General features: G+C 42.4%; 1 protein-coding gene and 2 pseudogenes across 1 annotated transcript; all 3 read left to right on the plus strand.

Annotated features, from left to right (window-relative positions):
- The first annotated feature begins 11,799 nt into the window (after positions 1–11,799).
- LOC133067918 (pregnancy-associated glycoprotein 1-like) lies at positions 11,800–68,579 on the plus strand (annotated as a pseudogene).
- Positions 68,580–83,157: 14,578 nt separating this feature from the next.
- Positions 83,158–91,915, plus strand: LOC133066320 (pregnancy-associated glycoprotein 1-like). The gene is made up of 9 exons (XM_061157281.1): positions 83,158–83,258; positions 84,326–84,476; positions 85,454–85,571; positions 85,671–85,789; positions 86,987–87,180; positions 88,101–88,217; positions 89,741–89,882; positions 89,970–90,068; positions 91,766–91,915. The coding sequence occupies exons 1-9, from the start codon at positions 83,158–83,160 to the stop codon at positions 91,913–91,915; spliced, it is 1,191 nt and encodes a 396-aa protein (XP_061013264.1).
- Positions 91,916–125,744: 33,829 nt separating this feature from the next.
- On the plus strand, positions 125,745–134,443 carry LOC133066327 (pregnancy-associated glycoprotein 1-like; annotated as a pseudogene).
- Positions 134,444–144,179: the final 9,736 nt, after the last annotated feature.

The raw sequence follows: 144,179 nt of genomic DNA on the forward strand, positions 1-144,179 counted from the left end.
TCAAACAAAAGAGGAGGAGATAGGGAATCTACCTGAAAAAGAATTTAGAATAATGATAACAAAAATGATCCAAAATCTTGAAAACAAAATGGAGTTACAGATAAATACCCTGGAGACAAAGATTGAAAAGATGCAAGAAATGTTTATTAAAGACCTAGAAAAAATAAAAAGCAGTTAATTAAAAATGAATAATGCAATGAATGAGATCAAAAACACTTTGGAGGGAACCAAGAGTGGAATAACGGAGACAGAAGATAGGATAAGTGAGGTAGAAGATAAAATGGAGGAAATAAATGAAGCAGAGAGGAAAAAAGAAAAAAGGATCAAAAGAAATGAGGACAACCTCAGGGACCTCTGGGACAATGTGAAACGCGCCAACATTTGAATCATAGGAGTCCCAGAAGAAGAAGACAAAAAGAAAGGAAATGAGAAAATACTCGAGGAGATAATAGCTGAAAACTTCCCTAATATGGGGAAGGAAATAGCCACCCAAGTCCAAGAAACCCAGAGAGTCCCAAACAGGATAAGCCCAAGGCGAAAAACCCCAAGACACATATTAATCAAATTAACAAAGATCAAACACAAAGAACAAATATTAAAAGCAGCAAGGGAAAAACAACAAATAACACACAAAGGGATTCCCATAAGAATAACAGCTGATCTATCAATAGAAACCCTCCAGGCCAGAAGGGAATGGCAGGACATACTGAAAGTAATGAAAGAGAATAACCTACAACCTAGATTACTGTATCCAGCAAGGATCTCATTCAGATATGAAGGAGAATTCAAAAGCTTTACAGATAAGCAAAAGCTGAGAGAATTCAGCACCACCAAACCAGCTCTTCAACAAATGCTAAAGGATCTTCTCTAGACAGGAAATGCAGAAAGGCTGTATAAACTTGAACCCAAAACAACAAAGTAAATGGCAACGAGACCACACCTATCAATAATTACCCTAAATGTAAATGGGTTGAATGCCCCAACGAAAAGACAAAGATTGGCTGAATGGATACAAAAACAAGACCCCTATATATGCTGTCTACAAGAGACCCAACTCAAAACAAGAGACACATACAGACTAAAAGTGAAGGGCTGGAAAAAAATATTTCATGCAAACGGAGACCAAAAGAAAGCAGGAGTCGCAATACTCATATCAGGTAAAATAGACTTTCAAATAAAGGATGTGAAAAGAGACAAAAAGGACACTACATAATGATCAAAGGATCAATCTAAGAAGAAGATATAACAATTATAAATATATACGCACCCAACATAGGAGCACCGCAATATGTATGGCAAACACTAATGAGTATGCAAGAGGAAATTAATAGTAACACAGTAATAGTGGGAGACTTTAATACCCCACTCACAACTATGGATAGATCAACTAAACAGAAAATTAACAAGGAAACACAAACATTAAATGACACAATGGACCAGCTAGACCTAATTGATATCTATAAGACATTTCACCCCAAAACAATCAACTTCACCTTTTTCTCAAGTGCACACGGAACATTCTCCAGAATAGATCACATCCTGGGCCATGTCTGGGCTTGGAAAATTCAAATAATTGAAATCATTCCAGTCATCTTTTCTGACCACAATGCAGTAAGATTAGATCTCAATTACAGGAAAAAAATTGTTAAAAATTCAAACATATGGAGGCTAAATTAAACGCTTCTGAATAATCAACAAATCATAGAAGAAATCAAAAAAGAAATCAATATATGTATAGAAATGAATGAAAATGAAAACACAACAACCGAAAACTTATGGGACACGGTAAAAGCAGTGCTAAGGGGAAGATTCATAGCATTACAGGCTTACATCAAGAAACAAGAAAAAAACCAAATAAATAAACTAACTCTACACCTAAAGCAATTAGAGAAGGAAGAAATGAAGAACCCTAGGGTTAGCAAAAGGAAAGAAATCTTAAAAATTAGGGCAGAAATAAATGCAAAAGAAACTAAAGAGACCATAGCAAACATCAACAATGCTAAAAGCTGGTTTTTTGAAAAAATAAACAAAATTGACAAACCATTAGCAAGACTTATAAAGAAACAAAGAGAGAAGAACCAAATTAACAAAATTAGAAATGAAAATGGAGAGATCACAACAGACAACACTGAAATACAAAGGATCATAAGAGACTACTACCAGCAGCTCTATGCCAATAAAATGGACAACTTGGATGAAATGGACAAATTCTTAGAAAAGTATAACTTTCCAAAACTGAACCGGGAAGAAATAGAAGATCTTAACAGACCCATCACAAGCAAGGAAATCGAAACTGTAATCAAAAATCTTCCAGCAAACAAAAGCCCAGGACCACATGGCTTCACAGCTGAATTCTACCAAAAATTTAGAGAAGAGCTAACACCTATCTTACTCAAACTCTTCCAGAAAATTACAGATGAAGGTAAGCTTCCAAACTCATTCTCTAGGGCAACATCACCCTAATTCCAAAACCAGACAAAGATGCCACAAAAGAAGAAAACTACAGGCCAATATCACTGATGAACATAGATGCAAAAATCCTTAACAAAATTCTAGCAAACAGAATTCAGCAACATATTAAAAAAAATCATACACAATGACCAAGTGGGTTTATCCCAGGAATGCAAGGATTCTTTAATATCCACAAATCAATCAATGTAATACACCACATTAACAAATTGAAAGATAAAAACCATATGATTATCCCAATAGATGCAGAGAAAGCCTTTGACAAAATCCAACACTCATTTATGATTAAAACTCTCCAAAGAGCAGGAATAGAAGGAACATACCTCAACATAATAAAAGCTATATATGACAAACCCACAGCAAGCATCACCCTCAATGGTGAAAAATTGAAAGCATTTCCCCTGAAATCAGGAACAAGACAAGGGTGCCCACTCTCAACACTACTATTCAACATAGCGTTGGAAGTTTTGGCCACAGCAATCAGAGCAGAAAAAGAAGTAAAAGGAATCCAGATAGGAAAAGAAGAAGTGAAACTCTCACTGTTTGCAGATGACATGATCCTCTACATAGAAAACCCTAAAGACTCTACCAGAAAATTACTAGAGCTAATCCATGAATATAGTAAAGTTGCAGGATATAAAATTAACACACAAAAATCCCTTGCATTCCTATATACTAACAATGAAAAAACAGAAAGAGAAATTAAGGAAGCAATACCATTCACCACTGCAACAAAAAGAATAAAATACTTAGGAGTATATCTACCTAAAAAAACAAAAGACCTATACATAGAAACCTATAAAACACTGATGAAAGAAATCAAAGAGGACACAAACAGATGGAGAAACATACCGTGTTCATGGATTGGAAGAATCAATATTGTCAAAATGGCTATTCTACCCAAAGCAATCTATAGATTCAATGCAATCCCTATCAAGCTACCAACGGTATTTTTCACAGAACTAGTCCAAAGAATTTCACAATTTGTATGGAAATACAAAACACCTCGAATAGCCAAAGTAATCTTGAGAAAGAAGAATGGAACTGGAGGAATCAACCTGCCTGAATTCAGACTCTACTACAAAGCCACAGTCATCAAGACAGTATGGTACTGGCTCAAAGACAGAAATATAGATCAATGGAACAGAATAGAAAGCCCAGAGATAAATCCACGAACCTATGGACACCTTATCTTTGACAAGGAGGCAAGGATATACAATGGAAAAAAGACAACCTCTTTAACAAGTGGTGCTGGGAAAACTGGTCAACCACTTGTAAAAGATTGAAACTAGAACACTTTCTAACACCATACACAAAAATAAACTCAAAATGGATTAAAGATCTAAATGTAAGACCAGAAACTATAAAACTCCTAGAGGAGAACATAGGCAAAACACTCTCCGACATAAATCACAGCAAGATCCTCTATGACCCACCTCCCAGAATATTGGAAATAAAAGCAAAACTAAACAAATGGGACCTAATGAAACTTAAAAGCTTTTGCACTACAAAGGAAACTCTAAGTAAGGGGAAAAGACAGCCCTCAGATTGGGAGAAAATAATAGCAAATGAAGAAACAGACAAAGGATTAATCTCAAAAATATACAAGCAACTCCTGCAGCTCAATTCCAGAAAAATAAATGACCCAATCAAAAAATGGGCCAAAGAACTAAACAGACATTTCTCCAAAGAAGACATACAGATGGCTAACAAACACATGAAAAGATGCTCAACATCACTCATTATCAGAGAAATGCAAATCAAAACCACAGTGAGGTACCATTACACGCCAGTCAGGATGGCTGCTATCCAAAAGTCTACAAGCAGTAAATGCTGGAAAGGGTGTGGAGAAAAGGGAACCCTCTTACAGTGTTGGTGGGAATGCAAACTAGTACAGCCGCTATGGAAAACAGTGTGGAGATTTCTTAAAAATTTCGAAATACAACTGCCATATGATCCAGCAATCCCACTTCTGGGCATACACACTGAGGAAACCAGATCTGAAAGAGACACGTGTACCCCAATGTTCATCGCAGCACTGTTTATAATAGCCAGGACATGGAAGCAACCTAGATGCCCATCAGCAGATGAATGGATAAGGAAGCTGTGGTACGTATACACCATGGAATATTACTCAGCCATTAAAAAGAATTCATTTGATCCAGTCCTAATGAGATGGATGAAGCTGGAGCCCCTTATACAGAGTGAAGTAAGCCAGAAAGGTAAAGAACATTACAGCATACTAACACATATATATGGAATTTAGAAAGATGGTAACGATAACCCTATATGCAAAACAGAAAGAGACACAGAAATACAGAACAGACTTTTGAACTCTGTGGAGAATGTGAGGGTGGTATATTTCAAAAGAACAGCATGTATACTATCTGTGGTGACGCGGATCGCCAGCCCAGGTGGGACGCATGAGACAGGTGCTCGGGCCTGGTGCACTGGGAAGACCCAGAGGAATCGGGTGGAGAGGGAGGTGGGAGCGGGAATCAGGATGGGGAATACGTGTAAATCCATGGCTGATTCATATCAATGTATGACAAAACCCACTGAAATGTTATGAAGTAATTTGCCTCCAACTAATTTAAAAAAAAAGAAAAAAGAAATGGAGTAGCCATCATAGTCAACAAAAGAGTCTGAAATGCAGTACATGGATGCAATCTTAACAATGATAGAATGATCTCTGTTTGTTTCCAAGGCAAACCATTCAATATCACAGTAATGCAAGTCTATGCTCTGGCCAGTAACCCTGAAGATGCTGAAGTTGAACAGGTCTATGAAGACCTATGAGACCTTCTAGTACTAACACCCAAGAAAGATGTCCTTTTCCTCATAGGGGGCTGGAATTCAAAAGTAGGATGTCAAGAAACACCTGGAGTAACACGCAAATTTGGCCTTGGATTACAGAAAGGCAGGGCAAAAGCTAAGAGCATTCTGCCAAGAGAACGCACTGGTCATAGCAAACACCCTCTTGCAGCAACACAAGAGAAGACTCTACACATGGACATCACCTGATGGTCAACACTGAAGTCAAATTGATTATGTTCTTTGCAGCCAAAGATGGAGAAGCTCTATAGAGTCAGCAAAGACAAGACCGGGAGCTGACTGTGGCTCAGATCATGAACCCCTTATTGTCAAATTCAGACTAAAATTGAAGAAAGTGGTAAAAACCAATAGACCATTCAGGTATGGCCTAAATCAAATCCCTTATGACTATACAGTGGAAGTGAGGAATAGATTTAAGGGACTAGATATAATAGAGAAACTGCCTGAAGAACTATGGACAGAGTTCCATGACATTGTGCAGGAGACAAGAATCAAGATCATCTCCAAGAAAAAGAAAGGCAAAATGGCTGTCTGAGGAGGCCTTATAGATAGCTGTGAAAAGAAGGGAAACAATAAGCAAAGGAGAAAAGGAAAGATATACCCATTTGAATGCAGAGTTTGAAAGAATAGCAAGGGGAGATAAGATAGCCTTCCTTAGCAATCACTGCAAAGCAATAGAGGAAAGCAATAGAATGGGAAAGACTAGAGATCACCTCAAGAAAACTAGAGATACCAAGGGAATATTTCATGCAAAGATGAGCCCAATAAAGGACAGAAATTATATGGACCTAACAGAAGCAGAAGATATTAAGAATAGGTGGCAAGAATACACAGAAGAACTGTACAAAAAGATCTTCATGACCCAGATAATCACGATGGTGTGATCACTCACCTAGAGCCAGATATCCTGGTATATGAAGTCAAAAGAGCCTTAGGACACATCACTACAAAGCTAGTGGAGGTGATGGAATTCCAGTTGAGCTATTTCAAATCCTGAAAGATGATTCTGTGAAAGTGCTGCACTCAATATGCCAGCAAATTTGGAAAACTCAGCAGTGGCCACAGGACTGGAAAAGGTCAGTTTTCATCCCAATCCCAAAGAAAGGCAAACCCAAAGACTGCTCAGACTACCACACAATTGCACTCATCTCACACGCTAGTAAAGTATTGCTTAAAATTCTCCAAGCCAGGCTTCAGCAACACGTGAACTGGAAACTTCCAGATGGTCAAGCTGGTTTTAGAAAAGGCAGAGGAACAAGAGGTCATATTCCCAACATCCAATGGACCATCAAAAAAGCAAGATAATTCCAGAAAAACACATATTTCTGCTTTACTGACTATGCCAAAGCCTTTGACTGTGTGGATCACAATAAAATGTGGAAAATTCTTCAAAAGATGGGAATACCAGATCATTTGACCTGCCTCTTGAAAAACCTGTATGCAGGTCAGGAAGCAACTGTAAGAACTGGACATGGTACAACAGACTGGTTCCAAATAAGAAAGAGTACATTGCCATGTCCGATGTCCGAATCCCCGAGCAGGAAGAGAGAAGACCTCCAAAACAATGCAACTCGCAAAAAGGGAAGTTTATTGCTCACTCGAGTCAGGGCTCCTGCTGCATCCAATGCGGTGGTGCGGGGTCAGAGAGCCCTGAGCCCAAGCTGTTACACAAATTTATAGGGTGAACACATGCCATTGGTAGTTGGTTTAAGCGGATTGCAAAGCAATTTCATTGGTCAAAACTTTCGTGCGCGTGGGACTTTCCCGGGGGTTTCCGCCCCGTTCCTAATTGGCAAACAGCGGTCAGTGTTAAGCGAAAGCTGATACAGGTGGCCTGATAATCTTACCACCCAGAAGTAGGAAGGCCTACTCCTAATCTAAGCTGCCTGCCATGGCATTACCTCTGCTCGCTTCACATTCCCCCCTGTCTGTTGTTCAAGTAGAGGAATCTTCCTCTTTTCCAATTTGGGCCACTGGCTGATATTGACTAGTCAGTTTAAAATACATGGGAGTATCAATAATAGCACTATAAATGGACCCAGGAGGGTGGAAATTAAGCTAGTCAGCCAGGGGGAGCATTGAAATCAAGACTCAAACCATCTCTGCTGGGCTTCCCGTTCTCTCTTTCATTGCGCCAGTCCCTCTCTCACTTTTGCCATAGATTCTCTTACCACTCTTGTATGGTCTGCATAGAAACAACATTCTTTTCCCAGAGCCGTGCAGACCCCACCCTGTTGGAGAAAAATCAAGTCTAATCCTCTCTTATTCTGCAAGACCACCTCAGACAAGGAAGTCAAAGCCTTCTCTAAGTGACTGACTGATTCTTTTATGTGAGTTATATCTTCATCTACAGTGGCTCGTAGGGAGGAAAGCCCTTGGCCTTGCATAGATAGTGAAACTTGGTTAAATTGCACCCGTATCTGAGGTACTTGGCCCTAGGGATTGCGCCACACTCGGGGCTACCAAATCTCTGTTTCCTATATCCCATTCCTGGGGCCCATCAGAAGAGGTTACACAGCTCCAGCTCCTGCAATAATAGCTTTCCATGCTGCCACAGGTTTTCCAGTTATTTCTTATGTTGCCCGGGCATGCGAAGAACCCCTCTTGGCCGAGTTTTCTCCAGGTCCCTATGGCCCCCCATGGCCTGAATTGTGGGTATTTCCCCCGGGGTCCTTCCCCGGTGAAGACTCCCCTCAGATCAAAGTAAAGGTCTGGCCACCAGGTGTTCGGAGGGTGGACTCCTGAGGTTCCATTGAGCAGCTCATGGGTCTGCCCATTGCTGAGTTTCCAGGTGATCTTGGCAGGTTGATGGGGGTTGCGACTAGTCGCTCCTGGGTCGATAAGGGCAGCCATCAACAGCAGAATTAGGAGGCCTCCAGGCGGACGAGTTTCAGCTTCAAAGGATTTGACTGGTGAGGACTCGCCTTCCATTCTGCTCGCGCTTTTTCTTGTTCTTCCGGTGTGGGTTGCCGCACGTGATTGCAGTGAACCCAGGGTCCAATCCCGTTGACCTTGACAGCGGTAGGAGTGGTAAGGAGAACAACATAAGGGCCTTTCCATCTAGGTTCTAATATTTTAGATTGATGCCATTTTACCCAAACCCAATCACCTGGGCCAATATTATGTGAGGGGATGGCCCCCTCATTTTGACCCTCGTGTATCTCTCGAATCAATTTCCAAACATGGTTATGCACCTTACTTAATGCCATCAGAGTTTGCTGGAATTGTCCCAAAGTCCTGCTCCTGCCAGCCCAAGACTGAACAAGGTTGCTATGGTGATCGCACTGATTGGCTCTCTCTTTTGTCTTAGCATTTCCCGGCCCCAATGTGAGTACATAAACTCTTCAGACTGGTATAAGATTTTTGGCATTACAGCAACCAAGACACAGAGGGGGTGGCAGGCATTTTCCTTCAAAAATAGGACACACAGGAGGGGGTCTTCCATACAGAATCTCAAAACGGGTAAGATTCAGCTTATAAGGGGTGTTGTGTGCCTGAAAGAGTGTGAAGGGAAGGAGGGTCACCCAGTCCCCTCCAGTCTCTATTGCCAACTTTGTCAAAGTTTCTTTTAGGGTCTGATTCATTCTCTCAACCTGTCCTGAGCTCTGGGGATTATATTCACAATGTAACTTCCATTTCGTCCCCAGAGCTTGGGCCAGCCCTTGTACAATCTGGCTCACAAAGTCAGGTCCGTTATCAGAGCCCATAGTCACTGGCAGCCTGTACCTAGGCACTATCTCCTCTAAGATCTTTTTAGCAACTACTATTGCTGTCTCTCCCTTAGTGGGGAAGGCCTCCACTCACCCCAAGAAGGTATCTACCAGAACCAACAGATAGCGATACCCGTACTTGCTTGGCCTTACCTCAGTGAAATCTATCTCCCAGTGTTGCCTTGGCTTTTCCCCTCAGTACCTTGTTCCCGTGTACTGCTTCTTCTCTGCCCTCATTAGCTGGCATGCTTTGCAAGCCTGAATTATGTCTCGTACAGTGCATTTTGTCAAGGGAACCTCAGGCAGGCCGTTTAGGGTCTTTCTTTCTCCCAAGTGTGTAGTTGTGTGCAGGTGTTCACACAGGTGACGACCCAGGGTGGCAGGCAATATCAGGTTGTGTTTTGATCTCGGTACCATCCATCTTTGTCATCCTTCTGGAGGGTGGTATCCTTGTTGATTCAGGCGAGATCAGAGAGGGAATATTCGGGAACTGGTGGCAAGGTCCCCATACCAGGAGGTGGAAGCCCCACGGCTAATATGGGGGTGGCATAGTCCCGGCTAGCCACTTCTCGAGCAGCCGCATCAGCGGCACAACTGTCCTGTGCTTAGGGTCTTCTCCTTTCTGGTGACCAGGAGCATGTACTATAGCTACTGCCTGGGGCAGTTGGACAGCTTCCAGGAGCCTGCGGATCTCGGGCCAATTTTTGACCTCTTTTCCCTCAGTTGTCTGAAATCCCCTTTCTTGGTATATTGGACCTTGAATATGGGCAGTGCTGAAAGCATATCGACTGTCAGTAAAAATGGTGACTCTCTTCCCTTTGGCTCACTCCAGAGCCTGTATTAGGGCAATCAATTCTGCTTTTTGTGCAGAAGTGTTTTGGGGAAGTGTCTCAGCCCATATCATCTGTCCTGAATCATCAACTATGGTGGCTCCCACCTTCTTTTGCCCATCTTTTACATAGCTACTCCCATCGGTGAACCATACTAGCTCACTATTGTTTAGGGGTACATCAGTTAAGTCTTTCCATGCCACCAGGGCCTCAGCCAGTATCTCACTGATATTCATAGAGGTTCTCACTCAGAGCCTCATTAAACAAGGTAGGGGAGTTCTTGAACCCCTGTGGGAGGCGGGTCCAAGTTAATTGTACTACCGGTTGGCCTTCCCCCTCAGTTCACTCAAAGGCAAATATCTCCTGGCTCTGGGCCGCCAGGGGTAGGCTGAAAAAGGCATCTTTCAAGTCCAACACAGTGTACCAAGTGTACTCAGGCAGCAAACTGCTCAGGAGGGTATACGTGTTAGGGACAGTAGGGTGTATGTCACTCACTGGCTTGTTGACTTCTCGCAGGTCTTGAACAGGTCTGTAATCTGTCCCCCCGGCTTCTTCACCGGCAGTAAGGGGGTGTTCCAAGGGGATTGGCACCACTTGAGAATTCCGGCATCCATGAGACGTCAAATGTGGGGAGTGATCCCCCACCGAGCTTCCTGTCTCATGGGGGACTGTCTCACCCTCACAGGAGTTGCCCCAGCCTTTAGCTCGATGACGACCGGATGTCTCTGTTTGGCCAGTCCCATCCCTGCCATTTCAGCCCAGGCCAACGGGTATTTATGGACCCATGGTTGTACATCTGGTGCTATGGTCTCTGAGGGCTTAGGCACAAAAGTCTGTATTCATCTCTTAAGGCTATGGATAAGACATGTATCGGCTGTCCAAGTCCATCCGTGACTGTCATTCTCCCAGGGTCAAAATGAATCTGAGCATTAACTTTAGTCAACAAGCCTCTTCCAAGTAGAGGGGCTGGGCATTCTGGTATCACCAAAAATGAATGGGACACCTGGTGGGTCCCCAGATCTACTTTTCATTCTGTGGTCCAACAGTATCTTTTTGTCCTCATGGCTCCTTGCACCAAGTTGGTTTTCCTAGACATTGGTCCCAGTTTTTGAGTGTTGGGCACTAGTATCTACCATGAAGCCAACGGGTTTCCCCTCCACATGTATGGTTACCCAGGACTCGGGGAGGGGAGCCGAGTCTTGACTCCCCTAGTCACTGTCTTCCCCCACATATAGAACTCGAGTTCTGGGGGAGATTCTCTCTCTCTGGCTCATTCCTCTCCTAGGGTCCCTCTTAAGCCACTCGTTTTTCCAGTGCCCCTGTTCTTTGCAGTAGGCACACTGATCTTTCTTTACAGCCTGCCTTTTTGGTTTCTCTTTTTCTCTTGTCCGGGGGTCTCGAGATTCCCTCAATTCTGTTCCGGCCTTTATCCCTGCAAAAAGAATCTGGGCTAGCTCCCTCTGGTTCTTCTGGTTTTCCCTCGCTCTATGTTCTCTATCTTCCTTCCTGATCTTCTCATCTAATTCCCTTTCCTCCCATCAAATTCGTTTTTCCCTTTCTTCTGGGGTCTCCCTATTATTAAATACCTTTTCAGCTGCTTTCAGTAAATCCTGTGTCATCTGTTCTCCCAATCCCTCTATCTTTTGTAATTTCTTCCTAATATCTGGGGCTGTCTGATTTACAAATGTTAACAGGACTGCAGCACGTGACTCCTCAGCCTGGGGGCCCATAGGTGTATACTGCCTGAAAGCTTCCATCAGCCTCTCTAGGAAGGCTGCAGGGCTCTCAGTGGGCTCTTGCCTTACTAAATTTACCTTTGCCAAATTTGTCGGCTTTCTTGCTGTGGCCCACAGGCCTGCCATCAGAGTCTGGCGGTACACTCGAAGACCATCCCTACCTTCCGCTCGCTCAAAATCCCAGTTAGGCCACAACAGAGGAAACCCTTCGTCCACGAGATGAGGCTGGGTGGTTGTACTCCCGTTGGCCCCCAGGACCTGTTTCTGAGCCTCTGCCAGAATTTGCTCCCATTCTTCTGTGGTGAAGAGCACCTGCAACAGCTGCTGACAATCGTCCCAGGTGGGGTTGTGAGTGAACAAAATGGAATCCAAGAGGTCAATGAGGCCTTGGGGTTTCTCTGAGAAAGGAGGGTTTTGGGTCTTGCAATTGTACAGGTCACTAGTGGAAAAGGGCCAGTACTGATAGGTTCGCTCTCCATCTGGGTTAGCTGGTCCCACTCAGATGGGGAGTGCCTGAATAGTGGATGAAGGTAACTCTGGGTCCCCAGGGTCTTGCCCACCCCTATCTCCCCTAGTTCTCCCCCGGGTCCCCAATGCTGGCCCCTGCTCATGGTCGGTTCCCATTGGCCCTCCTAGTCCTCTCAGTTCACCTGTGGGAGCTTCTCTCCTTGGAGGGAATTGCAAGGGGGGCACATATGGCAGAGGCCTCATCTCCGTTTCTAGATCTATCAGGTTTGGATAAGATGATTCCTGAAAGACTAGTTTTGGGTCCTCTTTCTTTTTGGTTTTCTCCAGGGGGTCTTCATCACCAGGACCTGTGAATTAGAAGAGCTACGAGGTTTGTGAACACTCCTTCACAGCCTGTATGATGGACGGTTGAAAGGTGCCTTCCAGAGGCCATCCAACCTGGAAGGCGGGCCACTCTGCAGAGCAAAAGGTTATTAATTTACTTTTCTTGACTAGCAAAGACAAGTTATGGGCCCTGATCCTGACATCGAAAAATGGTCAGTCATGAGGGAAAGTGGGGTAGATTCCCCCTGACCCATGGTCAAAGAATAAATGGTGGGGAAGAGAGAGGGAGAGAGGAAGTCACTGGGAACGACCACCAAAAATCCTACTGAGAGTGGTGGCGGCCAAGAGGTTGGGCTTATGGTATGCTTTTGGAGCTGTTTATATGCCTGCGTAATTGCACGGAAGTTTTCTTGCTGGGGGCGGGCACCCTAGGGGTTTCTAGCCCGTTCCGTGACCCCCTTATCCTCTCACGGGAGTCTTCAAGTGGCAGGCACCCTAATGGCCTTTAAGTGCCTGACCCGTGCCCACACAAAGAATTTTAGGCCACGTCCTCAGTTAAGGATGTTAAAGGACAGTTTCACCCAGTCGGGCTCTAGTTACTGAGGCTCACTTATTGTAGGGCCTTCAGAGTCCGCCAGAGTGTAGCCCTGGCTGGGACTCATCAATTGCCCCCACAACCATTGGCCTGTTCACTGAAACTCCTGAAAAGAGTAGGAGTTGAGGGCAGATCAGAGAAGAAGGGGAGAAGGAGAATAAGTCAGAAGAGAGAGAAGAGAACGATGCACCAGAAGAGAACAAGACCAGAGACAATGCCAGCACACACACAAACACGGAGAGCCGAAGACAAACACATGGACAGACAAATGTCAGCCAACAACACAGCACTGGGTTTTCGGGCCCCCTGAGTTTTCTTGCATCCCAGTACTAGGTTCACCTTACCGAATGGCGTCCACTGCTCACCAGACTTGGGATCAGGAGAGGAACTCTCCTTCCTGCAGAGCCAGCTGCCTTCCAGCGTGCTCGCTGGCCTCTGTCTTGCGCCGGCTGGAATGTCCAGTCCGTTTCCAACCCTCTATAGAAAGCTTTCTCCTGTGCCAGATATCTTCCTGCTTCACAGCAGGGCCTCGGATTTATGCTGAATTTTCCTGACCTGCCTGAGCACCGCTGCTATTATCTATCCTTCCCCTCTGTCCTGGAAGTGTTCTCTTCCCCCGGTCAAGGGATCCCAGACGAGCCCCCAAATATTATGCCTGATGTCCGAATCCCTGAGCAGGAAGAAAGAAGGCCTCCAAGACAATGCAACTCGCAAAAAGGGAAGTTTATTGCTCACTCGAGTCAGGGCTCCTGCCGCATCCAATGCAGTGGTGCAGGGTCAGAGAGCCCCGAGCCCAAGCTGTTACACAAATTTATAGGGTGAGCACACGCCATTGGTAGTTGGTTTAAGCGGATTGCAAAGCAATTTCATTGGTCAAAACTTTCACACGTGCAGGACTTTCCCAGGGTTTCTGCCCCGTTCCTAATTGGCAAACAGCGGTCAGTGTTAAGCGAAAGCTGATCCAGGTGGCCTGATAATCTTACCACCCAGAAGTAGGAAGGCCTACTCCTAATTTAAGCTGCCTGCCATGGCATTACTTCTGCTCGCCTCACAACATGAAGGCTGTATATTGTCACCCTGCTTATTTAACTCATATGCAGAGTACATCATGAAAATGCTGGGCTGGAAGAAGCACAGGCTGGATTCAAGATTGCCAAGAGAAATATCAATAACCTCAGATGTGCAGATGACACAACCCTTATGGCAGAAAATGAGGAAGAACTAAAAAAGCTCTTGATGAAGGTGAAAGAGGAGAGTGAAAATGTTGGCTTAAATCTCAACATTTAGAAAACTAACATCATGGCATTTGGTTCCATCACTTCATGGCAAATAGATGAGGAAACAGTGGAGAGAGTGGTTGTCACTATTTTTATGGGCTCCAATATGACTGCAGATGGTGATTGTAGCCATGAAATTAAAAGACGCTTACATGTTGGAAGGAAAGTTGTGACCAACATAGACAGCATATTGAAAAGCAGAGAAATTACTATGTCACCAAAGGTCCATCTAGTCAAGGCTATGGTTTTTCCAGTGGTCATGTATGGATGTGAGAGTTGGACTATAAAGAAAGCTGAGATCCAAAGAATTGATGCTTTTGAACCGTGGTGTTCGAGAAGACTCTTGAGCGTCCCTTGGACTGCAAGGAGATCCAACCAGTCCATCCTAAAGGAAATCAGTCCTGAATGTTCACTGGAAGGACTGGTGCTGAGGCTGAAGTTCCAATACTTTGGCCACCTCATGCAAAGAGCTGACTCATTTGAAAAGACCTTGATGCTGGGAAAAGTTGAGGGCAGGAGAAGTGGATGACAGAGGATGAGATGGTTGGATGGCATCACTGACTCAATGGACATGAGTTTGTGTGGACTCCACTAGTTGGTGATGGACAGGGAGTCCTTGCAAGCTGTGGTTCATGGGCTCACAAAGAGTTGGACACGACTGAGTGACTGAAATGAACTGAAGTTGTTGAATATAGTTTCAGATTTCTTTCCTTTTTTTCTTTTGGTTTTCTTTGGTTTTGTTTTTGATGGGCAATATTTTTGTTTTTCCTTAGAAGATATTCCATTCTGAATGTAGTCATAAACCTGAATTTTAAAGCCACTTAAGTAACGTGTTGTTATAGGCAACTCGTCACAAACTTGATGCCATTAGATTTATTAGTCTTTGTTCTCAATTTGTTCAGTTCAGTTCAGTCCTTCAGTCATGTCCGTCTGTTTGCAATGTCATGGACTGCAGCATGCCAGGTTTCCCTATGCATCACCAAAACCCGGAGCTTGCTCAAGCTCATGTCCATCGAGTTGGTGATGCCATCCAACCATCTCATCCTCTGTTTTCCCCTTCTCCTCCTGCCTTCAGTCTTTCCTTACATCAGGGTCTTTTCCAGTGAGTCAGCTCTTCCCAACAGGTGGGCAAATTACTGGAGCTTCAACTTCAGCATCAGTCCTTCCAGTGAATGTTCTGGACTGATTTCCTTTAGGATGGACTGGTTTGCTCTCCTTGCAGCCCAAGGGACTCTCAAAAGTCTTCTCCAACACCATAGTTCAAAGGGAATATATGTGTGTCATTTGTTAGTGATATCATATTCCCCCTGTTGGGATTTAACCACCAAAACTGAATTTAAACAATATGCAAACATGAGGATTAAGTCACAGTGCCTCATCTATGCACACGTTGCAAACAGGAGAGGCTCCTCTTGTATTCGATGGATAGATCTCATGCAAAAATAGGCTCTGGGAGCCCAAGATGAGCCATTAAACACCATTGTCTTTACTGTGGCTGCCACAGCTGTTTTGTCTTCTTTGATTGGGAAGACGTTTCAAAATTATTTTTTTGTATGTTTGCTTTCAGAGACAATATTTTTATGGCATAGACTATGGGGATATTATATCAGAAATATATCCATGTATCTTGAGCAGTTAAATTTGTTGGTTTGTATGTCCCCGCTAGTCTTTCTCTATAAATAGAAAAGAAACAAACATGTTCAGTATGCATTCATTCTCTCTGTTTTTTCCTTTTTTTTTTTTCCATTTATTTTTATTAGTTGGAACCTTATTACTTTAGAGTACTGTAGGGTTTTTTGCCATACATTGACATGAACCAGCCATGGATTTACATGTATTCCCCATCCCGAACCCCCCTCCCACCTCCCTTTCCACCCGATCCCTCTGAGTCTTCTCAGTGTGCCAGCCCCGAGCACTTGTCTCAAGCATTCAACCTGGGCTGGTGATCTGTTTCACCCTTGATGATATACATGTTTCGATACTGTTCTCTCTAAACATCCCACCTTCTGCCTTCTCCCAGAGTCCAAAATCTGTTCAGTTCATGTGTGTCTCTTTTTCTGTTTTGCATATAGGTTATTGTTACCATCTTTCTAAATTCCACATATATGTGTTAGTATACTGTATTGGTCTTTATCTTGCTGACTTACTTCACTCTGTATAATGGGCCCCAGCTTCATCCATCTCATTAGAACGGATTCAAATGAATTCTTCTTATTGGCTGAGTAATATTCCATGGTGTATATGTACCATAGCTTCCTTATCCATTTGTCTGCTGATGACATCTAGGTTGCTTCCATATCCTGGTCATTATAAACAGTGCTGCGATGAACTTTGGGGTGCACGTGTCTCTTTCAGATCTGGTTTCCTCAGTGTGTATGCCCAGAAGTGGGATTGCTGGGTCATATGGCAGTTCTATTTCCAGTTTTTTAAGAAATCTCCACACTGTTTTCCATAGCGGCTGTACTAGTTTGCATTCCCACCAACAGTGTAAGAGGGTTCCGTTTTCTCCACACCCTCTCCAGCATTTATTGCTTGTAGACTTTTGGATAGTAGCCATCCTGACTGGCATGTAATGGTACCTCATTTGGTTTTGATTTGCATTTCTCTGATAATGAGTGATGTTGAACATCTTTACATGTGTTTGTTAGCCATCTGTATGCCTACCTTGGAGAAGTGTTTGTTTAGTTCTTTGGCCCATTTTTTGATTGGGTCATTTAGTTTTCTGGAATTGAGCTTCAGGAGTTGCTTGTATATTTTTGAGATTAATCCTTTGTCTGTTGCTTCGTTTGATATTATTTTCTCCCAATCAGGTCTGTCCTTTCATCTTGCTTATAGTTTTCTTTGTTGAGCAAAAGCTTTTAAGTTTCACTAGGTCCCATTTGTTTATTTTTGCTTTTATTTCCAATATTCTGGGAGGAGGATCATAGAGGATCCTGCTGTGATTTATGACAGAGTGTGTTTTGCCTATCTTCTCCTCTAGGAGTTTTATAGTTTCTGGTCTTACATTTAGATCTTTAATCCATTTTGAGTTTATTTTTGTGTATGGTGTTAGAAAGTGTTCTAGTTTCACTCTTTTAAAAGTGGTTGACCAGTTTACCCAGTACCACTTATTAAAGAAGTTGTCTTTTCTTCATTGTATATTCTTGCCTCCTTGTCAAAGATAAGGTGTCCATAGGTGCATGGATTTATCTCTGGGCTTTCTATTCTGTTCCATTGATCTATATTTCTGTCTTTGTGCCAGTACCATACTGTCTTGATGACTGTGGCTTTGTAGTATAGTCTGAAGTCAGGCAGGTGGATTCCTCCAGTTCCATTCTTCTTTCTCAAAATGACTTTGGCTCTTTGAGCCAAAATTTGTATTTCCATACAAATTGTGAAATTATTTGCTCTAGTTCTGAGAAAAATACCATTGGTAGCTTAATAGGGATTGCATTGAATCTATAGATTGCTTTGGGTAGTATAATCTTTTTGACAATATTGATTCTTCCAATCCATGAACACAGTATATTTCTCCATCTATTTGTGTCCTCTTCGATTTCTTTCATCAGTATTCTATAGTTTTCTATGTATAGGTGTTTTGTTTCTTTAGGTAGATATACTCATAAGTATTTTATTCTTTTTGTTGCAATGGTGAATGGTATTGTTTACTTAAATTTCTTTCTGTTTTCTCCTTGTTAGTGTATAGGAATGCAAGGGACTTTTGTGTATTAATTTTATATCCTGCAAATTTACTATATTCGTTGAACAGCTCTATTAATTTTCTGGTAGAGTCTTTAGGGTTTTCTATGTAGAAGATCATGTCATCTGCAAACAGTGAGAGTTTCACTTATTTCCTATCTGGATTCGTTTTACTCTTTTTCTTCTCTGATTGTTGGGGCCAACACTTCCAACACTATGTTGAATAGTAGTGTTGAGAGTGGGCACCCTTGCCTTGTTCCTGATTTCAGGGGAAATGCTTTCGATTTTTCACCATTGAGGGTAATGCTTGCTGTGGGTTTGCCATATATAGCTTTAAATATGTTGAGGTATGTTCCTTCTATTCCTGCTTTCTGGAGAGTTTTAATCATAAATGGATGGTGAATTTTGTCAAAGGATTTTTCTGCATCTATTGAGATAATCATATGGTTTTTATCTTTCAATTTGTTAATGAGGTGTACTACATTGACTGATTTGTGGATATTAAAGAATCCTTGCATTCCTGGGTTAAAGCCCACTTGGTCATGATTATGATTTTTTTAATATGATGTTGGATATTGCTTGCTACAATTCTGTTAAGGATTTATGCATCTATGTTCATCAGTGTTATTGGTGCATTGTTTCCTTTTTTTGTGGCATCTTTGTCTGGTTTTGTAATTAGGGTGAAGTTGGCCTCATAGAAAGAGTTTTGAAATTTACTTTCTTCTGCAATTTTCTGGAAGAGTTTAAGTAAGACAGGTTTTAGTTTGTCCCTAAATTTTTGGTAGAATTCAGCTGTGAAGCCATCTGGTCATGGGCTTTTGTTTGCTGGAAGATTTCTGATTACAGTTTTGATTTCCTTGCTTGTCATGGGTCTGTTTAGATCTTCTATTTCTCAAGGGCACATGGAACCTTCTCCAGAATAGGTCACATCCTGGGCCATAAATCTCGCCTTGGGAAATTCAAAGCAATTGAAATCATTCCAGTCATCTTTTCTGACCACAGTGCAGTAAGATTAGATCTCAATTACAGGAAAAAAAAATAGTAAAAATTCAAATATATGGAGGCTAAATAACATGCTTCTAAGTAACTAACAAATCATAGAAGAAATAAAAAAAGAAATCAAAATATACATAGAAAAGAATGAAAATGAAAACACAACAGCCCAAAACCTATGGGACACTGTAAAAGCAGTGCTAAGCGGAAGGTTCATAGCATTACAGGCTTACCTCAATAAATAAGAAAAAACTCAAATAAATCACCTAATTCTACACCTAAAACAACTAGAGAAGGAAGAAATGAAGAACCCCAGGGTTCATAGAAGGAAAGAAATCTTAAAAATTAGGGCAGAAATAAATGCAAAAGAAACGATAGAGACCATAGTAAACATCAACAAAGCTAAAAGCTGGTTTTTTGAAAAATAAACAAAACTGACAAACCGTTAGCAAGAATCATTAAGAAACAAAGGGAGAAGAACCAAATTAACAAAATTAGAAATGAAAATGGAGAGATCACAACAGACAACACTGAAATACAAAGGATCATAAGGGACTATTACCAGCAGCTCTACGCCAATTAAATGGACAACTTGGAAGAAATGGACAAATTCTTAGAAGAGTATAACTTCCCAAAAGTGAACCAGAAAGAAATAGAAGATCTTAACATGCTCTTTTTAAATCAACCAACTTAAATTCCTCTCTGTCCCCACTGCACTCCCAAGTCTAGGCCAGATATAATATCCTGCAGAGACTGAAGGCTGATTCCAGCACATCTTTCTGGAGATTGCGTTACCACTGTTTTTTAGGGAAAAGAAAATAAGTTGCTAACATAAAATCTATAGATTGTAAACAACTCTGCCATAAATCTTTGATGCAGACTGGCATCATAGGTGTCCCTGATCTCTGCCATTAGACCCATTACCTAAGGCCAGTTGTATGGCCCTGGGCTGTCCCTGAAGTCTTCACTTTGCCATTTGACAACTTATTCCCCCAGCAATCTCGTCTCCAATGAAGACATCAGTGCATATCTCATGAAGTGGATAGGAAGATGACATGAAACCATGAATGTCAAGTATGGCCCCTAGTTACCATTTTCATGATGTTCTTAGCAGATTTTTCTCCAAGTAGGCAAGGTTCTCCATCTTCTTAGAAGTCCATGCAGATCAGTTTGATTTTCCAGCCAAGATTTAAGGAAGAGATTACAGTTCAATTGTCTGTATTCTGAGAAGCTTCAAAGACCACTCGCCAAGGGCACTGATGAAGGTACAGATTTAGCAAAAGCTTTGTATTTTTATCAGATCTATTAGTGGCATAAAGGGGAAAACTAGGGTAGGTCAGAGCATATATAACTTGGGGCTCCCGGTCACCACTACATGCTAAGAACCCGAACCTCTCTGAGTACTTGGAGCCAGGAAAGAGCATGAAGTGGCTTGTGCTCCTCGGGCTGGTGGCCTTCTCAGAGTGCATAGTCAAGTAAGTATGGGGACTGTAAGCTGCATCATCTTCCTTTCTCGGATTTTTCTTTTCATCTGATTATTCTTCCAGCCATCAGGTTTAGATGGGAATGGAATATTTCCCTGACAGTCTTAAAGTTCAACCCTTACTTATTGATAAGTGCCTTGCTTTAGGAACTGTGGATCCCAAGGGTCTTGGTGTAGATTTGCATGGTTGCACATCTCTTGGGGTCCAGTCATGACCTACTGAAAATGTAACTCCTTACAACTGTTCAGTGCACAGCCTATGCAGATGTAGGTGTGGTCCTGTGGAATAGTACTTTTCTACATTTTATTCAACATGTCCTCTTTGTTCCCTGTCTACTTCAGTGTGTATATGTCTATGTCTGCATCTCTGTATCACTATCACTTACCTCTCCTTCTCTTTGGAAGTCTCTGTGAGTGTGTTTCTCTCTGTGTTGTTTTCTTTTAATTTTTCACTTGACTCATTCTTCCTTCTTGAGCCTCTGAGTTTCCCTTACTTGTTCCCTCTCTCCTGGATTCTTCTTTCAACTCCCTCTTCTCCTTCAACTTGGAGAAAGATACACTCTTTTACATACAGTTTTATATCTGATAAGCAGTGTGACCACAGCAAACTCAGTAACCTCTTGCATTTCAAATTGCTCCCTTGTAAAAGAGCATAAGAGTCCCCCTTCTACCTCTTCCTTGAGGTTCTATGAGAAGGATACAGTGGGATGGCAACAGCAATGCTAATGCCTGTCATTGTTGAGACTTCCTATTTATCAGGTACCTTATATCCATCATTTCATTTATCCCCAAGAAATTTTATTCAGAGGGTTTGTATTGTTACATTTCACCATTTTACCGAGGGGGAGATTGAGACACCACATGATCATATGTCTTACCCCAGATTGCAGAACAGAACCTGTAACCAAACCTATGTCTTTGCCATGGTATATGCAAGAAATTCTGATAATAATGTGCCTCATAAAAATGATTAGGAAATACACAGGGCCATTACAACGACAGTTATACCTGAACACTGACAGCTAATTGTAGCTTCTTCTTTGTTTTCCTTGTCAAATGCTAGGTAAAGTATACCTCTAACCAGAGTGAAGATCATGAGAAAAACCCACAGTGAAAAAAACATGCTGAACCATTTCCTGAAGGAACATGCTTACAGACTGTAACAGACTTCTTCTCCTGGCTCAAATACAGCTACACATCCCCTGAGAAACATCGAGGATGTGAGTATTTTGGGAGGATGGTGCTCCACAGCGCCCCCTGGTGCTCTAGCCTAGCACCGGGGTTCATCTGGAGGAGCCAGGTGGGATGTGGGGTTGGGGTTCAGGACAACATTCGGGTAACAGTGTAACAAATGCTGAGTCAGGACTGGCTGTGGGGTGACCACTGCTTGCAAAACTAATACAGGACCATCTGGCAGGACTTTCCTAGCCTCAATCCGTAGATTGGCCATCTTACCCACAGGATCCTGTCCCTGGGGAGGCAGAGCCCATGGGGACACACAAGCACATATTTTAGCTAACCCAGAGAGTGGCTTGAGATGGGGACTTGCAGCTTCTCTGCCCATGAGCACTTCAAGGTTCATTTTGCTTGGAGCTAGAAGAGGGGACAATAGCACCCACTTTTATATTCACAGACTGTTCCAGGCACTTTCAGGTGGTAACTGGTTTAGTTCTGCAACAACCCCACACAACAGTTACTCTGATTAGCTCATGTGACATATTAGGAAACAGAAGTACAGACATCAAGGGCCTTGCTGAGGAAAAACATGTGGTAAACAGTGGAGCTCGGCTGGCTTTTCAGGACTGAAGATGCTGTGCGGTGTTTGGGGAAAGGATAAAACTGATCTGGGGACCCTCGGGGCAGTCAAGGGCTTCAGGTATCCAGACTGGGAAACTGGAGGCCTGAGAAGTTAGGGGGCCTCATAAATGAGTTCTCACTCTAAGGGGCCTTTGAGAGTCTAATAAAACCTATGGCCTGCCTCCCCCAAAGTGTTTGAGTACTTCCCCCCTCTCTCTTTTTCTCTCATATACATTCACTCAAAGACCCACATATCCTGAAAAGTGAATTCCCGAGGCAGTAATTTTATAGATCCCTGCATGCAAGGCTGTGTTTTTGGCTTTTGTCTTCCTGGACAGATGCAGAATCCACAACACAATACAGAGAAGGCAGTCCATTCCTGTCATTAGGTCACAGTGATGCCAAAGAGAAGGCTACCTTACTCTAGGCTCATTTTATCCAAAAGGGGGCACTGATGGGTCCTGGCCTGACTCTTGGTTGCCCCACCACCAGAGAAGCCACGAGGCCAATTTGACTCATGCAAGTGGTGTTTTTCAGAGGGGCAGATGTTTTAAAATTCACAGCCTCTCACAAATGGAACCCGAATTCCCCTCCCAGCTTAGTCTAACTGTCTGAGATCCACCGAAGACACAGCCCAGCCTCAGTTCTTCTCTGAGGATCTAATGGCAATGCATCCCATCCCAGTCCAAGCCCTACTTCATGTATCTGTAAGTGGGATCACTCTTCTCTCACACAGATTGTGGACCTTGTAAGTACTGACCAGCGATTCAGTCTAAGAGTGGCGGAATATGGGTTTGAGGGAATACCTTTTGTTGGCGTCTAGGGCTTGAACTACCCCAACTTATCTTTCACTGGAGGCATCCCCATCTTTGACAACCTGAAGAATCAAGGTGCCGTTTCAGAGCCTGTTTTTACCTTCTACCTGAGCAAGTAAGTCTGAGATGGACAATCCATTTCTCCAAATTACCTGTAATTTGCTTTCAGTTGCACGAAATTTATAGAACACTTGAGAAAGAAGTGTGCTGAGAGATAATCTAATCCAAGATAACTATGGCCTCAGGGCCCTACCTGGCTTCACCACTGGCATTTATAAATAACATTTTATTGGAACTTAACCCTGCTCCTGGGCTCAAGATCAGTAACTTGGTCTAGGGGGATGAGTGAGGAGGAAGACTAAAGAGAGGCAACAGCAAACTAGTTGAAGGAAAAGTCATTAGGATTTGCTTGTGAATTTGATAAGGAAGGAGAAGGATGGTGTATAGCTTTCCTTTCTCATTAGCATTTTACTGGTAATGAAGGACCAGTTACCCAATTTGCAAGAGCCAGTGAAAAATAAAATTGTGGGACCCCTTGTTCATGAAATATTAGGTATTTCAAGACATGAGAGCAGAGGTGGGGTCACTTCTGAGTGTGGGGCCCTTTGGACAGTAGAGGTCACAGGCTAGTGGAGCCAACTCTGGGTGACCTGATCCCACACCCTTAGCACTCCCAGGCCTTGATTTTCTGGAAAAATGACAAAGGGGACAAGGGGAAATACAAAATGCTTCAGCACCCTGTCCTCTGAGGGTGTCTGAGCACTCATGTCACAGGAGGTCCAGGGCATCTTCAGAATATATAGGGGGTAGAGCCCAGCCAGGTGACTCAGCTTCTAACCTCCTCTGTGCCACTCATTAGCCAGTAACCGACCTCAGCCTGGTTCCCAGTCGTGCCTAGTCTCGATTTCTGCATCTGTCGATGAGGATATTAATAGGGCCTTGATGGGTGGAGAAGCAAAGCTCTCAGACAGTGCTGTTGTTACCATTCTCCAAGGATCCACCCGCTGTCTTCCCTCTACAGGAGCAAGCTGGAGGGCAGTGTGGTGATTCTTGGTGGGTTGGACCACCACTACTACCAGGGAGCACTCAACTGGATACCATTGACCCAAGTGGACTACTGGCATGTCCACATGGACCAGTAAGCCTCTCTCTCTGAGGGTCAGTCCAAGGGATGCTCAACATCTGTACATGGACACAGGCAGATACTCACAAATGGATTCTCAAACATACAGTCAAACAAATATATACACCATCATCAATGACACAGACAGACACACAGACATATGGAAACACACAAGCAGACACATATACACATAAACAGAGACACATATAAACATGCATAGCTAGTCAGAGACACAGAAGCACAAACAGACACACATACAAACACACATATACACAAACACACAAGCACATAGATATGCAAACAGCCCATGGATTCATAATCCCCAGGCCTCCTGACCAGGGCTCTGACCAGTGTCCTCACAGGGTCCAGAGAGGTCTGTGTAGCTGGGAGAGTGCTGCACCTGCTGCCCTGTTTGGCGGGGAGCACGGTCAGAGGACTCTGCAGTGTGGTGAACAGGATCAGGGAGAATTTTACCAGCCTGGACAGCATTATAAGATGACCAACTGTGCAGGACCACTTGGAATCAAGGAAGTTCTCAGTACAGATAAGTATCAGTTTACAAACAGGGAAAGTCCTCAGCAAATGGGGAAAACTAGTATCCTTATGGAGAAGCTACCCAGCAGTGGAAAGAGGTTGGTTGCAGTCTTAAGATGTGAAAGCAACTAATAAAAAAGACACCCCAAGGAGGAGCCAAGATGGTGGAGGAGTAGGACGGGGAGACCAATTTCTCTCCTAAAAATTCATCAAAAGAATATCTGAACACAGAGCAAACGTCACAAAACAACTTCTGATCGCTAACTGAGGTCATCAGGCGCCCAGAAAAGCAGCCCATTGTCTTCGAAAGGAGTGCTGTATACTTGGAGAAGTCCTGAGAATACAGGAAGAATAAAACTAAAATCCAGAGGCAGGAGACTTAAGCCCAAAACCTGAGAACACCAGAAAACTCCTGACTACATGGAAATTTTAGTAATAAGTGACTGTCCAAAAGCTTCCATACCTACACTGAAACCAACCACCACCCAAGAGCCAATAACTTTTAGAGCAAGACATACCACACAAATTCTCCAGCAACGCAGGAACATAGCCCTGAGAGTCAACATACAGGCTGCCCAAGGTCACACCTAACATAGACCCATCTCAAAACTCACTACTGAGCACTACATTGCTCTTCAGAGAGAAATCAAGTTCCAAGCACCAGAACACTGACGCAAACTTCCCTAACCAGGAAACCTTGAAAAGCCAATTGTACAACCCCACCCACTGGGTAAAACCTCCACGATAAAAAGGAACCACAGACCTCCAGAATACAGAAAGCCCACTCCAGATACAGCAATATAAACAAGATGAAAAGGCAAAGAAATACCCAACAGGTAAAGGAACATGAAAAATGCCCACCAAGTCAAACAAAAGAGGAGGAGATAGGGAATCTACCTGAAAAAGAATTTAGAATAATGATAACAAAAATGATCCAAAATCTTGAAAACTAAATGGAGTTACAGATAAATAGCCTGGAGACAAAGATTGAAAAGATGCAAGAAATGTTTATTAAAGACCTAGAAGAAATAAAAAGCAGTTAATTAAAAATGAATAATGCAATGAATGAGATCAAAAACACTCTGGAGGGAACCAAGAGTAGAATAACAGAGACAGAAGATAGGATAAGTGAGGTAGAAGATAAAATGGTGGAAATAAATGAAGCAGAGAGGAAAAAAAGAAAAAAGGATCAAAAGAAATGAGGACAACCTCAGGGACCTCTGGGACAATGTGAAACGCCCCAACATTCGAATCATAGGAGTCCCAGAAGAAGAAGACAAAAAGAAAGGCCATGAGAAAATACTCAAGGAGATAATAGCTGAAAACTTCCCTAAAATGGGGAAGGAAATAGCCACCCAAGTCCAAGAAACCCAGAGAGTCCCAAACAGGATAAACCCAAGGCGAAACACCCCAAGACACATATTAATCAAATTAACAAAGATCAAACACAAAGAACAAATATTAAAAGCAGCAAGGGAGAAACAACAAATAACATACAAAGGGATTCCCATAAGAATAACAGCTGATCTATCAATAGAAACCCTCCAGGCCAGAAGGGAATGGCAGGACATACTGAAAGTAATGAAAGAGAATAACCTACAACCTAGATTACTGTATCCAGCAAGGATCTCATTCAGATATGAAGGAGAATTCAAAAGCTTTACAGATAAGCAAAAGCTGAGAGAATTCAGCACCACCAAACCAGCTCTTCAACAAATGCTAAAGGATCTTCTCTAGACAGGAAACACAGGAAGGCTGTATAAACTTGAACCCAAAACAACAAAGTGAATGGCAACGGGACCACACCTATCAATAATTACCTTGAATGTAAATGGGTTGAATGCCCCAACGAAAAGACAAAGATTGGCTGAATGGATACAAAAAGAAGACCCCTATATATGCTGTCTACAAGAGACCCACCTCAAAACAAGAAACACATACAGACTAAAAGTGAAGGGCTGGAAAAAAATATTTCATGCAAAAGGAGACCAAAAGAAAGCAGGAGTCACAATATTCATATCAGGTAAAATAGACTTTCAAATAAAGGATGTGAAAAGAGGCAAAGAAGGACACTACATAATGATCAAAGGATTAATCAAAAAAGAAGATATAACAATTATAAATATATATGCACCCAACATAGGAGCACCGCAATATGTACGGCAAACGCTAACGAGTATGAAAGAGGAAATTAATAGTAACACAATAATAGTGGGAGACTTTAATACCTCACTCACAACTATGGATAGATCAACTAAACAGAAAATTAACAAGGAAACACAAACCTTAAATGACACAATGGACCAGCTAGATCTAATTGATATCTATAGGACATTTCACCCCAAAACAATCAACTTCACCTTTTTCTCAAGTGCACACGGAACATTCTCCAGAATAGATCACATCCTGGGCCATAAATCTGGTCTGGGAAAATTCAAAAAAATTGAAATCATTCCAGTCATCTTTTCTGACCACAATGCAGTAAGATTAGATATCAAATACAGGAAAAAAAAATTGTTAAAAATTCAAACATATGGAGGCTAAATAACATGCTTCTAAGTAACCAACAAATCATAGAAGAAATCAAAATATGTATAGAAATGAATGAAAGTGAAAAAACAACAACCCAAAACCTATGGGACACTGCAAAAGCAGTGCTAAGGGGAAGGTTCATAGCATTACAGGCTTACATCAAGAAACAAGAAAAAAGCCAAATAAATAACCTAACTCTACAGCTAAAGTAACTAGAGAAGGAAGAAATGAAGAACCCCAGAGTTAGCAGAAGGAAAGAAATCTTAAAAATTAGGGCAGAAATAAATGCAAAAGAAACTAAAGAGACCATAGCAAACGTCAACAATGCTAAAAGCTGGTTTTTCGAAAAAATAAACAAAATTGACAAACCATTAGCAAGACTCATTAAGAAACAAAGAGAGAAGAATGAAATTAACAAAATTAGAAATGAAAATGGAGAGATCACAACAGACAACACTGAAATACAAAGGATCATAAGAGACTACTACCAGCAGCTCTATGCCAATAAAATGGACAACTTGGATGAAATGGACAAATTCTTTGAAAAGTATAACTTTCCAAAACTGAGCCAGGAAGAAATAGAAGATCTTAACAGACCCATCACAAGCAAGGAAATCGAAACTGTAATTAAAAATCTTCCAGCAAACAAAAGCCCAGGACCAGATGGCTTCACAGCTGAATTTTACCAAAAATTTAGAGAAGAGCTAACACCTATCTTACTCAAACTCTTCCAGAAAATTACAGAGGAAGGTAAACTTCCAAACTCATTCTATGAGGCCACCATCACCCTAATTCCAAAACCAGACAGAGATGCCACAAAAACAGAAACCTACAGGCCAATATCACTTATGAACATAGATGCAAAAATCCTTAACAAAATTCTAGCAAACAGAATCCAACAACATATTAGAAAAATCATACACCATGACCAAGTGGGCTTTATCCCAGGAATGCAAGGATTCTTTAATATCCACAAATCAATCAATGTAATACACCACATTAACAAATTGAAAGATAAAAACCATATGATTATCCCAATAGATGCAGAGAAAGCCTTTGACAAAATTCAACATCCATTTATGATTAAAACTCTCCAGAAAGCAGGAATAGAAGGAACATACCTCAACATAATAAAAGCTATATATGACAAACCCACAGCAAGTATCACCCTCAATGGTGAAAACATGAAAGCATTTCCCCTGAAATCAGGAACAAGACAAGGGTGCCCACTCTCAACACTACTATTCAACATAGTGTTGGAAGTTTTGGCCACAGCAATCAGAGCAGAAAAAGAAGTAAAAGGAATCCAGATAGGAAAAGAAGAAGTGAAACTCTCGCTGTTTGCAGATGACATGATCCTCTACATAGAAAACACTAAAGACTCTTCCAGAAAATTACTAGAGCTAATCCATGAATATAGTAAAGTTGCAGGATATAAAATTAACACGCAAAAATCCCTTGCATTCCTATATACTAACAAGGAAAAAACAAAAAGAGAAATTAAGGAAACAACACTATTCACCATTGCAACAAAAAGAATAAAATACTTAGGAGTATATCTACCTAAAGAAACAAAAGACCTATACATAGAAACCTATAAAACACTGATGAAAGAAATCAAAGAGGACACAAACAGATGGAGAAACATACCATGCTCATGGATTCGAAGAATCAATATTCTCAAAATGGCTATTCTACCCAAAGCAATCTATAGATTCAATGCAATCCCTATCAAGCTACCAAAGGTTTTTTTCACAGAACTAGAACAAATAATTTCACAATTTGTATGGAAATACAAAAAACCTCGAACAGCCAAAGTAATCTTGAGAAAGAAGAATGGAGCTGGAGGAATCAACCTGCCTGACTTCAGACTCTACTACAAAGCCACAGTCATCAAGACAGTATGGTACTGGCTCAAAGACAGAAATACAGATCAATGGAACAGAATAGGAAGCCCAGAGATAAATCCACGAACCTATGGACACCTTACCTTCGACAAAGGAGGCAAGGATATACAATGGAAAAAAGACAACCTCTTTAACAAGTGGTGCTGGGAAAGCTGGTCAACCACTTGTAAAAGAATGAAACTAGAATACTTTCTAACACCATACACAAAAATAAACTCAAAATGGATTAAAGATCTAAATGTAAGACCAGAAACTATAAAACTCCTAGAGGAGAACATAGGCAAAACTCTCTCTGACATAAACCACAGCAAGATCCTCTATGACCCACCTCCCAGAATATTGGAAATAAAAGCAAAACTAAACAAATGGGACCTAATGAAACTTAAAAGCTTTTGCACTACAAAGGAAACTCTAAGTAAGGGGAAAAGACAGCCCTCAGATTGGGAGAAAATAATAGCAAATGAAGCAACAGAAAAAGGATTAATCTCAAAAATATACAAGCAACTCTTGAAGCTCAATTCCAGAAAACTAAATGACCCAATCAAAAAATGGGCCAAAGAACTAAACAGACATTTCTCCAAAGAAGAAATACAGATGGCTAACAAATCACATGAAAAGATGCTCAACACCACTCATTATCAGAGAAATGCAAATCAAAACCACAATAAGGTACCATTACACACCAGTGAGGATGGCTGCTATCCAAAAGTCTACAAGCAATAAATGCTGGAGAGGGTGTGGAGAAAAGGGAACCCTCTTACACTGTTGGTGGGAATGCAAACTAGTACAGCCGCTATGGAAAACAGTGTGGAGATTTCTTAAAAAACTGGAAATAGAACTGCCATATGATCTAGCAATCCCACTTCTGGGCATACACACTGAGGAAACCAGATCTGCAAGAGACGCGTGCACCCCAATGTTCATTGCAGTACTGTTTATAATAGCCAGGACATGGAAGCAACCTAGATGCCCATCAGCAGATGAATGGATAAGCAAGTTGTGGTACATATACACCATGGAATATTACTCAGTTGTTAAAAAGAATTCATTTGAATCAGTTCTAAGGAGATGGATGAAACTGGAGCCCATTATACAGAGTGAAGTAATCCAGAAAGATAAAGAACATTACAGCATACTAACACATATATGTGGAATTTAGAAAGATGGTAATGACAACCCTATATGCAAAACAGAAAAAGAGACACAGAAGTACAGAACAGTCTTTTGAACTCTGTGGGAGAAGGTGAGGGTGGGATGTTTCGAAAGAACAGCGTGTATATTATCTATGGTGAAACAGATCACCAGCCCAGGTGGGATGCATGAGACAAGTGCTCAGGCCTGGTGCACTGGGAAGACCCAGAGGAATTGGGAGGAGAGGGAGGTGGGAGGGGGGATTGGGATGGGGAATACGTGTAAATCTATGGCTGATTCATATCAATGTATGACAAAACCTACTGAAAAAATAAATAAATAAAGGGGAAAAAAAAGAAGAGGAAAAAAAAAAAAAGAAAGAAACCCCACGTACCTGGGCATACAGTGGGTCAGGAGCTATAACAGGAAATCAGAAAGGTGGGATCCAGGAGTGACCTGAGGACAAGAGGTTTCTGTTCTCTTGGATAGGATTCTGTGTGATACCCTCAGACAAAAGCTGACCTGTTCTTTGGAGTTTCTGTGGGCTAGTCATATATTTCCTGGCCAGGGTCTCAGGGTCTGAGCTGGTTGTAGGAGCAATGCTGGGAGACACCCTCTCCCAGAGGAGCCCCTCTCTCCCTCCACTATGAGAATCTGCTGCCCCTGTGAATCCCCATCTTCACTCTGTTTGACCCATTATTGTTCCACACCAGATATAGCTCTCTGGATGTATCTCATTATTTTCACAGTTTTCATTCACTCATTCAACAGGCAAACATTGGGCATCCACTGTGTGCCGGCACTTTAGGGAGGCAATGAGAATAAAACTTGCCCTCACATTTAAGAAGGCAGATACACAGAAATGACACACACACTTAGTGAATTGTGACTTTGGTACATGCTAGATGTGAGGAAGGGTCTACAGAGAGTGGCCAAGACAGGAAACTGATAAACACCACAGGAAAGACTTCCCTGAATCCAAGACAATTAAGCTGGAATCTGGAAGATGAGAAGAAATTTGCTAGTGAAGGAGGAGAGAACTCTTTGAAGAAGGAAGACCAGCTTGTGTCAAGGTACCAAAGATCCTGGTGTATTAAGTACTGCATTCAAGGATGTCAAAGGAGGTGCCATGTCGAGAGCAGATGAAAAGAGTCAGGGCAAGAGACAAAGGGCTGTTTAGGAGACAGTCAGGAAGGGGGCAGCTTTGGGGAGACTCAAAGTGACCTTGATGCCCATTTTCTTACACTGTCTCTCAGCATCTCCATGAAAAGTCAGGTTATTGCTTGTTCTGGAGGCTGTGAGGCCCTTGTGGACACTGGGACATCACTGATCCTTGGCCCAAGAAGACTGGTCAATAATATCCTGAGGCTCATCGACCCTACGCAACGGGGTTCTGAGGTGAAAGGTCATGCCCTAGCGTCACTCCCAGTCTCCACACACAAGGATCTCCAGGGTCAGCCTCTCTCCCTCTCACTCTAGCAGCACTATGCTTCATGTTTTGCGGTCCATAACCTGTCCTCTATTATCTTCTATCAATGGCATCAACTACGCGCTGCCAGCTTAAGCCTACACCATTAAGGTGAGGGGACAGTACTGAGGGTTGGTTCTCAAACTGGAGCTTACAGGAACCCTTGGGCTGCTGCTGGGAGGAGGGCGACATCTGCAGGCCATGACACACCATTGCAGATGCTTCTGAGCCTTGTGGCTGGGCCAGTGCCTTCCACAGAACCAATCACTTGAGAGTAAAGGGCCGTCTGGGACACTGATCATCCTGAAATAAATGTGGAGACGCCACACCATGCTGGCGTGGTGGGAGTCACAAGGCGAGGGGAACACTGAGGCCCTCAGTCCTCAGAGAGCTTCAGTTCAATCTGAACACTTAGGTGCATGAACATGAAAGTCAGCACTAGCAGTCCCTGAAATAGGCCATGTTACAAGGAGAATGGCTGGGGACAATCCCAGTGTGATGTCCCATCATAAATTAACAGTCTCCCTTCCCATCTCAAAGTTTTCCTGCTTTGGATGATAAATTACATGGTCAGCCTAGATCTCAGCTGCTTCTTCCCCTTGCTCTTACCAGATGCTCCCTTTGTGAGTTGGGGTACCCAACCATTACTCGGATTGGGGATGTTGAATACTAAGGTAAATAAAGGGCGCACAGTGATTGCTCAGCCCCGGCACAGGGTGGAGGCTTCATGTCAGCCCCCTGTGGGAGTTCATAGTAGGCTGATGGGCTCAGAGAAGGCTTTGAGGAACGGAAGGGATGTCAGGAATTCTAAAACCACAAACTCATGGAGCCACATGGAGGGTTGCTTGGTTCTAGGCAACACTGCACTGGATTCCATGCAAATGGCATCTGAAGGTGCTCTGTATTGGGGCACTGGGGACTTACTAAGGGTGATGAGGACTACTGACTGACCGGTGGGAATGGGAAACCAAAATAAGTTACCCAATCAAGCCTGGAGTGGCCAAAGAGGGTGAGTGTGGGCCAATGGTGGCTTCCCACAGTTACTGAGTTAAGTCTTCAAGAATGTGTTTTGGGCACTGCTATATTTAAGGTGGATAACCAACAGTGAGTTACTGTGTAGCACAGGGAAATCTGCTCAGTTATATGACAGCCAGGAAGGGAGGGGTATCTTTGGGACCAGGATACACAGCTACATACAATTGGGTGCGTTTACTGTCCACCTGAAACTCAGAATATTGTTAATCAGCTATACTCAAATACAAAATAAAATTATTTAATAAAGGTTGGATTGTGGGGATGCCAGAGGAGGACCTGCAGTCTCTATAGAGAAAAAAAATAGCAGGAGTCAGAAGGAAAGAAACAGGGAGTGAGGAGAACTAGGGGACATTCCTGTTCTTTTCTAATAATTGTACTGAAGTGTGGCTGATCTTCAGTGTCGCCTTAAGTTCTGCTGCACAGCAATGTGACTCAGTTATACACATAAAAAATATATATTTTTCCTCTTATTCTTTTTCATGTGGTTTATCAATGGATATTGAATATAGTTCTTTACTCTCTACAGTAGGACTTTGTTGTTTATCATTCCACTGTTTCCTGAACTCCCAGTCGTCCACTCACCACACCCTTCCTCATGGAAGCTACATGTATGGGCCCTTTTTGGTTTCGGATGAACTCTCACATGCCCTGAAGCTCATAAAACCACTTGATACTTACCAAAATAGGAAAATAAAAGCAAGAACGCTGCTCGGTCTGGATATTGAGGGGAGTCGCTGATAAGGACTCAGGCTGACTGATGTGTGTCTCTGACTCCCCCAGGATTCTAGCGGCGACTGCTATACCACCTTTAAAGGGAACACAGCGAGTGCATCTGCAGAGACCTGGGTCCTGGGTGACATCTTCCTGAGACTGTATTTCTCGGTCTTTGATCAAGGAAATGACAGGATTGGCCTGGCACAGGCAGGGTAAATGCTTAGAGTGATTCAGGAATCAGTAAGGCCACTCCTAACACACACTCACTCACACTTAGGGCACTCCTGCCCAGGATGGTGATGAACTGCATTTGGTGGTCTGCACACACTATTCTCAGTAAAGAATGAAGTGTTTCACTCATAATGGTGCTGAAACAAATGGGTGCCTCTGTTTGTGTCTGGGAGTGAAGGATCTAGAACCAAGTCTGAATCAAAATTGAGAGGAGCCCACTCCAAATGGCTACAAAGGGAGACTCATTGAAATGATTCTGGGAATCCAGGACACAGGAATCAGAGTAAATACAAAGATCTGTGACTGGACCCAAGAAATCAGAAGTCATCAATTCTCTCTTTCTCACCCTCGCTCTTTCCCTTCCTTCTCCTTTGGGGGTCATAGCCTGACAACTTTCTTCCTTAAGGCTTCTACACCTAGTGAGGGAGTCCAAGCTACCTGCCTTAGTATTTTGTATCCCCAAGGTATCACCTAGTAAGAAAAGAAGCTCAGGGATATCAGAGTTCAATGGTGTTCTCTGAAAGACCCACCTCAGATCACCTGAACAGCACCAGATCAGCCATCCTGGCAGGGCCATGGGGTCCTATGACTGGCTGTACATGGTCATTGGCCCTGATCCAGCAGCACACATTATTCTCAGTTTCCTCCAGAACAACATGACTGAAGCTGGGGAGAGGCAGCCCTAAGTATAGCGACTGGGGGATGGTCTAGGCCATGGAAGAGTTCATGATGACCCACCAACTCCACCACCTCCTCATTCAGAGGAATTCTAAGGGGTAATGAAATAGACTCTCTTCATCTCATCTCAGATGATCTTATCACTGGATTTCTCCTCCAGGGGAGTCTGGGAGAGGTAGTTCCTGCAGAGCTGGTTCCCTCTTGTTCCCACACTCCACTGACCAGCTCTCTGCCACATATGCCTGCTCTGTCCTTTCCAGTCCTACTTGGTAAGTGATGGCCCCAGTGGATCTCTGAGTCATCCGCCTCCTCCAGGGCCCAGAATGCCCCTTTCTTGGCCTCCAATGCTGCTGGGGAGAATGCAACGGATGTTTTGGGGCCCCCAGGGTACACAGAGCCTTCAGCCTTTTTGAGCTTCCTCCAGGGGTGGAGCTACAAACTCTTTGCTTGGAACTGCCATGGTTAGGCACATTTGCAGTGGAAGCATCCATTCTTTCCACCTGGAGGCCCTCAGTAGATGCCTCAGCTGAGACAGCAGGGGTCAGAGGTTGATTTCCTTTCAGAATGACTGGCTTGATCTCCTTGTTTTATAAGGGACTCTCAAGAATCGTCTCAAGCACCACAGTTCAAAAGCTTAATTTTTTGGCATTCACTCTCTTTTTATCCAGATCGTACACCTATGCATGATTCCAGGAAAAAATCATACCTTTGAAACTACAGAGTTCTGTAGCAAAGTGAGTCTCTGCTTTTATTACACTGTTCAGGTTTTTCATAGCCGTGCTTCCTTCCAAGGAGCAAATGTCTTTTAATTTTGTGACTGCAGTCAAGGTCCATAGTGATTTTGGAGCCAAGAATATAAAATCTGCCACTGTTTCCACTTTTCCTCATCTATATGCCAAGAATTGTGGGACTGAATGCCATGACTGTTGAGTATTATTTTGAGAATAGTTTTTTGAATCTTGAGTTTTAAGCCACATTTTGCATCTCCTCTCCTCATCAAAAGGCTCTTTATTTCTTCTTTGCTTTCTGCCATTAGGGAGGTGTCCTCTTCATATCTGTGGCTGTTGATAATTCTCCCAGCAATCTTGATTCCAGCTTGAGATTCATCAAGTTTGGAATATTGAATGATGTATCCTACATATATGTTCAATAACCAGAGTGACAATGTATAACATATCATGCTCCTTTCCCGATTTTAAATCTTTCAATTGCTCCATGTCTGATTCTAACTGCCACTTTTTGACCTACACACAGACTTTCAGGGGACAGGTAAGGTGATTCTCTACTCCCATTCCCTTAAGAATTTGCCACAGTTAGTCATGGTCCACACAAAGAAAGGCTTTAGCATGGTCAGTGAAACAGATGAAAAGGTTTTTCTGGGATTCCCTTGCTTTCTCTATGATCGTGGATGTTGGCAATTTGATCTCTGGTTCCTCAATCCAGTTTGTACATCTGAAAGTTCTCAGTTCATGTACTGCTGAAGCTTACCTTGAAGGACTTTGAGCATTACCTTGCTAGCAAGTGAGATAAGCGCAATTGCATGATAGGTTGAACATTCTTTGAAAATGCTTTCTTTTGGATTCATTGAAAACTGACCTTTTCCTGTACTGTGGCCACTGCTGAGTTTTACAAACTGCTGGCATATTGAATGCAGCAGTTTTATAGCCTCATTCCTTAGCATGTTTTAAACAGCTCATCTGGAATTCCATCACCTCCACTAGCTTTGTTTGTAGTAATGTGTCCTAAGGCCCACTTGACTTCATACTCCAGTATATCGGGCTTTACAAGAGTGACCCAAGCATCGTCCCTATCCTGAATTTATGACCATTTTTGTACAGTTCATCTTGGCATTCTTGCCACCTCCTCTTAATCTCATCTGCTTCTGGTATGCCTTTGACTTTGCTGTCCTTTATTGTCCCCATCTTTGCATGAAGTGTTCCTCTGGTAGCTCCAATTTTCCTGAAGACTTCCATACTGTTTACAATTCTATTATTTTCCTCTAATTCTTGCACTCGTCAGTTACGAAGACTTTCTTATCCCTCATTGTTTTTCTCTGGAGATCTGCATTCCATTGGGTAAATCTTTCCCTTTCTCCTTTGGCTTTCACTTCTCTTATTTTCTCAGCTGTTTTTTTTTTTTTTTAATTTTTTTTAAATCTTTTTTTTTTTTTATTAGTTGGAGGCCAATCACTTCACAACATTTCAGTGGGTTTTGTCATACACTGATATGAATCAGCCATGGATTTACACGTATTCCCCATCCCGATCCCCGCTCCCACCTCCCTCTCCACCCGATTCCCCCAAGTCCTCCCAGTGCACGAGGCTGGAGCACTTGTCTCATGCATCCCACCTGGGCTGGTGATCTGTGTCACCATACATAGTATACATGCTGTTCTTTTGAAATATCCCACCCTCACATTCTCCCACAGAGTTCAAAAGTCTGTTCTGTATTTCTGTGTCTCTTTTTCTGTTTTGCATATAGGGTTATCGTTACCATCTTTCTAAATTCCATATATATGTGATAGTATGCTGTAATGTTCTTTATCTTTCTGGCTTACTTCACTCTGTATAAGGGGCTCCAGCTTCATCCATCTCATTAGGATTGGTTCAAATGAATTCTTTTTAACGGCTGAGTAATATTCCATGGTGTATATGTACCACAGTTTCCTTATCCATTCATCTGCTGTTCTCAGCTGTTTTTAAGACCTCCTTAGGCAACCACTTTTCCTTCTCACATTTGTTTTTCTTGGGGATGGTTTTGGTGACCACCTCCATACAATGTTACAAACCTCCATCCATAGTTCTTCAGAATAACAGACCTAATCCCTTGAATCTATTTTTCAACTCCACTATATAATCATAAAGATTTGATTCAGGTCATAGCTGAATGTTTTAGTGGTTTTCCTTACATTCTTCAATTTAAGCCTGAACATTGCATGCTTCTGCCTAAGCATTCTGCCAGATCACCATCCACCACTCCCAGTGGGTGTGGAGCAAAAACACACAAATTGAGGACTATTGCCCTGGGGTTTTGCTTGACGATTCACGTGTATAGGTGTGTGAACTTGATCAAGTCCCTTAACCTCAGTTTTCTCATCTGGAAAATGGGCGCCATGATGATAATTCCACCTTCTAGATTGCAGGTGTGCCTGCTAAAACAAGTGGCACTGAGAGGGCTTTCTGGGTTCCTGAGTCTGGAACAAATATGAATTATCCTCCCACCCGGGGAGAAGGAAATCTTCTGTTTAGAGGTTATGGCTGCCATCCCCAAGGCTAAATATTGATTCAAGCCAAATGACCTCTATTTCTGAACCATGATACAAAATTCTGACTGAGCCGATGCTTCTGTTTTCTGGGCTCCAATAAGAGCTAATGACTACTGGCTCAGATTACTCCCTTCCCAGCCTTACCTGTCAGCCTTTCCTTGCCAATGACTTCTAGCCTGAAATTGCATTGCAAGGAGAGCTGTAAGGCTTTTGATGTCTTGTCAGTTTCCCACATCTCCAGCATAACAACAAGTAGCTGTTATGGCTACATTTCATAGCAACAACTTTGGCAACCTGTGCAATCCAATCTCAGCCTGTTGAATGAAACTGTCCCCATTTGGCCCCTCATGTTGAAATTACCTACAGTTGCCTTAGAAACCTTCCTTTCCTTGCTGTTTAATGATGAAATATCTGTGGACCTCATCTAGTTTTCTTTCCCAAGCATAATTCCAACCATTCAGTGAAGTAACCAGACACTGACTCATCTAACTACCCACAGAAATTGATAAAAGCAAGCCAACCGCCGTGCATTTCTCACTTGCCCCAAAACACCACTGACGTGATCTGCCTCAACAAAAGGATATGTTGGCATGTACACTCCAGAAGAGACACTTTTCTGGATTCGTTTTCCACCTAGTGCAGAATGTTTACCACATGCCTCACCCTCCAGCACCTGATCACCTGCTTTTTGCAGACTCAGCCCACTCCAGTTTCCTTTTCCTTCCACATCCCTCAGGAAAATCTATAGCACAAACTCAGTCAAAGCTCTCACACCTACAGATAACGTTTTTTTGTTTCTTTAGAAAACAATATTTGGTAACACATTCAATATCTTGTGCTCCTTGCCTTGGATTCAAGGACCTGCACCAGAGAATGGGAAACATCCCCTTCCACATGAATCTTTCTCCACTCCTACCAGGGCCAGAGGCTTCACTGGATCCTCTGTTCTCATTGGTGTTATTCAGTTGCTAAGTCATGTCTGATACTTTGTGATTACATGTATGGCAACAGAACAGGCTTCCCTATCTTTCATTATTTTGTGGAGTTACCTCAAACTCATGTCCATTGAGTCAGTGATTCTGTCTCAACATCTAATCCCTTTGATCCCTCTCCTTCTGCCTACAGTCTTTCCCAACATCAGGGCCTCTTCCAATGAGCTGGCTCTTCACATCGGATGGCCTAAGTATTGGAGCTTCATCTTCAGCATCAGTTCTTCCACTGTATATTGCTCTGCCACTTCCAAAACAAAACTCATGTTTCCAATCATCTAACAAAATTGAACATTGATAAAGTTTAATAGAAAAGGGATCTTGTCCTCTGGGAAATCCTAGTATTGCTGCCCTGCCTTTCTCTTACCATTTTCTCCAGCTGGCATAGAATTGCTTCCCTACAGCTTCTCTAGCTTGAACCGGCCAGCCGACCCCTCATTGTCAGCTACCCAGGAATTGTTCCTTCCTCCTTCCCCAAAGACTTCTGCTGCCCCCTGATTGTCCTCTGTACATCAGTTCAGTTCAGTCTCTCAGTCATGTCCAACTCTTGGCTATATCATGAGGTGCAGCATGCCAAGTTTCCCTGTCCATCACCAACTCCCACAGCTTGCTTAAACTCATGTTCATCAAGTTGGTGAAGCCACCTAACAATTTCGTTTCCTGTCTTCCCCTTTGCCTCATGCCTTTAAACTTTCCCAGCATCAGGGTCTTTCTTTTCTAATGAGTCAATTCTTCCCATCAGGTGGCCAAAGTATTGGAGGTTCAGCTTCAACATTTGTCATTAAAAAGAATATTTAGGACTGATTTTCTTTAGGATGGACTGGTTGGATCTCTTTGCAGTTCAAGGGACTCTCAAGAGTCTTGTCCAACACCACAGTTTGAAAGCATCAGTTCTTTGGCACTGAGCTTTCTTTATGGTCCAACTCACATCCACACCCGAATTCCAGAAAAACCATAGCTTTCAACCTACAGATGTTTAGTTGTAAAGGAATGCCTCTGCTTTTTAGTATGTTTTAAAGTATTTTTTTAAGGAGCAAGTGTCCCTTTTTTCACAGCTGCAGTCACTATCTGCAGTGATTTTGGATCCCAGGAAAATAAAGTCTCTCACTTTTTTCATTGTTTCTCCACATATTTGCCATGAAGCAATGAAACTGGCTGCAATTAACTTTGTTTTTTGATCTGTAAATACCACATCAAGGCCATCTGCAAGGAAATTAAATGCAAAAATGCAAAATGGTTGTCTGAGGAGATGTTACAAATAACTTAAGAAAGAAGAGAAGCAAAAGTCAAAGGAGAAAAGAAAGACATACCCATGTGAATATAGAGTTCCAAACAAAAGCAAGAAGAGATTAAGAAAAAGCCTTCCTAAGTGATCAGTGCAAAAAAAAAAAAAAAAAAAAGACGAAAACAATAAAATGGGAAAGACCAGATATATGCTCAGGAAAATTAAAGATAGGGAAGGAACATTTCATACAAACATGGGTCCAATGAAAGCCAGAAATGGCATGGAACTAGCAGAGGCAGAATATGTTAAGAAGAGGTTGAAAGAATATATAGATGAACTATACAAAAAAGATATTAATCACCAAAATAATCACGATGATGTGATCACTCACCTAGGGCTAAAATCCTGAAATGCAAAGTCAAGGGGGCCTTCAGAAGCATAACTACGAGCAAAGCTAGTGGAGGTGATGGAATTGCAGTTGAGCTATTTGAAATCCTAAAAGATGATGCTGTTAAAGTGCTGCAATCAATATGCCAGCAAATTTTGAAAACTCAGCAGAGGGCACAGGAATGGAAAGGTCATTTTCATTGCAATCCTAAAGAAAGGCGATTTCAAAGAATGTTAAACTACCACACAGTTGCACTCACCTCAAATGCTACCAAAGTAATTTCTTCAAGCGAGTCTTCAACAGTACATGAACTGTGAAACTCTATATGTTCAAGCTGGATTTAGAAAAGACAGAGGAAACAGGGATCAAATTGCCAACATCCACTGGATCATAAAAAAAAGCAAGAGAATTCCAGAAATACACCTACTTCTGCTTTATTGACCATGCAAAAGCCTTTGACTGTGAATCACAACAAACTGTGAAAAACTTACAGAGATTGGAATACCAGACCATCTTACCTGTCTTCTGAGAAATCTGTATGCAGGTCAAGAAGCAACAGTTAGAACTGAACATGGAACAACAGACTGGTTCCAAATCGGGAAAGGAGTACATAAAGGCTGTACATTGTTGACAGAGTCAATTCCTAGGCAGATTGATAAGAAGTCCAGTGGTCCCCAAGGAGAGAGGGCTTTGGAATTCTCAAGGAGGAAGAAAGGACAAATTTTTTGTCCCTCTACATTCCTTAGAATTATATAACAATAATGTATCCTGCTTGAGGAAAGTCTCTGGAAAAAAACCTTCTGGCTAATCCTGTTACATTAAGGTGTAAATTATGGGAGTAGGTCTATTGAGGTCTTTACAATGTCCAGACATTATTTTGAGTCACTGTAATAACTAATTAGCGAGTATATAACTCCATGGCTAACACTAGCAAGGGGGTAGTCTTTCTGCCCCCTTCTGATGCCTATGGCATTAGTTTTCTCTATCTCTTTTATATTTTAATAAAAATTTATTACACAAAATATCTGAGCATGCAAGCCTCTTCTTGGGCCCCAGATAGAATTCTTCCCCTCTGGTTGCCAAGAATCCTGGTGCCTTCGCATGGATTAGCAACAAACTTTCATCTTGGGGGGATTCTTCAGGAGAAGGTAAGGATGCTTGGAGCTCTAGTTCTTTGTTCTCATAGCAAACACATTTTCTGCTGTAGTTTACTAACCCTATGGTGTGCTTGTGTGAATGAATGACATGCCCTGCACAAAGCACGTGAGGAATCCTGCCCTGCGGTTCTGTGGCAACCTCACATGGGATATGGCAGATACCTGTTGGGGGTTTATACTGAACTTCCAATGCCAAGAGGCACCCATGGCTCCTTTGGGGGACCCACCAGAAATGGGCAAAGCATGTGAACTTAACTCTCCTTTTTGGTCAAACTTTTCGGTCTCGTTGACCATTTCAGAACTCCTTGGAATTATAAGTACTAACCTAATCTGTTGGATCATAGACTGTCAAGGGACTTGTGATCTATGCTATTACTGTGTACGATGACTTTGGTCCCAAACTTGCATTGGAAGTCAGGAAGCACCTAGCCTTGCTAGGCATGGAAAGTTTGGAAGCTAAATGGAGGTCTAGCTTCAAGAGCATCTCTGAGGGTAAAGGTTACTCAGATTGGAACTACAAGGGATCCCTCCCCCCCTTCGGTAAAGCTGGCTCTTAGTGGAACAGAGGAAATTCTTATACTGGTGTGGTGATGCTTAGGCGGCTCTTATATTGATGTGGTGAGGCTTGGAAAGAACATCTCAGGTTTATGTTAGTATCAGTCGTATTGTGGTCAAGAATATACTCAGGGTCGTGCCCAGGAACTCAGGTGATAAGAATGTTTCCCCCAGTGGTTAAGCCTGGGAAGCATTCTTGAAGGTTACTCTGATTGCACCCTGGGTGGCATCAGAGGCAAGCAAGGTTTTAATGGTGAGGATCTGGACGTCAATCAGGGATGCCGTGAGGTCTACCCCTGGTGCATCTCCACCTTATCTCAGTGGTAGATCCAGGAGGGTCGAGTAGGGTCACCTGCGTTGGTAAGTGACAGACAAATTTCGACCAGGAAAGAAAAGCTTTGGTGTAAATTCTGTCTATACCCCCATCTAGAGCAGGCAGGGATGCCTCCAGTAGAAAGAGGGTGCTGATTGCTTTCTCTCTCTCTCTCTCTCTCTCTCTCTCTCTCTCTCTCTCTCTCTCTCTCTCTCTCTCTCTCTCTCTCTTACACACGGGATCTAAGAATTCCAGCCTCACTACTTTGAACTGTATCCTGAAAAACTGGGATAGACTTGATCCCCAGGGCTTAAAGAAGACACACCTGGCCTTCCTATGTGATACTGCATGGCCAGAGTATCCATTTGAGGACAGTGAACCATGGCCAGTTGGAGGGTCTCTTAAGTATAATACTGTTTTACAATTAGACCAGTTCTGTGGAAAAGAAGGAAACTGGGTAGAAGTAGCATATGTGTTGCCCATTTTCTCTCTGTGAAATATGCCAGACTTAGGTCCTAAGGGTATAGATTTGGGTGTGAAACCTTCAGCTCCCTCCTGTCCTCCTACTTTGCTAGATGAGATGGAGGACAGGAGACAAAGAGATAAAGAAAAGCAGGTTTCTCCAATCTATCCCTGGGATCACATGCACAGAGCAGCCAGAGAGACTGAGGAACAGCCACACAAGCTGTTGCCTCTTCATGAAGCACACAGCAGGAGAAATACTCAGTCTATGAGAGTTAACAAGCCTTTTTCTTATCAAGAAATACAAAAACCAAGGAGGGTCTGGGATACTATCCAGAAAAATATATTAGAGCGAGTATATAACTCAATCCAGATGATCCAGAAAAACATATTAGAGCTTCTAAAGGTGTTACTCTGCTTTATGACCTTACTTGGGAGGATGTGATGTATGTCTTGGGACAAACACTGACTCCCGACTCAAAGACTCGAGTTTTGGGGAAAGTGGTTGCTTATGGAGATGAATGGTTTGGTAATGAATCAGTAGGGAAGAGAGAGAATGAGATAACCTCCCTCCCCACTGGAAATCAGGTGGTCCCAACTACAGAAACAGACTGGGACTACAACACAGCTAAAGGGGGATGGGATTAGAGTCATTTTGTCACATGTGTTCTTGAAGGACTCAGGCAGGCATGTGCTAAGCCTTTCAGTTCAGTTCAGTTTAAAAGGTGCGTTCTATTCAGGGCCTCTGGCAGAGGAAATTCTATTTCTATTTGCTTTTGAGGAGCCTACACAGCCAGCTTCTCAGTTAACCTGCACAGTTTTGCCCAGGGATCTCGTGACAGTCCTCACTTATTTGGAGAAAGTTTGTCATGGGATCTTCAAAACTTTAATAGCTTCAAAGAGTGGTGTTACAATTTGTAGATGATATTTTGCTTGGTGCTGAGACAGAGAAAGCTTATTCAAGAGCCTCAGAAGACTTCTTAAACTTTCTTGCAGGCTGTGGTTACAAGGCATCAAGAGAAAAGGCTCAGCTTTCTCAACAATCTCTTAGATATCTGGGCTTAATCATGTCAGAAGGGACTAGGGCCATAGACCCCGGGAGAATTAAACCTATACTAAACCATTCCCTACCTATGGCTTTAACACAATTGAGAGGATTTTGGGGAATCACTGGCCTCTGTCACATTTGGATTCTGGCTTATGGAGTACCTGCCTGGCTTTTAAATTAACTTATAACTGAAAGTCAGCAGGCCCAAACTGACAAACTGGTTTGGTCCCAAGATACACAAAAGGCTTTTAAGATTCTTCAGATTGCCCTCCTGCAAGCTCCTGCTCTGAGCTTGCCCACAGGGTCAGAATTTAATTTGTTACTGAAAGAAAAGTTGTTGCCTTGGGAGTTATGACACAACCCCAAGGGCCTCAACAACAACCTATTGCTTATCTAAGCAGAGAATTAGATGTAATTTCATGTGGGTGGCCCCACTGCCTAAGAGTAATTGGGGCAGCGTTTTTATTATTACCTGAAGCTTTAAAAATAGTTAATGGTGAAAACTTACTGCATTGACTTCTCATGATGTGAGCAGAATCTTAAATTCTAAGGTTAATATTTGGATGACAGACAGTAGCCTTCTTTCATATCAATCATTGTTGTTAGAAGGACCAGTAACTAAGCTTAAGTTTGTGGAAATTTAAATCCTGCGACTTTCCTTCCTGAGAAGGAAAATGAAACACCTGATCACGATTGTTCCCAATTCCTAACTTTAAACTATGCAGCTCAGGAGAATCTTATGGATACTCCATTAAACAATCCTGGCATGGAAATATTTACTGATGGCAGTTCTTTTCTTTGGAATGGAGAGTGTAAAGCAGGTTACACCATGGTGACTGCTGAACAGATTTTAGAAGCAAAATCTCTCCCCCAGAGAACCAGTGCTCAGTTAGTGGAGCTTGTTGCTCTGACCCGAGCTCTAGACTTAAGCAAAGGTAAATATCTACACTGATTCTAAGTATGCTTATTTGATTTTACATGCTCATGCTGCAATATGAAAAGAAAGACAGTTTGAAACAGCAAGAGGAGAACTTATTAAACATTTCAGAGAGATTGAGAGACTTTTAACTGCTATATTGTCCTAAAGAAGTAGCTCTTATACATTGGAAAGGACACAAAAAGGATGGGAATAAAGTAGCTGAAGGTAATCAGCTGAATGAATGTCAAGCCAGAAAAGTGGCACTTTATGAAACCCCCTGCTACAGACACCTTTGATCTGGACAGGTCCTGTGAAACAGGAAAAACCACAGTATACTGAGGGAGAATTAGAAAGAAATGAGAAAAGAGGAGCAAAGATTACTGATAAAGCATGGTTACAGTCTGAGGATGGACGATTAATAATTCCTGAAAGTGCTCAATGGAGAATTCTTACAGGTTTACAACAGAGTTTTCATTTGGGTGCAGAGAGTACTTACCAGATGACTTTTCGTTTGTTTGAAGGTAAAAATGTAATGAAAACTTTAAAGAACATTATCAAAAGGTGTGAGGTATGTCAGAAAAATAACCCAAAGACTAAAAAGCTAGCAAAATCTGGTTTACAGTGAAGTGGAAAGAATCCTGGAGAGGACTGGGAAATTGATTTTACTCATATGCCAAAAGCTAACGGATATTCTTGCTTACAAGTTTGTGTGGATACTTTTACTGGATGGATTGTGTCTTTTGCATATCGTAGTGAACAAGCTAAGAAGGATATAAAGATTTTAATCCATGAAATTATCCCCAGGTTTGGAGTCTTCAGACTGACAATGGCTTCGCCTTTAAAGCTGCTGTACCTCAGGGAGTGTTTAAAGCTCTGGGAGTAGAATATCACTTACACTGTTCCTGGAGACCCCAATCCTCAGGAAAGGTTGAAAAAGCTAATGACATTATCAAAAGACATCTGTGAAAATTAACTGAAAAGATGCAGAACAATTGGATTAAAGTCCTACCCATAGCTTTAATGAGGGCTCGAACTGCCCCCCAAAAGCACGGACTGTCCCCCTTTGAATGTATTTATGGAAGGCTTTTCTTATGCATAGATATTGTTATAGACCCTGAAGCCTTGGATTTAACTAGTTATGTAACTCAGCTCTCAGTTTTTTACCAGGCATTAACAGAACTCTGGGGGACGACTCCTGACCCAGCCTCTGAGTCAAGCAAGCCTCTATTTGAGCCAGAAACCGAGGTCCCCATTAAAACATTGGGACCTAGGGGCTCATCCCTCGAGCCCTGCTGGGAAGGCTCTTAACAGGTTATTCTTTCTTCTCCCACAGCTGTCAACGTGCCAGGAATTGATCCGTGGGTACATCACATTAGAGTTAAGATGTGGCACCCTTACCAGAACTAAGTGACTTCATTTTATGTCTTTACTTTCTATGCTCTGACTTTGTACTTTTCAAATGATCCTGATAATCTATGTGAGTCTACTTATGCTGACTCCAGAATTCCTGAGTCTGCTGTTTGATCCTCAAGACAATGCCTTCCTGTCCTGGGCTCACTTCTATGCAGCATTTCACAATCAGTCTAACTTCTGGGTCTGTGGAGCACTCCCTCCTCATCAATGGAAGGCATCCGATGGTGGACATCTCCACATCAAGGAAATACTTTCTCCAAGTCTGCGAATGCCTTCAAAAACAATCATATGTGATGCCTGTTCTTTATCTGAAGACATATAAAGGTCCTAAAATGGACTGGTGCAACACGTTGTACTTTAACTATGGATATAATGTGACTTTTAATTTTGCCTATATATTTTCTCTATTCAATGACGATTTTGCTACATATAAGGCAAATAGGTCTAGATATAATGGTTTTGTACCTGACATTTATCAAATATGGAATGAGGTTATATGATTAATTCCTGAGAAAGGACGTCTAATATCTACTGCCCCAATATGCTGGGAACAAACAGAGCCATCCCCTGAAGTTAATCGGCAAATAATTATAGTGATTGGAAACACTTATGATTTTTGCCTCAGGAAATATGCAATATAATCATTCCCGTGTGTCCCAACTACAATTCAAGTCCTCCATTTGTCTGGCCAGGCACATTGGGACTGGATATCTCAGTCATGCTGGCTTGCTCCTATCAGACCTATTGGATCTGTGGCTCTTACCTATGGGCATGGCTTTCCCCTGGTTGGATAGGGAGATGCACCCTGGGCCTAGCCTTTACTCACGACTTTATATTTTCAGAGCGTGTGGAAAAGCCTGCTAATTTACCCCACCTTAAAACTCAGTGGGCAAGCTCTGTATTTCACTGGTATGATTATTTGGCTGCAGTGTTTGTTCCCTCTTTGGGAACTACAGATGTTATGCTATGAGTGAATGCTTTGACTAATTTTACCCAACAGGCATTACACGATTCTCAAAAAGCTATTTCACCTCTTAATGTTGAACAAGCACAAATTAGAAAAATGGTTTTACAAAAAAGATTAGCTTTAGATATTCTGCCAGCTGTGCAAGGAGGAACTTGTGCCATTATTCATACCCAATGCTGTACTTATATACCTGATATGAGCACTAATGTTACTCATTTTACTAAACACATGACCACGATGATTGGGGCTATGGAGACTCCTGAAACCTCAATTGCCTCACTTTGGGAGACGGTAACTAGTTCCCCATGGAGGAAAACTATCTTAATGACAATAATTCTGATTGTTCTATTTTTGCTGTTTGTTCCCTGTATCTGTAACTACGTAATTGGACTTGTTTCTAGTCATATGAAGGCTTTTAAGTTACAAATGGTAGTCTGAGCTCCTATGAGTGCCACAGACTCCTCCAACTATCACTTGGGGTCCCTGGATCAGATACCCTCAATATGGGGGTAGGAGAATATGTTGCCTTAACAATTTAGGGACCATGCCCCTAGACAGCAGGAAGTAGTTATGAAATGAAAATGAAGGTTCTTTCCCTTGGCAACATAATTCATCTAAAAGAAAATGTGGGAATGAGAGAGTCAATTCCTAGGCAGATTGATAAGAAGTCCAGGGGTCCTCAAGGAGAGAGCAGTCTGGAATTCTCAAGAAGGAAGAAAGGATAAATTTATTTTTCCCTCTACATTCCTCAGGGTTATATTACAATCATGTATCTTGCTTGAGGACAGTCTCTGGAAAAAAACCTTCTGCCTAATCCTGTTATCTTAAGGTGTAATTTATGGGAGTAGGCCTAGTGAGGTCTTTACAACCTTCAGACATTCTTTTGATTTACTGTAATAACTAATTAGAGAGTATATAACTCCATGGCTAACACTAGAAAGGAAGTACTCTTTCTGCCCCCTGCTGATGCCTATGTCAGAAGCTTTCTCTATCTCCTTTATACTTTAACAAAACTTTAATACACAAAAGGTCTAGTCGAACAAGCCTCATCTCTGGCCCCAGATTGAATTCTTCTCCTCCAGAGGCCAAAAATCCAGGCATCTTTCTGTGGTTGACCAGCAACGTTTCATTGTCACCTTTCTGATTTAAATTATATGCTGAGTATATCATGCCAAATGCCCAACTGGATGAAGCACAAGCTGAAATCACAATTGCTGGAAGAAATGTCAATAACCTCAAATATGCAGAAGACACCACCCTCACGGCAGAAAGTGAAGAGGAACTAAAAATTCACTTGATGAAAGTGAAAGAGAAGAGTGAAATATCAGGCTTAAACTCCACATTCAGAAAATGAAGATCATGGCATTTGGTCCCATCACTTCATGGAAAATAGATGGGGAAACAATGGAAACAGTGAGAGACTTTATTTTGGGGGGCTCCAAAATCACTGCAGATGATGACTGCAGCCATGAAATTAAAAGACGCTTGCTCGTTTGAAGAAAAGCTATGACAAACCTAGACAAAATTTTTAGAAGAAGAGACATTACTTTGCTGAAAATGTTCAGTATGACCAAAGCTATGATTTTTCGAGTTATCGTGTATGGATGTGACAACTGGATCATAAAAAAATGTGAGTGATGAAGAATTGATGGTTTTGAACTGTGGAGTTGGACAAGACTCTTGAGAATCCATTGGACTACAAGGGGTTTCAACCAGTCAATGCTAAAGGAAAACAATCGTGAATATTTATTGGAAGGACCGATGCTGAAGTTGAAACTCCAATACTTTGACCAACTGATGTGAAGAACGTACTCATTAAAAAAGACCCTATTGCTGGGAAAGATTGAAGGCAGGAGGAGAAGAATATGACAGAGAATAAGATGGTTGGATGGCATCACTGACTTAATGCACATGAGTTTGAACACGCTCCAGGAGTTGGTGAAGGGCAGGGAGACCTGGCATGCTGCAGTCTATGGGGTTGCAAAGAGGCGGACATGACTGAACGACTGAACTGAACTGAACATACCCCATAGCAAATGGTGTTTGTTTGGCATGTTTCTCCAGCAAGACTGGGTCTCCCCAAGGCCCCAACACATATTCCCAATCAAGTCTGCACCCAGGCACAGAAGTCAGTGCCTGGCTTTCACAAGGTGTTCAGTGAGTTCTGATTGCAGGGGGACCTCCATTTTAGTTGACATAAAGAAATAAAAGAGACATTTATCCTCCTGTCTCAAACAACTCCAAAGTAGACAAGATAAATGAAAGAGAAGTTTGTTACATCAAACATCAGGCAGCAGAGAATGGATTCCTGAGACAAGGAACAAGCAAGGTGAGTTTTACAATTGCCCCAACTCTAGAAATAATTTCCAACACATCCATGGAAGTGGTAACTAGGCAGAGACAAATGGTCTCCCCAAGAAGAGAGATTTGAGACTCTAGATAGTTAGAGTTCACAGGAAAGAGCTACATACAGAGATCTTTGGCAGTGTACAGGGGATACCCCTCCAGTCTTCAGCAGAGTTTATAGTACTGGTCAGTATTATAGGGAGCAATCCTTGAGTCTCAAATTGAGCGAGGTCTAATGGTGTCCCTACCAACCAGCCTGCAAATTACTCATAATTCCCGTGACACCAGTATGGCCCTGAAGACAATATTGCCTTGCTAGTGGGGAATAGTAAACCTGGTCTAAAGGCTGGTGTCATCTCAGCTAAAAAAAAAAAAAGTGGACAGCAATCCTTCAAAAAGTACAATTGTTTCCAAGAAATTAAGTGTTTGCAAACAGTGCCAAGAGTAATTATAAAAATTAAAAAATATCCAGGATCCAAAGAGTAGAAGTGACCATATCCAATACTCAATTAAAATTTCATTATGATTTGTCAAAGTATTTGTCCTAAGTCAGTCACAATATTTTTAAATAATTATCCTCTAATTAAGATAAATAAAGACATTCAAAAAATTTTCCGATGTGCAAAGAAACAAGGAAATATCCATCATGACGGAAAAATCAATTAGTAAAAACACAGTTAAAATATACTTTACATAATTAGCAGGGAAGGACATTAAAATGCTTACCAGAACAATAATCTGTATATTCATGAAGCAGAAGAATATAGAGTATGTTAAATAGAGGCATGGAAAACAGGAATGGAAAGACTTCGGGAAAAAACTAATTGTCCATCACAGAGACTTGAAACTAAATATATGTAAAATATATGTAAAGACTACTAACATATATGTAAATGGAATCCCACAGGAAGTGAAGGGAGAATAGAAAAAAAGAACTTCATAGAAACTGGCTGAAAATTTTCCAGATATGATGAAATCTTTATTTTTTTTTCCATTTATTTTTATTAGTTGGAGGCTAGTTAATTTACAATATTTTAGTGGTTTTGGCCATGCATTCACATGAATCAACCAAGGATTTACATGTATTTCACATCCTGATCCCCCCTCCCGCCTCCCTCCCCACCCCTTCGCTCTGGGCCTTCCCAGTGCACCAGCCCCGAGCACTTGCCTCATGCATCCCACCTGGGCTGGTGATCTGTTTCACCCTTGATAATATACAGGTTTCAATACTGTTCTCTCAAAACATCCCACCCTCACCTTCTCCCACAGAGTGCAAAAGTCCGTTCTGTACATCTGTGTCTCTTTTTCTGTTTTGCATATGGGGTTATCATTACCATCTTTCTAAATTCCACATATATGTGTTAGTATACTGTATTGCTGTTTATCTTTCTGGCTTACTTCATTCTGTATAATGGGCTCCAGTTTCATCCATCTCATTAGAACTGATTCAAATGAATTATTTTTAATGGCTGAGTAATATTCCATGGTGTATATGTACCACAGCTTCCTTATCCATTCGTCTGCTGATGGGCATCTAGGTTGCTTCCATGTCCTGGCTATTATAAACAGTGCTGCGATGAACATTGGGGTACATGTGTCTCTTTCAGATCTGGATTCCTCCGTGTGTGTGCCCAGAAGTGGGATTTCTGGGTCATATGGCAGTTCTATTTCCAGGTTTTGAAGAAATCTCCACACTGTTCTCCATAGTGGCTGTACTAGTTTGCATTCCCAGCAACAGTGTAAGAGGGTTCCCTTTTCTCCACACCCTTTCCAGCATTTGTTGCTTGTAGACTTTTGGTTAGTAGCCATCCTGACTTGCGTGTAATGGTATCTCATTGTGGCTTTGATTTGCATTTCTCTGATAATGAGTGGTGTTGGGCATCTTTACATGTGTTTGTTAGCCAACTGTATATCTTCGTTGGAGACATGTCTGTTTAGTTCTTTGGCCCATTTTCTGATTGGGTCATTTATTTTTCTGGAATTGAGCTGCAGGAGTTGCTTGTATATTTTTGAGATTAATCCTTTGTCTGTTGCTTCGTTTGCTATTATTTTCTCCCATTCTGATGGCTGTCTTTTCAGATTGCTTAGAGTTTCCTTTGTTGTGCAAAAGGTTTTAAGTTTCATTTTTGCTTTTATATCTACTATTCTGGGAGGTGAGTCATAGAGGATCCTGCTGTGGATTATGTAAGAGAGTGTTTTGCCTATGTTCTCCTCTAGGAGTTTTATAGATTCTGGTCTTATATTTAGATCTTTAATCCATTTTGAGTTTATTTTTGTGTATGGTGTTAGACAGTGTTCTAGTTTCATTCTTTTACAAGTGGTTGACCAGCTTTCCCAGCACCACTTGTTAAAGAGGTTGTCTTTCTTCCATTGTATATCTTTGCCTCCTTTGTTAAAAATAAGGTGTCCACAGGTACTGCATCACCACCAACAGACCAATATAATAAATGTTTTTAAAAAGGTCTCAAGTCAGAAGGAATTTAAAAGGAAGTGAAAATCTGGATCTGCAGGGGAATGAACAGTACCCAAAATGACAAACATGTAATACATATTAAAAGGTAAATATAGGGACTTCCTTGGTGGTCCATTGGTTAAGGAACTGCTTTGCAATGCAGGGGATGCTGGTTTGTTCCGTTGCCAGAGAAATGAGATCCCACATGCCAGTGAATAACTAAGCCTGCATATCTCAAACAGAGTTTACATGCTGCAAGTACTGAGCTTGCCCTCCTTCAATAGAAACTCCCTTCCACAAGGAGGACCTGCATGCCAGACTAAGATGCAACACAGCCAAAGAAATGACAAATAAATATATGATTTAATAACTATTGATAATTATCATAATTAATAATGATAAATGGGCAAGTTAAAGGTGCATACCATGGATCTTAAAACTATTTTAAAAAACAATTATTGTTAATAAGTGACAAAGGATATATAAGGGAATCACAAAAACTACTCAGTCACAAAGAAGTAAAAAGAGAAATGGAAAGAAAGAACTTGGGACAAATGGAAGATAAAGAGCAAGATGACATAATTAAACCCAACTAGAGTTAAACACTCAGATGTGAACCCAGACTGAAGATATAACCCAGGGCCCAGACGACAGCAGATCCCCATTCACTGCACTCTGAAGTCGAAAGAGAGCCTGCCAATCTCCAGAGATCCATGTGCCTGGGCACAAAACAGCCCCAAAGGTTTGTATGGGACAATAAATTAGAAGTCTTCCATCATACAAACTATATGCTCTGTTTATAAAGAAATTGCATTAGAAATCAATGTTCACTGGACAGAAGAAGAATTAGGTGATAGCATCGTGTGGACCTTCCCTCTTTTACTAATTTAATTCTTCTCAGGGGGGAGCAGATAAATTGACAGGACTTATGTCTCTTTGATACTAGACATACTTGACCTGGGATACATGTTTGATTTTCACGGTTCAGTATCCTCTCTCTTCTCTTCTCTTTCTCATCCTAGGCAACAGGGACTGATCCCCTAAAACACAGCTGAATCACTACAAACAAATCTGGATGATATTTGCCAAGTTTTTCACATACACCAGTGAAAACTCGTTTCCTCCTATTCTGCACTTCTGGATCTTTTCAAACAACCATGTCTCTTGTACCCTATCCTGGGATCATTTTCCTCTCTCACTTACAGTGATATTCCCATACACGAGGCCACAATGATACCTAATGGAATGCCTGCTGAGAGTAACCATAATACATGGAAAAAGGGAAAGAACCGGCAGCTCTTGTTCCTTCACTACATACATTCACTGAAACCCTGTGTAGCAAGTCTGTTACATATAAACCTTCAAGTTGAAAACTTTCAAACATGTAAAAGTGCACTTGCATGTGCAATGATATCAGTTAGTTAGTTCACAGATCTGACACACCTTGCCGTGGGCACATCCCTGACAAGTGGGTGTACTTTCTGTGCTTTATTGTACAGAAGTCTATGGAGGACAATAGTGCAGTGTTTTTATTTCAAGCCTACGGTGTCTGAAAGGAAGCATAAACTCAGTGGTAATGTAGATGGTAGGACTACTCTATTTTTAAATGTGAGCTTAGTTGCTCAACTGTATTTGACTTTTGCAGCCTATGGACTGTAGTCCACCAGGCTCCTCTTCCCATGGGGATTCTCAAAAAAAAAAAAAAAAAAAATACTGAAGTGGGTTTCCATGCCCTATCCAGGTACTGTTTGTTTTATTGTTTGTGTTTGTTTCTTATGTATTATTTGTGTGAAAAGTATCATAAAGCTATTAAAATACAATAGTATATAGGCAATTGCCTTAGTTAGCTACCTAAGTAACTTTGCTGGACTTATGAAGAAATTGGGATTTTTGAACAACCTTTTGAAATGTAACTTGTTCATATACTGGGGACATACTCTTCTGCTAAGACCTGTGGATGCAAAACTGAACACATCCACTCCAGGGCCAAGGAAGTCACATTCTTGCTTGGGATTTTAGAGGAAACATGAGATCTCCATAACTCTAGCCATCTCAGTCCTTCAAAAGACCTTGATCAGGACAAACAAATACCAAAGTAGAAATAGTCATTGTGTTTCTACCCACTTCTAGAAACTATTGCTAACTTCTTAGTACTGGATCTAGCAATGCTGGTGGACAAGATGCAGAAGTGGTGTGAACAGAAATAAGGGAGGTGGAACAGGTAGGTCAGAATGTGAGGTAACAAAGACAAGGTATTTAGAAGCGGAAGAATTGAGAGAGATTCGGGACCTGAGTTGGCAAAGCAGTTTTCAAAACACTTTGGGTCACGTGGCATGTATAATCCTCACTTCAGTCCTTAGAAGCTCTCTACTTACCAATCTGTCTCTTTTTTCTGGAGCGGAGTTCAGATCCATCTAGCTGTTTCTCATTGTTTCTCCTTCCTCCTGGCTCCCACACTGTGCCCATCCATTTAACCTCATCCATTCTGAAAAGGTTTGTTCTTTAAGGCAGGTGCTTGTGGCTACCTACAGAATGATCTATTCTATTCTTCTCTTTCAAAACTGAAAATCATTTGTTATATAGCTATGAGCCCAGTAGCTACAGGACTGCGTTTCCTGCTCACCCGTGCTCTTAGTCATGACTGGTGACTTTGAGATGCAAGCAGATCTAAAAGAGGGGTTTCTTGGAAGACTGCTTTCAAGGAGCTGATTTAGCTGAGAGGTGAGACTCTTCCCTTCCCCACCTATTTCCTAACTATTGTCTGCATTTTAGTTCTGATGGCTGGAACTCCTGTAGTTGTATTGGACAATCATATAATATTGGAGATGGTATCACCCAATCTCTGGCTAGCCCACCACCAGGTTTGTTTCAGTGGGAGAAAAAATCAAGTTTATCTTGCTAAAGTTATGGTTGTTTTAGTTCTTTGCAATGTGTATCCAAACTTAATCCTGATACTACTATGTGTTTAATATGATATAGCCTTATTTTGTTCTGTTTAGTGAATATATTTACATTTTACATTTCTCATATTTTTTTTATTTTATAAATTGATTCATATACCCCAGGTATACCTAAATTGCATAAATGCAAAATTATCATTACAAGCATGCTTTTCTATAGATTTTGCTTTTTTATAGTTTCTTAGCTTCTTTCTTTTCTTGTTTTCTCCATATTTGTACATTTCCTCTCTTATAGCCTCATCCATATCCTTATCTGCAGGCCAAGATAGACTGAGAGCTGTGTGTGGAGAATCAAAGAAGAATGAATTACGGAACATGAATGAAGGATGGTGGTCCTTGATACTCATCATGAATGTTCTGTAGTAGGATCACATTCCCCTGCCATTGCTGGACCCACCAGCCCCAGGTTTGCCATGACCATGGAAGATATTTCTGCCAGTGGAATTTGAGTAGAGTTGACAAGTCACTTCCAATTGGAAGTATTATTCTTTGTCCCATGAGCTGGGATATAGATGTAATGACAGGAACTGGAGTATCCATTTTAGACCAGAGGTTAGTAACCCAGGTGGAAGATGTGACAAGAAAGAAGTGGGTCCCTATCTCTGTGGAGAGACCTGCACAAACACTATATGAAAGAGAATTGAAATTGCATTCTATTTAAGACAATGTTATTTACGGTTTGATTACAGTAGTTGAACCTATAACGCAACACTCATAATAGAATGACTGATCTTGGTGTTAGCCCTGTCTTGGCATGAGAGTCTGAATGAGACAAGATCTACTGACCTATACTTACAAGTGAGTCAAGGGACAGCCCTGCCGTCTGGAAGCTGTGGTCTATGGTGTGTTTCAGAAACTCAAGCAAGAACAAAGCCACATGGTAGGACAGTCAAGATGCTGTAGGAAAACTTTGCAGAGGAACCTAAATCAGTCCTTGTCTCAGGAGGTTGCTTGAAGCAGGGTACAATCCCCTATCAGTCTCCTCATAAATAGGCCATGGTGCCAAGTTTCATGTAAAAGTGATGTATTTCAAATTCCTTCCAGAGTGTTTTTCCTTTTGATCCAGTACTTAAGATATGCCTTTGAGACCTGGTTGGGGAAGATTGCAAATGCCCCAAGGCAACAAAGCTGGTGGGCCACAACTACTGAGTCTGAGTGCCCTAGATCCTGTGATCTGTTCAAGAGAAGGACAGGACTGAAAACCAGTGTGCTGCAATTACATAGTAATTCCTGCTTGCTGCAAATAGAGAAGACCTGAGCAGAAATGAAGACCTAGGGCAGCCAAAATTAAAAAGAAAAAAAAATTCTCCCTGAGAAACCAGTGTGGTCTCAGGGAATCAGAACATGACAAAGGATAAAAGCAGTCTGGGTCTGATTCCACGCAAATCACGGAGAGGGTACCTACAGTCTGCCTTCACATGAAACTTGGGACATAAGTTGTGCCTCAGATGTGCCTCAACCCAAGGCTAGAGGGCTGGGATTTCACTCACCTACTTGCACCTCCCTCTCATCCTTCAACTACACGAAGCTGGGTTCTCCAAACCCTTGTGATAGATACTCCAAAGATTAAAAAAGGTGATACTAGAACCAAAAGACATCAAACCTCACAAAAATAAAACCTCAGATCATATCTAGAATTCCGCACCCACTATGCAATCTCCAGCATCATATCTGGAATCCTGCGACTCTAAAGAACAACATGGGTGTCTACAGTAATCATTTTTTTTCTAAAATGAGTTTTTAATTTATATAGGAGTATAGTGTATTTACAGTATTGTAAATTGTATATTGTATATTGTAATATACAGTATTATATATTAGATGTATGAAAAATTAATTCCCTTATAATACATATGTATCCATTCATTCTTATATTTGTTTAACATACAGGGTGTTACAGAATACTGAGCAGAATACCTGTGCTATGTATTAGGGCTTTGTTCATTATCGATGAAATATAATAGTATACATATATTAATCTCACACTTTCAATTGATCCCTCTCCCACCTTGCCACTGTGGTAACTGCAATTATGCTTTTGATGGAGGGAAGTGTCTAGGCACTTTTTGGATCAGAGTCTGTGCTTGTGAGAGTGCAGTGACCAGGGAAAGCAAACCTGAGAGACACATATTTGCGATGAGGCTAAATGTTGAGAAGGGCCTTGCCATGCAAAAAGCTGGGAGAAAAGCATTGAAGATGTGGGAAGTAGCAACTGCTAAGAAACAAGGTAACCAAGCTTAATAAATGGCTACCCTTCCACTGCCAACAATCCTTCCATGCTTGGAACGTGGCCTGCAGCTCAATCACCATGGCCTCATCCCGTACTTCAGTTGTGAGTTAGCAGCAATGAGCCATATCAACCTTCCCAAGAAGGAAGAACCTGGGGCTATCACAAGGCTGAATCAGCTCTGGACTCAGGGACGTGTACACACACTGGTTATCACCAGGAGCATCAGGTGCCAGGGGCACCACCAATGCCATGACTATCTCCATGTACTTGTTCTCAGGCATAGAAACTCCAAGGAACTGATAGAGCAAATAAACAAGTAATCACTCTTGTTTCATCTTGCCCTGCGTGATTCCCATGGCCCTTTGACCACACTGCTCTCTGCCCAAAAACTCTTTCCTCTATTCCTTCTTCAAAGGTGGCTTGTAAATAACATCAGCCCCAGACTCTGAAGCCTGGTGGCTTAAACAACTCACATTCATCTGGGACCCAGAAATGTCCAGGCTTGTCCTGTGTTTCTGTACTTTTTCTCCAACCAGATCAATCAAGCATAGTTCCTGAAAAACATAAATGTGATTCTAACCAACTGAAGGTCTTTGATGCTCCAAGGTGTCTTGGAGCATCAGAGAGGGAACACATCCCTTTCATCAAGGCTAATCTCAAACCCCAAATTCACTAAGCCAGCGGTTGCCTGAGAAAATGTAAGACAATTCTTTAAGTTGCCAGGAAGATGAGAAGAGAATGTTTATCGTTGTGAATGGATGTCCATGTTAGCCAGGCAGCCAAGGGGCTGTCTTGGGTAAATGAGGAGGGGGAGCTCTTTGGATTCTGAGTTGGGAGTGAGTCAGTCACGGCCCAAATGACTGCCTTCTGGGGTCACAGCATCTGGGGTTTCCCCACTGTGCATTGAACACAGAAGAAACAGCCCTGAATATTGCTTTCCTGCTGCTACATGGAGGTAGGACTGCTAATAAAATCAGAGCCAGGCTTGAGGGGTGACGGGAAAAAAACTTGAACTGTGGTGCTGGCAAACATCTGAGAGCCTCTCAGCAGGGGATGCAATTGAGCTATCTGTCATCTTGCCCTCCGTGGGAGTCTCCTAGCCTGGGAACCAGAGTACTGGCATCCCAAGTGTTCATTAACTTACATGCAGCTTAAGCTGAGACATACATCCCAGGGTTCAGTTTCCCACCTCTCAGATGACGGAGACTGGACTTCCTCCAGAAAACTTGTTCCAGACAGAAGCTCAGTGCCAATCAACGGACAAATGGCACAGAGCTGTGTGTTGCTGAGGATCCTGAAGCAGCCTCTCATGGGCCGGGGGCTATAACTGTCTGATGAGGATCCTGGATCCTGGACTCAGGACTGGGAGTGATAGACCACTTGGCACACAGCTGCTGTGACACCGAGGACGTTAGAGGCCTTGCCCATTGGAACTTACCATCACTTGGGTTCTGAGAGATGAGATCAGGTCGTTATAAGACAGAAGTCACCAAAGAGGAATCTTGTAGATTCTTCAGCAGAAACCCAAGTTAGTCTGATGAATCCTCTCTCCTAAAAAACACTGGTAACAAGATATGCAAGAATCTTAAACAAATTTTGTACTATTTTAAATACTATTTCAAGTAGGTCATCTTTTGGATGACCTGCCATTTGCTCTCCGGCTTGGGAGGATACCCACAGATAGAGTGGAATCAACCGGCCTCTGGGCGAGGCTGTCTCTCTCTCCGTGACTCATCGGCAATGGGGACAGCTCTGTCGCCTGCACATCTGGAGTAAAAGTTCCAGCAGGAAGGATGTGACCTCCAAGTTACCCAGAAGATTCAGGTAGGTCTGGCCCTCTGGTAGGCACTATTCTTCTCCAAGGCCTTCTTCCTTTCCTCCTGGGTCCTGTGCAAGCTGCCCACCTCATGCTTCCTGACTTCTGAATTCCTCCTCCCTTTTCTTGCAGATATCTATGCAGTCCCACTTGTGGCTCATCGCCTACACAGGCCCTATCCCTCACCTGAAACTGGCACTAAAGAAGGACAAAAACCAAGAGGGAGCTGTCCAGTTCACTGGTTCTGAAAAAGTCTCCATCCCTTCTGCTTCCAGACCCTGTCGGGAATCAACATCTCCAACTAGATGACTCAGAAACCAGTCTGGGTCTGATGTCATTCAAGTCGTGGCTAGGGAAGCTACAGTCTGTTTTCACATGGAACTTGGGGCATAAGTTGTGCCTCAAACGTGTCCCAACCCAAGCCTAGGGTGCTGGGATTTCACTCTTCTACTAGCACCTCCCTCGCAACCTGCAACTGCACCCAACTAGGATCTCCAAGCCCTTGTATAAGGTACTCTGAAGACAAATTAAAGGTGACACTAGAAGCAACACACACCAAAGCTCAGGACACTGCAATCTCAGATCCTGTCTAGCTTTCTGCACCCACTTTGCCATCTTCAGCATCATATCTTGAATCCTGCATCTCTAAGGAAACCCATGGGTTTCTACAGGTAAGCTTTAATTTCTAAATTCAGCTTCTAATTTATAGAGGAGATAAGTGGATTTAAGGTATTGAATTAATATTAGTTGTATGGGAAATTAATATCCTTATACATACACATGTATCCATTTGTTCTTTGATTCGCTTCACATACAGCATTTGACAGACTACTGAGCAGAATTCCTGTGCTATCTATTAGGTCTTTGTTCATTACCTATGAAATATATCAGTATACATATACTAATCTCACAAGTTCAATTGATCCCTCTTGCAACCTGCCACTGTGGTAACTGTAATTATTGTTTTGATGGAGGGAAGTGTCTAGGCACTTTTTGGATCAGAGTCTGTGCTTGTGAGAGTGCAGTGGCCAGGGAAAGCAACCTGAGAGACACTCATTTGAGATGATGCTAAATGTTGAGAAGGGCCCAGCCATGCCCAAAGCTGGGAGAAAAGCATTCTAGATGTGGGAAGTAGCCACTGCTAAGATCAAAGGTAACCAAGCTTAATAAATGGCTACCCTTCCACTGCCAACCATCCTTCCATGCTTGGAACGTGGCCTGCAGCTCAATCACCATGGCCTCATCCCGTACTTCAGTTGTGAGTTAGCAGCAATGAGCCATATCAACCTTCCCAAGAAGGAAGAACCTGGGGCTATCACAAGGCTGAATCAGCTCTGGACTCAGGGACATGTACACACACTGGTTATCACCAGGAGCATCAGGTGCCAGGGGCACCACCAATGCAATGACTATCTCCATGTACTTGTTCTCAGGCGTAGAAACTCCAAGGAACTGATAGAGCAAAGAAACAAGTAATCTCTCTTCTTTCATCTTGCCCTGCATGATTCCCATGACCCTTTGACCACACTGCTCTCTGCCCAAAATCTCTTTCCTCTATTCCTTCTTCAAAGGTGGCTTGTAAATAACATCAGCCCCTGACTCTGAAGCCTGGTGGCTGAAACAACTCACAATCAGCTAGGACCCAGAAATGTCCAGGCTTGTCCTGGGTTTCTGTCCTTTTCCTCCAACCAGATTCATCAAGCACAGTCCCTGAAAAACATACATGTGATTCTAACCAACTGAAGGCCTTTGATGCTCCAAGGTGTCTTGGAGCATCAGAGAGGGAACACATCCCCTTCATCATGGCTAGTCTCAAACCCCAACTTCGCTCAGCCAGGCATTCCCTGAGGAAGCATAAGACACTTCTCTAAGTTGCCAGCAGGCTGAGAAGGGAATGTTTCTAGCTGTGATTGCAGGTTCATGTTAGCAAGGCAGCCTAGGGTCTGTCTTGGGTGAACGAGGAGCGGGAGCTCTTTGAATTCTGAGTTAGGATTGAGTCACACAACCTGCATGACTGCCTCCTGGGGTCCCAACATCTGGGGTTTCCCCACTGTGCCTTGAACACAGAAGAAACAGCCCTGAATATTGCTTTCCTGCTGCCACTTGGAGGTAGGTCTGCTGATAAAATCGGAGCCAGGCTTGAGGTGTGACGGGAAAGAAACTTCCTCTTTGGTGCCGGCAAACATCTGAGAGCTCCCCAGCAGAGGATGCAATTGAGTTAACTCTCATCGTGGCCTTCCTGGAAGTCTCCTAGCCTGGGAGCCAGAGTTCCTGGGTCCCAAGTCTTCACTTACTTACCTGCAGCCTGAAGCTGAGTCATACACCCCAGGATTCAGTTTCCCATCTCTTGGATGAGGGAGACTGGACTTCCTCCAGAACACTTGTTCCAGACTGAAGCTCAGTGCCAATCGGTGGATGAATGCCGCAGAAGTGCCTGTTGCTGAGGATGCGGAGGCTGATTCTGGTGGGCTGGGGGCTGTAACTTTCTGGTGATAATTCTGGATCCTGGGCTCAGGACTGGGGGTGATAGACCACTTGGCACACAGCTGCTGTGACACCGAGGACGTTAGAGGCCTTGCCCATTCTAACTTACCATCACTTGGGTTCTGAGAGATGAGATCAGATCATTTTAAGAGAGAAGTCACCAATGGGGAATCTTGTAGATTCTTCAACAGAAACCCAAGTTAGTCTGATGAATCCTCTCTCCTAAAAAACACTGGTAACAAGATATGCAAGACTCTCAGACAAATTTTGTACTATTTTAAATACTATTTCAAGTAGGTCATCTTTTGGATGACCTGCCATTTGCTCTCCGGCTTGGGAGGATACCCACAGATAGAGTGGAATCAAACGGCCTCTGGGCGAGGCTGTCTCTCTCTCCGTGTCTCATCGGCAATGAGAACAGCTCTGTTGCCTGCACATCTGGAGTAAAAGTTCCAGCAGGAAGGACGTGACCTCCAAGTTTACCCAGAAGACTCAGGTAGGTCTGGCCCTCTGGTAGGCACTAATCTTCTCCAAGGCCTTCTTCCTTTCCTCCTGGGTCCTGTGCAAGCTGCCCACCTCATGCTTCCTGGCTTCTGAATTCCTCCTTCCTTCTCTTGCAGATATCTATGCAGTCCCACTTGTGGCTCACTCCCTACCCAGGACCCATCCCTCACCTGAAGCTGGCACTAAAGAATGGAAAACCAAGACGGGGCTGTCCAGTTCAGTGGTTCTGAAAAAGTCTCCGTCCCTTCTGCTTCCAGACCCTGTCGGGAATCAACATCTCCAACTAGATGACTCAGAAACCAGTCTGGGTCTGATGTCATTCAAGTCGTGGCTAGGGAAGCTACAGTCTCTTTTCACATGGAACTTGGCTCATAAGTTGTGCCTCAAATGTGTCCCAAACTAAGCCTAGGGTGCTGGGATTTCACTCTCCTACTAGCATCCTCCTCTCGTCCGGCAACTACACCTAGCTGGCGTCTCGAACCCCTTTTATCAGATACTCTGTATACAAATGAAATGGTACACTAGAAGAAACATACACCAAAGCTCAAGACACTGCATCCTTAGATCGTGTCAAAATTTCTGCACCCACTTTGCCATCTGCAGCATCATATCTGGAATCCTGCATCTCTAAAGAAACCCATGGGTCTCTACAGGTAAGCTTTTATTTCTAAATTCAGCTTCTAGTTTATAGAGGAGATCAGTGTATTTAAGTTATTGTATTAATATTATTTGTATAGGAAATTAATATCCTTATACATACACATGTATCCATTCTTTCTTTGATTCGTTTCCCTTACGGGATATTTAGACTACTGAGCAGAATTCCTGTGCTATCTATTAGGTCTTTGTTCATTATCTATGAAATATAACAGTATACATATATTAATCTCACACTTTCAATTGATCCCTCTCCCACCTTGCCACTGTTTTAACTGTAATTATTGTTTTGACCGAGGGAAATGTCTAGGCACTTTTTGGGTCAGAGTCTGTGCTTGTGAGAGTGCAGTGGCCAGGGAAAGCAACCTGAGAGACACTCATTTGAGATGATGCTAAATGTTGAGAAGGGTCCGGCCATGCACAAAGCTGGGAGAAAAGCATTCTAGAAGTGGGAAGTAGCCACTGCTAAGAACCAAGGTAACCAAGCTTAATAAATGGCTACCCTTCCACTGCCAACCATCCTTCCATGCTTGGAACGTGGCCTGCAGCTCAATCACCATGGCCTCATCCCGTACTTCAGTTGTGAGTTAGCAGCAATGAGCCATATCAACCTTCCCAAGAAGGAAGAACCTGGGGCTATCACAAGGCTGAATCAGCTCTGGACTCAGGGACGTGTACACACACTGGTTATCACCAGGAGCATCAGGTGCCAGGGGCACCACCAATGCCATGACTATCTCCATGTACTTGTTCTCAGGCATAGAAATTCCAAGGAACTGATAGAGCAAAGAAAGAATTAATCACTCTTGTTTCATCTTGCCCTGCATGATTCCCATGACCCTTTGACCACACTGCTCTCTGCTCAAGAACTCTTTCCTCTTTTCGTTGTTCAAAGTTCGCTTGTGAATAACATCAGCCCCTGACTCTGAAGCCTGGTGGCTGAAACAACTCACAATCAGCTAGGACCCAGAAATGTCCAGGCTTGTACTGTGTTTCTGTCCTTCTGCTCCAACCAGATTCATCAAGCATAGTCCCTGAAAAACATACATGTGATTCTAACCAACTGAAGGCCTTTGATGTTCCAAGGTGTCTTGGAGCATCAGAGAGGGAACACATCCCCTTCATCATGGCTAGTCTCAAACCACAACTTCGCTCAGCCAGGGGTTCCCTGAGGAAACATAAGACACCTCTCTATGTTGCCAGCGGGCTGAAAAGGGAATGTTTCTCTCTGTGAATGCAGGTCCATGTTAGCCAGGCAGCAAAGGGTCTGTCTTGGGTGAACGAAGAGTGGGAACTCTTTGGATTCTGTGTTGGGAATGAGTCAGTCACCACCTGCATGACTACCTCCTGAGGTCCCAACATCTGTGGTTTCCCTATTGTTCCTTGAACACAAAAGAAACAGCCCTGAATGTTGTTTTCCTGTTGCTACATGGAATTAGATCTGTTAATAAAATCTGAGCCAGGCTTGAGGTTCAACGAGAAAGAAACTTCCACTCTCGTGCTGGCAAACATCTGAGATCTACCCAGCAGTGGATGCAATTGAGCTAACTCTCATCTTGCCCTTCCTGGAAGTCTCCTAGCCTGGGAACCAGAGTTCCTGGGTCCCAAGTCTTCACTTACTTGCCTGCAGACTTAAGCTGATTCATACACTCCAGGTTTCAGTTTTTTCATTTCCTGGATAAGGGAGACTGGACTTCCTCCAGAACACTTGTTCCAGACTGAAGCTCAGTGCCAATCAGTGGGCAAGTGGCTCAGAGTTGCGTGTTCCTGAGGATGCTGAGGCTCCTTTTGAAAGGCCATGGGTTTTAACTGTCTGATGATGTTCCTGGATCCTGGGCTCAGGCCTGGGTTTGGTCGTCCACTTGGCACACAGCTGCTCTGACACCGAGGACCTTAGAGGCCTTGCCCACTGAACTTACCATCACTTGGGTTCTGAGAGATTAGATCAGGTCGTTATAAATCAGAAGTTACCAATTGGGAAGCTCGTATATTCTTCAGCTAAAACCCAAATTAGTCTGATGAATTCTCTCTCCTAAATAACATTTGTAACAAGCTATGCCAATGCTCATAGATAAATTTTGTAGTATTTTAAATACTATTTCAAGTAGGTCATCTTTTGGATGACGTGCCATTTGCTCTCTGGCTTGAGAGGAAACTCACCTTCGGAGTAGAATCAACGGGCCTCTGGGGATGGCTATCCATCTCCCCGTGACTCCTTGGAAGTGAGTACAGCTCTATCCCCTCCACATCTGGAGTAAAATTTCCAGCAGGAATGACGTGACCTCCACGTTTAACCAGAAGACTCAGGTAGGTCTGGCCCTCTGGTAGGCGCAATTCTTTCCCAAGTGCTTCTTCCTTTCCTCCTGGCTACCCTTCCACTGCCCACCTCCTGGTTACTGGCTTCTGATTTCCTCCTCCCTTCACTTGCAGATATACATGGATTCCCAATTGTCGCTCACTCCTTACCCAGGCCCAATCCCTCTCCTGAAAATGGCACTAAAGAAGGGAAAACAAAGGAGGTGTCTGCCCAGTTCATTCCTTCTTAAAATGTCTGTGTTCCTTCTGCTTCCAGATCCTGTCCTGAAACAACATCTCAAGTTAGATGACTCAGCTTAGCAGAGAAATGGTGATGCAGATGGTGGGGAGCGGCAGTGGGCAGGGCCGGGGGAGAGGGCCGGTAATTTCTCAGGTGTGGGAGACAGTTTTCAGATGATAAGTGATGAGTTGGAGTAAGGAGCATGTGGTCCTCCAATCACTCATTCATTGGGAACCTGCGTCAAACTGCTATCTTGGTCTCCTCAGTGTATCATTAAGACAAAAGTTTCAAAGTGGACCTTCTGTAAACTTCTTACTACTAAGTGATTTCACACATAACAATTATTAGAAGGAAGAGTGTCATGAACAACATATTTCATCATTTGGCATCTATAACTACAAAACTAACCTCTTAGTCCCACAGCTTGTCATAGACTGGAGACTATGCAACATCAAGGTCGTGGACTTCCCAGTAAAGACATTCTGGACTTGCATCAGGCATTTCTCTTGCTATGTTCACACATGAGGTGGGGGAAGGGAAGGAGGAAGAGCAAGAATAAGAAAGAAAAAGAGGGAGAGGCTAATCCCATCAAGAGGGACCACCATCAAAACCCAATGTCAACCTGTGTACCTCCCAAAGACCCTATTTCCTAAGTCCATCATATTGGGAGTCAAGGATGGACAGAATTCAATCCATAGTAGTTATGCAGATCTGTTTTTAAATCAAGACAGACCTTGATTTGATTCTCTTTTATTCCATATTCATTTTTACTGAATTTATTAGAACATTTCACAAAATATACATAATGAGTAATGGGATAAAATCATAGGATGTGAAAAAATTGCTCTTTTCATCCCAATGAAGTGAATACCTTATATCCAGTCCATATGCAAATTTCCCTGATTCTCACAAAGCAGTGGTCTTTTCAAAGTTTATTGAAAAATGTACTCATTTGTTGCACTTGGTTGTTCTCTTTAAGACAAAATAACTGCTCCTCTTCCAATTTTAATGCCATTTCCTTGTTCAGAAACTGGGAGAATGTAGGGTGGTTGTATTATAGAATGTCCCACTATTGAGTTTACAGCAGGAGTCCACAATACCAGCACAGTGGGCCACGACCAGTACCAGTCCTTGTTCTACTAGGAACCAGACCTCCACAGCAGGACATGAGCTAAAGGTCAGTGAGTGAGGATTCATTTGTATTATAGCTGATCCCCATCAGTCTCACATCACCCCCAGAAGGGACAGTCTAGCTTGTTTACCTGGAACTGTTTTTAGTTACATAACATATGCTTAATAGAAACAAATATAGCATACATATTTATGATTATTTCCTTTCTCAGTGCTCAGAATGCTGAGTTGGTGCCCTAGCAGTTTATCACAGTGACAAATTAGATGTTGCCTTTTAACATTTGAACACATTCAACAAGCTTAAAATTAATATTAGAACACTCTGGTCATGGGATCCAGCCCCATCCTTCAAGACAAATAGAAAGAGAAAAGGTGGAAGCAGTGACAGATTTCTTCATCTTATCCTCTAAAACCACTGTGGATGGTGACTGCAGCCATGAAATCAGAAGAAGTTTGCTTCTGGCAGGAAAGCTATGACAAACATAACAGTTGATTGAGAAGCAGAAACATCATTCTGCCCAACAAACTTGTAGATGGTTGGCCTTTTCATTTCGATTCCTAAACTTTCTGTCCAGCCCCACTAGTCTTTGAAGTCCCTCAGGTTCCTGTCATTCAAGATTCCCAAGATTATTTTGTGCATTTCTTGACCCAGTCCTGAAATCAGCCATCACTTGAAGATCATCTGATGGGAAATGTCTTTAAAAGCTACAGGTTAGACCTCAGAACACTCACTGTTATCAAGTTGTCTTGCTTCTAGGTTTTATAGTGTTCACAGGAGGAAGTATATATTCTCGTTAGAAAATAAAATCAAATGGAATATATTCATTTGGTACAAATTTATGCTTTCAGTTCAAGATTTAAGACAGTAGGGTTTTAATTAAACGTCTTTATGTTATATGTGAACCTCTTTTTCAAGCCACTGAAAGGCTTATATCAGAACATTCGTTTCAATTATTGTCTTGATATTAGTGATTAACACACATATGAATCTGTCACAATAGCAGAAACAATATCAGGAAGAATAAGTTGTTGAATTATTGTGAGCCACAGCTGCGATGGTAGTGCAGAAGTGTGGCAGATGCAAGGGCAGTACAGAAGTGCATTGGAGAGGAACTTCCCCACATCCAAGGTCAGGGGCGGCAGCAGAGAAGAGCTACCCTACTCCCAAGGTAAGGAGCAGCGGCTGCGCTTTGCTGGAGCAGCCGTGAGGACGGAACCCACGTCCAAGGTAAGAAAAACCCAAGTAAGATAGTAGGCACCGGGAGAGGGCATCAGAGGGCTGACAGATTGAAACCACAATCACAGACATCTAGCCAATCTGTCACATGGACAACAGCCTTGTCTAACTCAATGAAACTAAGCCATGTTGTGTGGGGTGACCCAAAACAGATGGGTCATGGTGGAGAGGTCTGACAGAATGTGGTCCACTGGAGAAGGGAATGGCAAACCTCTTCAGTAGTCTTGCCTTGAGAACCCCAAGAGCAGTATGATAAGGGAAAAAGAAAGGACAGTGAAAGATGAACTCCCCAGGTTGGTAGGTGCCCAATATGCTAAGAATTAGGGGTGGAGCCAAAGCAAAGACAACACCCAGTTGTGGATGGGACTGGTGATAGAGGGAAGTTTCAATGCTGTAGAGAGCAATATTGCATAGGAACCTGGATTGTTAAGTCCATGAATCAAGGCAAATTGGAATTGGTCAAACAGGAGATGACAAGAGTGTACATCAACATTCTAGGAATCAGCGAACTATGATGGACTCGAATGGGTGAATTTCACTCAGGTGACCACTATATCTACTACTGTGGGCAGGAATCTCTTAGAAGAAATGGAGTAGCCATCATAGTCAACAAAAGAGTCTGAAATGCAGTACTTGGATGCAATCTCAACAATGATAGAATGATCTCTGTTTGTTTCCAAGGCAAACCACTCAATATGACAGTAATTCAAGTCTATGCTCTGACCAGTAATGCTGCAGATGCTGAAGTTGAACAGTTCTATGAAGACCTACGAGACCTTCTAATACTAACACCTCAAAAATATGTCATTTTCCTTATAGGGGGCTGGAATGCAAAAGTAGGACATCAAGAAACACCTGAAGTAACACGCACATTTGGCCTTGAAGTACAGAAGGAAGCAGGGCAAAGGCTAATACAGTTCTGTCAAGAGAATGTACTGGTCATAGAAAACACCCTCTTGCAGTGACACAAGAGAAGACTCTACACATGGACATCAACAGATGGTTTACACCGAAATCAGATTGATTATATTCTTTGCAGCCAAAGATGGAGAAGCTCTATACAATCAGCAAAGACAAGACTGGGAGCTGACTGTGGCTCAGATCACGAACTCCTTACTGCCAAATTCAGATTAAAATTGAAGAAAGTGGTAAAAACCAATAGATCATTCAGGTATGACCCAAATCCAATCCCTTATGACTATACAGTGGAAGTGAGGAATAGATTTAAGGGACTAGATATAATAGACAGACTGCCTGATGAACCATGGACAGAGGTTCATGACATTGTATATGAGACAGGAATCAAGATCATCCCCAAGAAAAAGAAATGCAAGAAAGCAAAATGGCTGTCTGAGGAGGCCTTACAGATAGCTGTGAAAAGAAGGGAAGCAATAAGGAAAGGAGAAAAGGAAAGATATTCCCATTTGAATGCAGAGTTGGAAAGAATAGCAAGGAGAGATAAGAAAGCCTTCCTTAGCAATCAATGCAAAGAAATAGAGGAAAGCAATAGAATGGGAAAGACTAGAGATCTCTTCAAGAAAACTAGAGATACCAAGGGAATATTTCATGCAAAGATGAGCTCAATAAAGGACAAAATGATATGGCCCTAACAGAAGCAGAAGATATTAAGAAGAGGTGGCAAGAATGCACAGAAGAACTGTACAAAAAGATCTTCATGACCCAGGTAATCAAGATGGTGTGATCACTCACCTAGAGCCAGACATCCTGTAATGTGAAGTCAAACGGGCCTTAGGAAGCATCACTACGAACAAAGCTAGTGGAGGTGATGGAATTCCAGTTGAGCTATTTCAAATCCTGCACGATTATCCTGTTATAGTGCTGCACTCAATATGACAGCAATTTTAGAAAAGTCCGCAGTGGCCACAGGACTGGAAAAGGTCAGTTTTCATTCCAATCACAAAGAAAGGCAATCACACAGAATGCTCCAACTACCACACAATTGCACTCATATCACCCGCTAGTAAAGTAATGCTCAAAATTCTCCAAGCCAGGCTTCAGCAATACGTGAGCCGTGAAATTCCAGATGTTCAAGCTGGTTTTAGAAAAGGCAGAGGAACCAGAGATCATATGCCAACATCCAATGGATCATCAAAAAAGCAAGAGAATTCCAGAAAAACATACTTCTGTTTTACTGACTGTGCCAAAGCCTTTAACTGTGTGGATCACAATAAAAATGTGGAAAATTCTGAAAGAGATGGGAATATCAGACCACCTAACTTGCCTCTTGAGAAACCTGTATGCAGGTCAGGAAGCAACAGTTAGAACTGGACATGGTACAACAGACTGGTTCCAAATAAGAAAGGAGTACATCAAGGCTGTATATTGTCACCCTGCTTATTTCATTTATATGCAGAGCACATCATGAAAATGCTGGGCTGGATGAAGCACAGGCTGGATTCAAGATTGCCAAGAGAAATATCAATAACCTCAGATGTGCAGATGACACAACGCTTATGGGAGAAAGTGAGGAAAACTAAAGAACCTCTTGATGAAGGTGAAAGAAGGTGAAAATCTTGTCTTAAAGCTCAATATTTAGAAAACTAACATCATGTGGCAAATAGATGGGGAAAGAGTGGAGACAGTGGTTGACTTTATTTTTATGGGCTCCAATATGACTGCAGATGGTAATTGGAGCCATGAAATTAAAAGACACTTACACCTTGGAAGGAAAGTTGTGCACAACCCAGTCAGCATATTGAAAAGCAGAGAAGTTACTGTCACCAAAGGTCCATCTAGTCAAGGCTATGGTTTTTCCAGTGGTCCTGTATGGATATAGAGTTGGACTATAAAGAAAGCTGAGACCCGAAAAATTGATGTTTTTGAACCGTGGTGTTCGAGAAGACTCTTGAGCATCCCTTGGACTGGAAGGAGATCCAACCAGTCCATCCTAAGGGAAATCAGTCCCGAATGTTCACTGGAAGGACTGGTGCTGAGGCTGAAACTCCAATACTCTGGCCACCTCATGCAACGAGCTGACTCATTTGAAACGACCCTGATGTTGGGAAAGATTGAGGGCAGGAGGAGAAGTGGATGATAGAAGATGAGATAGTTGGATGGCATCACCAACTCAATGGACATGAGTTTGTGTGGACTCCACTAGTTGGTGATGGACAGGGAGTCCTTGCGAGCTGTTGTTCATGGGCTCACAAAGATTTGGACACGACTGAGTGACTGAACTGAACTAAAGTTGTTGAATATAGTTTCAGATTTCGTTCCTCTTTTTTCTTCTGGTTTTCTTTGTCCTTGTTTTTGATGGGCAGTATTTTCGTTTTTCCTTAGAAGATATTCCACTCTGAATTTAGTCAGAAGCCTGAATTTTAAAGCCACTTAAGTAATGTGTTTTTATAGCCATCTAGTCACCAACTTGTTGCAATTAGATTTATTAGTGTTTGTTCTCAATTTGCTCAGTTCAGTTCAGTCCTTCAGTCATATCAGTCTCTTTGCAACACCTTGGACTGCAGCATGCCAGGCTTCCCTATCCATCACCAACTCCCGGAGCTGCTCAAGTTCATGTCCATTGAGTTGGTGATGCCATCGAACCATCTCATCCTCTTTCTTCCCCTTCTCCTCCTGCCTTCAATCTTTCCTTACATCAGGGTCTTTTCCAATGAGTCAATTCTTTCCAACAGGTGGGCAAATAATTGGAGCTTCAATGTCAGCATCAGTCCTTCCAGAGAATATGCTGGACTGATTTCCTCTAGGACGGATTGGTTTGATCTCCTTGCAGTCCAAGGGAATCTCAAGAGTCTTTTCCAGGGGGAGGATCTAAGATGGCACAAGAAATGGACGGGGAGACCACTTTCTCCCCCACAAATTCATTGAAAGATCATTTGAATTCTGAGCAATCTCCACAAAACAACTTCTGATCACTAGCAGAGGACATCAGACAGCCAGAAAAGCAGCCTGTTGTCTTCGAAAGGAGGTAGGACAAAATATAAAATATAAAAAGAGAAACAATAGAGTATGGAATGGAGGTCCCTCCCGGGAAGGGAGACTTAATAAAGGAAGTTTCCAAACACCAGGAAACCCTCTCACTGGTGAGTCTGTGGTAAGTTTTTGAATTTCGGAAAGCAACCTAACTGGGAGGAAAAATAAATAAAACCCACAGATTACATGCCTAAAAACAACACCCAGCAGAAAAGTACCCCCAGACGCTCTCATCTGCCACCGGCAAGTGGGGGCTGAACAGAGAGGACTGGGCGGCAGCATTGCTTAGGGTAAGGACTGGGCCTGAAAGCCCTGAGGGCAACCTGAGGGAGCTAACAAGAGATAGCAACTTAAACTGTGGGATAGCAAGAGAGAGAGAATTAACCTGGGAAAAGCCCTAAACATGGGCACTACTCACCCGTTCCCACAACAAAAGACTGAGTGAATACCAGAGAAGAGCTAGCCGGCTGCAGGCCGGCCCATACCCCACCAGAGGCAGGAGGCAGGAGGGAGGGGAAAGGGGCAAACTCGGCCCCAGAGATGGCATCCCCTACCAAACTGAAAACAGGCTTCCAGTCTCTAACCAAAGACTTCCTGAGATTCTGGATGGTTGACATCTGCTGGGAGGGTCGCAGCCAGAAATCAGCTCCCCAGAAGCGACACAAGGCATACCTTACCAGCGTGCCTGAAAAGTGAGGCTGGGACTGCAGAGGGAAAAAGGCGCACTGCACCTGGGTAGAGTGCACTCGTCAAGCTCCTGGTTGTCTGAGCTGCTCTGACAGGGAAGGTGCAAAACGCAGGCCCAATGGAGTCTGGGTCTTTGTGGATTACCCAAGAACCTGAACCTGAGTGGCTTAGGCCTGGGAAGTGCACGCAACTCAGGGCCCGCTTCCTGAAGAGCAGACTGGAGCCTGGGCAGTGTAGACGGGGAAAGCACACATGTCCTGAGCAGGGGCAAACCCAGTGTGGCCAGAACACTGTGAGTACTCCCCACACACGCCAGTGATACTTGTCTGCAGTGCCCCTCCCTCCCCACAGCACAACTGAACAAGCGAACCTAAACAAGAGACCACCTCTGCCCACTTGTGTCAGGGTGGAAATTAGACACAGAAGAGACCTGCAAACAGAAGCCAAATGAACAAAGGGAACCACCTCAGAAGTGACAGGTGCAATAGATTAAAATCCCTGTAGTTAACACTGACTACACTGGAAGGGGCCTATAGATATTGAGAAGTGTAAGCAGGAACAAGGAGCTATATGAAACTGCTTTAACAACTGCTTGTAACCCACACTGCTTGTAACAACTCCAGAGAAATTCCTAGATATATTTTAACTATTATTATTAATTTTTTAATTAAAATTTTTTTCTTTTTTTTTAAAGTCCTCTATTACTCCTCACTTTTCATTTTTATAACCCACTATAACCTGGCCAAATAAATAAATAAATAAAAAGGACCCTATTATTAATACAAACTTCATATGTATTTAATAAATTTTTTGTTTTTGTTATTTTTTAATATTGTATTTTTATAGTCTAACCTATACTCTAGATTTTCAATATTTGTTTTTCAGTATTTGATATCAGTTTTAGACATTTAAGAACCCAATCTTCAATACCCATTTTTACTCAGGAGTGTGATTACTGGTTTGATCACTCTCTCCCCCCCTTTTAAGTCTCATTTTTCTCCCCCAGATCACCTATATTTCCTCCCTCCCCCCATCTCTTCTCAATCCAATTCTGTGAATCTCTGTGGGTGTTCTGGGATGTGAATAACACTTAGGGAACAGAGTACTGCCTAGATCTGTCTCTCTTCTCTTGAATCCCCACGTTTTCTCCTCCTGCTCACCTCTATCTCCTTCCTCCCTCTCCTTTTCTTCATGTAACTCTGTGAACCTCTCTGGGTGTCTCTCACTGTGGAGAACCCTTTCACCATTAACCTAGAAGTTTTATTATCAGTGCTGTATGGATGGAGAAGTCTTGAAGCTACTGGAAGAATAAGACTGAAATCCAGAGGCAAGAGGCTTAAGCCCACTAGAACACCAGAGAACTCCTGACTACAGGGAACATTAATTAATAAGAGATCATCCAAAAGCCTCCAAACCTACACTGAAACCACCACCACCCAAGAGCCAATAAGTTCCAGAGCAAGACATACCACTCAAATTCTCCAGCAATGTAGGAACATAGCCTTTAGCAGCAATATACAGGTTGCAAAAGTCACACCAAACCCATAGACCCATCTCAAAACTCACTACTGGACACTCCATTGCACTCCACAGAGAAGAAACCCAGGTCCACCCACCAGAACACCAATGCAAACTTTCCTAACTGGCAAGCTTGGACAAGCCAAAGATCCAGCCCCACCCACTGGGAGAAACCTCCACAATAAAAAGGAATCACAGACTACCAGAATACAGAAAAGCAACCCAAACACAGCTTTCTAAAAAAGATGAAAAGGCAGAGAACTACCCAGCAGGTAAAGGGACATGAAAAATGCCCACCAAGCCAAACAAAACAGGAGGAGAAGGGGAACCTACCTGGAAAACAATTTAGAATAATGATAATAAAAATGATCAAAAATCTTGAAAACAAAATGGAGTTACAGATACAGAGCATGGAGACAAGGATTGAGAAGACACAAGAAATGTTTAACAAGGACCTAGCAAAAATAAAAAAGAGTCCATTAAAAATGAATAATGCAATGCTGCTGCTGCTTCTATGTCAAATCATTCGTGTCCAACCCTGTGTGATCGCATAGATGGCAGCTCACCACACTCCCCTGTCCCTGGGATTCTCAAGGCAAGAACACTGGAGTGGGTTGCTATTTTCTTATCCAATGTGTGAAAGTGAAAAGTAAAAGTGAAGTCGTTCACTCATGTCCAACTCGTAATGACTCCAGGGACTGCACCCTACCAGGCTCCTCCATCCACGGGATTTTCCAGGCAAGAGTACTGGAGTGGGGCGCCATTGGCTTCTCCTGAATAATGCAATGAATGAGATCAAAAACACTCTGGAGGGAACCAACAGTAGAATAAAGGAGGCAGAAGATAGGATAAGTCAGGTAGAAGATAAAATGGTGGAAATAAATGAAGCAGAGAGGAAAAAAGAATAAAAAAAAAAAAAGAGGACATCCTCACGGACATCTGGGGCAATGAGAAACGCCCCAACATTTGAATTATAGGAGTCCTAGAAGAAGAAGACAAAAAGAAAGTCTATGAGAAAATACTCGAGGGGATAACAGCTGAAAACTTCCCCAAAATGGGGAAGGAAATAGTGACACAAGTCCAAAAATCCCAGAGAGTCCCAAACAGGATAAACCCAAGGCAAAACACCCCAAGACACATATTAATCAAATTAATAAAGATCAAACACAAAGAACAAATATTAAAAGCAGCAAGGGAGAAACAACAAATAACACACAAAGGGATTCCCATAAGGATAACAGCTGATCTTTCAATAGAAACTCTCCAGACCAGAAGGGAATGGCAGGACATACTTAAAGTAATGAAAGAGAATAACCTACAATGCAGATTATTGTACCCAGCAAGGATCTCATTCAGATATGAAGGAGAATTCAAGAGCTTTACAGACAAGCAAAAGTTGAGAGAATTCAGCACCACCAAACCAGCTCTTCAACAAATACTAAAGGATCTTCTCTAGACAGGAAACACAGAAAGGTTGTATGAACGCGAACCCAAAACAACAAAGCAAATGGCAACGGGACCCTTCTTATCAATAATTACCTTAAAATGTAAATGGTTTGAATGCCTCAACCAAAAGACAAAGACTGGCTGAATGGATACAAAAGCAAGGCCCCTTTAGACAAGGGGCCTTGTCTAAAACAGACCCACCTCAAAACTAGGGACACATACAGACTGAAAATGATGGGCTGGAAAAAAATATTTCATGCAAAGGGAGACCAAAAGAAAGCAGGAGTCACAATACTCATATCAGATAAAATCGACTTTAAAATAAAGTTGTGAAAAGAGACAAAGAAGGACACTACATAATGATCAAAGGATCAATCCAAGAAGAAGATATAACAACTATGAATATATATGCACCCAACATAGGAATATGTAAGGCAAATGCTAACAAGAATGAAAGGGAAAATTAACAATAATACAATACTAGTGGGAGACTTTAATAACCCACTCACACCTATGGGTAGATCAACTTAACAGAAAATTAACAAGGAAACAAAAACTTTAAAAGACACAATGGACCAGGTAGACCTAATTGATATCTCTAGGACATTTCACCCCAAAACAATCAATTTCACCTTTTTCTCAAGTGCACACAGAACCTTCTCCAGGATAGATCACATCCTAGGCCATAAATCTAGCCTTGGTAAATTCAAAAAAATTGAAATCATTCAAGTCATCTTTTCTGACCACAATGCAGTAAGATGAGATCTCAATTACAGGATAAAAAAAAAAAAAAAAAACTATTAAAATATACAACATAAGGAGGCTAAATAACACGCTTCCGAATAACCAACACGTCACAGAAGAAATCAAGAAAGGAATCAAAATATGCATATAAACAAATAAAAATGAAAACACAACAACCCAAAACTTATGGGATACTGTAAAAGCAGTGCTAAGGGGAAGGTTCAAAGCAATCAGGCTTAACTCAAGAAAGCATTGGGCGTTACTTATTATCTCCATTGTGCCTGGAGGCCTCAGTCTTCGGGAAAAGTAGAAAGAGCCAACCAATTCTTAAAATCAGCGATAAAAAAGATAACCCAAGAGACCTCCCTGGGATGGAAGGAGGCTTTACCAATAGCTCTTCTCTGTACCCGTATTGGCCCTAAGGAACAGGTTGGTTTTAGTCCTTATGAGATGCTATATGGGAGACCTTTTATTTATGCCAATGACCTCTTCCTAGATCCAGAGGTTCAGACCCTCCAGTCTTATACCATGGCCGTTGGGCAATTCCAACAGGATATACGCTTTTGGGGTATAAACCAGGACCCAAAAGGCTCTAAAGACTTGCCACTATATGCTCCAGGGACTCAAGTCCTAACTAAAGTCTGGAAATTTGGGTCCCCAAAGGCTCAACTCCAGCCCACATGGAAGGGCCCCTCCCCTGTAATACTTTCTACTCCCACAGCGGTCAAGGTGCCAGGATATGACTCCTAGATTCACTACTCACGAGTCAAGCCATGGAAGAAAACAGAAGAGGACACTCAATATACCTATGAGCCCCTGGGAGATCTCAGATACCTATTCAGAACTACAAATGAGTGCCCTTCTAATAAACAACCCCAAAACCTGGTCTCTGGGGATAAGATTTCTCAAGACAGCTCTAAAGAGCCAACACAGCTTGGCAGAGATTGTACTCGAAAACAGACAGGAGATAGATCTTCTGCTCCCTGAACAAGGAGGGACTTGAGCTATCCTGGCAATGTGAATTTAAAATTGCCCCTACTAGTCCTTGTTGTGTCACACTGATGCTGCTAATGACTGTTCCATATACTGTCAATTGTCTAACCTGTCTTGTCTCTGCCCAGGTCAAGCTACGACATGCAGCGCCAGTTCAACAAAGATATAAAACTACAGCCAACCACGGAAAATATCACTCACCCTTAGATGGACACTGCTATAAGGACTCTGAGGCCTGAGACTAGCAAGAGGGGGAGGCCCAATGCCCCTCGCCATCCCAGTTCAGCAGGAAGTAGCCAGAGAGACCTTGACGCCCCTATTCCCAAAGAATTGGGCCTCCCATCTCTTGAGGGGGGAATGTTAGGTAGCTAGAATAGGGAAAAAGAGTCCAAAATGGCGGTGGCCAACAGACCTGGAAGGGAAAGCCCATGAAAAAAGAACAAAGAAAGGTCCAAGGACTGGAGTGAGAACCTCAGGTAAAACAAACAACGCTCCTGCCTAAGCCCAATTTACATAAGACAGGCCCAGGGGCAGAGAAACATATAAAAAGAGGAGCCAAAGCCCTCTTCTCTCCTTTTTTTTTTTTGCTCCCTCCCTCTCCCCCACGTGATGGGGTGATCTTCTCTTCGTGTCTTGCATCTTTGGATCAACATGCCTTCATGCCTCAAAGATGGATTTTCCTGCTATTATCTAAATAAATAGAGCTGTAACACCCAAAAAAAAAAAAAAAAAAAGGAAACAAGAAAAAAGTCAAATAAATAACCTAACCCTACACCTAAAGCAACTAGAGAAGGAAGAAATGAAGAATGCCAGGGTTAGTAGAAGGAAAGAAATCTTAACAATTAGGGCAGAAATAAATGCAAAAGAAACAAAGAGACTATAGCAAAAATCAACAAAGCTAAAAGCTGGTTTTTTGAAAAGGTAAATAAAATTGACAAACCGTTAGCCAGACTCATCAAGAAACAAAGGGAGAAGAACAAAATTACAAAAAACTAGAAATGAAAATGGAGAAATCACAACAGAAAACACTGAAATACAAAGGATCATAAGAGACTACTACCAGTGTGTATGCCCAAGAGTGGTATTGCTGGGTCATATGGCAGTTCTATTTCCAGTTTTTTAAGAAATCTCCACACTGTTTTCCATAGTGGCTTTACTAGTTTGCATTCGCACCAACAGTGTAAGAGGGTTCCCTTTTCTCCACACCCTCTCCAGCATTTATTGCTTGTAGACTTTTGGATAGCAGCCATCCTGACTGGCGTGTAATGGTACCTCATTGTGGTTTTGATTTGCATTTCTCTGATAATGAGTGATGTGGAGCATCTTTTTATGTGTTTGTTAGTCATCTGTATGTCTTCTTCGGAGAAATGCCCATCAGCAGACGAATGGATAAGGAAGCAGTGGTACATATACACCGTGGAATATTACTCAGCCGTTAAAAAGAATTCATTTGAATCACTTCTAATGAGATGGATGAAACTGGAGCCCATTATACAGAGTGAAGTAAGCCAGAAAGATACAGATCATTACAGCATACTAACACATATATGTGGAATTTAGAAAGATGGTAATGATAACCCTATATGCAAAACAGAAAAAGAGACACAGATGTACAGAACAGACTTTTGGACTCTGTGGGAGAAGGCGAGGGTGGGATGTTTCGAGAGAACAGCATGTATATTATCTATGGTGAAACAGACCAACGGCCCAGGTGGGATGCATGAGACAGGTGCTCGGGCCAGGTGCACTGGGAGGACCCAGGGGAATCGGGTGGGGGGGGGGGGACGTGGCAGGGGGGATCGGGATGGGGAATACATGTAACTCCATGGCTGATTGATGTCAATGTATGACAAAACCCACTGCAATGTTGCAAAGTAATTAGCCTCCAACTAATAAAAATAATTGAAAAAAAAAAAGAGAGAGAGAGACTACTACCAGGAGCTATGTGCCAATAAAATGAACAACTTGGAAGAAATGGACAAATTCTTAGAAAAGAATAACTTTCTAAATGGAACCAGGAAGAAACAGATCTTTACACACCCATCATAAGCACAGAAATCAAAACTGTAATCAGAAATCTTCCAGCAAACAAAAGCCCAGAACCAGATGGCTTCACAGCTGAATTTTACCAAAAATTTAGAGAAGAGCTAACACCTATCTTATGCAAACTCTTCCAGAAAGTTGCAGAAAAAGGCAAACTTCCAAACTCATTCTATGAGGCCACCATCACCTTAATACCAAAACCAGACAAAGATGCTACACAAAAAAAGAAAAGAAAACTACAGGGCAATATCACTGATTACCACAGATGCAACAATTCTTAGCAAAATTCTAGCAAACAGAATCCAACAATATATTTAAAAGATCATACATCACGACCAAGTGGGCTTTATCCCAGGGATGCAAGGATTCTTTAATATCCACAAATCAATCAATGTAATACACCACATTAACAAACTGAAAGATAAAAACAATGTGATTATCTCAATAGATGCAGAAAAAGCCTTTGACAAAATTCAACATCCATTTTTGATAAAAAACTGTCCAGAAAGCAGGACTAGAAGTCATGTACCTCAACATAATAAAAGCTATATATGTCAAACCCATAGGAAACATTATCCTCAATGGTGAAAAATTGAAAGCAGGAACAAGACAAGGGTGCCCACTCTCAACAGTACTGTTCAACATACTTTTGGAACTGTTGGCCACAGCAATCAGAGCAGAAAAAGAAGTAAAAGGAATCCAGATAGGAAAAGAACAAGTAAAACTTTCACTGTTTGCAGACTATATGACCCTCTATATAGAAAAGCCTAAAGACTCTACCAGAAAATTACTAGAGCTAATCAATGAATATAGTAATGTTGCAGGATATAAAATTAACACACAGAAATCCCTTGCATACCTATACACTAACAATGAGAAAACAGAAAGAGAAATTAAGGAAGCAATACCATTCACCATTGCAGCAAAAAGAATAAAATACTTAGGCGTATATCTACCTAAAGAAATGAAAGACCTATATATAGACAACTATAAAACACTGATGAAAGAAATCAAAGAGGACACAAATAGATGGAGAAATGTACCGTGTTCATGGATTGGAAGAATCAATATTGTCAAAATGACTATATTATCCAAAGCAATGTATAGATTCAATGCAATCCCTATCAAGCTACCAACGGTATTTTTCACAGAACTAGAACAAATAATTTCATAATTTGTATGGAAATACAAATTTTGGCTCGAAGAGCCAAAGTCATCTTGAGAAAGAAGACTGGAACTGGAGGAATCAACCTGCCTGACTTCAGGCTCTACTACAAAGCCACAGACATCAAGACAGTATGGTACTGGCACAAACACAGAAATATAGATCAATGGAACAAAATAGAAAGCCCAGAGATAAATCCACATACCTATGTACACCTTATATTTGACAAAGGAGGCAAGGATATACAATGGAAAAAAGACTACCTCGTTAACAAGTGGTGCTGGGAAAACTGGTCAACCACCTATAAAGAATGAAACTAGAACACCTACTAACACCATACACAAAAGTAAACTCAAAATGGATTAAAGATCTAAATATAAGACGAGAACTTATAAAACTCCTAGAGGAGAACATAGGCAAAACACTATCTGACATAAATCACAGCAGGATCCTCTATGACTCAACTCCCAGAATATTGGAATTAAAAGCAAAAATAAAAAAATGGGACCTAATTAAACTTAAAAACTTTTGCACAACAAGGAAACAATATGCAGGGTGAAAATACATCCTTCAGAATGGGAGAAAATAATGGCAAACGAAGCAACAGACAAAAGATTAATCTCAAAAATATAAAAGCAACTCCTGCAGCTCAATTCCAGAAAAATAAATGACCCAATCAGAAAATGGGCCAAAGAACTAAACAGACATGTCTCCAAAGAAGACATACAGATGGCTAACAAATCACATGAAAAGATGCTCAACACCACTCATTATCAGAGAAATGCAAATCAAAACCACAATGAGGTACCATTACACGCCAGTCAGGATGGCTGCTATCCAAAAGTCTAGAAGCAATAAATGCTGGAGAGGGTGTGGAGAAAAGGGAACCCTCTTACACTGTTGGTGGGAATGCAAACTAGTACAGCCGTTGTGGAGAACAGTGTGGAGATTTCTTAAAAAACTGGAAATAGAACTGCCATATGACCCAGCAATCCCATTTCTGGGCATACTCACTGAGGAAACCAGATCTGAAAGAGACACATGTACCCCAATGTTCATCGCAGCACTGTTTATAATAGCCAGGACATGGAAGCAACCTAGATGCCCATCAGCAGATGAATGGATAAGGAAGCTGTGCTACATATACACCATGGAATATTACTCAGCCATTAAAAAGAATTCATTTGAATCAGTTTTAATGAGATGGATGAAACTAGAGCCCATTATACACAGTGAAATAATCCAGAAAGATAAACACCAATACAGTATACTAACACACATATATATATGGAATTTAGAAAGATGGTAACGATAACCCTAAATGAAAAACAGTAAAAGAGACACATATGTAGAGAATGGACTTTTGGACTCTGTGGGAGAAGGCAAGGGTGGGAGGATTTGAGAGAACAGTATTGAAACATGTATATTATCAAGGGTGAAACAGATCACCAGCCCAGGTGGGATGCATGAGGCAAGTGCTCAGGGCTGGTGCACTGGGAAGCCCCAGAGCGAAGGGGTGGGGAGGGAGGTGGGAGGGGGGATCAGGATGTGAAATACATGTAAATCCATGGCTGATTCATGTAAATATATGGCAAAAACCACTACAATATTGTAAAGTAATTAGCCTCCAACTAATAAATATAAATGAAAATAAAAAGTCTTCTCCAAGACCATAGTTCAAAGGGCATACACATGTGTCATTTGTCAGTGATGTCCTATTCCCCCTGTTGGAATTTGACCAGCAAAACTGAATTTAAACAATATGCAAAAATGAGGATTAAGACCCAGTGGCCCACCTACATACACCTGGCGACAGGAGAGGCTCCTGTTGTATTCAAGGGACAGGCATGGGTAGATCTCATGCTGAATAGGCCCTGGGAGTCCTGGATGAGTCATTAAACACGATTGTCTTTACTTTGTCTGCCACAGCTGATTTGTCTTCTTTGATTGGGAAGACCCTTTCAAAATTATTTCTTTGTATATTTGCTTTGACAGACAAAATATTTCATGGTATAGACCCTATGGGAGAAATTATATCAGAAATATATCAGTGTATCTTCAGCAGTTAAATTTGTTGGTTTGTGTGTCCCCAATGATCTTTCTTTATAAATAGAAAGGAAACAAACATGTTCAGTGTGCATTCAGTCTCTTTGTAAATCAACCAACTTGAATTAAATTCCTCTCTGTAACCACTGCACTCCCAAGTCTAGGCTAGAGATAAAAACCTGCAGAAACTAAAGGCTGATTCCAGCACATCGTTGTGGAGATTTCATTCCCAATGTTTTTTTTTTTTTTTTTGGAAAACAAAATTAGTTGCTAATATTAAAATCAGCAAATTGTGCATAAATATCCAAACTTCTGATTCTCTTGAAAACATGGCCAACCGGCCTGCCAGCATGGTTGAAGTGGAGGAAAGGCTGCTCCCAGGGGTCAGGGTCCAGCATGGCCACCTAGTCATACTATTATTTCTCTTGCCTCCTGGGGCCATGAGTTTGTCAGAACTAGATTGCTGGCTCTCTTAAGATAAAGACTACTTTTGTCTTGATCATCTTTGACTTTGAAGCCTTTAACCCAGAACCAAGCACACAGTTCTTCCATGTACATTTGTTGGATGATATAAAATATCTGTGGATGAATATGGAATTTTTTCCAATACTGAAACCCATGCAATTGAGCTACTACTCTACCCTAAACTTTGATGCAGACTGACAGAAGTGCCCCTGATCCTTGCCATTAGACCCACTACCTAAGGCCAGTTGTGGGTCCCTGGGCTGTCCCTGAAGTCTTCACTGCCATTTGACAACATATCCTCCTAGCAATCTCCTCTCCACCAAAGACAGCAATGCATATCTCATGAACTGACTAAGAAAATGACATGAAACCATGAATGTCGAGTATGGCCCCTAGTTACCATTTTCATGATGTTCTTAGCAGTTTTTTCTCCAAGTAGGCAAGGTTCTCTGTCTCCTTAGATGTCCATGCAGATCAGTTAGATTTTCCAGCCAAGATTCAAGGAAGAGATTACAGTTCAATTGTCTGCATTCTGAGAAGCTTCAAAGTCCACTCACCAAGGACACTGAGGAAGATAAAGATTTTATCAAAAGCTTTGTGTTTTTATCAGATCTATTAGTGGCGTAAAGGGGAAAACTAGGGCATGGCAGAGCATATATAATTAGGAGCTCACAATCACCACTATATGCTAAGAACCCGAACTTCCCTGAATACTTGGAGCCAGGAAAGAAGCATGAAGTGGCTTGTGCTCCTTGGGCTGGTGGCCTTCTCAGAGTGCATAGTCAAGTAAGTATGGGGACTGTAAATGCATGATCTTCCTTTCTCGGATTTTTCTTTTCATCTGATTATTCTTCAACCCATCAGGTTTAGATGGGAATGAATATTTCTCTGACAGTCTTAAAGTTCAACCCTTACTTATTGATAAGTACCTTGCTTTAGGAACTGTGGATCCCAAGGGTCTTGGTGTAGATTTGCATGGTTGCACAACTCTTGGGGTCCAGTCATGACCTATTGAAAATCCAACTCCTTACAACTGTTCAGTGCACAGTCTATGCAGATGTATGTGTGGTCCTGTGGAATAGTACTTTTCTACATTTTATTCAACATGTCCTCTTTGTTCCCTGTCTACTTCAGTGTGTGTATGTCTATGTCTGCATCTCTGTATCACTATCATTTACCTCCCCTTCTCCTTGGAAGTCTCTGTGAGTGTATTCCTCTCTGTGTTGTTTTCTTTTAATTTTTCACTTGACTCATTCTTCCTTCTCGAGCCTCTGAATTTCCCTCATTTATTCCCTATCTCCTGGATTCTTCTTTCAATTCCCTCTTCTCTTTCAACTTGGAAAATGATATACTGTTTTATATACAGTTTTATATCGGACAAGAAGTGTGACCACAGCAATCTCAGTAACATCTTGCATTTTAAATTGCTCCCTTGTAAAAGAGCATAAGAGTCCCCCTTCTACCTCTTCCTTGAGGTTCTATGAGAAGGATACAGTGGGATGGCAACAGCAATGCAAATGCCTGTCATTGTTGAGACTTCCTATTTATCAGGTACCTTATATCCATCACTTCAGTTATCCCCAAGATATTCTATTTGGAGGGTTTGTATTGCTACATTCCACCATTTTACCAAGGTGGAGACTGAGACTCCACAGGGTCATATGGCTTATCCCAGGTTGCAGAACAGAACCTGTAATCAACCCTGTCTTTGCCATGGTATATGCATGAAATTCTGATAATAATGTGCCTCATAAAAATGATTAGAAAATACACAGGGCCACTCCAACAGTTTTACCTGAACACTGACAGCTAATTGTAGCTTCTTTGTTTTCTTTGTCAAATGCTCGGTAAAGTATACCTCTAACGAGAGTGAAGCTCACGAGAAAAACCCGCAGTGAAAAAAATATGCTGAACAATTTCCTGAAGGAACATGCTTACAGACTGTACCAGACTTCTTCTCCTGGCTCAAATATAGCTACTCACCCCCTGAGAAACTTCGAGGATGTGAGTATTTGGGGGGATAGTGCTCCACAGCGCTCCCTGGCGCTCTAGCCTAGCACCGCAGCTCATATGGAAATGCCAGGTGGAATGTGGGGTTGGGGTTCCTGCAGGAGGCAGAAACACTGGAAAACAGGGACCCCACCCAGAAGAGAACACACTCTCATCCTGAATTGTTGGTCTTTGTGACTCGGCCCGGCAATTCCCAGGTAGCAGGTAAATATCCATTTCTGTGTCAGAGATGTGTCATTAGTTTGAGGGAGATTGTTCCTTCTGAAATAAGTGACTCAGTCAGTTACAGATGAAGAGTGAACCACTACTGATCAAATGGTAGAACCAACGGCAAAGAAATTGCGAATCCCCAGGCCGAGGAAATCAGTTTCCACAAAGGCAAGAACCAAAGCTGTAACAAGATACTGAACCCGTATTCTGTGTAAAGCCTTAAGTATCTAACACTGTGGTTACTGCTTTTAGATTGGAAAAAGGGCTTATTTTGTCTTCAAGAATACTCATGCCAGCCTGAGAGATAGGCATATTAGTAAATAGACATCAAATGAAAGGGTCACCTGTGTGGTGTTGATTAGTTGTGTTCTGAGTTTAGAGGGAGTGGCTGAGGTTGATCAAGAAGGACCTCCTGGAGAAGGGGGCGCTAAGGCTGGGTTTGAAGAGACTACAGAGCTTCTCAAATGAAGGCGCCAGGACTTCCCTGGGTGTCCAGTGGTCCTGGAGGTCCAGTGGTTATGCCTCTGTGCTTCCAATGCAGGAGGTCCCACTTCAACACCTGGTCATAGAGTCAATATCCTGCATACCATGTAGTACATGAAAAACATTTAAAATGCAGGCCCCTCTGGGACCAACGTCAGTGAGCTGCATGGTGGTTAGAAAGTGATCTCAAGAAATATGTGACATCCAGAGGGAGGCATGAGTGTGGGAATATAGGATAGCCAGTTCTGCACTAACCCACTCACTCCTTGTCCCTGTAGATGTTCTATGTGGGTAACATCACCATTGGAACACCCCCTCAGGAATTCCAGGTTCTCTTTGACACAGCATCATCTGACTTGTGGGTGCCCTCCATCCTTTGCACCAGCCCAACCTGTTGTGAGTACAGACACCCTTTACCTGGACCATCTTTCCCTTGCCCTGCCACCCTGTTTTGCACCCTTGGCACCTGATGACACTTATCTCTTGTGTCTGCAGCCTCACACGTTATGTTCAGACATAATGAGTCTTCCACCTACCGGCACACCAATAAGACCTTCAGCATCATATACGGTTCTGGGACCATTGAGGGAGTTGTTGGTCGTGACACCGTTCGGGTAACAGTGTAACAAATGCTGAGTCAGGACTGGCTATGGAGTGACCACTGCTTGCAAAACAGATGCAGGACCTTCTGGCAGGACACTTCCTAGCCTAACTCCTGTAGATATTGGCCATCTTACCCACAGGATCCTGTCCCTGGGGAGGCAGTGCCCGTGGTGACCCACGAGCACACAGATTAGCTAACCCAGAGAGTGGCTTGAGATGGGGACTTGAAGCTTCTCTGCCCATGAGAACTTCAAGGTTCATTTTTCTGGGAGTGAGAAGAGGGGGAAAAGGTACCCGCTTTTATATTCTCCGACTGTTCCAGGCGCTTTCAGGTGGTAACTGGTTTAGTCCTGACAACCCCACACAGCAGTTTCTCTGACTAGCTCATGTGACATGAGGAAACTGAGGTGCAGACAGCAAGGGCCTTGCTGAGCACAAGCATGTGGTAAACAGTGGAGCTCGGCTGGCTTTTCAGGACTGAAGATGCTGTGGGGTGTTTGGGGAAAGGATAAAACTGATCTGGGGACCCTCGGGGCAGTCAAGGGCTTCAGGTATCCAGACTGGGAAACTGGAGGCCTGAGAAGTTAGGGGGCCTGATAAATGAGTTCTCACTCTAGGGGGCCTTTGAGAGTCCAACAAAACTAAAGGCCTGCCTCCCCCAAAGTACTTGAGTAGTTCCCCCCTCTCTCTTTTTCTCTCATATACACTCACAAAAAGACACACATATCCCGAAAAGTGAATTCCCCAGGCAGTAATTTCATAGATCCCTGCAAGCAAGATTGTGTTTTCAGCTTCTGTCTTCCTGGACAGATGCAGAATCCACAGAACCTTACAGAAAAAGCAGTCCATTCCTGTCATTAGGTCACAGTGATGCCAAAGAGAAGACCACCTTGCTCTTGGCTCATTTTGTCCACAAGGGGGCACCAATGGGTCTTGGCCTGATTCTTGGTTGTCCCACCTGTACAGAAGCCACGAGGCCAATTTGACTCACTCAGTTGGTGTCTTTCAGAGAGGCAGATGTTTTAAAATTCATAGCCTCTCTCAAATGGAACCCAAATTCCCCTCCCAGTTTGGTCTAACCATGTGAGGTCCACAGAAGACACAGCCCAGCCTCAATTCTTCTCTGAGGATCTAATGGCAATGCATCCCATCCCAGTCCTAGCCCCACTTCATGTATCTGTAAGTGGGATCACTCTTCTCTCCCACAGATTGGGGACCTTGTAAGTACTGACCAGCCATTTGGTTTAAGCATGGAGCAATCTGGGTTTGAAGGAATGCCTTTAGATGGCATCTTGGGCTTGAACTACCCCAACTTATCTTTCACTGGAGGCATCCCCATCTTTGACAACCTGAAGAATCAAGGTGCCATTTCTGAGCCGGTTTTTGCCTTCTACTTGAGCAAGTAAGTCTGGGATGGACAAACAGTTTCTCCAAATTAGCTGTAATTTCAGTTGCATGAAATATATAGAACACTTGATAAAGAAATATCCTGAGAGATAATCTAACCCAAGGTAACTATGGCCCCAGGCACCTACCTGGCTTCACCACCTGCTTTTAGAAATAACGATTTATTGGAACTTAACCCTGCTCCTGGGCTCAAGATCAGTAACTTGGTCTAGGGGGATCAGTCAGGAGGAAGACTAATGAGAGGCAACAGGAAACAAGTGGAAGGAAAAGGCATTAGGATTTCCTTATGAATTTGATAAGGAAGGAGAAGGATGGTGGGTAGCTTTCCTTCCTCATTAGCATTTCACTGTGAGCCCAGTACCAGTGACCCAAATTGCAAAAGCCAGTGAAAAACAAAATTGTAGAACAGACACAAAAAGTGTAGGACCCTTGTTCAAGAAACATTAGGCATTTCAAGAAGGGAGAGCAGTTGTGGGGTCCCTTCTGAGTGTGGGGCCCTTTGGACAGTAGAGGTCACAGGCTAGTGGAGCCAAATCTGGGTGACCTGATCCCACACCCTTAGCACTCCCAGGCCTTGATTTCCTGGAAAAATGACAAAGTAGACAAGGGGAAAGCCAAAATGCTTCAGCACCCTGTCCTCTGAGGGTGTCTGAGCTCTCAGGTCACAGGAGGTCCAGGGCATCTTCAGAAGATATAATGGGTAGAGCCCAGCCAGGTGACTCAGCTTCCAACCTCCTCTGTGCCACTCATTACTGAGTAACTGACCTCAGTCTGGTTCTCAATCACTCCTAGCCTCGATTTCTGCATCTGTCAATGAGGACCTTATTAGGGCCTTGATGGGTGGAGAAGCAAAGCTCTCAGACAGTGCTGTTGTTATCATCCTCCAAGGATACCCCTGCTGTCGTCTCTCTACAGGAGCAAGCCGGAGGGCAGTGTGGTGATGTTTGGTGGGGTAGATAAGTCCTACTACCAGGGAGCGCTCAACTGGGTACCATTGATCCAAGCGGGCGACTGGCGTGTCCACATGAACCGGTAAGCCTCTCCCTCTGAGCGGCAGCACAAGGGATGCTCCACATCTGCACATGGACACAGGCAGACACTCACAAATGGATTCTCAGACACATAGTCACACAAACATATACACCACTCACAATGACACAGACAGACACACAGACACATGGAAACACACAAGCAGACACATATACACATACACAGAGACACATATAAACATGCATAGCAAGTCAGAGACACAGAAGCACACACAGAGACACATACAAAGAAACACACAAGCACATAGATACACAAACAGCCCATGGGTTCATAATCCCAGGCCTCCTGACTAGGGCTCTGACCAGGATCCTCACTGGGTCCAGAGAGGTCTGTGCAGCTGGGAGAGCCTTGCACCCGCTGACCTGTGAGGCAGGGAGCATGGTCAGAGGACTCTGCATTGTGGTGAACAGGATCAGGGAGAATTTCACCAGCCTGGACAGCAGTATGATAAGATGACCAACTGTCCATGGCTACCTTGGACCAAGGAAGTTCTCAGTACAGATAAGTCTCAGTTTACAAACAGGGAAAGTCCTCAGCAAATGAGGAAAACTGGTCTCCTTATGCAGAAGCTACCCAGCAGTGGAGAGAGTTGGCTGCAGTCATAAGACGTGAAAGCAACTAATAAAAAAGACAGCCCACATCCCTGGGCAGAGAGTTGGGCAGGGGCTATAAGTGAAAGAATCAGAAAGGTGGGATCCAGGAGTGACCTGAGGACGAGGCAATAACTGATAGGAATCTGTGTGATACCCTCAGACAAAAGCTGACCTCTCTTTTGGAGTTTCCCTGGGCTAATTATGTATTTCCTGGCCAGGATCTCAGGGTCTGAGCTGGTTGTAGGAGCAGTGATGGGAGACACCCTCTCCCAGAGGAGCCCCTCTCTCCCTCCACTATGAGAATCTGCTGCCCCTGTGAATCTCCATCTTCACTCTGTGTTCCACCCATTATTTGTTCCCTACCAGATACAGCTCTCTAGATGTTCCTCATTATTTTCACAGTCTTCATTCACTCATGGAACAGACAAACATTGGGCCTCCACTGTGTGCCAGGCACTTCAGGGAGGCAGTGAGAATAAAACTCGCCCTCACATCTAAGAAGGCAGATGCACAGAAATGACACACACACTTAGTGAATTGTGATTTTGGTACATGCTAGTCGTGGGGAAGGGTCTACAGAGAGTGACAAAGACAGGAGACTGATAAACACCGCAGGAAAGACTTCCCTGAATCCATGACAATTAAGCTGGAATTTGGAAGATGAGAAGTCATTTGCTAGTCAAAGGGGAGGGGAGTCTTCTAGGAAGGAAGGCCAGCTTGTGTCAAGGTACAAAATATCCTGGTGTATTCAAGTACTGCATTCAAGCATGTCAAGGGAGGTGCCGTGTCGAGAGCAGATGAAGAGAGTCAGGGCAAGAGACAAAGGGCTGTTTAGGAGACAGTCAGGAAGGGAGCAGCTCTGGGGAGACTCAGAGTGACCTCAGTGCCCTCTTTGTTCCACTGTTCTCTCAGCATCTCCATGGAAGGACAGACTGTTGCTTGTTATGGCGGCTGTCAGGCCCTTGTGGACACCGGGGCATCAGCGATCCTTGGCCCAAGAAAACTAGTCAATAAGATCATGAGGTTCCTCGGTGCCAAGCCACGGGGTTCCGAGGTGAAAGTTCAAGCCCCAGGGTCACTCCCAGTATCCACACACAACAAAGATCTCCAGGGCCAACCTCTCTCCCTCTCTCTCTAACAGCACTATGTTTCCTGTTCTCTGGTCAATACCCTGCCCTCTATTGACTTCACCATCAAAGGCATCGACTACCCACTGCCAGCTCAAGCCTACGCCATCAAGGTGAGGGGACAATACTGAGAGTTGTTTCTAAAACTGGAGCTTACAGGATCCCCTGGGCTGCTGCTGGGAGGAAGGCGCCCTCTGCAGGCCATGTCACACCATTGCAGATGCTTCTGAGCCTTGTGGCTGGGCCAGTGCCTCCCACAAAACCAACTACCTGAGAGTAAAGGGCCGTCTGGGACACTGATCATCCTGAAATAAATGTGGAGACGCCACACCATGCTGGCATGGTGGGAGTCACAAGGCGAGGGGAACACTGAGGCCCTCAGTCCTCAGAGAGCTTCAGTTCAATATGAAGCCTTAGGTGCATGAACATGAAAGTCACCGCTAGCAGTCCCTGAAATAGGCCATGTTACAAGGTGAATGGCTGGGAACAATCCCAGTGTGATGCTCCATCATAAATTAACAGTCTCCCTTCCCTTCTCAAAGTTTTCCTGCTTTGGATGATAAAGTACATGGTCAGCCTAGATCTCGGCTGCTTCTTCCTCTTGCTCTGGCCAGGTGCCCCCTTTGTGAATTGGGGTACCTGACCCCTCTGTGGGGATGTTGGATACTAAGGTGAATAAAGGGCTCATAGTGACTGCTCACCCCGTCACAGGGTGGAGGCTTCATGCCAGCCCCCTGTGGGTGTACATAGCAGGCTGATGGGCTCAGAGAAGGCTTTGAGGAACAGAGGGAATTTCAGGAATTTTAAAACCACAAACTCATGGAGCCACATGGAGGGTTGCTTGGTTCTAGGCAACACTGCACTGGATTCCATGAAAATGGCATTCCAAGGTGCTCTGCACTGGGGCACTGGGGACTTACTAAGGGTGATGAGGGCTACGGACTGACCGGTGGGAATGGGGAACCAGAGTAAGTTACCCAATCAAGCCCGGAGTGACCAAAGAGGGTGAGTGTGGCCTGAAGGACGCTTCCCAGAGTTCCTGAGTTAAGTTTTCAAGAACGTGTTTTGGGCACTGCTATATTTAAGATAGATAACCAACAATGAGCTACTGTGTAGCACAGGGAACTCCACTCAGTTTTATGACAGCCTGGATGGGAGGGGTATTTTTGGGACCAGGATACATAGATAAATACAATTGAGTCCATTTTTTGTCCATCTGAAACTCAGAAAATTGTTAATCAGCTATATTCCAATACAAAATAAAGTTTTTTAATAAAGTTTGGATTTTGGGGATGCTGGAGGAGAACCTGCATTATCTGTAGAGAAAACAAGGAGCAGGAGACAGAAGGAAAGAAACAGGGAGTGAGGAGAACCAGGGGACATGCTTGTTCTTTTCTAAAAATTATATTGAAGGATGGCTGATCTTCAGTGTCACCTTAAGTTCTGCTGCACAGAAATGTGACCCAGTTATACACATAAAAATATATATATTCTTTTTCTTATTCTCTTTCATGTGGTTTATCACTGGATATTGAATATAGTTCCTTACTCTCTACAGTAGGACTTTGTTGTTTATCATTCCACTGTTTCCTGAACTCCCAGACCTCCACTCACCACACCCTTCCTCATGGCAGCCACATGTATGGGCCCTTTTTGGCTTTGGATGAACTCTCACATGCCGTGAAGCTCATAAAACCACTTGAACTTACCAAAAGAGGGAAATAAAACCAAGAACGCTGCTCAGTCTGGATATTGGGGGGAGTCGCTGATAAGGACTCAGGCTGACTGATGTGTGTCTCTGCTCCCCCAGGATTCTAGCGGCGACTGCTTTATCAACTTTGAAGCGAACCCAGCAGGTGCATCTGCAGAGACCTGGATCCTGGGTGACGTCTTCCTGAGGCAGTACTTCTCGGTTTATGATCGAGGAAATGACAGGATTGGCCTGGCACCGGCAGTGTAAACCCTTGGAGTGATTCAGGAATCATTAAGGCCACTCCTAACACACATTCACTCACACTTAGGGCACTCCTGCCCAGGATGCTGATAAACTGAATTTGGTGGTCTACACACCCTATTCTCAGTAAAGAATGAAGTGTTTCACTCATAATGGTGCTGAAACAAGTGGGTGCCTCTCTGCTTGGGAGTGAAGGATCTAGAACCAAGTCTGAATCAAAATTGAGAGGAGCCCAACTCCAACTGGCTTCAAGGAAAAGGGAAACTCACTGAAATGATTCTAGGAGTCCAGGACACAAGAATCAGAGCAAATACAAAGATTTCAGTGACTGGACCCAAGAAATCAGAAGTCATGAGTTCTGTCTTTCTCACCCTCACTCTTTCCCTTCCCTCTTCTTTGATGATCTTAGCTGACAACTTTCTTCCTTAAGGCTTCTACACCTAGTGAGGGAGTCCAAGCTGCCTGTCCTAGGGTTTTATATCCACAAGGCACAACCTAGTAAGGAAAGAAGCTCAGAGATATTAGAGTTCAATGGTGTTCTCTGAATGACCCACCTCAGATCACCTGTACAGGCCCAGATCCTGGCAGGGTCATGGGGTCCTATGTTTGGCTTTACATGATCATTGGCCCTGACCCAGCAGCACACAAGATTCTCAGTTTCCTCCAGAACTACATAACTGAAGCTGGGGAGAGGCAGCCCCAAAGATAGCCACTGGGGGATGGTCTAGGCCATGGAAGAGTTCGTGATGACCCACCAACTCCACCACCTCCTCATTCAGAGGAATTCTAAGGGGTAATGAAATAGACTCTCTTCGTCCCATCTCAGATGATCTTATCACTGGGCTTCTCCTCCCGGGGAGTTTGGGTGAGGTAGTTCCTGCAGAGCTGGTTCCCTCTTGTTCCCACACCCCAGTCACCAGCTCTCTGCCACATATGCCTACTCTGTCCTTGCCAGTCCTACTTGGTAAGTGATGGCCCCAGTGGATCCCTGAGGCATCCCCCTCCCCCAGGGACCAGAATGCCCCTTCCTTGGCCTCCAATGCTGCTGGGGAGAATACAATGCAGGTATCGGGGGCCCAGGGTACACAGAGCCTTCAGCCTTTCTGAGCTTCCTCTGGGGGTGGAGCTACAAATTCTTTGCTTGAAGCTGCCCCGGTTAGGCAATTTTGCAGTGGAAGCACCCGTGCTTTCCACCTGGAGGCCGTCAGTAGATGCCTCAGCTGAGACATCAGGGGTCAGAAGTTGATTTCCTTTCCTATTGACTGGTTTTATCTCCTTGTATAAGGGACTCTCAAAAATCTTCTGAAGCACCACAGTCAAAAGCTCAGTTTTTTACCATTCACCCTTTCTTATGTTTCAGATAGCACATCTATACGTGATTACTGGAAAAATCATAGTTTTGCCACTACAGACCTCTGTAGCGAAGTGAATCTCTGCTTTTAATACACCATCCTGGTTTTTCATAGCCTTTCTTCCTTCCAAGGAGCAAGTGTGTTTTAATTTTGTGGTTGCAGTCAAGGTCCATAGTGATTTTGGAGCCCAAGAAAATAAGATCTGCCATTGTTTTCATATTTCCTCATTTATATGCCTTGAAGTGGTGGGACTGGATGCATTGAATGTTGAGTATTTTTTTGTGAATAGTTTTTGAATGTTGAGATTTAAGGCAATTTTTGCATCTCCTCTCCTCATCAAGAGATTTTAGTTCTTTGCTCTCTGCCATTAGCGAGGTGTCATCTTCATATCTGTGGATGTTGATACCCAGCAATCTTGATTCCAGCTTGGGATTTATGTAGTCCAGCATATTGAATGATGTATCCTACATAGAAGTTAAATAAAGGGAGTGACAATGTACACCTTGTCACGCTCCATTCCCAATTTTAAATCTTTCAGTTGTTTCGTGTCTGATTCTAACTGCCACTTTTTTGTCTACATACAGACTGTTCAAGAGACAGGTAAGGTGATCTGGTACTCTGCCGGGAGCCATTATGGGTGATCCCACCCATGACCAGGTCATGAGGAGAAGACCTGAAATGCAAGGCTGTTCAGGCTACAAGGGACCCTCCAGGTTGACCCCAGCCTCTACCCCACCCTGTATCCTCCCCGTCTTGCTGTTGTCCTTGTTCGACCTGTTGTGGATCTTTGTGTTGCCTGATGAGAGCTCTCCTGTTCCTTTTTCACTCAATAAAGACCAACATAGAACCCTAATTAATAAATCTCCTGGATGCTGGTTCCCTATGAAGGGGCCAGGAATGAAGGAAACGTTTCAATTAAAACCCTTTTGCTGGCACTCTGGCTTGTTCAGCAAATGCGTACTAATGCACATGACTGCTCACAACACCTTAACCATGAACTGCGTAAAGAACCTGACCACACAAAAGGCCCTGATGGGCACCAAGCCCTTCAGGGGGTGAAAAAGCCCTATTAGAAAACACAAAAAATATAATTCTAAAGTGGTTATTGGATCAATGTTTTATTGTTCTTATTGTGCTAAGGTTGTGCAGTGGAAACCATTGTTAATATAGTTAAGGATTTAGAAAAATAAGAGTTTAGCCCTAGTGTAGAAACAATAAGATAATTGTTAATTTTAACCAAGAGTGCTAAAACAGAGGCTGCCTCACCAGAGCCACAGACTCTTTGTGTGGCAAAATGTTTTAGATAAATTTAGCTGAAACTTCTGCAAAAAGACTGACCTTTGTGTTAACAGGATTGTATTGCTACTATGTTGCAACCTGCTATACCATGGGACTGCAACTTTGCTGTTTTCTGCTAAACTCAAGGCAAAATAGAACAATAAAGAATAGACTAAAGAAAACAGCTTTGCCTTCACCTAGGTCATAAAGTGTTAATAGGCCCCAAGGCCAGATGATAATGTACAAAGATCCACCATGAAAGAAGATGTTCATAAAAAATATATATATATGCAGAAAACACCCTGGTTTCGTAAAGGACAAACTGACGTAATGTTAACCTAAACTTTGTATGCTTATCCTTCACATCCCCTTAGAAATGTACTATACTGGGGGTATAAAAGCTACAGTAAAAAAAAAAAAAAAGCAACGCCAGACCCTGCTGCACACACCCCAGTCTGGTGTCTCTCTCTCTCTCTGTCTCGCCGACACAGTTCATCCAGAGGGTAACCCTGGATCCTGCTGAGGGTGGACCCCGGCAGTACTCCCATTTCCTTAAGAATTTTCCACAGTTTGTTTTGGTCCACACACACAATGAATGGCTTTAGCATAGTCAGTGAAGCAGACGGAAATGATTTTCTGGGATTCCATTGCTTTCTCTATGATCCAATGGATGTTGGCAATCTGATCTCTGGTTCGTCAAACCAGTTTGTACATCTGGAAGTTCCAGTTCATGTACTGTTGAAGCTTAGCTTGAAGGATTTCAAGCATTTCCTTGTTAGCAAGTGAGATGAGCAGAATTGCATGATAGGTTGAACATTCTTTGAAATTGTCTTTCTTTTGGATTGGTTGAAAACTGACCTTTTCCTGCACTGTGGCCACTGCTGAGTTTTCCAAATTGATGGCATATTGAATGCAGCAGTTTTAAAGCTTCATTCCTTAGGATGTTTTAAACAGCTCAGCTGGAATTCCATCACCTCCACTAGCTTTGTTTGTAGTGATGCTTCCTAAGGCCCACTTGACTTCATGCTCCAGTATATCTGGCTTTAGAAGAGTGACCCAAGCATCATCCCTATCCTGAAATTATGACCATTTTTGTACAGATCCTCTTGGGATTCTTGCCACCTTCACTTACTCACATCTGCTTCTAGAAGGTCTTTGACTTTGCTGTCCTTTATTGTCCCCATTTTTGCATGAAGTGTTCCTCTGGTAGCTCCAATTTTCCTGAAGAGTTCTATACTCTTTACAATTCTATTATTTTCCTCTAATTCTTGCACTGCTCACTTATGAAGACTTTCTTACCTCTCCTTGCATTTCTCTGGATGTCTGCATTCCATTGGGTATATATTTCCCTTTTTCCTTTGCCTTTCACTAGTCTTATTTTCTCAGCTGTTTTTAGGACCTCCTCAGGCCACCACTTTTCCTTCTCATATTTGTTTTTCTTGGGGATGGTTTTGGTGACCACCTCCTGTACAATGGTACAAACCTCTATCCATAGTTTTTCAGGATACAAGATCTAACCCCTTGAATCTAATTTTCATTTTCACTATATAATCATGAGGGTTTTGATTCAGGTCATAGCTGAATGTTCTAGTGGTTTTCCTCGCTTTTTTCAATTTAAGCCTGAATATTGCTTGCCTCTGCCTAAGCATTCTGCCAGATCACCACCCACCACTCCCAGTGGGTGTGGAGCAAAAACACACAAATTGAGGACTGTTGCCCTGGGGTTTTGTTTGGCGATTCACGTGTATAGGTGTGTGAACTTGATCAAATCCCTTAACCTCAGTTTTCTCATCTGGAAAATGGGCACCCTGATGATAATTGCACCTTCTAGATTGCATGTGTGCCTGCTGAGAAAAACTGGCACTGAGAGGGCTTTCTGGGTTCCTGAGTCTGGAGCAAATATGAATTATCATCCCACCTGGGGAGAAGGGAATCTTCTGTTTATAGGTTATAGCTGACAACCCCAAGGATAAATACTGATTCAAGCCAAATGACCTCTATTTCTGAACCATGATACAAAATTCTGACTGAGCTGATGCTTCTGTTTCCTGGGCTCCAACAAGAGCTAATGATTACTGGCTCAGATTACTCCCTTACAGCCTTACCTGTCAGCCTTTCCTTGCCAGCTACTTCTAACCTGAAACTGCACTGCACGGAGAGTTGTAAGGCTTTTGGTGTCTTGTCAGTTTCCCACATCTCCAGCATAGCAACAAGTAGCTGTTATGGCTACTTGTCATAGCAACAACTATGGCAACCTGTACAGTCCAATCTCAGCCTGTTAAATGAAACTGTCCTCATTTGGCCCCTCATGTTGAAATTACCTACAGTTGCCTTAGAAACCTTCTTATGCTTGCAGTTTAACGAAGAAATATGTGTGGACCTCATCTAGTTTTCTTTCCCAAGCGTGATTCCAACCATGCAATGAAATAACCAGACACTGACTCATCTAACCACCCACAGGAACTGACAAAAGCAAACCACCAATCATGCATTTCTTGCTTGCCCCAAAACACCACTGAAGTAATCTGCTGCAACAAACAGATATGTAAGCATGTACACACCAGAAGGGACACTTTTTGTGGATCCATTTTCCACCTAGTACACACCACATGCCTCGACCTCCAGAAGCTGGTCACCTGCAATTTGCAGACTCAGCCCACTCCAGTTTCCTTCCACATCCCTCATTAAAATCTAGAGCACACACTCAGTCAAAGCTCTCACTCCTGCAGAAAACAGATTCTTGTTTTTTTTAAAAAAAACAATCTTTGGTAACACATTCAATATCTTGTGCTCCTTGCCTTGGATTCAAGGGCATGCACCAGAGGATGGGAAGCCTCCCCTTCCACCTAAATCTTTCTCCACTCCCACCAGGGCCAGAGGATTCACTGGACCCTCTGTTCTCACTGGTATTGTTCAGTTGCTAAGTCATGTCTGACTCTTTGTGATTACATGTATGGCAACAGAACAGGCTTCCCTGTCTTTTACTATTTTGTGTAGTTTCCTCAAACTCATGTCCATTGAGTCGGTGATGCCATCTCACTATCTCATCCCTTTGAGTCCTCTCCTTTTGCCTACAATCTTTCCCAGCATCAGGGTCTCTTCCAATGAGCTGGCTCTTCACATCGGATGGCCTAAGTGTTGGAGCTTCTCTTCAGCCTCAGTCCTTCTACTGAATATTGCTCTACCACTTCCAATACAAAACTCATATTTCCAATCATCTAACAAAATTGAACAAATTTGATAAAGCTTACTAGAAAAGGGATCTTGTCCTCTGGGAAATCCCAGCATTGCTGCCTTGCCTTTCTCTTACCATTCTCTCCACCTGGCATAGAATTGCTTCCCTACAGCTTCTCCAGCTTGAACCGGCCTGCTGATACATCATTGTCAGCTATCCAGGAATCATTCCATCCTCCTTCCCCAAAGACTTATGCTGCTCCTGTTTGCCCTCTGTACATCAGTTCAGTTCAGCCTCTCAGTCAGATCCATTTTTCTTTGCTATATCATGGGGTGCAGCACGCTAGAGTTCCCTGTCCATCACCAACTCCCCCAGCTTGCTAAAACTCATGTTCATCAAGTTGGTGATGCCACCCAACAATTGCCTCTTCTGTCTTCCCCTTTGCCTCCTGCCTTTAATCTTTCCCAGCATCAGGGTCTTTTCTAATGAGTCAGTTTTTCCCATCACGTGGCCAAAGTATTGGAGGATCAGCTTCAGCATTGGTCCTTACAAAGAATATTTAGGACTGATTTCCTTTAGGATGGACTGGTTGGATCTCCTTGCAGTTCAAGCGACTCTCAAGAGTCTTGTCCAACACCACAGTTCAAAAGCATCAGTTCGGGGGAGGAGCCAAGATGGCGGAGGAGTAGGACGGGGAGACCACTTTCTCTCCTACAAATTCATCAAAAGAATAACTGAACGCAGAGCAAACTTCGCAAAACAACTTCTGATCACTAGCTGAGGTCATCAGGCGCCCAGAAAAGCAGCCCATTGTCTTCGAAAGGAGGGCTGTATAGTTGGAGAAGTCCTGAGACTACAGGAAGAATAAAACTGAAATCCAGAGGCAGGAGACTTAAGCCCAAAACCTGAGAACACCAGAAAACTCCTGACTACAAGGAACTTTAAGTAATAAGTGACTGTCCAAAAGCCTCCATACCTACACTGAAACCAACCACCACACAAGAGTCAATAAGTTTTAGAGCAAGACATACCACGCAAATTCTCCAGCAACGCAGGAACATAGCCCTGAACATCAACATACAGGCTGCCCAAGGTCACACCTAACACATAGACCCATCTCAAAGCTCATTACTGGGCACTCCATTGCTCTCCAAAGAGAAGAAATCAAGTTCCACGCACCAGAACACTGACGCAAGCTTCCCTAACCAGGAAATCTCGACAAGCCAATCGTCTAACCCCACCCACTGGGTTAATCCTCCACAACAAAAAGGAACCACAGACCTCCAGAATACAGAAAGCCCACTCCAGATACAGCAATCTAAACAAGATAAAAAGGCAAAGAAATACCCAACAGGTAAAGGAACCTGAAAAATGCCCACCAAGTCAAACAAAAGAGGAGGAGATAGGGAATCTACCTGAAAAAGAATTTAGAATAATGATAATAAAAATGATCCAAAATCTTGAAAACAAAATGGAGTTACAGATAAATAGCCTGGAAACAAAGATTGAAAAGATTCAAGAACTGTTTAATAAAGACCTAGAAGAAATAAAAAAGAGTCAATTACAAATGAATCATGCAATGAATGAGATCAAAAACACTTTGGAGGGAACCAAGAGTAGAATAACGGAGGCAGAAGATAGGATAAGTGAGGTAGAAGATAAAATGGTGGAAATAAATGAAGCAGAGAGGAAAAAAGGAAAAAGGATCAAAAGAAATGAGGACAACCTCAGGGACCTCTGGGACACTGTGAAACGCCCCAACATTCGAATCATAGGAGTTCCAGAAGAAGAAGACAAAAAGAAAGGCCATGAGAAAATACTCGAGGAGATAATAGCTGAAAACTTCCCTAAAATGGGGAAGGAAATAGCCACCCAAATCCAAGAAACCCAGAGAGTCCCAAACAGGATAAACCCAAGGCGAAACACCCCAAGACACATATTAATCAAATTAACAAAGATCAAACACAAAGAACAAATATTAAAAGCAGCAAGGGAGAAACAACAAAGAACACACAAAGGGATTCCCATAAGGATAACAGCTGATCTATCAATAGAAACCCTCCAGGCCAGAAGGGAATGGCAGGACGTACTGAAAGTAATGAAAGAGAATAACCTACAACCTAGATTACTGTATCCAGCAAGGATCTCATTCAGATACGAAGGAGAATTCAAAAGCTTTACAGATAAGCAAAAGCTGAGAGAATTCAGCACCACCAAACCAGCTCTTCAACAAATGCTAAAGGATCTTCTCTAGACAGGAAATGCAGAAAGGTTGTATAAACGTGAACCCAAAACAACAAAGTAAATGGCAACGGGACCACACCTATCAATAATTACCCTAAATGTAAATGGGTTGAATACCCCAACCAAAAGACAAAGATTGGCTGAATGGATACAAAAACAAGACCCCTATATATGCTGTCTACAAGAGACCCAACTCAAAACAAGAGACACATACAGACTAAAAGTGAAGGGCTGGAAAAAAATATTTCATGCAAACGGAGACCAAAAGAAAGCAGGAGTCGCAATACTCATATCAGATAAAATAGACTTTCAAATAAAGGAAGTGAAAAGAGACAAAGAAGGACACTACATAATGATCAAAGGATCAATCAAAAAAGAAGATATAACAATTATAAATATATATGCACCCAACATAGGAGCACCGCAATATGTACGGCAAACGCTAATGAGTATGCAAGAGGAAATTAATAGTAACACAGTAATAGTGGGAGACTTTAATACCCCACTCACAACTATGGATAGATCAACTAAACAGAAAATTAACAAGGAAACACAAACCTTAAATGACACAATGGACCAGCTAGACCTAATTGATATCTATAGGACATTTCACCCCAAAACAATCAACTTCACCTTTTTCTCAAGTGCACACGGAACATTCTCCAGAATAGATCACATCCTGGGCCATAAACCTGGTCTGGGAAAATTCAAAAAAATTGAAATCATTCCAGTCATCTTTTCTGACCACAGTGCAGTAAGATTAGATCTCAAATACAGGAAAAAAATTGTTAAAACTTCAAACATAGGGAGGCTAAATAACACGCTTCTGAATAACCAACAAATCATAGAAGAAATCAAAAAAGAAATCAAAATATGTATAGAAATGAATGAAAATGAAAACACAACAACCCAAAACCTATGGGACACTGTAAAAGCAGTGCTAAGGGGAAGGTTCATAGCATTACAGGCTTACATCAAGAAACAGGAAAAAAACCAATTAAATAACCTAACTCTACACCTAAAGCAATTAAAGAAGGAAGAAATGAAGAACCCCAGAGTTAGCAGAAGGAAAGAAATCTTAAAAATCAGGGCAGAAATAAATGCAAAAGAAACTAAAGAGACCATAGCAAAAATCAACAAAGCTAAAAGCTGGTTTTTTGAAAAAATAAACAAAATTGACAAACCATTAGCAAGACTCATTAAGAAACAAAGGGAGAAGAACCAAATTAACAAAATTAGAAATGAAAATGGAGAGATCACAACAGACAACACTGAAATACAAAGGATCATAAGAGACTACTACCAGCAGCTCTATGCCAATAAAATGGACAACTTGGATGAAATGGACAAATTCTTAGAAAAGTATAACTTTCCAAAACTGAACCAGGAAGAAATAGAAGATCTTAACAGACCCATCACAAGCAAGGAAATCGAAACTGTCATCAAAAATCTTCCAACAAACAAAAGCCCAGGACCAGATGGCTTCACAGCTGAATTCTACCAAAAATTTAGAGAAGAGCTAACACCTATCTTACTCAAACTCTTCCAGAAAATTGCAGAAGAAGGTAAGCTTCCAAACACATTCTATGAGGCCACCATCACCCTAATTCCAAAACCAGACAAAGATGCCACAAAAAAAGAAAACTACAGGCCAATATCACTGATGAACATAGATGCAAAAATCCTTAACAAAATTCTAGCAAACAGAATCCAACAACATATTAAAAAAATCATACACCATGACCAAGTGGGCTTTATCCCAGGAATGCAAGGATTCTTTAATATCCGCAAATCAATCAATGTAATACACCACATTAACAAATTGAAAGATAAAAACCATATGATTATCTCAATAGATGCAGAGAAAGCCTTTGACAAAATTCAACACTCATTTATGATTAAAACTCTCCAAAAAGCAGGAATAGAAGGAACATACCTCAACATAATAAAAGCTATATATGACAAACCCACAGCAAGCATCACCCTCAATGGTGAAAAATTGAAGGCATTTCCCCTGAAATCAGGAACAAGACAAGGGTGCCCACTCTCACCACTACTATTCAACATAGTGTTGGAAGTTCTGGCCACAGCAATCAGAGCAGAAAAAGAAGTAAAAGGAATCCAGATAGGAAAAGAAGAAGTAAAACTCTCACTGTTTGCAGATGACATGATCCTCTACATAGAAAACCCTAAAGACTCTACCAGAAAATTACTAGAGCTAATCAATGAATATAGTAAAGTTGCAGGATATAAAATTAACACACAGAAATCCCTTGCATTCCTATATACTAACAATGAAAAAACAGACAGAGAAATTAAGGAAACAATACCATTCACCATTGCAACAAAATGAATAAAATACTTAGGAGTGTATCTACCTAAAGAAACAAAGGACCTATACATAGAAAACTATAAAACACTGATGAAAGAAATCAAAGAGGACACAAACAGATGGAGAAACATACCGTGTTCATGGATTGGAAGAATTAATATTGTCAAAATGGCTATTCTACCCAAAGCAGTCTATAGATTCAATGCAATCCCTATCAAGCTTCCAACGGTATTTTTCACAGAACTAGACCAAAGAATTTCACAATTTGTATGGAAATACAAAGAACCTCGAATAGCCAAAGTAATCTTGAGAAAGAAGAATGGAGCTGGAGGAATCAACCTTCCTGACTTCAGACTCTACTACAAAGCCACAGTCATCAAGACAGTATGGTACTGGCACAAAGACAGAAATATAGATCAATGGAACAGAATAGAAAGCCCAGAGATAAATCCACGAACCTATGGACACCTTATCTTTGACAAAGGAGGCAAGGATATACAATGGAAAAAAGACAACCTCTTTAACAAGTGGTGCTGGGAAAACTGGTCAACCACTTGTAAAAGAATGAAACTAGAACACTTTCTAACACCATACACAAAAATAAACTCAAAATGGATTAAAGATCTAAATGTAAGACCAGAAACTATAAAACTCCTAGAGGAGAACATAGGCAAAACACTCTCCGACATAAATCAAAGCAAGATCCTCTATGACCCACCTCCCAGAATATTGGAAATAAAAGCAAAACTAAACAAATGGGACCTAATGAAACTTAAAAGCTTTTGCACTACAAAGGAAACTATAAGTAAGGTGAAAAGACAGCCCTCAGATTGGGAGAAAATAATAGCAAATGAAGAAACAGACAAAGGATTAATCTCAAAAATATACAAGCAACTCCTGCAGCTCAATTCCAGAAAAATAAATGACCCAATCAAAAAATGGGCCAAAGAACTAAACAGACATTTCTCCAAAGAAGACATACAGATGGCTAACAAACACATGAAAAGATGCTCAACATCACTCATTATCAGAGAAATGCAAATCAAAACCACAATGAGGTACCATTACACGCCAGTCAGGATGGCTGCTATCCAAAAGTCTAGAAGCAATAAATGCTGGAGAGGGTGTGGAGAAAAGGGAACCCTCTTACACTGTTGGTGGGAATGCAAACTAGTACAGCCGCTATGGAAAACAGTGTGGAGATTCCTTAAAAAAACTGGAAATAGAACTGCCATATGACCCAGCAATCCCACTCCTGGGCATACACACTGAGGAAACCAGATCTGAAAGAGACACGTGCACCCCAATGTTCATCGCAGCACTGTTTATAATAGCCAGGACATGGAAGCAACCCAGATGCCCATCAGCAGATGAATGGATAAGGAAGCTGTGGTACATATACACCATGGAATATTACTCAGCCATTAAAAAGAATTCATTTGAACCAGTCCTAATGAGATGGATGAAGCTGGAGCCCATTATACAGAGTGAAGTAAGCCAGAAAGATAAAGAACATTACAGCATACTGACACATGTATATGGAATTTAGAAAGGTGATAACGATAACCCTATATGCAGAACAGAAAAAGAGACACAGAAATACAGAACAGACTTTTGAACTTTGTGGGAGAATGTGAGGGTGGGATATTTCAAAAAAAAACAGCATGTATACTATCTATGGTGAAACAGATCACCAGCCCAGGTGGGATGCACGAGACAAGTGCTCCGGCCTGGTGCACTGGGAAGACCCAGAGGAGTCGGGTGGAGAGGGAGGTGGGAGGGGGGATCGGGATTGGGAATACATGTAAATCCATGGCTGATTCATATCAATGTATGACAAAACCCACTGGAAAAAAAAAATAATAATAATAAAAAAATTTAAAACAAAACAAAACAAAACAAAAGCATCAGTTCTTTGGTACTCAGCTTTATTTATGGTCCAACTCTCACATCCACCCACGACTTCTGGAAAAAGCTATAGCTTTGACTATATAGAGGTTTACTGGTAAAGGAATTTCTCTTTTTTTTAGTATGCTGTCAAGGTTTTTCATAGTTTATTTTCCCAGGAGCAAGTGTATTTTTTTTCAGAGCTGCAGTAACTATGTGCAGTGATTATGGATCCCAGGAAAACAAAGTCTGTCACTGTTGTCATTGTTTCTCCAAGTATGTGTCATGAAGTAATGGAACTGGATGCAATTATCCTTGTTTTTTGATCTCTACCTACCACATCAAAGCCATCCGCAACAAAATGAAATGCAAAAAGGCAAAATGGTTGTCTGAGGAGGCCTTACAAATAACTTAAGAAAGAAGAGAAGAAAAAGGCAAAAGAGAAAAGAAAGACATACCCTGTGAATGTAGAGTTGCAAAGAAGAGCAAGAAGAGATTTTTAAAAAGCCTTCCTAAGTAATCAGTGCAAATAAATAGAGGAAAACAATAGAATGTGAAAGATCAGAGATCTGCTCAAGAAAATTAGAGGTAGGGAAGGAACATTTCATGCAAGATGGGCCCATTGAAAGCCAGAAATGGCATGGATCTAGCAGAAGCAGAATATATTAAGAAGAGGGTGAAAGAACATATAGATGAACTATACAAAATTAATGACCCAGATAACCATGATGATGTGATCACTCACCTAGGGCTAGACATAATGAAATGCGAAGTTTAGGGGTCCTTCAGAAGCATAACTACGAGCAAAGCTAGCAGAGGTGATGTAATTGCAGTTGAGCTATTTGAAATCCTAAGAGATGATGCTGTTAAAGTGCTGCACTCAATATGCCAGCAAACTTGGCCTCAGCAGTGGCCACAGAACGGGAAAGGTCGTGTTAATTGCAATCCGAAAGAATGGTGATTTCAAAGAATGTTCAACTACCACACAGTTGCACTCATCTCACATTCTACCAAAGTAAATTCTCCAAGCAAGTTTTCAGCAGTACATGAACTGTGAAATTCTATATGTTCAAGCTGGATTTAGAAAAGACAGAGGAAGCAAGGATTAAATTGCCAACATCCACTGGGTCTTAAAAAAAGCAAGAGAATTCCAGAAATACACCTACTTCTGCTTTATTGAGCATGCAAAAGCCTTTGAATGTGAATCACATCAAAATGTGGAAAATTTATAGAGATTGGAATTCGAGACCATCTTACCTGCCTTCTGAGAAATCTGTATGCAAGTCAAGAAGCAACAGTTAGAACTGAACCTAGAAAAACAGACTGGTTCCAAATTGGGAAAGGTGTATGTAACGGCTGTATATTGTTGAGAGAGTCAATTACTGGGCAGATTGATAAGAAGTCCAGGGTTCCTGAAGGAGAGAGGTGTCTGGAATTCTCAAGGAGGAAGAAAGGACAAACTTTCATCCCTCTACATTCCTTAGGATTATATAGCAATAATGTATCCTGCTTGGGGAAAGTCTCTGGAAAAAAACCTTCTGGCTAATCCTGTTATATTAAGGTGTAATTTATGGGAGTAGGTCTATTGAGGTATTTACAACGTCCAGACATTATTATGATTCACTGTAATAACTAATTAGCGAGTATATAACTCCATGGCTAACACTAGCAAGGGAGTACTCTTTCTGCCCCCTTCTGATGCCTATGTCAGTAGCTTTCTCTATCTCCTTTATACTTTAATAAAACTTTATTACACAAAAGCTCTGAGCAAACAAGCCTCATCTCTGGCCCTGGATTGAATTCTTTTCCTCCGGAGGCCAAGAATTCCGGAATCATTGGGTGGTTCAGAAACAACGTTTCATTGTCACCTTTCTTATTTAAATTATATGCTGAGTACATCATACGAAATGCCCAACTGGATGAAGCACAAGCTCAAATCATGATTGTTGGGAAAAGTATCAATAACATCAGATGTGCAGAAGACATCACGCTCACAGCAGAAAGTGAAGAGGAACTGAAGAGTCACTTGAAAGTGAAAGAGGAGAGTGAAACATCAGGCTTAAACACCACATTCAGAAAATGAAGATCATGGCACTTGGTCCCATCACTTCATAGCAAATAAATGGAGAAACAGTGGAAACAGTGAGAGATTTTATTTTGGGGGGGCCCAAAAATCACTGCAGATGATGACTGCAGCCATGAAATTAAAAGATGCTTGCTCGTTTGAAGAAAGTCTATGACAAACCTAGACAAAATTTTTAAAATGAGAGACATTACTTTGCTGAAAAATTTCAGTATAATCAAAGCTATGATTTTTCAAGTTTTCGTGTATGGATGTGACAATTGGACCATGAAGAATGGTGAGCGATGAAGAATTGATGGTATTGAACTGTGGTGTTGGACAAGACTCTTGAGAATCCATTGCACTACAAGGAGATCGAACCAGTCAATGCTAAAGGAAATCGATCATGAATATTTATTGGAAGGACCGATGCTGAAGTTGAAGCTCCAATAGTTAGGCTAACTCATGTGAAGTACATACTCATTAGAAAAGACCCTATTACTGGGAAAAATTGAAGGCAGGTGGAGAAGAATATGACAGAGGATGAGATGGTTGGATGGCATCACCGACTCGATGCGCATGAGTTTGAACAAGCTCCAGGAGTTGGTGAAGGAAAGGGAGACCTGGCATGCTGCAGTCCATGGGGTTGCAAAGAGGCGGACATGACTGAGTGACTGAACTGAACTGAACATACCCCATAGCAAATGCTATTTGTAATCGGCCTGTTTCTCCAGCAAGACTGGGTCTCCCCAAGACCCCAACACACATCCCTGATTAAGTCTGCACCCAGGCACAGAAGTCAGTGCCTGGCATTCACAAGGCATTCAGTGAGTTGTGATTGCAGGGGGAACTCCATTTTAGTCGACATAAAGGAGTAAAGGAGACATTTATCCTCCTGTCTCAAACAACTCCAAAGTAGACAAGATAAATGAAAGAACAGTTTTTTATATCAAACATCAGACATCAGAGAATGGATTCCTGAGTAGGGGAGCAAGCAAGGTGAGTTCTACAATTGCCCCAACTCTAGAAATAATTTCCAACACATCCATGGAAGTGGTAACTAGGCAGAGACAAATGGTCTCCCCAAGAAGAGAGATTTGAAACTCTAGATAGTTAGAGTTCACAGGAGAGAGCTACACACAGAGATCTGGGGCAGTGTACAGGGGATACCCCTCCAGACTTCAGCAGAGAGTTGATAGTACTGGTCAGTATTATAGGGAGCAATCCTTGAGTCTCAAACTGAGCCAGGTCTAATTGTGTCCCCACCGACCAGCATGCAAAATACTCATATTCCCATGACACCAGTATGGCCCTGAAGACAATATTGCCTTGATAGGGGGGAAGAGTAAACCTGGTCTAAAGGCTGGTCTCATCTCAGCTAAAAAAGGAAAAAAAAAAAAAAACTGAACAGCAAACCTTCAAAAATACAATTGTTTCCAAGAAATTAACAGTGTTTGCAAATAGTGCCAGAAGTAATTTATAAAAATTAAAAAATATCCAGCATCCAAAGGGTAAAAATGACCATATCCAATATCCAATTTAAAATTTCCATATGAATTGTGAAAGTATTTGTCCTAGGTCAATCACAATATTGTAAAGTAATTATCCTCTAATTAAGATAAATAAAGACATTTAAAAAGAAAAAAAAATTCTGATGTACAAAGAAGCAAGAAACTATCGATAATGAGGGAAAATCAATTAGTAAAAACACAGTTAAAATATACATTACATAATTAGCAGGGAAAGATATTAAAATGCTTACTAGAACGATAATCCTTATATTCCTGAAGCTGAAGATATTGAGTATATTAAATAGAGACATGGAATATAGGAATGGAAATACTTTGGGAAAAAATTAATTGTCCATCACAGAGATTTGAAACTAAATATACATAAAATATATATAAAGATTACTAATATATGTAAATGGAATCCCACAAGAAGTGAAAGGAGAATAGAGAAAAGAACTTCATAGCAACTGGATGAAAATTTTGCAGATATGATGAAATTTTAAACCCATTCACATGGAAGCTCACTTAATTCAAGGACAAGAAATATGATAACTATTCTAAGGCACATTATAATTCATTGTTTAAAACAATCAACCAAAGAAATGTAACCAGAAGAAAAAACAGATGCAGTAGAATAAAAAATGGGAATGACAGCAGATTAAGCATAGGAAACAATGTTAGCCAGAGGACACTGGCACCACATCTAAGAGTCCTGAAACAAATATAATTGACTCAGAATTGTATACCCAAGAAAAATACATATCAAAAACAAGAAAAATACTTACTCAGACATACAATGACTACAAGACTGCATCACCACAAACAGACCAATCTAATAAATGTTTTATAACACGTCTCTAGTCAGAAGGAATTTAAAAGGAAGTGGAAATCTGGATCTACAGGGGAAAGAACAGTACACAAAATGATAAATATGTAATGTATATTAAAAGGTAAAAATAGGGACAACCTTGGTGGTCCAATGGTTAAGGAACTGCTTTGCAATGCAGGGGATGCTGGTTTGTTCTTTTGCCAGAGAACTAAGATCTCACATGCCACTGAGTAACTAAGCCTTCATATCTCAAATAGAGTTTACATGCTGCAAGTACTGAGCTTGCCCTCCTTCAATAGAGAGTCTTACCACAAGGAAGACCTGCATGCCAGACTAAGACACAATACAGACAAAGAAATGACAAATATATATATAATTTAATAATTATTTATAATTATCATAATTAAAAATGATAGATAGGCAAGGTAAAGATGCATACCATGGATCTTAAATCTATTTGAAAAAACAGTTATTCTTAATAAGTGACAAACGATAGAAAAGGGAATCACAAAACTACTCAGTCAGAAAGAAGTCAGGGATAAAAAGAGAAATGGAAAGAAAGATCATTTGACAAATTGAAGATAAAGAGCAAGATGATAGAATTAAACCCATCTAGAGTTAACCGCTCAGATGTGAACCCAGACTGAAGATATAACCCAGGGCCCAGGTGACAGCAGATCCCCATACACTGCACTCTGAAGCCAAAACAGAGCCTGCCAGTCTCCAGGGCCCCATGTGCCTGGGCACAGAACAGTCCCAAAAATTTGTATGTCGCAAAAGTAAATTAGAAGTCTTCCATCATACAAAGTATATGCTCTGTTTATAAAGAAATTACATTAGAAATCAATGTTCACTGGACAGAAGAAGAATTAGGTGATAGCATAGTGTGGACTTTCCCTCTGTTACTACTTTAATTCTTCTCAGGAGGGAGCAGATAAATTAACAGGACTTATGACTCTTCAATATTAGACATACTTGACCTGGGATACAGGTTGGATTTTCACGGTTCAGTCTCCTCTTTCTTCTCTTCTCTTGCTCATCCTGAGCAACTGGGACTGCTCCCCTAAACCACAGCTAAATCACGACAAACAAATCCGGATGATATTTGCCAAGTCTTTCACATATACCAGTGAAAACTCGTTTCCTCCTATTTTGCACCTCTGGATCTTTTCAACCAACCATGTCTCTTGTCCCACCTCCTGATATCCATGTCCTCTCTCACTTGCAGTGATGTACCCATACACAGGGCCTCAATTATACTCAATGGAATTCCCGCTCAGAGTGGCCATAATACATGGAGAAAGGGAAAGAAAAGGCAGCTCCTTACTCTCCTTTCTTGTTACTTCACTACATACATTCACTGAAAACCTGTGTAGTGAGTCTGTTACATACAGACCTCCAAGTTGAAAACTTTCAAACATGTAAAAGTGCATTTGCATGTGCAATCCCATCAGTTAGTTCACAGATCAGACACACATTGTCGTGGGCACATCCCTGACAAGTGGGTGTGCTTTGTGTACTTTATTGTACAGAAGTGTATGGAGGAAAATAGTGCAGCATTTTTACTTCAAGCCTATGCTGTCTGGACGGAAGCATAAATGCAGTGGTGATGTAGATGGCACTACTACTCTTTAAAAGCACAGCTTTTAAAGCTGTGTTTAGTTACTCAACTGTATCTGACTTTTGCAACCTATGGACTGTCGTCCAGCAGGCTCCTCTTGCCATGGGGATTCTCCCGACAAGAATACTGATGTGGGTTTCCATGCTCTATCCAGGTACTGTTTGTTTTATTGTTTGTGTTTGTTTTTTATGTATCATTTGTGTGAAAAGTGTCATAAAGCTATTAAACTACAGTAAAATATAGCCAATTTTCTTAGTTTGCTACCTAAGTAACTTTGCTGGACTTATGAAGAAATTGGGATTTTTGAACACCCTTTTGATATGTAACTTGCTCATATACAGGGGACTTACTGTTCTGTTAATACCTATGGATGCAAAAGTGAACGCATCCCCTCCAGGTCCAAGGAAGTCACATTCTTGTTTGGGATTTTATTTTTTATTTTTTTTTATTTCTTGGGATTTTAGAGGAAACATGAGATCTCCATAATTTTAACCATCTCAGTTCTTCAAAAGACCTTGATAAGAACAAACAAATACTAAAGTAGAAATAGTCATTTTGTTTCTACCCTCTTCTAGAAAGTATTGCTAACTCCTCAGTACTAGATCTTGCAATGCTGGTGGACTAGATGGAGAAGTGATGTGAACAGAAATAAGGGAGGTGAGACAGGTAGGTCAGAATGTGAGGTAACAAAGACAAGGTATTTAGAAGCTGCAGAACTGAGAGAGATTTGGGGCTTGAGATGGAAAAGCAGTTTTCAAAACAAATTGGGTCACATGGCATGTATAATCCTCACTTAAGTCCTTAGAGGCTCTCTACTGCCAAGACTGTCTCTTTTTTCTGGAGCACAGTCGAGATCCATCTAGCTGTTTCTCATTGCTTCTCCTCCCTCCTGCATCCCACACTGTGCCCAGCCATTCAGACTCATCAATTCAGAACAGGTTTGCTCTTTAAGGCATGTGCTTGTGGCTACCTACAAAATGATCTACTCTCTCCTTTTTTAAAACTGAAAATAGTTTGTTATATGGCTATGAGCCCAGGAGAGAGAGGACTGCATTTCCTGCCCACCCATGCTCTTAGTCATGATCAGTGACTTTGAGATGCAAGCAGACCTAGAAGAGGGATTTCTTGGAAGACTGCTGTCAAGGAGCTGATTTAGCTGAGAGATGAGACTCTTCACTTCTCCACCTATTTCCTAACTGTTGTCTTGATTTTAGTTGTGATGGCTGGAACTCTTGTAGTTGTATTGGACAATCATGTAACCTTCGAGATGGATACCACCCAAGTTCTGGCTGGCCCAGCTTCAACTTTGTTTCAGTGGGAGAGAAAAATCAAGTTTATCTTGCTAAAGTTATGGTTGTTTTAGTTCTTTGCAATGGGCATCCAAAGTTAATCCTGATACTGCTATGTGTTTAATATGATATAGGCTTATTTTGTTGTGTTTAGTGAATATATTTATATTTTACATTTTTCATATTTTTTATTTTATAAATTGATACATAAATCCCAGTTATACCTAAATTGTATAAATGCAGAATTATGATTACAAGCATGCTTTCCTATAGATTTTGCATTTTTATACTTTCTTATCTTCTTTCTTTTCCTGTTTTCTCCATATTTGTACAGCCTGGGCCATTTCCTCTCTTATAACCTCATCCGTATCCATATCTGCAGGCCAAAACCGACTGAGAGCTGTGTGGGGAGAACCAAAGAAGAATGAATTATGGGGATATTACTGAAGGATTATGGCCCATGCTACTCATCATGAATGCTCTGTAGTAGGATCACATTCCCCTGCCCTTCTATGGACCCACCAACTCCAGGTTTGCCATGACCATGGAAGATACTTCAGCCAGTGGAATTTGAGTAGAGTTGATAAGTCACTTTCAAATGGAAGTATTATTTTCTGTCCCATGAGCTGGGATGCAGATGTAATGACAGGAGCTGGAGTAGCCATTTTAGACCAGAGGTAAATAGCACAGGTGGAAGATGTGACAAGAAAGAAGTGGGTCCCCATCTCTCTGGAGAGACCTGCACTAGCATTATATGAAAGAGAATAGAAATTATAATCTATTTAAGACAATGTTATTTATGGTTTGATTACAGTAGTTGAACCTGTAACCTGACACTCATAATAGAATAACTGATCTTTGTGTTAGCATTGTCTCGACATTAGAGTCTGGTAAATTGAGACAAGATCTACTAATGTATACTTACAAGTGAGTCAAGTGACAGCCCTGCCCTCTGGAAGCTGTGGTCTAGTGTGGGTTTCAGAAACTCAAGGAAGAACAAAGCCACATGGCAGGACAGTCAAGATGCTGTAGGATCAAGTATCTAAGTTGCCAGAAGGATGAGAAGAGAATGCTTCTCTCTGTGAATGCACGTTCATGTTACCCAGGCAACCAAGGGTCTGTGTTGTGTGGATGACTTTCAGGTGCTCTTTGGATTCTAAGATGGGAATGAGTCTGTCACCACCTGCATGACTGCCTCCTAGGGTCACTACAGCTGAGGTTCCCCCACTGTTCCTTGAACACAGTAGAGACAGCCCTGAATATTGCTTTCCTGCTGCTATGTGGATGCCGGTCACTGATAAAATCGGAACCAGACTTGAGGGGAAATGGGAAAGGAACTTTCACTCTGGTACTTACAGACATCTGAGAACTCCCCAGTAGTGGAGGCAATTGAGTTTTCTCTCATCTTTCCCTTCCTGAAAGTCTCCTAGCCTAGAACCAGAGTTCCTGGATCCCAAGTCTTCATTAACTTACCTGCAGCTTTAAGCTGAATTATGCACCCCAGGGTTCAGTTTCCCATCTCTTGGATGAGGGAGACTGGACTTCCTCCAGAACACTTGTTCCAGACTGAAGCTCAGTGCCAATCAGTGGACAAATTGCTCAGAGGTGTGTGTTACTGAGGATGCTGAGGTGGCCTCTGGTGGGCCAGAGGCTGTAACTGTCTGGTGATGTCCCTGGTTCCTGGGCTCAGGACTGGGAGTGGTAGACCGCTTGGCACACAGCTGCTGTGACACCGAGGACGTTAGAGTCCTTGCCCACTGGAACTTACCATCACTTGTGTTCTGTGGGATGAGATCAGGTCGTTATAAGTCAGAAGTTACCAATGGGGAAGCTTGTAGATTCCTCAGCAGAAACCCGAATTAGCCTGATGGATCATCTCTCCTAAAAAACTCTGGTAACAAGATATGCAAGGACTCTTAGACACATTTTGTAGTATTTTAAATACTATTTCAAGTAGGTCATCTTTTGGATGACCTGTCATTTGCTCTCTGGTTTGGGAGGATATCCACAGTTAGAATGGAATCAAAGGGACTCTGGGTGAGGCTGTCTGCTCCCTGTGAATCTTTGCCAGTGATTACAGCTCTATCCCCTCCACATCTGGAGTAAGAATTCCTGCAGAAAGGACGTGACCTCCAAGTTTAAGCAGAAGACTCAGGTAGGTCTGGCCCTCTGGTAGACACTATTCTTTTCCCAATGTTTCTTCCTTCCCTGCTGGGTCCTGTGCAAGCTGCCCACCTCCTGGTTACTGGGTTCTGAATTCCTCCTCCCTTCACTTGCAGATATTTATGCTGTCTCACTTGTGGCTCACTCCCTTCCCAGGCCCAATCCCTCACCTGAAGATGGCACTAAAGATGGGAAAACCAAGGAGGCGTCTGCCCAGTTCATTCTTTCTGAAAATATCTCCATTCCTTCTGCTTCCAGACCCTGTCCTGAATCATCATCTCCAGCCAGATGACTCAGCTTAGCAGGGAAATGGAGATGCAGGTAGGGGGAGGGGTGGCAAGGTTGTCAGGTGTGGGAGACAGTTTTCAGAAGACAATAGATGAGGTCGAGTAATGAGCATGTGGTGCCCCAATCACTCATTCATTGGGGACCTGCCTGAATCTGCTATCTTGGGCTGCTCAGGGTATCACTAAGACAGGAACATTAAAATGGACTTTCTATAAACTTCTTACTACTAAACGATTTCACACATAACAAATATACGAAAGAAGTGTGTTATGAACCCTGTATTTCATCATTTGGCATCAACAAAACTAACCTCTTAGTCACACAGGTTGTCATAGACTGGAGACTATGCAACATCAGGGTGGTGGACAGTTGAGTTCCCAGTAAAGGCATTCTGGAGTTGCATCAGGTCTTTCTCTTCTTTCTATGTTCACATATGTGGTAGGAGAAGGGAAGGAGGAAGAGGAAGAATAAGAAAGAAAAAGAGGGAGAGGCTAATCCCATCTGAGGGACCACCATCAAACCCCGTGTCAACCTGCGTACCTCCAAAAGGCTCTACTTCTTAATTCCATCACGTTGGGAGTCAGGGGTGGACACAATTTAATCCACAGCAGCTATGCATATCTGTTTTTAAATCAAGACTGACCCTCATTTCATTCTCTCTTTTACTCCATATTCATTTTTTCTGAAGTATTTTAGGGATGAGATGAACATTTCAAAAAATGTACATAATGAGTATTTGGGGTAAAATAGTAGGATGTGAAAAAATCGCTCTTTTGTTCCCAATACAATTAACATTTTACATCCAGTCCATGTGCAAATGTGTCTGATTCTCAATAAGCAGTTGTCTTTTCACAGTTCATTGAAATAATGTACTCATTTGTTGCACTTGATTGCTCTCCTTTAAGAAAAAATAACTGGTCCTCTCACAATTTTAATGCAATTATTTGTTCATAAACTGGGGGGAAGTAGGGTGGTTTGTCTTCCAGAATGTCCCATTATTGGGTTTAGAGGAGGAGTCCACAATACCAGCACAGTAGGCCAGGACCAGTACCAGTATTGGTCTATTAGAAACAAGAACTCCACAGCAGGACATGAGCTGAAGGCCAGTGAGTGAGGCTTCATCTGTATTATACCTGCTCCCCATAACTCTCTCATCACCCTCAGAAGGGACAGTCTAGCTTGTTTTCCTGGAACTGTTTTTAGTTACATAACATGTGCTTAATAGAAACAAAAATAGCATAAATATTGATGATTATTTCCTTTCTCAGTGCTCAGAATGCTGAGTTGGTGCCTTAGCAATCTATCACAGTGAGAAATAAGGTGTTGCCTATTGACATTTGGACACTTTCGGCTAGCTTAAATTATATATTAAAAAACTCTGGTAATGGGAACCAGCCCCATTTTTCATGGCAAATAGAAGGAGAAAAGGTGGAAGCAGTGACAGATTTCTTCATCTTATCCTCTAAAACCAGTGTGGATGGTGACTGCAGCCATGAAATCAGAAGAAGTTTGCTTCTGGCAGGAAAGCTATGACAAGCATAAACAGTGTGTTGAGAAGCAGAAACATCATTCTGCCCAACAAACTGGTAGATGTTTGGCCTTTTCCTTTGGATTTCTAAAATTTCTGTCCAGTCCCCACTGGTCTTTGAAGTCTCCTAGGTTCCTGTCATTCAAGATTCCCAAGATTATTTTGTGCATTTTTTTACCCAGTCCTAAAATCAGCCATCTCTGAAGAACATCTGATGGGATATGTATTTAGAAGCTACATGTTAGACCTCAGGACAGTCACTGTTATCACGTTGTCTTGCTTCTAGGCTTTACAGTGGTCACAGGAGGAAGTATACATTTTCCTTAGAAAAGAAAATAAAATGGAATATAATTAGTTGGTACAAACTAATGCTTTCAGTTCAAGATTTAAGACACAGGTTTTAATTAAACTTCTTTATGTTATGTGTGAAACTCTTTTTCTATCCACTGAAAGGCTTACATGAGAATATTAGTTTTAATTATTGTCTTGCTTTCAGCTATTAACATACATACGATTTTGTCACAATAACAGAAACAATATCAGGAAGTTTAAGTTGTTGAGTTATTGCTAGCCACAGCTGCGATGGTGGTGCAGAAGCATGGCTGCTGAAAGGGCAGCACAGAAGCACGGTGGAGAGGATCATCCCTACATCCATGGTTAGGGGCAGCATCCTCGAGGAGCTACTCTACTTCCAAGGTAAGGTGCAGTGGCTGTGCTTTGCTGGAACAGCCATGAAGAGGGACCCCAAGTCCAAGTTAAGAGAAACTCAAGTAAGACTGTAGGCACTGAGAGAGGGCATCAGAGGGCAGACAGACTGAAACCACAATCACAGACAACTAGCAAATTTGTCACATGGGATCACAGCCTTGTCTAACTCAATGAAACTATGCCATGCCATGTGGAGCCACCCAAGACAGACAGGTCATGGTGGAGAGGTCTGACAGCATGTGGTCCACTGGAGAAGCGAATGGCAAAACTCTTCAGTATTCATGCCTTCAGAACCCCATAAACAGTATGATAAGGGGAAAAAGAAAGGACAGTGAAAGATGAACTCCCCAGGTTGGTAGGTGCCCAATATGCTACTGGAGATCAGTGGAGATATAACTCCAGAAAGAATGTCGGGATGGAGCCAAAGCAAAGACAACACCCAATTGTAGAATGGACTGGTGAAGGAAGCAAGATTCGATGCTGTAGAGAGCAATATTGCATAGGAACCTGGATTGTTAGGTCCATGAATCAAGGCAAAATGAAAGAGTTCAAACAGGAGATGACAAGAGTGAACATCAACATTCTAGGAATCAGCGAACTAAGATGGACTGGAATGGGTGAATTTCACTCAAATGACCACAATATCTACTACTGCAATGAGGAATCCCTTAGAGGAAATGGAGTAGCCATCATAGTCAACAAAAGAGTCTGAAATGCAGTACTTGGATGCAATCTCAACAATGATAGAATGATCTCTGTTTGTTTCCAAGGCAAACCATTCAATATCACAGTAATCCAAGTCTATGCCCCGACCAGTAACCCTGAAGAAGCTGAAGTTGAAGAGTTCTATGAAGACCTACAAGAACTTCTAGTACTTACATCCAAAAAAGATATCTTTTTCATTACAGGGGGCTGGAATGCAAAAGTCGCACATCAAAAAACACCTGGAGTAACACACAAATTTGACCTTGGAATAGAGAAAGAAGCAGGGCAAAGGCTAATAGAGTTCTGCCAAGAGAACACACTGGTAATAGCAAACACCCTATTCCAACAACACAAGAGAAGACTCTACACATGGATATCACCAGATGGTCAACACCGAAATCAGACTGATTATATTCTTTGCAGCCAAAGATGGAGGAGGTCAATACAATCACCAAAAAAAATACTGGGATCTGACTGTGGCTTGGATCATGAACTCCTTATTGCCAAATTCAGACTGAAATTGAAGAAAATGGAAAAAAAAAAAAAAACAATAGACCATTCAGGTATGACCTAAGTCAAATTCCTTATGACTATAGAGTGGAAGTGAGAAATAGATTTAAGGGACTATATCTAATAGACAGAGTGCCTGATGAACTATGGACAGAGGTTCATGACATTGTACAGGAGACAGGAATAAAAATCATCCCCAAGAAAAAGAAATGAAAAAAGCAAAATGTCTGAGGAGGCCTTACAGATAGCTGTGAAAAGAAGGGAAGCAATAAGCAAAGGAGAAAAGGAAAGATATTCCCATTTGAATGCAGAGTTCAAAAGAATAGCAAGCAGAGGTAAGATAGCATTCCTTAGCAATCACTGCAAAGCAATAGAGGAAAGCAATAGAATGGGAAAGACTAGAGATCACCTCAAGAAAACTAGAGATACCAAGGGAATATTTGATGCAAAGATGAGCCCAATAAAGGACAGAAATGATATGGACCTAACAGAAGCATAAGATATTAAGAAGAGGTGGCAACAATACACAGAAAAACTGTACAAAAAGATCTTCATGACCCAGATAATCACGATGGTGTGATCACTCACCTAGAGCCAGACATCCTGAAATGTGAAGTCAAAAGGGCCTTAGGACACATCACTACAAAGCTAGTGGAAGTGATGGAATTCCAGTTGAGCTATTTCAAATCCTGAAAGATGATGCTGTAAAAGTGCTGCACTCAATATGCCAGCAAATTTGGAAAATTCAGCAGTGGCCACAGGACTGGAAGAGGTCAGTTTTCATCCCAATCCCAAAGAAAGGCAATCCCGAAGACTGCTCAGACTACTGCACTATTGCACTCATCTCACACGCTAGTAAAGTATTGCTTAAAATTCTCCAAGCCAGGCTTCAGCAACACGTGAACTGGAAACTTCCAGATGGTCAAGCTGGTTTTAAAAAAGGCAGAGGAACAGAGGTCATATTGCCAACATCCAATGGATCATCAAAAAAGCAAGATAATTCCAGAAAAACACATATTTCTGCTTTACTGACTATGCCAAAGCCTTTGACTGTGTGGATCACAATAAAATGTGGAAAATTCTTCAAAAGATGGGAATACCAGACCATTTGACCTGCCTCTTGAAAAACCTGTATGCAGGTCAGGAAGCAACAGTGAGAACTGGACATGGTACAACAGACTGGTTCCAAATAAGAAAGGAGTACATTGTTATACCCGATGTCCGAATCCCCAAGCGGGAAGAGAGACGGCCGCCAAGACAATGCAACTCGCAAAAAGGGAAGTTTATTGCTGACTCGAGTCAGGGCTTCTGCCATATCCAAAGCAGTGGTGTGGGGTTAGAGAGCCCCCAGCCCAAGCTGTTACACAAATTTATAGGGTGAGCACACGTCATTCGTAGTTGGTTTAAGCGGATTGCAAAGCAATTTCATTGGTCAAAACTTTCGTGCGCGTGGGACTTTCCCGGGGGTTTCCACCCCGTTCCTAATTGGCAAACAGCGGTCAGTGTTAAGCGAAAGCTGATCCAGGTGGCCTGATAATCTTACCACCTAGAAGTAGGAAGGCCTACTCCTAATCTAAGCTGCCTGCCATGGCATTACTTCTGCTCACCTCACAATATGAAGGCTGTATATTGTCACACTGCTTATTTAACTCATATGCAGAGTACATCATGAAAATGCTGGGCTGGAAGAAGCACAGTCTGGATTCAAGATTGCCAAGAGAAATATCAATAACCTCAGATGTGCAGATGACACAACCCTTATGGCAGAAAGTGAGGAAAACTAAAGAACCTCTTGATGAAGGTGAAAGAGGAGAGTGAAAATGTTGGCTTAAAATATACATTTAGAAAAGTAACATCATGGCATCCGGTTCCATCACTTCGTGGCAAATAGATGGGGAAACAGTGGAGACAGTGGTTGTCACTATTTTTATGGGCTCTAATATGACTGCAGATGGTGATTGTAGCCATGAAATTAAAAGACGCTTACACATGGGAAGGAAAGTTGTGACCAACATAGACAGCATATTGAAAAGCAGAGAAATTACTATGTGACCAAAGGTCCATCTAGTCAAGGCTATGGTTTTTCCAGTGGTCATGTATGGATGTGAGAGTTGGACTATAAATAAAGCTGAGACCCAAAGAATTGATGCTTTTGAACCGTGGTGTTGGAGAAGACTCTTGAGCATCCCTTGGACTGCAAGGAGATCCAACCAGTCCATCCTAAAGGAAATCAGTCCTGAATGTTGACTGGAAGGACTGGTTCTGAGGCTGAAATTCCAATACTTTGGCCACCTCATTTGAACAGCTGACTCATTTGAAAAGGCCTTGATGCTGGGAAAGATTGAGGGCAGGAGGAGAAGGGGATGACAGAGGATGAGATGGTTGGATGGCATCACTGACTCAATGGACATGAGTTTGTGTGGACTCCACTAGTTGGTGATGGACAGGGAGTCCTTGCGAGCTGCGGTTCATGGGCTCACAAAGAGTTGGACACGACTGAGTGACTGAACTGAACTGAAGTTGTTGAATATAGTTTCAGATTTCTTTCCTTTTTTTCTTTTGGTTTTCTTTAGTTTTGTTTTTGATGGGCAGTATTTTTGTTTTTCCTTAGAAGATGTTCCATTCTGAATGTAGTCATAAGCCTGAATTTTAAAGCCACGTAAGTAATGTGTTGCTATAGGCAACTAGTCACAAACTTGATGCCATTAGATTTATTAGTCTTTGTTCTCAATTTGTTCAGTTCAGTTCAGTCCTTCAGTCATGTCCGTCTGTTTGCAATGTCATGGACTGCAGCATGCCAGGTTTCCCTATGCATCACCAAAACCCGGGGCTTGCTCAAGCTCATATCCATCGAGTTGGTGATGCCAACCAACAATCTCATCCTCTGTTTTCCCCTTCTCCTCCTGCCTTCAGTCTTTCCTTACATCAGAGTCTTTTCCAGTGAGTCAGTTTTTCCCAACAGGTGGGCAAATTACTGGAGCTTCAACTTCAGCATCAGTCCTTCCAGTGAATGTTCTGGACTGATTTCCTTTAGGATGGACTGATTTTCTCTCCTTGCATTCCAAGGGACTCTCAAAAGCCTTCTCCAACACCATAGTTCAAAGGGAATATATGTGTGTCATTTGTCAGTGATGTCATATTCCCCCTGTTGGGATTTAACCACCAAAACTGAATTTAAACAATATGCAAACATGAGGATTAAGTCACAGTGCCTCATCTATACACACGTGGCAACCAGGAGAGGCTCCTCTTGTATTCAATGGACAGGCATGGATTGATCTCATGCAAAAATAGGGCCTGGGGGTCCTAGATGAGCCATTAAACACCATTGTCTTTACTGTGGCTGCCACAGCTGTTGTGTCTTCTTTGATTGGGAAGACGTTTCAAAATTATTTTTTTGTATGTTTGCTTTCAGAGACAAAATTTTTCTTGGCATAGACTATGGGGATATTATATCAGAAATATATCCATGTATCTTGAGCAGTTAAATTTGTTGGTTTGTATGTCCCCGCTAGTCTTTCTCTATAAATAGAAAGGAAACAAACATGTTCAGTATGCATTCATTCTCTCTGTTTTTTTTTTTTTATTTATATTAGTTGGAACCTTATTACTTTAGAGTACTGTAGGGTTTTTTGCCATACATTGACATGAACCAGCCATGGATTTATATGTATTCCCCATCCCGATCCCCCCTCCCACCTCCCTCTCCACCCGATCCCTCTGAGTCTTCCCAGTGCACAAGCCCCGATCACTTGTCTCATGCATTCAACCTGGGCTGGAGATCTGTTTCTCCCTTGATAATATACATGTTTTGATGCTGTTCTCTCTAAACATCCCACCCTCGCCTTCTCCCACAGAGTCCAAAATCTGTTCTATTCATGTGTGTCTATTTTTCTGTTTTGCATATAGGTTATCATTACCATCTTTCTAAATTCCATATATATGCATTAGTATACTGTATTGGTCTTTATCTTTCTGGCTTACTTCACTCTGTATAATGGTTTCATTATACAGAAATGAAAACATTTCTGTACAGTATACAGAATTATACTTCTCTCTGTATATGGTTTCATTCAGTTTCACCCATCTCATTAAAACGGATTCAAATGAATTCTTCTTACTGGCTGAGTAATATTCCATGGTGTATATGTACCACAGCTTCCTTATCCATTTGTCTGCTGATGGACATCTAGGTTGCTTCCATGTCTTGGTTATTATAAACAGTGCTGCAATGAACATTGGGGTGCACGTGTCTCTATCAGATCTGGTTTCTTTGGTGTGTATGCCTAGGATGGGACTGCTGTGTCATATGGCAGTTCTATTTCCAGTTTTTGAAGAAATCTCCACACTGTTCTCCATAGCGGCTGTACTAGTTTGCATTCCCACCACCAGGGTAAGAGGGTTCCCTTTTCTGCACACCCTCTCCAGCATTTATTGCTTGTAGACTTTTGGAGAGTAGCCATCCTGACTTGCGTATAATGGTAGGTACCTCATTTGGTTTTGATTTGCATTTCTCTGATAATGAGTGATGTTGAACATCTTTACATGTGTTTGTTAGCCATCTGTATGCCTACCTTGGAGAAATGTCTGTTTAGTTCTTTGGCCCATTTTTTGATTGGGTCATTTATTTTTCTGGAATTGAGCTTCAGGAGTTGCTTGTATATTTTTGAGATTAATCCTTTGTCTGTTGCTTCGTTTGCTATTATTGTCTTCCAATCTGAGGGCTGTCTTTTCACCTTGCTTATAGTTTCCTTTGTTGTGCAAAAGCTTTTAAGTTTCACTAGGTCCCGTTCGTTTATTTCTGCTTTTATTTCCAATGTTCTGGGAGGTGGGTCATAGAGGGTCCTGCTGTGATTTATGACAGAGTGTGTTTTGCCTATGTTCTCCTATAGGAGTTTTATAGTTTCTGATCTTACATTTAGATCTTTAATCCATTTTGAGTGTATTTTTGTGTATGGTGTTAGAAAGTGTTCTAGTTTCACGCTTTTACAAGTGGTTGACCAGTTTTCCCAGCACCACTTGTTAAAGAGGTTGTCTTTTTTCCGTTGTATATTCTTGCCTCCTTGTCGAAGATAAGGTGTCCATAGGTTCGTGGATTTATCTCTGGGCTTTCTATTCTGTTCCATTGATCTATATTTCCGTTTTTCTGCGAGTACCATACTGTCTTGAAGACTGTGGCTTTGTAGTATTGTCTGAAGTCAGGCAGGTTGATTCCTCCAGTTCCATTCTTCTTTCTCAAGATGACTTTGGCTTTTCGAGGTATTTTGTATTTCCATAGAAATTGTGAAATTATTTGTTCTAGTTCTGTGAAAAATACCCTTGGTAGCTTAATAAGGATTGCATTGAATCTACAGATTGCTTTGAGTAGTATAGTCTTTTTGACAATATTGATTCTTCCAATCCATGAACACATATTTCTCCATTTGTTTGTATCCTCTTCGATTTCTTTCATCAGTGCTTTATAGTTTTCTATGTATAGGTCTTTTGTTTCTTTAGGTAAATATACTCATAAGTATTTTATTCTTTTTGTTGCAATGGTGAATGATATTGTTTCCTTAATTTCTCTTTCTGTTTTCTCCATGTTAGTGTATAGGAATGCAAGGGACTTTTGTGTATTAATTTTACATCCTGCAAATTTACTATATTCGTTCAATAGCTCTAGTAATTTTCTGGTAGATTCTTTACGGTTTTCTACGTAGAAGATCATGTCATCTGCAAACAGTGAGAGTTTCACTTCTTTCCTATCTGGATTCCTTTTTCTTCTTTTCCTTCTCTGATTGTTGTGGCCAACACTTTCAAAACTATGTTGAATAGTAGTGTTGAGAGTGGGCACCCTTGTCTTGGTCCTGATTTCAGGGAAAATGCTTTCGAGTTCTCACCATTGAGGGTAATGCTTGCTGTGGGTTTGTCATATATAGCTTTAAATATGTTGAGGTATGTTCCTTCTATTCCTGCTTTCTAGAGAGTTTTAATCATAAATTGATATTGAATTTTGTCAAAGGCTTTTTCTGCATCTATTGAGACAATCATATGGTTTTATCTTTCAATTTGTTAATGAAGTGTACTACATTGACTGATTTGTGGATATTAAACAATCCTTGCATTCCTGGGTTAAAGCCCACTTGGTCATGATGTATGATTTTTTTTAATATGTTGTTGGATATAGTTTGCTAGAATTTTGTTAAGGATTTTTGCATCTATGTTCATCAGTGATATTGGTGCATTGTTTCCTTTTTTTGTGGCATCTTTTTCTGGTTTTGGAATAAGGGTGAATTTGGCCACATAGAAAGAGTTTGGAAATTTACCTTCTTCTGCAACTTTCTGGAAGAGTTTGAGTAAGATAGGTGTTAGCTCTTCTCTAAATTTTTGGTAGAATTCAGCTGTGGAGCCATCTGGTCCTGGGCTTTTGTTTGCTGGAAGATTTCTGATTACAGTTTCGATTTCCTTGCTTGTGATGGGTCTGTTTAGATCTTCTATTTCTCAAGGGCACATGGAACCTTCTCCAGAATAGATCACATCCTGGGCCATAAATCTAGCCTTGGGAAATTCAAAACAATTGAAATCATTCCAGTCATATTTTCTGACCACAGTGCAGTAAGATTAGATCTCAATTACAGGAAAAAAAATTATTAAAAATTCATATATATGGAAGCTAAATAACACGCTTCTAAATAACCAATAAATCATAGAAGAAACCAAAAAAGAAATCAAAATATGCATACAAAAGAATGAAAATGAAAACACAACAACCCAAAACCTATGGGACACTGTAAAAGCAGTGCTAAGGGGAAGGTTCATAGCATTACAGGCTTACCTCAATAAACAAGAAAAAACTCAAATAAATCACATACTTCTAAACCTAAAGCAACTAGAGAAGGAAGAAATGAAGAACCCCAGGGTTAATAGAAGGAAAGAAATCTTAAAATTAGGGCAGAAATAAATGCAAAAGAAACAGAGACCATAGCAAACATCAACAAAGCTAAAAGCTGGTTTTTTGAAAAAATAAACAAAACTGACAAACCATTAGCAAGACTCATTAAGAAACAAAGGGAGAAGAACCAAATTAACAAAATTAGAAATGAAAATGGAGAGATCACAATAGACAACACTGAAATACAAAGGATCATAAGGGACTATTACCAGCAGCTCTATGCCAATTAAATGGACAACTTGGAAGAAATGGACAAATTCTTAGAAAAGTATAACTTCCCAAAAGTGAACCAGAAAGAAATAAAAGATCTTAACGTTCTCTTTTTAAATCAACCAACTTAAATTCCTCTCTGTCCCCACTGCATTCCCAAGTCTAGGCCAGATATAAAAACCTGCAGAGACTGAGGGCTGATTCCAGCACATCTTTCTGGAGATTGTGTTACCACTGTTTTTTAGGAAAAAGAAAATTATTTGCTAACATAAAATCAATAGATTGTATATAAATATCCAACCTTCTGATTCTCTTGAAACATGGCAAACTGACCTGCTTTCCAGCATGGTTGAAGTGGAGGAAAGGCTGCTCCCAGTGGGCAGGCCTGTGCTGCCCAGGGTCCAGCATGGGCACCTAGTCCTACGATCATTTTTCTTGCCTCTTGGGGCCATGAACTTGTGAGAACTAGAATACTAGCTCTCTTATGATAAAGACTTCTTTTGTCTTTATCAACTTTGACTTTGAAGCCTTTAACCCAGAACCCAGAACACAGTTTTTCCTTGTATGTTTGTTGGATGATATAAAATATCTTGCAGATGCATATGACATTTCTCCCAATACTGAAACCCATGCAATTGAAGTACAACTCTGCATAAATCTTTGATGCAGACTGGCATCATAGATGCCCCTGATCTCTGCCATTAGACCCATTACCTAAGGCCAGTTGTATGTCCCTGGGCTGTCCCTGAAGTCCTCACTTTGTCATTTGACAACTTATCCCCCCAGCAATCTCATCTCCAATGAAGACATCAGTGCATATCTCATGAAGTGGCTAGGAAGATGACATGAAACCATGAATGTCGAGTATGGCCCCTAGTTACCATTTTCATGATGTTCTTAGCAGATTTTTCTCCAAGTAGGCAAGGTTCTCCATCATCTGAGAAGTCCATGCAGATCAGTTTGATTTTCCAGCCAAGATTTAAGGAAGAGATTACAGTTCAATTGACTGTATTCTGAGAAGCTTCAAAGACCACTCGCCAAGGGCACTGATGAAGGTACAGATTTAGCAAAAGCTTTGTATTTTTATCAGATCTATTAGTGGCATAAAGGGGAAAACTAGGGTAGGTCAGAGCATATATAACTTGGGGCTCCCGGTCACCACTACATGCTAAGAACCCGAACCTCTCTGAGTACTTGGAGCCAGGAAAGAGCATGAAGTGGCTTGTGCTCCTCGGGCTGGTGGCCTTCTCAGAGTGCATAGTCAAGTAAGTTGGGGACCGAAAGCTGCATCATCTTCCTTTCTCAGATTTTTCTTTTCATCTGATTATTCTTCCAGCCATCAGGTTTAGATGGGAATGGAGTATTTCCCTAGCAGTCTTAAAGTTCAACCCTTACTTATTGATAAGTGCCTTTCTTTAGGAACTGTGGATCCCAAGGGTCTTGGTGTAGAATTGCATGGTTGCACAACTCTTGGGGTCCAGTCATGACCTATTGAAAATCCAACTCCTTACAACTGTTCAGTGCACAGTCTATGCAGATGTATGTGTGGTCCCGTGGAATAGTACTTTTCTACATTTTATTCAACAAGTCCTCTTTGTTCCCTGTCTGCTTCAGTGTGTATATGTCTATGTCTGCATCTCTGTATCACTATCATTTACCCCTCCTTCTCTTTGGAAGTCTTTGTGAGTGTATTCCTCTCTGTGTTGTTTTCTTTTAATTTTTCACTTGATGCATTCTTCCTTCTTGAGCCTCTGAATTTCCCTTACTTGTTCCCTATCTCCTGGATTCTTCTTTCAACTCCCTCTTCTCTTTCAACTTGGAGAAAGATACACTCATTTACATACAGTTTTATATCTGATAAGCAGTGTGACCACAGCAAACTCAGTAACCTCTTGCATTTCAAATTGCTCCCTTGTAAAAGAGCATAAGAGTCCCCCTTCTACCTCTTCCTTGAGGTTCTATGAGAAGGATACAGTGGGATGACAACAGCAATTCTAATGCCTGTCATTGTTGAGACTTCCTATTTATCAGGTACCTTATATCCATCACTTCACTTATCCCCAAGAAATTCTATCTGGAGGGTTTGTATTGTTACATTTCACCATTTTACCGAGGGGGAGATTGAGACACCACATGGTCATATGTCTCATGCCAGATTGCAAAAGAGAACCTGTAACCAAACCTATGTCTTTGCCCTGGTATATGCAAGAAATTCTGATAATAATGTGCCTCATAATAATGATTAGAAAATACACAGGGCCATTACAACGACAGTTATACCTGAACACTGACAGCTAATTGTAGCTTCTTCTTTGTTTTCTTTGTCAAATGCTCGGTAAAGTATACCTCTAACCAGAGTGAAGATCATGAGAAAAACCCTAATTGAAAAAAACATGCTGAACAATTTCCTGAAGGAACATGCTTACAGACTGTACCAGACTTCTTCTCCTGGCTCAAATATAGCTACTCACCCCCTGAGAAACATCGAAGATGTGAGTATTTGGGGAGGATGGTGCTCCACAGCGCCCCCTGGTGCTCTAGCCTAGCACCGGGGCTCATCTGGAGGTGCCTGGGGGGATGTGGGGTTGGGGTTCGTGCAGGAGGCAGAAACACTGGAAAACAATGATCCAATCCAGAGGAGGACACACTCTCATCCTCAACTGTTGGTCTTTGTGACTGGGCCCGGCAATTACCAGGTGGCAAGTATATATCCATTTCTGTGTCAAAAATGTGTCATTAGTTTGAGGGAGATTGTTCCTTCTGAAATAAGTGAGTCAGTCAGTTACAGATGAAGAGTGAACTGTCACTGATCAATTGATAGAACCAAAGGCAAAGCAATTGTCAATCCCCAGGCAGAGAAACTCAGGTTCCACAGATGCAAGAACCACAGCTGTAAAAAGTTACTGAACCCTTATTCTGTGTAAGGCCATAAGTATCTAACACTGTGGTTACTGTTTTTAGATTAGAAAAAGGGTTTATTTTGTCTTCAAGAATACTCATGCCAGCCTGAGAGATAGACATATTAGTAAATAGATGTCAAATGAAAGGGTCACCTCTGTGCTTGATTGGATGTGTTCTGAGTTTAGAGGGAGTGGCTGAGGTTGATCAAGAAGGACGTCCTGGAGAAGGGAGTATTATGGCTATGTTTGAGAGACTACAGAGCTTCTCAAACGAAGGCACCAGGACTTCCCTGGGTGTCTAGTGGTCCTGGAGGTCCAGTGGTTATGCCTCTGTTCTTCCAAAGCAGGTTGTAACACCTGGTCATAGTCAATATCCTGCATACCATGTAGCACAGGAAAAATATATCAAATGCAGGCACCTCTGGGACCAACGTCAGTGAGCTGCATGGTGGTTAGAAAGTGATCTCAAGAGATATTGACATCCAGAGGGAGGCATGAGAGTGGGAATAGAGGGTAGCCACTTCTGCACTAACCTACTCCCTCCTTTCCCCTGTAGATGCTCTAAGTGGGTAATATCACCATTGGAACACCCCCTCAGGAATTCCAGGTTGTCTTTGACTCAGCCTCATTTGACTTGTGGATGCCATCTGTCTTTTGCACCAGCCCAACCTGTTGGTACTACAGCCACCCCGTACCCGGACCATCTTTCCCTTGCCCTGCCACCCTGTTTTGCACCCTTGGCACCTGATGACACTTGTCTCTTGTGTCTGCAGCCTCACACGTTATGATCAGACATATTGAGTCTTCCACCTTCCGGCCTATCAGAAACACCTTCAGCATAGAATACTGTTCTGGGAGTATGAAGGGAGTTAATGTTCCTGACAACGTTCGGGTAACAGTGTAACAAATGCTGAGTCAGGACTGGCGGTGGGGTGACCACTGCTTGCAAAACTGATGCAGGACCATTGGCAGGACTTTCCTAGCCTCAATCTGTAGATTGGCCATCTTACCCACAGGATCCTGTCCCTGGGGAGGCAGTGCCCATGGGGACACACAAGCACATATTTTAGCTAACCCAGAGAGTGGCTTGAGATGGGGACTTGCAGCTTCTCTGCCCATGAGCACTTCAAGGTTCATTTTGCTGGGAATGAGAAGAGGGGACAAAAGCACCCACTTTTATATTCACAGACTGTTCCAGGCACTTTCCGGTGATAACTGGTTTAGTTCTGCAACAACCCCACAGAGCAGTTACTCTGATTAGTTCATGTGGCATACTAGGAAACTGAAGTACAGACATCAAGGGCGTTGCTGAGGACACACATATGGTAAACAGTGGAGCTCAACTGGCTTTTCAGGACTGAAGTTGCTGTGGGGTGTTTGGGGAAAGAATAAAACTGATCTGGGGGCCCTCGGGGCAGTCAAGGGCTGCAGGTACCAAGACTGGGAAACTGGAGGCCTGAGAATTTAGGGGGCCTCATAAATGAGTTCTCACTCTAGGGGGCCTTTGAGAGTCTAATAAAACCTACGGCCTGCCTTCCCCAAAGTACTTGAGTAGTTCCCCTCTCTCTCTTTTTCTCTCATATACACTCACACAAAGACCCGCATATCCCTAAAAGTGAATTCCCCAGGCAGTAATTTCATAGATCCCTGCAAGCAAGATTGTGTTTTCGGCTTTTCTCTTCCTGGACAGACGCAGAATCCACAACACCTTACAGAGAAAGCAGTCCACTCCTGTCATTAGGTCACAGTGATGCCAAAGAGAAGGCTACCTTACTCTCGGCTCATTTTGTCCACAAGGGGGAACCGATGGGACCTGGCCTGACTCGGTTGCCCCACCTGTACAGAAGCCACGAGGCCAATTTGACTCACTCAGTTGGTGTTTTTCAGAGGGGCAGATGTTTTAAAATTCACAGCCTGTCAAAAAAGGAACCCAAATTCCCCTCCCAGCTTAGTCTAACCCTCTGAGTTCCACCAAAGACACAGCCCAGCCTCAATTCTTCTCTGAGGATCTAATGGCAATGCATCCCAGCCCAGTCCTAGCCTCACTTCACATATCTATAAGTGGGATCACTCTTCTCTCACACAGATTGGGGACCTTGTAAGGACTGACCAGCAATTCGGTCTAAGACTGGCGGAATACGGGTTTGAGGGAATACCTTTTGAAAACGTCTAGGGCTTGAACTACCCAACTTATCTTTCACTGGAGGCATCCCCATCCTTGACAACCTGAAGAATCAAGGTGCCGTTTCTGAGCCTGTTTTTGCCTTCTACCTGAGCAAGTAAGTCTGAGATGGACAATCCATTTCTCCAAATTAGCTGTAATTTGCTTTCAGTTGCATGAAATTTATAGAACACTTGAGAAAGAAGTATGCTGAGAGATAATCTAATCCAAGATAACTATGGCCCCAGGGCCCTACCTGGCTTCACCACCTGCTTTTAGAAATAACGTTTTATTAGAACATAACCCTGCTCCTGGGCTCAAGATCAGTAACTTGGTCTAGGGGATGAGTGAGGAGGGAGACTAATGAGAGGCAACAGGAAACAAGTTGAAGGAAAAGTCGTTAGGTTTTGATTATGAATTTGATAAGGAAGGAGAATGATGGTGGATAGCTTTCCTTCCTCATTAGCATTTTCCTGGTAATGAAGGACCAGTTACCCAATTTGCAAGAGCCAGTGAAAAATAAATGTGTGGGACACAAAACAAAAGTGTGGGACCCCTTGTTCATGAAATATTAGGCATTTCAATACACGAGAGCAGAGGTGGGGTTGCTTCTGAGTGTGGGGCCCTTTGGACAGTAGAGGTCACAGGCTAGTGGAGCCAACTCTGGGTGACCTGAACCCACAGCCTTAGCACTCCCAGGCCTTGATTTTCCGGAAAAATTACAAAGTGGACAAGGGGAAAGCCAAAATGCTTCAGTACCCTGTCCTCTGAGGGTGTCTGAGCACTCATGTCACAGGAGGTCCAGGGCATCTTCAGCAGATAGAGTGGGTAGAGCCCAGCCAGGTGACTCAGCTTCTAACCTCCTCTGTGCCATTCATTAGCCAGTAACCGACCTCCGTCTGGTTCCCAGTCACTCCTAGCCTCGATTTCTGCATCTGTCGAGGAGGACATTATTAGGGCCTTGATGGGTGGAGAAGCAAAGCTCTCAGACAGTGCTGTTGTTACCATCCTCCAAGGATCCCCCCCCACTGTCTTCTCTCTACAGGAGCAAGCTGGAGGGTAGTGTGGTGATGTTTGGTGGGATGGACCACCGCTACTACCACGGATCACTCAACTGGATACCATTGACCCAAGTGGGCTACTGGCATGTCCACATGGACCGGTGAGCCTCTCTCTCTGAGGGTCAGCCCAAGGGATGCTCCACATCTGTACATGGACACAGGCAGATACTAACAAATGGATTCTCAAACACACAGTCACACAAATATATACACCATCCTCAATGACACAGACAGACACACAGACATATGGAAACACACAAGCAGACACATATACACATACACAGAGAAACATATAAACATGCATAGCTAGTCAGAGACACAGAAGCACACACAGTGACACATACAAACACACATACAAACAAACACACAAGCACATAGATACACAAACAGCCCATGGATTCATAATCCCCAGGCCTTCTGACCAGCGCTCTGACCAGGGTCCTCACAGGGTCCAGAGAGGTCTGTGCAGCTGGGAGAGTGCTGCCCCCGCTGCCCTGTGAGGCGGGGAGCACGGTCAGAGGACTCTGCAGTGTGGTGAACAGGATCAGGGAGGATTTCCCTAGCCTGGACAGCACTATAAGATGACCAACTGTGCAGGGCCACCTGGGACCAAGCAAGTTCTCAGTACAGATAAGTCTCAGTTTACAAACAGGGAAAGCCCTCAGCAAATGGGGAAAACTGGTCTCCTTATGGAGAAGCTACCCAGCAGTGGAAAGAGGTTGGCTGCAGTCTTAAGGCGTGAAAGCAACTAATAAAAAGGACACCCCACGTACCTGGGCATACAGTGGGGCAGGGGCTATAACAGAAAATCAGAAAGGTGGGATCCAGGAGTGACCTGAGGAAAAGCGGTTTCTGTCCTCTTGGATAGGATTCTGTGTGATACCCTCAGACAAAAGCTGACCTGTTCTTTGGAGTTTCTGTGGGCTAGTCATGTATTTCCTGGCCAGGGTCTCAGGGTCTGAGCTGGTTGTAGGAGCAGTGCTGGGAGACACCCTCTCCCAGAGCAGCCCCTCTCTCCCTCCACTATTAAGAATCTGCTGGCCCTGTGAATCTCCATCTTCACTCTGTTTGACCCATTATTTGTTCCCTACCAGATACAGCTCTCTGGGTGTATCTCATTATTTTCACAGATTTTATTCACTCACTGAACAGGCAAACATTGAGCATCCACTGTGTGCTGGCACTTTAGGGAGGCAATGAGAATAAAACTTGCCCTCACATCTAAGAAGGCAGATACACAGAAATGACACACACACTTAGTGTATTGGGACTTTGGTACATGCTAGACATGAGGAAGGGTCTACAGAGAGTGACCAAGACAGGAAACTGATAAACACCACAGGAAAGACTTCCCTGAATCCATGACAATTAAGCTGGAATCTGGAAGATGAGAAGAAATTTGCTAGTGAAGGAGGAGAGAAGTCTTCTAGGAAGGAAGACCAGCTCGTGTCAAGGTACAAAAGATCCTGGTGTATTCAAGTACTGCATTCAAGGATGTCAAGGGAGGTGCCGTGTCCAGAGCAGATGAAAAGAGTCAGGGCAAGAGACAAAGGGCTGTTTAGGAGACAGTGGGGAAGGGGGCAGCTCTGGGGAGACTCAGAGTGACCTTCATGCCCATTTTCTTCCACTGTCTCTCAGCATCTCCATGAAAAGTCAGGTTATTGCTTGTTCTGGAGGCTGTGAGGCCCTTGTGGACACTGGTACATCACTGACCCTTGGCCCAAGAAGACTGGTCAATAATATCCTGAGACTCATCGGCGCCATGCCATGGGGTTCTGAGGTGAAAGGTCATGCCCTAGCGTCACTCCCAGTCTCCACAGGCAAGGATATCCAGGGCCAGCCTCTCTCCCTCTCACTCTAGCAGCACTATGCTTCATGTTTTGTGGTCCATAACCTGTCCTCTATTATCTTCTATCAATGGCATCAACTACCCACTGCCAGCTCAAGCCTACACCCTTAAGGTGAGGGGAGAGTACTGAGGGTGGGTTCTCAAACTGGAGCTTGCAGGAACCCTTGGGCTGCTGCTGGGAGGAGGGCGCCCTCTGCAGGCCATGTCACACCATTGCAGATGCTTCTGAGCCTTGTGGCTGGGCCAGTGCCTCCCACAGAACCAATCACTTGAGAGTAAAGGGCCGTCTGGGACACTGATCATCCTGAAATAAATGTGGAGACGCCACACCACGCTGGCATGGTGGGAGTCACAAGGCAAGGGTAACATTAAGGCGGTCAATCCTCAGAGAGCTTCAGTTCAATCTGAAACCTTAGGTGCATGAACATGAAAGTCAGCACTAGCAGTCCCTGAAATAGGCCAGGTTACAAGGAGAATGGCTGGGGACAATCCCAGTGTGATGTCCCAGCATAAATTAACAGTCTCCCTTCCCTTCTCAAAGTTTTCGTTCTTTGGATGACAAATTACATGGTCAGCCTAGATCTCGGCTGCTTCTTCCCCTTGCTCTGGCCAGGTGCACCCTTTGTGAATTGGGGTACCCGACCCCTCTGTGGGGATGTTGAATACTAAGTTGAATAAAGGGCACACAGTGACTGCTCACCCCGGCACAGGGTGGAGGCTTCATGTCAGCCCCCTGTGGGAATACATAGCAGGCTGATGGGCTCAAAGAAGGCTTTGAGGAACAGAAGGAATGTCAGGAATTCTAAAACCACAAACTCATGGAGCCATATGGAGGGTTTCTTGGTTCTAGGCAACACTGCACTGGATTCCATGCAAATGGCATCCAAAGGTGCTCTGCACTGGGGCACTGGGGACTTACTAGGGGTGATGAGGGCTACTGACTGACCGGAGGGAATGGGAAACCAGAGTAAGTTACCCAATCAAGCCTGGAGTGGCCAAAGAGGGTGAGTGTGGGCCAAAGGAGACTTCCCAGAGTTCCTGAGTTAAGTCTTCAAGAACGTGATGTGGGCACTGCCATATTTAAGATGGATAACCAACAGTGAGTTACTGTGTAGCACAGGGAAATCTGCTCAGTTATATGACAGCCTGGATGGGAGGGGTATCTCCCATATAATTGAGTCAATTTACTGTCCACCTGAAACTCAGAATATTGTTAATCAGCTATACTCAAATACAAAATAAAATTATTTAATAAAGGTTGGATTGTGGGGATGCCAGAGGAGGACCTGCATTCTCTGTAGAGAAAGCAAGGAGCAGGAGCCAGGAGGAAAGAATGAGGAAGTGAGGAGAACCAGGGGACACACTTATACTTTTCTAAAAATTGTGTTGAAGTGTGGCTGATCTTCAGTGTCACCTTACATTCTGCTGCACAGCAATGTGACTCAGTTATTCACATAAAAATACATATTCTTTTTCGTATTCTCTTTCATGTGGTTTATCACTGGATATTGAATATAGCTCCTTACTCTCTACAGTAGGACTTTGTTGTTTATCATTCCACTGTTTCCCCAACTCCCAGTCCTCCACTCACCACACCCTTCCTCATGGCAGCCGCACGTATGGGCCCTTTTTGGTTTTGGATTAACTCTCACATGCCCTGAAGCTCATAAAACCACTTGATACTTACCAAAAGAGGGAAATAAAACCAAGAACACTGCTCGGTCTGGATATTGGGGTTAGTCACTGATAAGGACTCAGGCTGACTGATGTGTGTCTCTGACTCCCCCCAGGATTCTAGCAGCGACTGCTATACCACCTTTAAAGAGAACACAGCGAGTGCATCTGCAGAGACCTGGGTCCTGGGTGACGTCTTCCTGAGACTGTATTTCTCGGTCTTTGATCGAGGAAATGACAGGATTGGCCTGGCACAGGCAGTATAAACGCTTGGAGTGATTCAGCAATCAGTAAGGCCACTCCTAACACACACTCACTCACACTTAGGGCCCTCCTGCCCAGGATGGTGATGAACTGTATTTGGTGGTCAGCACACCCTATTCTCAGTAAAGAATGAAGTGTTTCACTCGTAATGGTGCTGAAACAAATGGGTGCCTCTGTTTGTGTCTGGGAGTGAAGGATCTAGAACCAAGTCTGAATCAAAATTGAGAGGAGCCCACTCCAAATGGCTTCAAAGGGAGACTCACTGAAATGATTCTGGGAATCCAGGACACAAGAATCAGAGTAAATACAAAGATCTGTGACTGGACCCAAGAAATCAGAAGTCATCAGTTCTCTCTTTCTCACCCTCGCTATTTCCATTTGCTCTACTTTGGGGGTCTTAGCCTGACAACTTTCTTCCTTAAGGCTTCTACACCTAGTGAGGGAGTCCAAGCTACCTGCCTTAGTATTTTGTATCCCCAAGGCATCACCTAGTAAGGAAAGAAGCTCAGGGATATCAGAGTTCAATGGTGTTCTCTGAATGACCCACCTCAGATCACCTGAACAGCACCAGATCAGCCATCCTGGCAGGACCATGGGGTCCTATGACTGGCTTTACATGGTCATTGGCCCTGACCCAGCAGGACACGTGATTCTCAGTTTCCTCCAGAACTACATGCATGAAGCTGGGGAGAGGCAGCCCCAAGGATAGTGACTGGGGATGGTCTAGGCCATGGAAGAGGTCGTGATGACCCACCAACTCCACCACCTCCTCATTCAGAGGAATTCTAAGGGGTAATGAAATAGAATCTCTTTGTCCCATCTCAGATGATCTTATCACTGGACTTCTCCTCCAGGGGAGTTTGGGTGAGGTAGTTCATGCAGAGCTGGTTCCCTCTTGTTTCCACACTCCACTCACCAGCTGTCTGCCACATATGCCTGCTCTGTCCTTTCCAGTCCTACTTGGGAAGTGATGGCCCCAGTGGATCTCTGAGTCATCCACCTCCTCCAGGGCCCAGAATGCCCCTTCCTTGGCCTCCAATGCTGCTGGGGAAAATGCAACGCCGGTATCGGGGGACCCAGGGTACACAGAGCCTTCAGTCTTTTTGAGCTTCCTCCAGGGGTGGAGCTACAAACTCTTTGCTTGGAACTGCCACGGTTAGGCACATTTGCAGTGGAAGCATCCATTCTTTCCACCTGGAGGCCCTCAGTAGATGCCTCAGCTGAGACAGCAGGGGTCAGAGGTTGATTTCCTTTTAGAATGACTGGCTTGATCTCCTTGTTGTATATGGGACTCTCAAGAATCTTCTCAAGCACCACAGTTCAAAAGCTTAATTTTTTGGCATTCACTCTCTTTTTGTCCAGATCATACATCTGTGCATGATTTCGGGAAAAAAATAATATCTTCGACACTACAGACTTCTGTAGCAAAGTGAGTCTCTGCTTTTATTACACTGTTCAGGTTTTTCATAGCCATGCTTCCTTCAAAGGAGCAAATGTCTTTTAATTTTGTGGCTGCAGTCAAGGTCCATAGTGATTTTGAAGCCAAGAAAATAAAATCTGCCACTGTTTCCACATTTCCTCATCTATATGCCATGAATTGTGGGAATGAACGCCATGAATATTGAGTATTATTTTGAGAATACTTTTTTGAATGTTGAGTTTTAAGTCACTTTTTGCATCTCCTCTTCTCATCAAGAGGCTCTTTACTTCTTCTTTGCTTTCTGCCATTAGCGAGGTGTCATCTTCATATCTGTGGCTGTTGATAATTCTCCCTGCAATCTTGATTCCAGCTTGAGATTCATCCAGTTCAGCATATTGAATGATGTATGCTACATATAAGCTCAATAGCCAGAGTGACAATGTCTACCTTTTCATGCTCCTTTCCCGAATTTAAATCTTTCAATTGCTCCATGTCTGATTCTAACTGCCACATTTTGACCTACACACAGACTTTCAGGGGACAGGTAAGGTGATCCTCTACTCCCGTTTCCTTAAGAATTTTCCACAGTTAGTTGTGGTCCACACAATGAAAGGCTTTAGCATGGTCAGTGAAGCAGATGAAAATGTTTTTCTGTGATCCCCTTGCTTTCTTTATGATCCAGTGGATGTTGGCAATTTGATCTCTGGTTCTTCAAACCAGTTTGTACACCTGAAACTTCTCAGTTCATGTACTGTTGAAGCTTAGCTTGAAGGATTTCGAGCATTACCTTGCTAGCAAGTGAGATAAGCGCAATTGCATGATAGGTTGAACATTCTTTGAAAATGCCTTTCTTTTGGATTGGTTGAAAACTGACCTTTTCTTGCACTGTGGCCACTGCTGTGTTTTCCAAACTGCTGGCGTAGTGAATGCAACACTTTTATAGCCTCATTCCTTAGGATGTTTTAAACAGCTCAGCTGGAATTCCATCACCTCCTCTAGCTTTCTTTGTAGTAATGCTTCCTAAGGCCCACTTGACTTCATACTCCAGTATATCGGGCTTTACAAGAGTGACCCAAGCATCATCCCTATCCTGAATATAGGACCATTTTTGTACAGTTCATCTCGGCATTCTTGCCACCTCCTCTTAATCTCATCTGCTTCTGGTAGGCCTTTGACTTTGCTGTCCTTTATTCTGCCCATCTTTGCATGAAGTGTTCCTCTGGTAGCTACAATTTTCCTGAAGAGTTCTATACTATTTACAATTCTATTATTTTCCTCTAATTCTTGCACTGTTCATTTACGAAGACTTTTTTTATCTCTCCTTGCTTTTCTCTGGAGATCTGCTTTCCATTGGGTATGTCTTTCCCTTTCTCCTTTGCCTTTCACTTCTCTTATTTTCTCAGCTGTTTTTAAGACCTCCTCAGGCAACCACTTTTCCTTCTCATATTTGTTTTTCTTGGGGATGGTTTTGGTGACCACCTCCATACAATGTTACAAACCTCCATCCATAGTTCTTCAGACTACCAGACCTAATCCCTTGAATCTATATTTCATCTCCACTATATAATCATAAGGATTTGATTCAGGTCATAGCTTAATGTTCTAGCAGTTTTCCTTACTTTCTTCAATTTAAGCCTGAATATTTCATGCTTCTCCCTAAGCATTCTGCCAGATCACCACCCACCACTCCTAGTGGGTGTGGAGCCATAACACACAAATTGAGGACTATTGCCCTGGGTTTTTGCTTGGCAATTCACGTGTATAGGTGTGTGAACTTGATCAACTCCCTTAACCTCAGTTTTCTCATCTGGAAAATGGGCGCCATGATGATAATTCCACCTTCTAGATTGCATGCATGCCTGCTAAGAACAAGTGGTGCTGAGAGGGCTTTCTGGGTTCCTGAGTTTGGAACAAATATGAATTATCCTCCCACCCAGGGAGAAGCGAATCTTCTGTTTAGAGGTTATGGCTGCCATCCCCAAGGCTAAATATTGATTCAAGCCAAATGACCTCTGTTTCGGAACCATGATACAAAATTCTGACTGAGCCAATGCTTCTGTTTTCTGGGCTCCAACAAGAGCTAATGACTACTGGCTCAGATTAGTCCCTTCCCAGGCTTACCTGTCAGTCTTTCCTTGCCAATGACTTCTAGCCTGAAATTGCATTGCAAGGAGAGCTGTAAGGCTTTTGAGGTCTTGTCAGTTTCCCACATCTCCAGCATAGCAACAAGTAGCTGTTATGGCTACTTGTCATAGCAATAACTATGGCAACGTGTGCAATCCAATCTCAGCCTGTTGAATGAAACTGTCCCCGTTTGGCCCCTCATGTTGAAATTACCTACAGTTGCCTTAGAAACCTTCCTATCCTTGCTGTTTAATGATGAAATATCTGTGGACCTCATCTAGTTTTCGTTCCCAAGCATGATTCCAACCATGCAGTGAAGTAACCAGACACTGACTCATCCAACTACCCACAGAAATTGATAAAAACAAACCAACCACCGTGCATTTCTCGCTTGCCCCAAAACACCACTGAAGTGATCTGCCTCAAGAAAGGGATATGTTGGCATGTACACTCCAGAAGGGATACTTCTTGTGGATTCGTTTTCCACCTAGTGCAGAAAGTTTACCACATGCCTCGCCCTCCAGCACTTGGTCACCTGACCCAGCCCACTCCAGTTTCCTTCCACATCCCTCAGTAAAATCTAGAGCACAAACTCAGTCAAAGCTCTCACTCCTACAGATAAAGTTTTTGTTGTTGCTGTTGTTGTTTCTTTAGAAAACAATATTTGGTAACACATTCAATATCTTGTGCTCCTTGCCTTGGATTCAAGGACCTGCACCAGAGAATGGGAAGCCTCCCCTTACACCTAAACGTTTCTCCACTCCAACCAGGGCCAGAGGCTTCACTGGATCCTCTGTTCTCATTGGTGTTATTCAGTTGCTAAGTCATGTCTGACTCTTTGTGATTACATGTATGGCAACAGAACAGGCTTCCCTGTCTTTCACAATTTTGTGGAGTTTCCTCAAATTCATATCCATTGAGTTGGTGATGCCATCTCACCATCTCATCCCTTTGATCCCTCTCCTTCTGCCTACAATCTTTCCCAGCATCAGGGCCTCTTCCAATGAGCTGGCTCTTCACATTGGTTGGCCTAAGTGTTGGAGCTTCATCTTCAGCCTCAGTTCTTCCACTGAATATTGTTCTACCACTTCCAAAACAAAACTCATGTTTCCAATCATCTAACAAAATTGAGCATTGATAAAGTTTAATAGCAAAGGGATCTTGTCCTCTGGGAAATCCCAGCATTGCTGCCCTGCCTTTCTCTTACCATTCTCTCCACCGGGCATAGAATTGCTTCTCTAGCTTGAACCGGCCAGCCGACCCATCATTGTCAGCTATCCAGGAATCATTCCTTCCTCCGTCCCCAAAGACTTCTGCCTGCTCCCTGATGGCCCTCTGTACATCAGTCAGTTCAGTCTCTCAGTCATGTCCAACTCTTTTCTATATCATGGGGTGCAGCATGCTAGAGTTCCCTGTCTGTCACCAACACCTGTAGCTTGCTCAAACTCATGTTCATCAAGTTGGTGATGCCACCCAACAATTTCCTTTCCTGTCTTCCCCTTTGCCTCCTGCCTTTAAACTTTCCCAGCATCAGGGTCTTTTTTAATGAGCCAGTTCTTCCCATCGGGTGGCCAAAGTATTGGAGGTTCAGCTTCAACATTTGTCATTAAAAAGAATATTTAGGACTGATTTCCTTTAGGATGGACTGGTTGGATCTCCTTGCAGTTCAAGGGACCCTCAAGAGTCTTGTCCAACACCACATTTCGAAAGCATCAGTTCTTTGGTATACAGCTTTCATTATGGTCCAACTCACATCCACTCCCGACTTGCAGAAAAACCATAGCCTTGCCCCTACAGACATTTAGTTGTAAGGGAATGTCTCTGTTTTTCGTATGCTTTCAAGGTTTTTCATTGCTTTTTTTTTTTTTTTTTCCCAAGGAGCAAGTGTCCCTTTTTTCACAGCTGAAGTCACTATCTGCAGTGATTTTGGATCCCAGGGAAATAAAGTCCCTCATTGTTTTCATTGTTTCTCCATGTATTTGCCATGAAGCAATGAAACTGGCTCCAATTATCTTTGCTTTTGATCTGTAAATACCACATCAAGGCCATCTGCAAGAAAAGGAAATGCAAAAAGGCAAAATGGTTGTCTGAGGAGACGTTACAAATAACTTAAGAAAGAAGAGAAGCAAAAGTCAAAGGAGAAAAGAAAGACATACCCATGTGAATATAGGGTTCCAAACAAAAGCAAGAAGAGATTAAGAAAAAGCCTTCCTAAGTGATCAGTGCCAAAAAAAAAAAAAAAAAAAAATAGAGGAAAACAATAGAATGGGAAAGACCAGATATCTGCTCAAGAAAATTAAAGGCAGGGAAGGAACATTTCATGCAAAGATGGGCCCAATGAAAGCCAGAAATGGCATGGATCTATCAGAAGCAGAATATGTTAAGAAGAGGTTGAAAGAATATATGGACAAACTATGCAAAAAAGATATTAATGACCCAGATAACCACAATGATGTGATCACTCACCTAGGGCTAACATCCTGAAATGCGAAGTCAAGGGGGTCTTCAGAAGCACAACTCCGAGCAAAGTTAGTGGAGGTGATGGAATTGCAGTTGAGCTATTTGAAATCCTAAAAGATGATGCTGTTAAAGTGCTGCAATCAATATGCCAGCAAATTTGGAAAACTCAGCAGAGGGCACAGGAATGGAAAGATCATTTTCATTGCAATCCCAAAGAAAGGCGATTTCAAAGAATGTTCAACTACCACACAGTTGCACTCATCTCAAATGCTACCAAAGTAATTTCTTCAAGCAAGTCTTCAACAGTACATGAACTGTGAAATTCTATATATTCACCTGGATTTAGAGAAGACAGAGGAAACAGGGATCAAATTGCCAACGTCCACTGGGTCATAAAAAAAGCAAGTGAATTTCAAAAATACACCTACTTCTGCTTTATTGACCATGCAAAAGCCTTTGACTGTGAATCACAACAAACTGTGAAAAAGTTACAGAGACTGGAATACCAGACCATTTTACCTGCCTTCTGAGAAATCTGTATGCAGGTCAAGAACCAACAGTTAGAACTGAACATGGAACAACAGACTGGTTCCAAATCGGGAAAGGAGTATGTAAAGGCTGTATATTGTTGAGAGAGTCAATTCCTAGGCAGATTGATAAGAAGTCCAGGGGTCCCCAAGGAAAGAGGTGTCTGGAATTCTCAAGGAGGAAGAAAGGACAAAATTTTTGTCCCTCTACATTCCTTAGGATTATAAAACAATCATGTATCCTGTTTGAGGAAAGTCTCTGGAAAAAAACCTTCTGACTAATCCTATTATATTAAGGTGCAAATTATGGGAGTAGGTCTATTGAGGTCTTTACAACATCCAGACATTATTTTCATTCACTGTAATAACTAATTAGTGAGTATATAACGCCATGGCTAACACTAACAAGGGGGTACTCTTTCTGCCCCCTTCTGATGCCTATGTCATTAGCTTCTTCTGTCTCCTTTATACTTTAATAAAACTTTATTACACAAAAAATCTGAGGATTTAAGCCTCTTCTTGGGCCCCAGATTGAATTCTTCTCCTCTGGTGGCCAAGAATCCTGGCGTCTTTGCATGGTTTAACAACAACCTTTCATCTTGGGGGGATTCTTCAGGAGAAGGTAAGGATGCTTGGAGCTCTAGTTCTTTGTTCTCATAGCAAACACGTTTTCTGCTGTACTTTACTAACTCTATGGTGTGCTTGTGTGAATGAATGATACACCCTGCACAAGGCACGTGTGGAGCCCTGCTCTGCGGTTCTGTGGTGACCTCACATGGCTTATGGCACATACCTGTTGGGGGTTTATACTGAACTTCCAATGCCAAGAGGCACCCATGGCTCCTTTGGGGGACCCACCAGAAAGGGGCAAAGCATGTGAACTTAACTCTCCTTTTCAGTCAAGTTTTCGGTCTCTTTGACCATTTCAGAACTCCTTGGAATTAGAAGTACTAACCTAATCTGTTGGATCATAGACTGTCAAGGGACTTGTGATCTATGCTATTACTGTGTACAATGACTTCAGTCCCAAACTTGCATTGAAAGTCAGGAAGCACCTAGCCTTGCTAGGCATGGAAAGTTTGGAAGCTAAATGGAGGTCTAGCTTCAAGAGCATCTCTGAGGGTAAAGGTTACTCAGATTGGAATTACAAGGGATTCCCCCCCCCCCCCGCCCCTTCGGTAAAGCTGGCTCTTAGTGGAACAGAGGAAATTCTTATACTGTGTGGTGATGCTTAGGAGGCTCTTATATTGATGTGGTGAGGCTTGGAAAGAACATCTCAGGTTTATGTTAGTATCAGTCGTATGGTGGTCAAGAATATACTCAGGGTCATGCCCAGGAACTCAGGTGATGAGAATGTTTCCCCCAGTGGTTAAGCCTGGGAAGCATTTTTGAAGGTTACTCTGATTGCACCGTGGGTGGCATCAGAGGCAAGCAAGGTTTTAATGGTGAGGATCTTGACGTCAATCAGGGATGCCATGAGGTCTACCCCTGGTGCATCTGCACCCCATCTCAGTGGTAGATAGAGGAGGGACGAGTAGGATCACCTGCGTCGGTAAGTGACACACAAAATTCGACCAGGAAAGAAAAGCTTTGGTGTAAATTCTGTCTATACCCCCATCTAGAGCAGGCAGGGATGCCTCCGGTAGAAAGAGGGTGTTGGTTTCTCTTTTCTCTCTCTCTCTCTCTCTCTCTCTCTCTCTCTCTCTCTCTCTCTCTCTCTCTCTCTCTCTCTCTCTCTCTCTCTCTCTTACACACGGGATCTAAGAATTCCAGCCTCACTACTTTGAACTGTATCCTGAAAAACTGGGATAGACTTGATCCCCAGGGCTTAAAGAAGACACACCTGGTCTTCCTATGTGATCCTGCATGGCCACAGAATCCATTAGAGGACAGTGAACCATAGCCAGTTGGAGGGTCTCTTAAGTATAATACTGTTTTACAATTAGACCAGTTCTGTGGAAAAGAAGGAAACTGGGTAGAAGTAGCATATGTGTTGCCCATTTTCTCTCTGTGAAATATGCCAGACTTAGGTCCTAAGGGTATAGATTTGGGTGTGAAACCTTCAGCTCCCTCCTGTCCTCCTACTTTGCTAGATGAGATGGAGGACAGGAGACAAAGAGACAAAGAAATGCAGGTTTCTCCAATCTATCCCTGGGATCACACGCACAGAGCAGCCAGAGAGACTGAGGAACAGCCACACAAGCTGTTGCCTCTTCATGAAGCACCCAGCAGGAGAAATAATCAGTCTATGAGAGTTAACAAGCCTTTTTCTTATCAAGAAATACAAAACTCCAAGGGGGATCTGGGATACTATCCAGAAAAATATATTAGAGCGAGTATATAACTCAATCCAGACAATCCAGAAAAACATATTAGAGCTTTTAAAGGTGTTACTCTGCTTTATGACCTTACTTGGGAGGATGTGATGTATGTCTTGGGACAAACACTGACTCCCGACTCAAAGACTCGAGTTTTGGGGAAAGTGGTTGCTTATGGAGATGAATGGTTTGGTAATGAATCAGTGGGGAAGAGGGAGAATGAGATAACCTCTCTCCCCACTGGAAATCAGGTGGTCCCAACTACAGAAACAGACTGGGAATACAACACATCTAAAGGAGAATGGGATCAGAGTCATTTTGTCAGATGTGTTCTTGAAGGACTCAGGCAGGCATGTGCTAAGCCTTTCAGTTCAGTTCAGCTCAGTTCAGTTCAGTTTAAAAGGTGTCTTCAATTCAGGGCCTCTGGAAGAGGAAATTCAATTTCTATTTGCCTTTGAGGAGCCTACACCGCCAGCTTCTCAGTTAACCTGGACAGTTTTGCCCAGGGATCTCGTGACAGTCCTCACTTATTTGGAGAAAGTTTGTCATGGGATCTTCAAAACTTTAATAGCTCCAGAGAGTGGTGTTACAATTTGTAGATGATACTTTGCTTGGTGCTGAGACAGAGAAAGCTTATTCAAGAGCCTCAGAAGACTTCTTAAACTTTCTTGCAGGGTGTGGTTACAAGGTATCAAGAGAAAAGGCTCAGCTTTCTCAACAATCTCTTAGATATCTGGGCTTAATCATGTCAGAAGGGACTAGGGCCATAGGCCCTGGGAGAATTAAACCTATACTAAACCATTCCCTACCTATGGCTTTAACACAATTGAGAGGATTTTGGGGAATCACTGGCCTCTGTCACATTTGGATTCTGGCTTATGGAGTACCT

This window comes from Dama dama, chromosome 2 (genome assembly GCF_033118175.1).
Source record: "Dama dama isolate Ldn47 chromosome 2, ASM3311817v1, whole genome shotgun sequence".
NCBI lineage: Eukaryota > Metazoa > Chordata > Mammalia > Artiodactyla > Cervidae > Dama > Dama dama.

Bases quoted from the DNA above. Each gene is read 5' to 3' on its own strand.
- LOC133066320 (XM_061157281.1), top strand. From the start codon at position 83,158: ATGCTAAGAACCCGAACTTCCCTGAATACTTGGAGCCAGGAAAGAAGC. The intron at 84,477-85,453 runs GTGAGTATTTGG...TTGTCCCTGTAG, and splicing joins CCCTGAGAAACTTCGAGGAT to ATGTTCTATGTGGGTAACAT. The intron at 89,883-89,969 runs GTGAAAGTTCAA...TCTCTCTAACAG, and splicing joins CCAAGCCACGGGGTTCCGAG to CACTATGTTTCCTGTTCTCT.